This window comes from Megalops cyprinoides, chromosome 14 (genome assembly GCF_013368585.1).
Source record: "Megalops cyprinoides isolate fMegCyp1 chromosome 14, fMegCyp1.pri, whole genome shotgun sequence".
Classification (NCBI taxonomy): domain Eukaryota; kingdom Metazoa; phylum Chordata; class Actinopteri; order Elopiformes; family Megalopidae; genus Megalops; species Megalops cyprinoides.
The window spans coordinates 12377367-12521545 of NC_050596.1; the positions used below are offsets into that span (position 1 = coordinate 12377367).

General features: G+C 43.4%; 7 protein-coding genes across 9 annotated transcripts; 1 reads left to right on the forward strand and 6 right to left on the reverse strand.

Annotated features, from left to right (window-relative positions):
- Positions 1-7535: 7535 nt before the first annotated feature.
- On the reverse strand, positions 7536-17331 carry LOC118789414 (interferon alpha/beta receptor 1a-like). Its single transcript, XM_036545826.1, has 7 exons — positions 17184-17331; positions 16062-16188; positions 15285-15454; positions 13611-13768; positions 9910-10060; positions 9209-9339; positions 7536-8098 (listed from the first exon to the last, which is right to left on the reverse strand). Exons 1-7 carry the CDS (start codon positions 17230-17232, stop codon positions 7901-7903), a joined length of 984 nt encoding a protein of 327 aa, XP_036401719.1. The 5' UTR covers positions 17233-17331; the 3' UTR covers positions 7536-7900.
- A 5634-nt stretch (positions 17332-22965) lies between these two features.
- LOC118789526 (interferon alpha/beta receptor 1b-like) lies at positions 22966-32661 on the reverse strand. 2 transcript variants are annotated; one of them, XM_036545993.1, is made up of 7 exons: positions 32490-32661; positions 28689-28818; positions 28110-28294; positions 27633-27784; positions 26616-26775; positions 24530-24687; positions 22966-23669 (listed from the first exon to the last, which is right to left on the reverse strand). In XM_036545993.1, the coding sequence occupies exons 1-7, from the start codon at positions 32548-32550 to the stop codon at positions 23271-23273; spliced, it is 1245 nt and encodes a 414-aa protein (XP_036401886.1). In that variant the 5' UTR covers positions 32551-32661; the 3' UTR covers positions 22966-23270. The 2 variants fall into 2 exon arrangements, with proteins under 2 accessions (XP_036401886.1, XP_036401887.1); XM_036545994.1 differs by having other exon boundaries at positions 28689-28880; positions 32490-32558.
- Positions 32662-35467: 2806 nt separating this feature from the next.
- LOC118788716 (interleukin-10 receptor subunit beta-like) lies at positions 35468-42341 on the reverse strand. Of its 2 annotated transcripts, none has more exons than XM_036544740.1 (7): positions 42225-42341; positions 40922-41042; positions 39393-39562; positions 38693-38847; positions 38179-38332; positions 37631-37785; positions 35468-37187 (listed from the first exon to the last, which is right to left on the reverse strand). In XM_036544740.1, the coding sequence occupies exons 1-7, from the start codon at positions 42280-42282 to the stop codon at positions 37050-37052; spliced, it is 951 nt and encodes a 316-aa protein (XP_036400633.1). In that variant the 5' UTR covers positions 42283-42341; the 3' UTR covers positions 35468-37049. The 2 variants fall into 2 exon arrangements, with proteins under 2 accessions (XP_036400633.1, XP_036400632.1); XM_036544739.1 differs by having other exon boundaries at positions 40922-41045.
- A 439-nt stretch (positions 42342-42780) lies between these two features.
- On the reverse strand, positions 42781-61399 carry crfb2 (cytokine receptor family member b2). The gene is made up of 14 exons (XM_036545597.1): positions 61324-61399; positions 59896-60020; positions 57805-57934; positions 57128-57303; positions 55990-56129; positions 54762-54909; positions 54214-54326; positions 51596-52400; positions 47924-48125; positions 46930-47108; positions 46463-46620; positions 44808-44967; positions 43798-43913; positions 42781-43300 (listed from the first exon to the last, which is right to left on the reverse strand). The coding sequence occupies exons 2-14, from the start codon at positions 59942-59944 to the stop codon at positions 43052-43054; spliced, it is 2625 nt and encodes an 874-aa protein (XP_036401490.1). The 5' UTR covers positions 59945-60020; positions 61324-61399; the 3' UTR covers positions 42781-43051.
- A 714-nt stretch (positions 61400-62113) lies between these two features.
- LOC118789344 (interleukin-10 receptor subunit beta-like) lies at positions 62114-70058 on the reverse strand. The gene is made up of 8 exons (XM_036545722.1): positions 69751-70058; positions 68463-68565; positions 68035-68155; positions 66289-66467; positions 65676-65830; positions 64675-64846; positions 64224-64339; positions 62114-63215 (listed from the first exon to the last, which is right to left on the reverse strand). The coding sequence occupies exons 2-8, from the start codon at positions 68509-68511 to the stop codon at positions 62436-62438; spliced, it is 1572 nt and encodes a 523-aa protein (XP_036401615.1). The 5' UTR covers positions 68512-68565; positions 69751-70058; the 3' UTR covers positions 62114-62435.
- A 985-nt stretch (positions 70059-71043) lies between these two features.
- On the reverse strand, positions 71044-75083 carry LOC118789463 (uncharacterized protein C21orf62 homolog). The gene is made up of 3 exons (XM_036545896.1): positions 74986-75083; positions 74455-74489; positions 71044-72455 (listed from the first exon to the last, which is right to left on the reverse strand). Exon 3 carries the CDS (start codon positions 72388-72390, stop codon positions 71656-71658), a length of 735 nt encoding a protein of 244 aa, XP_036401789.1. The 5' UTR covers positions 72391-72455; positions 74455-74489; positions 74986-75083; the 3' UTR covers positions 71044-71655.
- A 9720-nt stretch (positions 75084-84803) lies between these two features.
- On the forward strand, positions 84804-92040 carry LOC118788705 (butyrophilin-like protein 2). The gene is made up of 5 exons (XM_036544727.1): positions 84804-84871; positions 88468-88866; positions 89173-89454; positions 90115-90228; positions 90855-92040. Exons 1-5 carry the CDS (start codon positions 84856-84858, stop codon positions 90962-90964), a joined length of 921 nt encoding a protein of 306 aa, XP_036400620.1. The 5' UTR covers positions 84804-84855; the 3' UTR covers positions 90965-92040.
- Positions 92041-144179: the final 52139 nt, after the last annotated feature.

Below are 144179 nucleotides of genomic sequence, written 5' to 3' on the forward strand. Positions count from 1 at the left end.
ACACGTGCTGTTAGTGTACTGAAAACGTCTACGGATACACATTTTACTTTATTTGAACAGAGACCCAATTAAATCAACAGATCTATTTACTGTTGCATGCTTGTTAAAATGGAGAGGATTAAGTTGGCAAATTAAAACCTAGAGTGAATCACACCAGAGGAATTGTTTGTCATGTATGACAAACACTATGACTCACAAATCAGTAATCAAAATGTCGGCTAATGTGTGATGTGGACGACTTCGAGAATGCACTCCCTGGCAAACAGTGAAACTACAGTAAGCCACTGTGATCATAGCAACAGTACCAGATTCAGTCATTTTGAATCACTGTAGGTGTGTACGTATGTTATTTTGTGTTATTAAAGGAAGGGTGAGAAGGTGATGTGCTGGGTTGGTTTTCACCATCAGATGGCAAAGTAACGTCAAATACTGCAAGGAAAATAAGGATTCGAAGTTATTACATGGACAAAGCTGTGGCCTTTTCTGTAAGCAGTTACTCACTTGTGTTTGATATAAACACTGCTATGCAAACTCTCACATAGATGGATATAGCTCCCGTCGGATAGAATGATTGCTGTAGAATTGTGGTACTACATAAACAAGAAAAGACAGCAAACACAATAGCTTAGATCACCCAAGGTGTTGTATTTGGAGCATAATCAACACATGCAGAGGAACATCATCTGTGACTGTTAAGCCAAGGGCTGGAGGAACCAAAAAGCAGTCTAAATGGATGAGTAGTGTTACAAGATAATTACATTACATTGCATTACATTCATTTAGCAGATGCTCTTATCCAGAACAGCACAAAAGAACAGAGGTGAATCCATTCAAGTTGAATGAGCAACAGTGTCAGACAAGGCTAACAACACTCACAGACCAGTGAGGGTGAGCATGACACCATTCACGCCCTACCACAAGTTACCTTGTGCAACCTAACTAGACAAAGGGAGCCAAGTATACTACCATACATCACATGATGGTAGTAAATAATGTCCTCAAAGGATGGAAAGATGTGATAAATTCACAACAGAACTTGCAGAAGCCTCAGGTGTTGTGGCTCCTAGAGGTATAATAGGCAATGTCTATTCCTGAGCTATTATCAAATTGAATCTAGGGGAATACCACTTCCCTAAGGGGTTGAACTCTTAGACTAGGCATACATGAGATGCTTTAGATGTTTACCCAGAGCTTTGTATTCTTACAACTATCATGTACAACTACTGCTCCAGGGAAAAGGGTTAATCCCTAAGTAGCTTGTGAAGGAGATCCTTTGCCTTTCCCCCAGAACTGTTTGTTACATTGTCACTTATCAAATGTCTAAGGATTTGTCTTCCATTTCCAACCATGCAAATAACTGAGCTCATTGATCAATTTCATTCCATGCAGGTTCATTTTTTAAATGTCCTGATAATTGTATTTGTGTGTGAACCAGCCTATTAGTTAATGAGCCACATCTAGCTAATTAAAGATCTATTAAATACAGGTGTGTGGGAGGAGGCTCAATTTTTTAAGCTGATGGTTTGCTCAGGCTGGTTTTGTTTGTTGGTTTTTAAAATATTGCTTTTTTAACCTTTGCTCGTTCTGCTCATTTTTGTGAGAAGTGTTGGCCAGTTTCTCCACAGACCTCTTACTGATTTTACATGGGCTGTGAATGGGCCCCTCTTCCATGGCTCCTCTAATTATACCTCATAGTATTCAAAGCATAACATTGTTCTATGGTTTGGTGCATTACAGTATATCGTAAATTAATCACATGATTGTTTGTGTTATGATTTCTTGCCTTGGTTGGTTTCATGAGTGCGCTTTGATGCACTTTGTGATTGACTTTGGGAGTCCCTCTTGAGAAGAGTGTCTGCTGGATGCCAAAATGTAAATGTACCGTTAAATTTACTCATTTTGTATCTTACTCAGTACTCATATTACTCATTTGTATTATTTACTCATTTAGCATCTACTAAGAGCCACAATGTTAATGCAGATGTACATTGGTGTGAATATTTTCTTGGTAGTGCTGGTGATAAGATTAACATCACAATTTTTTCATTGTTGAACAAAGAAAAACATTCCACTCGTAATTAGCAATGTTAGCAAAGAAAAACTGTAGCCCTTGTTTGCTTCATCAGAGTTAAAGCAGCAACAGGAGACATGTGAAGACAGGACATCATCCCCATAATGACAGATTAGGAAACACATGAGTGTTTGCAAATGCAGGTGTCTTGTTTGTTGGTCATTGTTCATCCCTTATGGCCTCATGGCCTCACCTCTTTCAGTTTCAGTTTCAGTTTTTGTCCAGAAGTTGTAACTTATCCTTGATCAGGGGGTTAAGGGAAGGGCTATAAACATCCAGCTCATTGCCATCTTCCATTGTGCTATCTGGACTGTGTACCACTGTGATGCAGGAGTTAGCGTCCCAAAGGTCATGCATGGGTTCCTGAAGCATTGCCTCTTGGACCATCAATATCACAGGTCACTCTTGCTTCCGCACTTAAAAAATTGTTGCAGTAAGCAAACCTTGCTAAAGGAAGAGGATCAAGACTAACAGGCTATGGTCTAGATGAAAATATTTTAAATGTCCTTTTACATCAGAGTATAAAATACAAAATATATAAAAGTTTTGCACAACAGTAAAGCAGCCTCAATAGGCAGTCATTTTCAGTCAGTTGCTTTGCCTAGAGTGGCTGCCATGCAAAATAGATGAAGCAGCAATTCTATGCATTATGTGAAATTATTTCATTGATTAAGTTTGATTAAAACAATCTTAATCTGTACAAGAAACAAAGGCTTTCCGTACACCGTTTGAACAATTAATTTGAGGACATAACACTTGAGAATTTGTGAAGAGCATTCTTTTTTTGTGACAAGCCAATAAAAAAAGGCTAGTGCAAAGGCACTGCCAAGATAGAAATTGATTCACTTAAATAATCAGTTTTCCAAACATTTCCTTTGTAAAGTATATTTAAATGTTGCAGTACAAGCCGAGGTCCTTCTGTTGCATGGACTGTGGCCCCTAGTGGTCATGATGAACAAGTACTGCTGTCTGCTGTATGCGGACCTGCCATCTCTAAAACAGGTCAATCATCTCCCTCTAGTGACAGATTTTAGTTACTGGCCCCTACATGACATTGACTTCAAATATATGTGCGTGTGTGTGTGTGTGTATGTGTGTGTGTGTGTTGGTATGTGTAATTCTGCGCTATGAGAAGATATAAAGTATTACTTTCACAGTTAAGGCATGAGTTCACGTGCTGCTGACAGAACAGAACTTATCAGTCAGTTACTGGCTAACCATGAGCTATACTGTACTGCACAGAAAACCAAACGGCACATAAGACTTATATGTCTCACATGTTATAGGGGGTCTGTCTGTATGGAAGAGATGCTTCTAAATGTACCCCTAAGCACAGACTAACATAATAGATCTTTATTTATATACATACATACAGACAAATAATATATATTATATAATGTATTTTCACCAATGCCACTGTCAAAAGCCTTGGTGCAATACTTGATAGCAAACTGTCCTTCTCTTCTCATGTTGCAGCAGTGAGTCAGGTGTGCAGATTCTTTTTGTACAACATTTGAAAGATCTGCCACTACCTCACTATGTATTCAACCCAGCTCCTAGTTCAGGCCCTGGTCTTCTCATACCTGGACTACTGTAACTCCCTCCTTGCTTGTCTTCATGTCTGTGCAATCAAATCCCTACAACTAATCCAGAATGCAGCTACACAACTTGTCTACAATCTCCCTAAACATAGCCAAGTTACTTCCCTCCTCACCTCACTTCATTGGCTTCCTGTTATCGCTCTCATCAAATTCAAATAAGTACTGGCATAGAGGACAGTGAATGGGAGAGCCCCCACATACCTACGATCAGTCTTCAAACCCTATGTTCCCTCAAGATCCCTATGCTCTACAACTATGGGCCAACCGACTGTCCTATCGAGACGGGGTCGCTCTTATCATACCCTGTCTGTACTGGTCCCTCAGTGGTAGAATGAACTCCCCATGGAGGTTAGGGCAGTGGAATCACTGGCAATCTTCTGACGCAGACTGAAGACCTACCTTTTCTTACTGCATCACGGATCCACCTTAATTCCTGCCCCCAAACACCTGCTACCTCTAATATTTGATGCTTATTTTACATGTAGTATTGTGATGATGGTATTATATGGTAGTGTCGGCTTCCATTGCTTGATCAGATTGTACAAGTTAACTTGTGGTAGGGCTTCAGTGGTGTTATGCTCACACTCACTGATGTGGGAGTGTTGTTAGCCTGGTCTGAGACTGTTGCTTGTTCAACCTGAATGGATACACTCTATTCTTTTGTGATGGAAATCGCCCTGGACAACAGCATCTGCTAGACACATGTAATGCAATGTAATGCAATTTTCCTAACAGACACAAGGAGACACAAAAATCTGCAATGAGATATTCTAAAATATTTTTCTTGGGAATTCACATCAAATATATGTGTATGTGTGTGTATGTGTGTGTGTGTGTGTGTGTGTGTGTGTGTGCGCGTGCGTGTGTGTGTATGTGTGTGTGTGTGCGTGTGTGTGTATGTGTGTGTGTGTGTGTGTGTGTGTGTGTGTCATGGTGACTTCAGCAACAGCAGCAGGTGTAGGCGTCAGTGCTGACGGTGTGCACTCCGGCACACTATAATACGTTTACAGATGACACAAATCTGCCCAAACTGCTGTCATGTAATTAATGTCATAGATGTTTAAGAATGTCTGTGACATGTATAAGGATGTCTGGAGATATTTAGGGATATCTGGGGTATGTTTAAGGATGGCTGGGAGATGTTTAAGGATTGTTCGGGATTTCTTTGTGTAAAACACAAAGTTATTTAAAAGTTCTGACCTCAACAACTAAAAATTCGGGCCCATTTGTATGTTGTATTGTTTCTTAATGTGGACCTAAATAAAGAAAATAAATTGTGGGAACATGCTCTCTCTCTCTGTTCAGGTGGATGAAAGAGAACTGCGGTCAGACGGATGTCTTGTGGGTAAAAGTGAGATACACAGATGAGGAAGTAGTCAGAGAAAGGGGCTGCAGTGGACACACAATAAACCCTATAAATGGTTCTGCTGCTTATCCGGGGACTGAAGGTCAGCTTGTTCTTCAATAAGGAACAGTGCAGTGACGGGACAAGTGGAATTTTCCAGAAGTCTCTGCAGCTCTTTGCAAATGAACTTCAGCCACCTGAATCACATGCTCAAAACAAAAAAATGTGACCGTAGAGTAAAGGTTAGAGGTCAATGTTGCCACCCCCAAAAAAAAAAAAAAAAAACCACAACAGCAGTCTTCATATGGCTATACCTTTACAGCCACAGCTTTTGCTTCCTTTATACAGCCCTCATAAGATCAGTGACAGAACAGAAATTTCTGCCATTCATCTGAATGGTGTGTTTCAGATGAACTGCGCATGTTTGTTTAGAAGCACCCTTTTCCATACAATGCTCGCATTCTATGAAGCATTTCACAGCAGCTATGTTAGTGAAGTATAGTAAAGACACAACACAGCAATTGTGAAAAAGTTGACTTTACCATGCAGAACAATATTCTTACTGCAAATGAATAAAACAGTGGCTCACTGATTAAATGTGGTTGTCCACACATTGAGAGCTGTACAATGTAAACTGCATTTTAAAACACTGCATCAAAATCCATCGAACTACTATCTCCATAGCAGCAAAGGACTTCAAAAGAGTCAGTCCTTCCCTCATTAACTACTGACTTTTGGAGTGGTAAGCACACTTTTGAAATTAAGCCACAAATGACACTGTACCGTTCAGCAAAGCTGAACTTTCAAGTGTTGTTGAATTTTCCTACTTTGCTCAGTCTGACATTATCCAATCTCACTGCATACATATGTATAAAAATGTATATATTACATATTTTTCACTTATTAAGAATGTTAGACTTTATCTTAATATCATCACACAGAGCGAAGTCGTATAGTTTCCAAATAATACATTTCATTCTAGAATACATGATAGTCACATGCATTCACACCTTTGTAGTCAGCATTTTGCAAATCCTTTGCTCCATGAGCCATAGATGAAATACAGATCAAAAGTGTAATAGCCACCCTCCTTTTCACAGATGGCATGGATTCTTTCTCAACATGGCTAGATTCCAGAATGCAATGAAGCTGCAGCCCATGTTGAGAAAGAACCTGTGTCCATTGTGAAACATGGTGGGTGGTTTATTATATTTTGGGACTATATGAGAGAATTTTGGTGGAAACCTAATTCCTTCTGCTAAGACGCTGAATGAAGTTTCCAGTATGACAATGAACCAAAGTATTCATCTGCATCTACAAACAAATGGTTAACAGCACAAACTAAATGTCTTCAATGGATCATTTCAATCACTAGACCTGAATCCAGTTGAACATTCATGGTTTGAACTCACGAAAGCAATTTGCAAATGACAACCTAAAAATCTGAGGAAAACAGAGCAATCTTACCATGGAAAACAGGCAAAAATCCCAACCTCAGGAGTGCCAGAACCTCCGTGCTGGAGGAGGACTTACAAAATACTCAGGTAACTACAAAGGTGTGAATAAATGTGACCCTCGTGTTTTCTGGAATGAAATATTTGTTTGTAACAATATGCTCTGTGAGAGCTGAGTGCCTTCTGTGTAATAATTTTGTACTTTTTGTTTCCACCTGCATGCATAAAACTTATACACAAAGATGTTATTCTTCACAAAGCCCTTTGTGTACTCTCCTGAAATGTTAAGGATGTTGCATCTTTCCTGAGCGGAGCAGATTATCTGCTTCATGGTCTTGACTGGTTTCTGTCCTGTGTTGGTTTAAGGACGCACACAGGCCATGCCCGGTCAGCAATAGATATGGTTTCACCTGGCTCAGGTCTAAAAAAAGAGTTTTTCATGTTTAATTAATTGCTAACCACAGAATATTTCAAAACACAATTATAACTTTTGTGCCTGGATACTTCCTAGAAATAACGTATGCGCCTATTTGAGAGTTGCACGCCTTATCACTGCATAAGAATTGTGATGTATATAACTGAAAGCTGGAATTGCTCTGACTTCTCTATGTAAGTTGTTGGATGACTTTGCCCCTGAGAGCTTTCAGAATAAACACAGAATTGTCTCACTGCACTCTGACTCTATTTCATCACTGAGGTGTCTTTCTAGAAGGTGAGATTCCACGACAGCTCTGTGCAGTGACAATAAGATCTGTGTAACTTTAAGCAGAAAAATAAATTTTTGTCCTATAGCATTTTTTTTGTTTGTTTCAATTCAATTCAATTTGTGATCAATTCTGGAAAGTTCTGACAGTGATCTGACATCATTAATTCATTCATTCATCTTTAAAATTGTTGGCAATTCAGAATTATTCCATAGGAATTACAATAAGTGGCAAGAAAACTGCCACACACACAAACAAGAATCTAAGGATTCTCTCTCCCTCCCCCCACAGACAGACAGATAGACAGACACACACACACACACACACACACACACGCACACGCACACGCACACGCACACGCACACACACACACACACACACACACGCACGCGCACATTCATGCACATATTACGAAAAAACCTGACCTCTTCAAACATGTAACAAATATCGAGCATTCCACATCTGTGACATTTCCTTCTGCAACCTTTCAAGCCCAATCACTGCAAACTAGTCGCCAGATAACTACTCACAACTTTGTTCATTCAAGGGCGGAGATGAGGTCTTTGGGTTTGTCTGTATCCTGAGAATCAGAAGAGCCTCCAGCTTTACAGCAGTAAACCGAAGGATCTGCGAGACAGTCACCTGTCTGTGCATTTAGTCACTGGGACGACGCGGTCTCCCACTGTGCCGATGCAGTAGGCGGCTCTCACAGCTCGGCCGGGCCACTACGGGCTGCTGTCCTCGCCCTCCCCGCCGGAGCAGATCCCGGAGTCCTGCCCGGAGCTGTCCTGCCTCTGGGTCTGGAGTAGTTCTCGCTGCTCGAATTCAGGCTGGCACTGCGGCGTCTGCACGGCGACCACGGCCAGGACCGGGCAGCTCTCCTCCTGGAGCTGCAGCAGGGGGGAGGCGGCTGGCAGGGGGTCCTGGGGACGATTGCATTACATCGCATTATTGGCATTTAGCAGATGCTCTTATCCAGAGAGACTTACATAGGTTACATTTTTTTACATGTTATCCATTTATACAGCTGGATATTTACTGAGGCAATTTTGGGATAAGTACCTTGCCCAAAGGTACAGCAGCAGTGCCCCAGCAGGGAATCCAAGCAGCAACCTTTTGGTTACTAGTCCTGCTCCTTAACAACTATGCTACACTGCTGGCAATGGAGGGCAGTGTTAGAGTGTGAAACACAGCACGGGACAGTATGGCTTTACATAAATTTCCAGTGCATTGTGTGACAGAGAAAAAGGAAAACACGGGCTCTGTGGTTCACCAGTTGTCTGTATGTGTGTATGTGTATATTTGTGTACGTATGTACTGTATGTATGTATGTGTTTATGTGTGTGTATTTGTATATGTGTATATGTGTGTGTGACTGCTTGTTGGTGTGAGGAGCATGCATAAGGAAGCCAGCAGCCAGATAACAAACCACATCTGGCTGATTAGCAGTGTTTGTGTGCGGCTGCAGTTATGCTGAGTTAGGCAGTTAGCAGTTTCTGCTGTGGTTTTGTTAATGTGTTGCTTGCTTGATTTTTTTTTTTTTGGTTATGTGCTTCTGTGACTGCCATCATTGATAAGATCTTGCAGAAATGCTGTGTACAATGCTGTGTTTTGGTGCCCCACACAGGCAGCTGCTAATGATGTGTAGCAACCCATCAGAAGACTGCTTTCTACAGCAAAATGTTATTATTAATCCTATCCTGAGAATAACTGATGTAGAGTGGGGTGGGGGGGCACTCCACTCATTTTGATGTTTGCTTTCATGAAGCTTCATTCTCCCATCACCTAAGATCTCTCTGGCAATTAGTAGAGGGGATTGGACTTTACTCTTTCACCCTATGCAGCAGCTATTTTTCAATGGTCAGTATGTTCTATGAGATCTCACAGGGCCAGTTTGTCTGGATGCCATTCCTTGTGAATGTTTAATTACCTACTTGATCCTGGGTTTACCCTGTGTCATTGATGGAAAATTACTTAATGATGTTCTGAATAATTAAACCCATCAAACAGTTTGTGGCAAGGCTGTGGCCTACCTGGATACTGCTGGGCAGGTTGGGGAGGAGACATGGGCTCTGGATGGTGTTACGGTAATAATAGACAGGTGACATCACCAGCAGCAAGAAGATCAATAACCCCGGCAGTAATTTCCAGAAAAGGCGATTTTCTGGAAGGGGCAAAAAGTGCAGGTGACAAAACAGAAGATGACACAGAGGCACATGCAGAAGCCATCCTTAATAATAAGAGGTGAAAGGTATGAATGCACTTGTCTTGGTGGGGTGGAGAGTGGTAACCTGAGCACCTCTCTCAACCACACCCACACAGGCAAAGTCCATTCTTTTATGTTTTACAACGGGCCCAATTTAGACACCGCGGTTTTAAAAAAGTACAGGCAGAGTAAGGGTGATGATGGGAAATGATGTAAATGAATGACGAGAATGATGGGAAAAACAGCTAGACAACAGCCACAGTGTTTTCAGGAAGTGAGCCCTGATCTCATCTCATGTGTATGCATGTGAACTCCCTCACAAGCTCACACTGTTAAAACTCAACAACGTTCATGGCACTGTCAATCAAATGTAAATCAATGTACGGTGGAAAACACAAGACACAAAGAAAAAGATGGGGAAGAGGAAGAGGGACATGATTACACAATCTTAGAGAGGAAGAACAAACTACACCATGAGGAAGGAAGTGTACGATAATTTTAAAAATTGCAAATTTAAACAGTTCTTACCTCTGCCCCGAGTCTGTACACACAGTTTGTTGGTGAAAGGGCTAGTCTTTTTGTAGTCTGTGTTGAATGCAGAGACCTTCAGACAGTATTCTGTCCAGGGCTTTAGGAGAGTCAGAGTTCCCCATGATGTATTCAGCTTCTTATTAGACTTCTGAAGATGAGTACCAGAGAGAATCAGTGAGAACAATTTAAAATTTTTATGTAACATTTATTTTACCAGGTACATTCAATTCAGAACCATTGCATCTTATGCAATGATGACCTGGGGGAGGGAATTATTTTGCCATTTAACACAGGGCTATATTAGATGGACTGGGTTGGACTGAGGCTGGTTGGAGATGTAGCCAGGACACCAGGGATGCCCCCCACTCTTTGCAATAAGTGCCATGGAATCTTTAATAACCACAGAGAGCCAGGACCTCTGTTTAACATCTCATATTTACATTACTTTACATTACATTATTAGCAATTAGTAGATGCTCTTATCCAGAGTGACTTACATAGGTTGCAATTTTTTTTTACATGTAACTCATTAATACAGCTGGATATTTACAAACGGCAATTCTGGGTTAAGTACCTTTCCCAAGGGCACAACAGCAGTGCCCCAGAGAAGAACTCAACCAGCAGCCTTTCAGTTACAAGTCGTGCTCTTTACCAGTATGCTACACTGCCGCTATCTGCAAGCTGGCACCTCCAACAGGACAGCGTCACTGTACTGGGACATTGCTCCTTCCTGTGAAGCCTAGAGAGAAGTACTAACCAAGCCCATAACTGCTCAGCCTCAGCCATCAGGAGGGAAAGAATTGCAGAGCTGTATGGCCATACAGGATTCAGCAACTGCTTTTTACTACGGCGAACATGAGCGCTGCTCTCCCTGCTCCGCACAGCTGAAGGGATCACTGTGTACATCATCTCCAGCGCACATCTTGTCTTAAGCAATAATCGGCAGGCAAATGACTAATAGTGATCGCAGACAGGAGAAATGTGAAAACCTCTGCAGTTATGTACAGGAAATACATGACTGTTTCCTGTTTCCTGTCATATCAGTTTTGCTTCTTCATATTTTAAAACAAAACACACAACGTGTCTCAATGGTACTGATAACGCCATTGAAGTGAATCTAAGACCAGCCTAAACTCCTCCAGTTTAGACTAATGAGAGAAAAATCTACAAAGAACACCCTCTTCTCTCTTGCTCTCTTTTTAAAAAAAGAATCCATGTGCTTTATTTGTGTGACATTAAGGTATAGGTTTTATAGTAGCACATATATAGAAGGCACATTTTGTAAATAACACACCTTAGAGGTAATTACAGTTTTTTACGATTGCTTACACACTAAAATAACACACAGTTAGTGAAACCTGACACTCAAGGTGCAAAACCTCAGCCCAGATCGGCACAACTATAAGCAGATTCTCAGCCACACACTGTTTGTAGTGTTTTGCAAAATTTGTAGTGTTTTGCAAACCTGGAGGAGGATGTGGACAAAGAAGACGAGGACCAAATTTATCAGATGAGATTCGAGCAACATTGGTTGACCATATTGTAAACCATGGGTTGACACTGAGAGAGGCTGGACAGAGTTCAGCCCGACCTCAGCAGATATACTGTTGCAACAGTAATTCGGACATTATGACAAGAGCACAGGTGAAAAACAACTTTTCTCTACTGTCTACAGTAAAATCAATACAATGTAGCCTACTATATGCACCACATCAGTACTTTTTGGTACCCATTCACTGCATTCCACGTCTGAAACAATGCCTTTGTACACTGTCCTGTGACATTTTACATGTATTTTGATTGGTCTACATAGGATTGAGGGACCTCAAGGAGGAAGGGGCCCCATATTTTCAGAGGAACAAGAGAGAGGTAATGTAAACATGGTTTTTGCCAATAATGCGATAGGCCTCAGAGAAATTCAAACAAACGTTCTCAATGACCGCACAGTTTTCAATAATGTCCGTCAGGGCTCTCTATCAACACTGGGGCGAATCCTTAAAAAACATTACATACAGATGAAACAACTCTACCGAGTGCTATTTGAAAGAAATTCTGAGAGAGTAAAAGACCTGCAGCATGAATATGTGGAGGTAAGTAATGTACACTTCAGTATTGTGCACTGCACACAGAACCTTTTTACATGTAAATTTATATTGAACTACACAGTGCTTTCATTTTTGTCTCCACAAATGTTTTTGCTGTGTTTATGTACTATATTCTATTTGGAATATGTTCTGTTCTGATTTTCAGTGCAAAATGCTACCTTTGGAAATGCACTGTATTGACTGATTTTACGATGTGGAGAGAAATAAATATTTTCATCAGTGTGCAGTACTGGTCTTGTGTGCTGTGTTTGGTCAATATATTCATGTACTTTACTCTAACAATATCTCTGAAAAAATCAAACCCAGACTATATCATTAGAAAAGCAGAAATGTTAAAAAGTGTTTGAGATTGAGCATAGCAGTGTGTAACTGGTTCAAACAGAATCAGATCGTATGAACCATGTGTGTGCCATACGGTGACAAAATTGGGTTTTTATAAATTATTGTATAGTTTTGAATGAAGTGTTTCATTTTGCAAAAGATCTGTGTTTTGCTACTTGTGTGTGTGGTTGTGTGACTTGTGTGTAGAGTTTTCAAAATAATGCCTAAGCAATCATAAAAATCTGTAACACCCTTGACAGGTGTGAAATTAGCAGGTGAGGTCACATAATAACAAATCCTGTTGTTTGTCTTTCTCTATATAACTCTTCACCTGTCCCTCTCTCTCTTTATCTTTCTGCCCCTCTTCCTTTCTCTTACTGGCCCTGCCCTTTAACTGCAGAACAGAATGTTCCAGAATGCACTAAAGGGCACAAAGCCGTGTGGCTGTCGCTTGCCATAGAACACCACTTCCTGCAGAAAGTAGAGCAGAGCTGCTAAGGCCTTTGACTGCCTGCATTCCTGGGTAGGGTGGTGTGCTCTTTATGGTAGCATGAAGAGGCGTGTTCTATTTCTTTCTTTCTTTCTTTATTTATTTTGCATTATTTCACCCAACTTTTTCATAGTCGTCAATTAGGTATTCAGCTCATCACCAGCACAGCAACCACCACTGAACCCACGAAGGGGCGGGAAGCCCTTAAGGTCGAATCCCTCAGGAGGTGCGCAGAATGCAGTGGGATTTGGCTGAGAAGTTATCTTGGGGTATTTCACAGACCCGCAATGTTAGCCTGATTAACCAACATTAACTCATTGGGGGTTAATTCACAAATTTGCACAAGATAAAAAAAGGTTAAAATTGCCTAATGAAAGGTAGAATTGCCCATCGAAAATATCTGTATCTATTGTCACCTGGCTAGTGAAAATACATTAGTGTCATTGCTTAATCATTGTATTTTTCACATTTATGAAATAATTACTGTCTGTTAGCATTACCTTATTATCCTGGCCTTTGAGGCTGGGATAAACCTGAAGATGTGTATAGCTCATGTATGGTAGTGGGTATATGCGTGCTTGTGTGCGTGTGTGTCTGTGTTTGTGTGTTTGTTTGCGTGTGTGTGTGTGTGTGTGAGTGTGCGCGTTTGTGTGTGTGCGCATGTGTTTGTGTGTTTGTTTGTGTGTGTGTGTGAGTGTGCGTGTGTGTGTGTGCGTGTATGTGTGTGTGTGCCAATGTGTGTGTGCGTGTATGAGAGTGTGCATACACTTATCTTTCCTTACCTGCTGTGAAGCATCCTTCTCCCAGTACTGCACCCAGAAGGAGAGCGGCATGATGGAGCTCATGGAGACATTGTGGATGGTGAGCGGCTCTGTGATGTTGATCGTCAGCATGGCTTCCCTGCTGATGACCTCCACGTGGGGTGGGGGGCCAAGCGATGCTGCAACACAGGGCAACCCCACGTCACAGTTCAGTCTTCTCCTCTGCCTCCACGGCTGAGCCACAATGCCACAGATATCTGACCTCAACAGGAAATTCTGACTGTTATGATAGTGGTTATGGAAGCCACAAGGGGAGTCAAGTGATAGAAATGGTGAGGCCTCACAGAGGCCATGACAGGTTTTAGCATGTGCTGTCAGTGGACTGGTTTGAACCAGCTGAAAGAACCATGGAGCTCTTGAGCGGTTTAGCCTGTAATGGTGCCTGCTCTGTGTGTGGGCTGGGCCCCATAGACAACAAATTGTCAGTTTGAGACTGGGCTGTGTCATTAGCGGTCTATGACCAGGCGACCTCAGCAGAGGAACTTGATTGGCTCTAGCCTGCCAGGGTGGGGTGGGCATATTGTATTAGGTTGCTATTGGTGAGAAATGCACTGCTCTTCCAAGTTGCACTCTTTCTTGCAGCGGTTGCAGTTGTCGTGGGCGAGCGTGTCAGCTGACCGCATGTGCCTTACGTCATAACTTCCTATTCAACCGTGGGAGGTGCGCCAGTGAGTCAACCTCATGCTTAATGTACAATTGCTGATTCCCAAGTCTGAGTGGCAGACGGGTGAAAAGGGCCTTGGCCTCCAACCAAAAGCGAAAAGGGCCTTGGCCTCCAATCAGAAGATGATCGGTTCAAACCAGTGAGCCATTGGAAGCACACAATGGCTCCATCTGTCCTGACATTCACGAAGCATGTCTGCTATCGCTAGCATCCAGAGTCAAGAAAAATATAAAAGGCGTTAAAAAAGACAGAGGAATAAGTGATGAGGGCAAAAGCATCGGACTCCGGTGGCAAACACCAAAGACAGATCTCTCCAAAAAGCAATCCTGCCCACGCATGAGAGACATCCATTTGGCTGAATTGTTTACTGCTCTCCTTTGTACTTTTCGCTGGAGCACTTTTGCACTTCCTCACATGTAAATAAACAAATTTAATTCAGTAGATATGCATTTCCATGCAATCAAAAAGTGAAGGTTGCGTGTGATGTGGTTATAGCAGTATTTTTTTGGCTTGGAGTCCAATGAAAGGATCACACCTGGACGGGGGCTGAGGTGGCTGACCTCCTGGATGTCATAAACAGGGAATAGAAAGTGGGGGGGGGGGCATGGTGTGGAAGAGGGATGCCGTGAACCGCTGATGCGGGAAGGAAGTTTTAAGTATAGTTGTGGATGGGACCAATTTATCTTGTTTTAATTTTGTAAGGATTGTCTTGAAATTCTCCCAAATCTTTGTCAGAGCTTCAGCAGTGTGTGTGTGTGACCTCTGAGTCTTAACTTTTATTTCATTGCATGGACAGAGCAAGAACTCTTCATCTTTGCAGTTAGAAATGTCAATCTGTGAATAAGATTGCCTTTTTGTAACAGATCCGCCTATATGCACAGTAGCAGCGAAGCAGAAGTGAAAAGATGAGAAACTAGGAAGACACGGGAAAAAAGGATGAGAAAGATGGAGAAAGATGGGAGGAGACTAACCGTGCTCATCGGGACAGAATTTCAGCGGGTACCATTGGGAGCTTTCCCTCTGCCCCTCTGCTTGCACCTGTACCGTGTAGCAGGCCCAGTAGTATAGGTTTTGGAAGGAGAAGTCGCATTGGTTCTCTGCTGTCCTGTTGCACACCCAGTTGTAGGACTTCTCATTGGAACTGTGACAGGAAGGATGCCCTGGGTTAGTAGCACTGGGTTATCAATTGGATCATCAGGCTCATTTTTATGAGTCACACTGATGAGTTATCTGTGCGGAGGCTGTTACAGCAGTGTGTGGTCTTTACAGAGATTATTACAGCATTTTGTTCTGCATTGTCATTTTTACAGAGACTATTACAGCAGTTTGTTCTGTACAGAGATTATTACATCAATGTGATCTGTACAGAGACTCTTACAGTGGTGTGCAACCTATAAATACTTTTAGAACAGTGTTGTGATCTGTGCAGAGACTATTACAACAGCATGTGATCTGTAGAGGGACTATCACACATGTGAAAAGTAGAGAGATGGAGAATTCAGAAATTCTGATCTTAAAATATCTGATCATTCTCAGTGGTCATTAGACGTACACTCTCCGTATTCCCTCTCTGTTCTGGATTTTTAACACTTAGGCCATTCTGAAGCTGGTACCGCTCTGTGTCAGAAAACCTGGCGTAGTGCTGCCTTTTCATACTCCACCAACATCCATCACTAAAGTTTCAGTTCCATTACTACCACTTAGCATGGCTTAAACTATGCCCCATTCCAAACCCCGCGCACACTCACTAGGTGTAGCCAGCGGTGAACCTGACGGTGTAGTTTGCCTGCGTCTGGTCCCAGTTCCACCTCAGGATGTACCGCGTGTTCACCGCCTCCATCGTCACATTTTCAGGCCTGAGCAAGGCCTCTGCAACTGGGGAAAAATGTCGAAACAACGTCCGTGAGAGACGACATCACCCAGCACCAAGTTTTCTTTTGAAGGCTTCACCTCAGTGGTCTTCTCAGTGCTGGTTTGCCAACTGCTAATCCTCGCTCCAGGGAGCATTTACCATGATGTCACCATTCATTATTTTTATTCTACTGTTCAGGGCCTTTGGATGCCAGTGTATTAATGTAGTGATGATTAGCTTGGAGTCCAGTGAAGGGACCACACCTGCCCACGAGGCTAAGGTCATTGACCCCTCATGTAGACATCATAAACAGGGAACAAAGTGGAGATGGGGTCAGGGAGGGATGGCATAAGCAGCTGATGTGGAAAGAAAGTTTGAGCTTGTAGATGAAACAGTTATCTTGGTTTGGCCTGATAATTTGCGCTGTGTGGAGCAGTAATTGCCTACTACAGGGGTTCAAATTTCTCCAGAGTCTTTGCTGGGAACTTCAATTAAAAGTAGCACTAGTAATAATACAATCAGATCAACTAACACAGGTTTAATGGAAAACCTTCAGAGGATCTAACATAACACAAAATTAATTAAAAGGATACAAAGATAGTCTGAGTTATGGATTTTAGGTGACCTGTTCCAGATTCCTTTTGTAGTATTCCAAGATATTCTCAGCTTTTGAATAAGGGGTGGTGTTAAGTTGCAGAAACCTGTCAGACTGACTCTTAAGAGGCAGGGCAGATCACCATAGGAGTGAGTCATGTTACAGACAAACAAAAAAACTGAGATCCATTTTGAATCAACTATATAACATAATGAATGAAGAGCTGGGGTTTGATGATCAGAATATAGCAGGCTCAAATCACTCCATGGAAAGGCACTGCTGTGGGAGCCCTTGAGTAAAGCGCAATACTTATTAAAATGTTGTAATATGACAGGGTAATCTTTCTCATTCTCTTCCTGCATCTCCGCCTCAGATATTTGACAAATACTTTCACTATCACTTGCACAACCAAAGGATTCTTACCAGTGAGTGTGAGGAGGAAAGCCAGGCTGGTGCACCTGTTCATGAGCATAGCTGCATTCCTGATTGCTGAACCATATTTTCCCTCCTCAGTCTTTGCTCTGCTGAAGGATGGACCCAGATGTTTCCTCCAGTATACTGCCACACGAGAACTGAGGCACCAAGCGGCATGCTGCAATTACCGAGAAACTGACAAAAGCACGGAAGTCCACGCCAGCTGGGTTTAGGGCCGTCTCAAAAAGATCATACTTTTTCTCCGCCTTTCATAGTCGCACAGTGATTAGTGAAACAGGGATTCTGCCTTTTCCCTAATGGAGAAATGATCAGCCCAGAGGACTCTGATTTTCAGGAAAGTTTGCAATGATTCTTGCAATTGTTCTTTGCTTAAGACCTACAAACATATAGTGTGTCAGATCCTACAAGCCACATTAAGTGTTCTTGTAATGCCTTACCAGCTGAGGGATGAGCGTTCAAAGGCTTGAAATGTTTGCTTAAACCTGTTCACTAATGGGATGTCATTAGTGGTGAAGGACTGCCAGCAACCAATGAAAAACAACAATCAATACCATAACGTGCAAACTACGAAAAGTTGTTTTCTGTGAGCTGCTAGTTGTCATATAGAACTGCAACAGCAAAAAAAAAACAAAAAACAAGAGAGCTGTTAATAATGAAATAATAAAAACACAGTGGAAAAGATATGAGCATCAAGCCAATGCACAGTGGAAAACAGCATACTATTTGGAATTTACTGAGATGTCCTGAGAACATTACAGGGTGTCCATGCTCAAACAACATTATGGCCAACATTACTTCTGTTTTGACACACAGTTCAACGCTATTTGAAAACTGCAGATTCAAACTCATTTTTGATTATGTTTGTTTAAGCATTCGCTCACCAGATTCTTACTGTATGCCAGGTTCACCCACTCTGAATTTGCTTATGATTTTCAAGAATCATATTTTGAAGAATGTCTTAGATAAAAAGAAGGATGACAAAGATGAAATACTGCTCAGAGCTTCTCATAGAACATTCATATAGGAGTTTCACATATAAACCATTATATAGCTACAGCAGACAGAGAGATGGATAACCAAAAAGAGAAAAAAATGGTAATTTTTTGATGGTCCCTAAACACAAATCAGTGACAAAACTACTGCTGTTACTTGTGGTTTCCTTAATTCATAGAATTGACTAGAAGAGACAGATGGGTGCACTGTACTCACAATCAAAATCTGACAGTGTACAGAAACAAAACAAAGACAACAAAGTTTGTGTTTTTCTCTTTGTATTGTTCATTCCTGCAATATTGATCTTCTGGAGCAGACCCCTACTGCCCCATTTGAAGTTATATCTTTCTTTCTTCTTATTTATTGGCAAACACTTATCCAGGGTGCTTTATCAGGCAACTTTGGCACAATAACTAACAAAATACAGCAACAAAATGTATCTACTACATTTGATTTTTTTCTTGCTTATTTGTTTTAGTATGCATTTAGGAGGTCAAAGCCAAAGCCAATACAGTTCTGCCAATTTGTGCCATTTAGTTTGTTTTAAGGTGGAGAGCAAGGCACTGAACAATTGAATAGGTTTTCCTGCACCTGCTGAAATTATTTAAGGGCCAGGTAACAGGATTACCTCATAAATCCTTGTTAACACTATTTTAGTGTGGTAGAGTTATGCATTATCATCTTCATCAAACCTTCAATTTTGATTACTTTGATTAATTTTGACCTTTAATTCATTTGAACATGTTGTATCACTGTGCCTTTGAATCATTATGATTCAGCACTATGCCTCTGTATGTAGGGTGCTGAATCTCTGAGACACTACCCCTTAGTAGCTGCAGAGATAACACAAGGCTTTGGTGACCTCTGCCACAGAATGCGCTTAACCCAACATGTGCCAGCATAGCCCTGTGAGCACAAGGAGAGGAGCCTTCTATATTTCACTTCATGTATAGATCCAGCCTAACCGTACTTTTAGCCGTAGTGTAATACGGTGGTAACGGTGATAGTCCAAATTTTTCCAATGATACTGTCAGCTAGTTGATTATAATAGCTAAATTGAAATAAAACCTTGTTCCCTCTGAGACCTGTGTGCTGAGGCAAAGAATGTTGGATCAAGCCTCAGACAGACTCTGGCACTGAGGCTTTCCGGCCCTCAGTTCTTTTGCCTTTAAAAAATTGGTTTCATCAGAAATCCTGAACCTGAATTTTGTAATGAAGTATACCTGTCCTCTGTGTTTGTTTGTTTTCTGGTCTGGATTGGTAGGAACCTGAATCACCTGTTTGGAGTTGGTAGCGGGAATGGTTCTCCACCGGTGCCACAAGTGCCTGGGGTGGCACTATGTAAATACTAAACAGATTGAGCATAAACACAGGAGACCTCAACAATCAGGTTTCGAAAGACTGTACTTTTATGATGATGCATAAACCCAACAGGATGCGGGTAGCACAAACACACCCACACATTTTTTTCCTGACTGTTAATTCCTTTTACTGTTATATGTAGCATGAAGCAACATGACATGCAGGCCCTCAAAAGTATTTCCATAAGATCTATTTTACTAAATTGCTGAACTGAATGAGCTATTATGACACAGTATGTTAAAAGAATGCAGGGGATTTTACCTGAATGGTGAAATTCCTGTGCAAATCAAACCCATGTTCACCTATGAATGATTAACCAAATTAATATTATGAAATACTGGAAGAGAAACAGGAACCAATGGAACAAGACAAAAAAAAAACATAGACCTTTGTCATTCCAGGACCAGGGTTGCCTACCTCAATAATATCCATCTGCTGCCATAGAGATACACCATATGGACAAAAGTATTTGGCCACACCTGTTTTTCAGGGTTTGGGCTAGGCCCCTTATCTCCACTGAAGGGCAATCTTAATGCTTCCAACTTTGTGGCAACAGTTTGGGGAAGGCCCTTTTCTATTCCAGCAAGACTGTGCCCCAGAGCACAAAGCAAGGACTATAAAGACATGGTTTGATGAGCTCGGTGTGGAAGAACTTGACTGGCCCGCACAGAGCCCTAACCTCAACCCCATCAATCACTTTTGGGATGAACTGGATCGGAGATTGCGAGCCAGGCCTTCTCGTCCAACATCAGTGCCTGACCTCATAAATGCTCTACAGAATGAATGGGCACAAATTCCCACAGAAACACTCCAAAATCTTGTGGAAAGCCTTCCAAGAAGAGTGGAAGCTGTTATAGCTGCAAAAGGGGGACCAACTCCATATTAAAGTATATGTATTTGAATGCAATGTCATTACAGTCCCTGTTGGTATAATGGTCAGGCGTCCGAATACTTTTGTCCATATAGTGTATGTGAGATAGCATGGTTCAACATGCAAATGCACTGCTCAGAGGCACCTGTGGCTCGATTATCTTATTTTATAGCCACCAAAACCACAAAGAATAGAGGAACTGATCCCTTATGAATGCTGCGTTGTGTGATGGGCTTGTATGATACTGCTATGTTACACTATACTGCACAGCTCAATGGAAATAATCCACTGTATTCTAGCAGAAATTCTCACAATTAATTTGTCTGATACATAACTATGCATTTTAACAACAGTGTATTGTTCTTAATAACACTACCAAAATTAATCACTGGATTCCTGGGTGCTAAGCAGAGCAAGGGAAAGAAATAATAATTCATCCTGATGAGCTTGGCTTTAAGTCACTCGCTATATAAAAGATACCTCTGAAACCAGCCGGAGCCAACAGCCTCCAGGAATAGGGGTTTATTACTGTCTTTTAGATTCAAACTGAAAAAGGCCCTTACATTTCACACAGAACGATCACCTGTGAGTATCAAGGCCAAAAGTAGCAGAACCCTTGATTGCATAGTAAAATTCTTCTGACTTGATGTAAGCATTAAATACAAACATTAACCTCTGTGCAGTTGCTTAATACCTGTTAAACACCCTCCGTCCATATTGATGCTCCTGACAGAGAGCATGAGATGTGTCACTAAAAGATTAAAATAGAACAGCTGAGCTGCATTACCATGTAAAAATCAAGTAGCTCATGACCAAAACAAAGTAATCAACTGGACAACATAATCTTGCACGTTATGTATTTAATTGCAGACAATATCACATTTTAGGGTATGTAATGATATTTATGTATACACTGTACATACACTGTACACTGTACTGTAGGCCCTTCATTGACACATTATATAACACTACATTACAATGTACATCACAATTATTCATTTGACAGATGCTTTTATCCAAAGTGACTTACAAGTGAGGTACAATACTCACTTGTATTGTACATACATTACACATTGAGTTTGATCTGAATGGCTTTTCCAACATAATTTAAATAGTTGTGTACTGATTCACTGAAGACCTCTGCTGTATAATGGGATGAAAGCAAGATCTCACCATAAAACATCACTAACATTCAACGTTAATTGCCTCCAATGAAAACCTTCAGCAATACACACTTGCACCGATGGTGCCCAGCAAGGAAAAGCTGTTTTTTCAAGAAATATAAGTTACATACACCTTGTACATATTTATCTAACATTCAGTGCAAATAAAATTAGCTGAACATTACCTGTTGTTTCTTAGTAATCATGACAACGGACAATATATCCCAAACTTCACCTATGCACGCCTTAAGGAATTAACCAGCGATGCTGGTCTGTGGCCTTTTTTAACAAACAGTACATAACTTCTAAAAGTGCATATTATATAGCTTCTTATTTATTTGCTCATTAGACGTCCTCATTAAGGTTAACTTACAGAGCTTATATTTTCAGTTTATGTAGCCAGATATTTACTGCAAAATTTCATATGAAGTACCTCGCTCAAGGGTGAGAGAAGTGAAGTGCCCCCCCTGGGGCTTAAACCTACAGCCGTGTGGTTTTATGCTTTGCTCCTTAATCAATCGGCCACACTGCTTTTACACATGGAAAATGTGGGAAGCTTAGTACAAGATAACACACATACGTACTGTAAGCCACAGCAGTTACACGCTCTGACGGGGGTTACAATGCGAGTTCACAATGCAGTTTAACTAACTGATCCACACACAGTGTTATCATAGTTTTTTTTTTTTACTTGAAATTGAGTTCAGGTGAAAATATTACGAAGGAGGGTGTGATGTTGGGCACCATAAAAAAAGCACACATTTTCACTTCTAAGGACAACACAATTAAAAAGAGGAAGAGAGAGATCTGTAAAGGACGAGGGTAAAAAAAAGACACACACCAACCAGAATTCACTTCTTTTTTAAGCCATTCAAGTTTTCCTTCCAGTATTCTAACGTGCACCTGCAACTCAGGTGACACACAATGAAAAAAAAAAGAGAAAAACACGATAGCTAAGCACGCAGTGCACTGGGACTCATGAGTTTACTTCAGGATTCTATAAGAATCATAAGCAGAGACGCAGACTCTGAGCCCTAAATCACACCATTCCACATGTGTTACAACTCCATACGCTCATACGAGTAGGCACGGACCTAGCAGTTTGATCAAACTTCATCTTAGATTTGCACAACGTGATCCTAACTGACAGAGCAGTCTGGATGGATGTGCATCCTCCTAAGTGCTTCCAAACAGAAATGCACAGATGTACTGACACATAGACACAATGGGCCACACACTACTGGCTCTTTCTCTTTCCCCTGATACATAGAACGACAAAGCGGACCCTTGGTTCTCATCTGTTTCTCACTCTTTCCAGCCTCTCCTGTTTCCTAAAGAGACACAGGGAAACAAAATGACACACACACACACACACACACACACACACACACACACATATATTGCACACAATACCCTGTTATCTCCTGTCCAAGAACTACACACAGCACTAGATTAGCATACCTGTCCCATGACTGGCATGGCACGATACCACACGAGACAAGCAAACAGTCAGCAGTATCATCCGATGGCAATTTAAGATTGCGATTATTACAGAGCAGACGGCCTTACTGACGGACCACCTGTCCATTTTTCCTCTGAGCAAGGCAAACAAGACACTGTGGTAGTCACAGAGGACAGGATGCTTGTTCTACCTGCTCCCTCCAGTCTCTGAGACAGGGGAACTCTTCAGACACACTCCTCTATAACACTCTCGCCAGCCCAAGAGCTTGGGTGAGGGGTGTGAGACTTCAAACTGGGGCCACAGGAGGTGCTGATGAGCCTCTCTGATCCAGGGTCTGTCCCCATCTCCACCATCTTCACCTGCACCGAGGCCCGCTTGGAGCCTGCCGTCGCCACGGTGCCCAGCTGCCCCGACCCCTCCTCCGAGTACACCCCCGAGTCTCCGCTGCCCTGCCGGCTGTGTCTGGCGGTGTCCTGCTCCGACTTTGGGGGGTCGGGCGGGGCGTGGATTTCAGGGAGGACCACCACGGGACACACGTCCAGCCTCTCACAGCAGACCTCCACCTCTGACTCCGGTGTCAGCAGCCGGGGCCGGTCTGAGCCAGGGGACGAGTCACAAAGGTACTGACCGGGGGAAGGGTGGAGCAAACCAATAAAGAAAAGAAGAGACAGAGACATATTAGTCATGAGGTAAAGCTAGCATGAGATTATGCCAGATGTGTTTTAAAGACTTGAGAGAATATGATTTATGTCATTATATAAACAATAAACACTGAAATCTGTGGAAAAGCAATGTGGCAAAAAGAGTATTTTTGGACTACCCACCCCTGTCACTGGCAGAACAAAGTCAATTTGATCTACCAGTCTGGGTTCCCAACCTTTACTGGTCAACATAACTAAATCATCAAAACATACTGATGAGGGTCAGAAGTGGTAACACACTGTCGAAGTGACTGGGGCTCATTTGTACATTTGGATAGGATGGCACTGAGAAACTCAGTATATTCCATTCTGAAATTTTCTGATTTGACGATGTTTAGATTGACTGCCTCTGCACCTGTGGGCAGTTGGCTTTACTTCAAATGCTCAAAACTGTCCAACAAAGCCAATTATTCTTCATTCCTGAGTTTCCAGCCTGAATGACCTGTTCAAACACTATTCAGTGCAGAACACCATGTTTATGTATGCAGAGAAAATGTTCGAGAAAATGTCTTTTGAGACCTCAAGGTAATTGTGCCCTCTGCTGCCAGATCAACCATTGCTAAGCCAGAAATGGCCTTGCTTGTATGCCGGGTTTGGTATGGACGCCTGCTCTATGTTCACCAATACGGACTTAATGTGGGGGAAGAGCCTATCTCCTACAGTGTACGCTAGCCAACAAACTGCATTGGTATTTCCCCACCCCTGTATAAAGTTAGCATACCCGCGCATCGTATCTGTCAGCATTCTGGCTGTGACACCTCCACCCCAAAGAGCATCCTTACCTCCTGTATGTTGGACGGGAGCTGGTATGAGGGGAAGAAGGTTGCCTTGATCACTCGGTACGATCTGAGGAACACATAGGAAGGGAGCAGCACCCCCAGAAAGCACAGCACTAGCGAAGCCAGGAACCACAGGAAGATCTGCCAGAAGGGGGTCTGACCTGAGACACACACACACACACACACACATAAATTAACAGAATTTTTGGTTGAGCATGCTACAGCTGAATCAAGTAAAAGCCAATACAAGGGGAAAAATAGACAGCACTGTGGTATATATTAAGCACATGTGCAATCTCTCTTTCTCTCTCTCTCACACACACACACACACACACACACAAATCACAAACGCACTATTCATACCACAACATTTAGTCCACATGTAGTTCACAAAAGAATGTGACACCATGCAGTACTCTAATCATTTCTTAATGAAAAGAAACAGTCTCTACATTCCTACTGCACATTAAAGTGTTCATTTTCAGATAAAAATGAAAATGAAAATGAAAAAAAAAATCATGAAAAGTGTGTCTGTTATGCGGCTGTGAAGGAGGAAGAGCACACAGTCCTCCTCCTGTGGGAAATGGGAAGCTAGCCGCACGGCTGTGGTTACCCTGCAAGTGTTTTTACACCATGGGGATCAGACTTCCCTTTAAACATTCATGGGTAACGTGTTAAGACCTTGCTAACCTCAGTGCTTCTGTAACTATGGGTTCTGAGGTTCAGACAGCCCACAGAGGTCCACTGGGAGTTGTTGCTTGGCAACAGAAGGGGGCAATCACATGACCAATGTTTGATGGGTAAGGGGGAAACAACATCTGAAATAAAATGGACAAGTGGAGATATCCTCATGTTTTGACTATGTGTATACAAAATGTATATATTTAATGTACAGGCTGCATATCAGGCTGCATGTTTGACATGAGGACATTAACATTTAGATAACCTTATGCAGAATGTTGGCTTAAGAGGAACAGCCAAGATCAAACACTTCTGCACTTCTGTCAGAATCTGTTCACTGGCCACGCTTTGAGATCAAGGTCTAAAACTGAATGCCCTCTCGCAATCTGCCCTTAAGATCTAAGAGATGAATTCCGGCTACAGACCTTAGAGCATAGCAAAAAATGCTCTGTTCATCTAATGGAACAATTTTGCTAATCTTAAATCAAACTGCTCCTGCATTGCAAGGGCCATGCAATTAGTGATGTGTAAATTCTCACAAACACATTTCATGGGTTTTGTTTCCTAATAATATATTCTTTTTTATATTTTCTAATACCATCTAAAGCTAAATATTTGTCCACAAGGGAGTTTAACATTAATTTCAAGCTCAAATTAGAAGCATTAAATGATAATTGTGCTGCAGAGAACCTCTGAGGTCTGATCCTAAATCTATGGGTGCTCCTCTCTGGGTGGCCATATTCTCCCTTGTTTCCACCACGGCTGGAATCACAAAATGAGCATGTTAAGACTGTGTCATTGCGACATCCTTTGTGCTTTCACAGCAGCGCTAACACAATACACTCACACGCAGCCAGACTATACCACAGGAGAGAGCAGAACAGAAAGGTGCATCCCCCACTGATGTCTTCAGAGCAACTCAAAGACGCTCAGGTTGCTAGAGGGCGCTATTAAGTGGTGTGCAGAGGGGACCCTGTCTGATCTAATCCACGCTGCGTTGGCGGTATAGTGCCGATTATGTTCTGCATGGCAAGGCTTATCTTGTGCTTGGAACGAGTGCTTTAACCAAATCAACCTGCCGAAACCTCACTTTCTGACCCGCAATCTCTACCTTCAATTGCTTCGACCAATTGAAAATTTTTGCTATGAAGATTAAAACCATGCTATTGGTTCAAATCATTGAGCAACTGACAGCACCACTAAGCAGTCTGTTAGGTGTCACCTGCCTGTTTGCATTGATTTGGTCCCTGGGGAAGTCGTAGGGATGAAACCCATTGTAAGGATGGTTTCTTTCTTCATTCATTTCATTTATTTCGCCCAAGAAAACCCTCTCATTGTCTTTCCAGGGAGTCCTGGGAGCGGAATGTATGAGGCGGCTATGTGGTGCAAACATAGGAGGGTTCTTTACCTGTGGTCTGCTGGCACTGTGTGGGACTGAAATGGCTGGCCTTTTTGTAGAAATCGTAGCGCGACTGCACTCTTATGCAGTACATCGTCCAGGGCTCCAGTTTCGTCAGAGTAACCAGTTTGTTGCTCGTCTCTATATGTTCATAAGACTTCACTGAACTCTGCAAGGGAACAACCGAAACGTTAATGAATTTCTCTGGGAGCCTGCGTTTCTCCACAGCTAAGCATGGCTGTGCACAGCTAGGCATTGCAGTGCTTGGATGGGAAAAACTACTAAAAGAGCCATGTTCCTTTTCGAAGTGGTGCTGTTTGGCCAGCAGAAGGCCCCTCTTTGTGCATTTGCAAACAATAAAAAAGACGAGGGCCGTGCAGCAACAATGAGCTCCCTATTGACCTTCCTTGCTAATCGGGGGGAAACGTGCAATAAAAACTCAGTAAAGTTAACCCCTAAATGATGAAGGGAGTTTCTGCTTCTTTTGCCACAGTATAATCTCTTGCTTTTACAGAGGAGCTGCTGATCAGTGGGTCATGGAAAATTACACTGGCACAACGCTGAATGAAGACCACTGCATGTCTTGTCCTGTCCCATGACTGCGAAAGCACTGTGGGTAGGTTTTTAGAGCTTGTGGTTAACTTTTTTGGCACCTGACTATGGTTGCAGAGCGGAAACACCCTCCAGGTGTCTAATGGTTGCTGCATTATTCATGTGGGAGGAGGAAAAGTTGACAGTAAAAATATTAATGTAAAGCCTGCATGTGGAAATCTCCCACACGTCAAAAGCAAAGCCCTCAGTGTCAGCACTATCAGCACCAGTCTCATTAATAAAGCATGTTGATGTTATCTGATGTACAGTCTACACAGAAAAACCAACATATTTATTTATTACTGCAGTTCTTAACGCCTTTTGGGCTCAACAGCACTGCCCCAGTAGTAATCAAGCCTGCATCCTTCTGGTTACAAGCCCTGTTTCATAACTGCTACTTTGTGATACTTATTTCAGTGATTACTGAGGACTAACCTTAGAGTATTTCCAGTACATGATACGGTAGTACATGTCTGGGTAAATCTCCTTCATGGATCCACTTGTACTGGTCAGAGGGTCGGAAATCTGCACTTCCAGAAGGCAAATCCCAGGGGTCGCCTCCACTTTGGAGGGGGGGCCCAGGTTAGCTGGGGAGACACACAAGTCATACTATTATGAATTCATAATGTTTTAAATACAATGACTTGTAAAACAGAAAATGACTTGCTCTCAGTTAGAGCCAGAAATTCAGCACATGTTCTGCAAAAATCAGTGTCAACAACCTAAATCACAGAAACACAAAAGGAACCTTTCTACAAATTAATAAAAAATACTGTATGCAATAATCTATAGTATTTTATTTTATATATATTCATGTGTGTGCGTGTGTGTGTGTGTGTGTGTGTGTGTGTGTGTGTCAGTGTGTGTGTGTGTGTGTGTGTGTGTATTGTGTGTATGTACACACAAACTTACCATGCCTGTCTGGGCAGAATTCTATTTGGACCCACTCTGAGTTCTTCCCAGCACACCTGGCTCGAACCCGAAGCATGTAGATCCCCAGGTAGTGCAGATTACTGCCGGTGAAGTCACACTGGTTGTCCAAGGTATTTGTACACACCGATTCCCAGTTCCTCTTTTTATAATGCAGTTTATATTTACTGTGGGTGAGAGATAGCAAGGGGTCATTGGCATAATGAATGATCACATGATCAACAGCATAAATGAAGATGTTTTCAAACAGCTTGATGTACCAGTACATTGCTGAATGGATTACCAGTCTAGTGCAGGGTCTTTACCCACAATCCATCTCTGCACCATTGAGGGCCACACACACAGGTGAGCAGTGGGTGAATTGTTTTTAAAGGCTTTACTATGACCAGAGCCAGGGGGAATATGCTTCTCCTCATTCTGTCTCTCTCTCTCTCTCTCTTTCACACACACAGAAACATACACACACACACGGGACCATGAAGGAATCTGTTGTGTATGCTTGCAGCTGTGTGTGTGCGCACAGGGTAGATTGTAGGTGGTCGCAGAGAGCTAATCGCTTACGCCAGGTACTGAGCGGTGAAGGTGGCCCCTTGATTCCCACAGAGCCCCTGGTCCCACTGCCATCTCAGGATGTACTGGGTGTTGAGGGTCTGCAGAGTCAGGTTCTGTGGGCTGGGCAGGACGGCAGACACTGGAACGGCAGGAGAGGACAGGACATGACAGGACCTGCACATTTCGATGTTGGTAGCAGCTCTGGATAAAGCCACATGAGCAAAATTGAAAAGAAAAAAAAAAAACATAAATAATATGAATGCAAACAGGTTCCAAAAGGTTACTCCTGACAGTTCCACTATGTGGCTCCAGAGACAAGAAAGGTGGTTTTAGTCAGAACACAGATAAAGGGAAATGTAGCCACAATAGTCTCACTAACATATCATAAGAACATGGGGCTTAGTTCTCCTAGGCTCAAGGCAATTTGATGAAAGGCAGTTTTTCTTTCATAAAGCCACTATATTATCAATTGAATGACTGAATATATACACTCTGTTAATATACTATTATGTACAGACTGTGCGTTGTACATAACCAGTCTCATCACACTTTGGGCTGTTATATTACTTTTGTGAAATGTTCTCAAAAGGCAGGGCCTGCTCTTACACGTCAGAGTTGCAAAGTACGCACAGGAACCGATGATGTGCTTAAAAATGACAACCACAAAAAAGGGAGCTGAGTAAAAAAAATGTTCTTCATCTGTCAAGCACGCGATCACTATTTATACAGCACAATAACAGGAAGCCTGGGATGGAAACATGCTCTTCTTAAAAGGGACAGTTCCCCTAAGAGGCCGAGTGAGCGAAACCCGAACACACCGCATCTTCACGTGGTTGCGGTTCGGGTTAACACAGTCACTCTCCCCGTGTCACTCAGTCTCATCTCTCTCTCTTTCCCTCTCCGCCTCTTTGTCTTTCTTTCTCTTCCTCTTTCTCTTGAGCTCTCTGTCGTCCCTCTCAGTGTCAGATCGGTAGATAGATCCTAACATTCACACAGGTGCAAGGCAAGGTTTTGATTTTGAGAAAATTTGAGAAATTTTTCATGACAGTTTATGCATTTTTGACAGCTTGCAAGCCATTAATTTACCTTATTCTTATTAAGCAATGCATTCATTGGAAGCAAAAGGAAAAACATCATATGTGGGAGCCTTCACTTGTACCCTGGCACTGTTTGTTTAATTGTTTAATTAACTTCATTTAATTAAACACATCAACTTAAATGTGTGTCTACGCATGCGTGTCATTCTCAATTGCTACCTTTCAATAAGCACCTGCTTAACTGGCTCATTACATTGAGCAGACACTCTTATCCAGAGTGACTTACATCAGTTACAGTTTTTTTTACAATGTTATCCATTTATATAAGTGGATATTTACTGAGGCAAACATGGGTTAAGCACCTTGCCCAAGAGAACAACAGCAGTACCCCAGCAGGGAATCGAACCGGCAACCTTTTGGTTACAAGTCCTGCTCCTTAACCAGTATGCTACACTGCTGCCTGACTACCACCGGCTCCACCTCACTAATTAAGGAGTGGTTAAATAAAAGTGTGTGCCATTAGAGAAGATGCTGACTTGGTTTGTGAGCTGGCAGTTTGCTTAAGCTGGCTCCTGTATTTGCTGGTTACCAAAATAAATTATTTATTTCCATAAATTTGCTCTTTCTGGTGGCTTTGTGTGAAACACCAGCTGGCTTCTCTACAACTCATTTTAATTGTAATATTCTTTCTTTTTTTGTAATTACTACAGGAACTACACCAGTTAGCTAAGGACACCATTGGCTAGCTGGGTACAGGCACTAGGCTAATTAATGAACCCGGTATTTTGGTTTGGTTGCAGTATTTCCCCTCTCTAAGTTTTGTTTAGAATCAATGTTTATAGCTACCTGCTTACATCAGATACCCACTTAAGGCTCACTTACTGAGGGTATCTTTACACACCTGACACATAATCCACTTCTATAGATAGATACATGTACTGAAATAAGAAACATAACTAACACAAGTAAACCAGTTACCCACTAAGCATTTCATCCAGTGACAGTGTCCAAGGGTGTCTAAGATGTCTGTGCACACTGATGCCCAATTCCTCTTCCTAAAGTGAAGTTTACATTTACTGTGGTTGAGGTACAGTAAGGGGTCACAGGAAAGTGTCGCTGTTGACCAACAGTATTAATGGAAATGTTTTCAAGCAGACTTATGTACAAGCACACTCCTGTTTTCAAGCAGACTTATGTACAAGCACATCTGTTGCGACAGCAATCTAGTTCTTTGACCCTTATGCCATCGAAATTTCGGATGTGTTCAGCTACCATTTCCTGAAAGCTTTCCCGCTGTATTAACCGTGAGGAAGCTCTTGCGTCAATCTGCGACCAGATGCACAAGAGCTGCAGCGATTATCACCCCATGAAAACAAATATCACATGCAAATTTAAACCATGACTTATGATCGGACAAGATAAGCTTCCCTCTGAAAGCCTACTTCAATGGCACTTCAGCCTGAAGATCTTGACAGCTCTGGTTTAAGATTAGGCCTATTTAAAAGTTTATTTTCATGTTTGTTGACATATCCCATGCCAAGTCAAATCCTGGAGACTAAAACCAAGACATAACAACAGTGGTAAAGAGAATACATGTGCTTACAAATAATTACCTTTCATATTTTCTGTGTACAATACGCTAAGTATGCAGACCATCAAACTTCTGGATATCATTGAAATAACTATACATACAGTAGCAAGGTTTATCACAAATATTATTTGTACATTTTCTACTTGTTCCTGTTAGAAACAGAAATATAATGATGTATGTTCACAGGAACAAAAAATGGTGACACAAATGTTTATAAATTCAGACAACAGGTAAACCACTATCTACATGCTTCAAAGTGGTGCTTTGACATCTATAAGCAGAGTCCAACAAGTTTTTTCTGCCTATTACCTATAGTTCAATATTTATAAATATAGATGCAAGAAAAACAATAAGTAAGTGCAGGAATACCAGCCTATCACCTGTACTGTGGACTCCAGCTAAGCCAGTATCAGCCTGCATGTAAATGCTCAATTGGAAAGATAAACTGGGGGCATTCATGGGCCTGCTATTTACAATTATGGATTCTCCAGTGTGCTAAGAATACTCGTTTTGCGTCTTGGAATCCTGTAAAAGCTAAATCAGGGTTAGTTATCTTATTTGCCGTGCAACTCACCACGCAACAGCTTTTTGGCATGGTCACGATTTTAGTTTAAATACAATAAAGAGAACGCTGCAATGCAAACCGATGGAAAATGCACTGTTGTTTTCCCCCACGGTGTGGGCGTGGCCCAAATGCGCTCTGTCTCGGTTGTCTCGGTTGTTTCGGTTGACAAACACACAATTCGACAGCAAATAATTCCAGGGTCTTTTTTAAAATGGCTCAATGGAAAGTCGACAAGATAGTGACAAAAGATTCTTCCTGGAAAACATTCCGTTTATGATATCAACATACACTAGATGACAATGAATAGGCCTGTTAAAGCTATGAGCTCCATATCGACTTTTTATGTACGCTGGCCAGCGTCCGTAAAATTATTAACCCCTAATGTAAGGTCAACGGTATTGTGATCCTTAAAGGAAAATAAATGTGAATGCCTTACGTTTGGATTTTCAGTTTTGACAGAAAATCGTCAAACCGGCACATCGTACAGTGTTTCACAATATAGCTATCTCGGGTGCATTGTCGGATGATACAAAGTTCAATTCTGCATTCTGCATTCAGAGCCACCGAGTGAGTTATAGAATTTTATTTTGATAACAACAAATAACACCATGGCTTACCTTTGTGTACGTGTGCCAGAAACGAAAGGATCATGAAAGAAAACGTGAAGATCACAATCATATTTTATGGAGCAGTTGAGACATTTTCTTCATATATTACAATAAAAATATAAGGTCTTCCGGCTCTGCAGTATACTACTCTCTACGCAACTGCTATCTACAGTGCGCAAGGTGTTCCTCATGCCAGAGATTAAAATGCGTTGGCGCTTTAGGGAGTGTCGACAAATATCACAGGAATGTTGGTTTACGTCAAATTATTCCAGTTTACTGGTTACAGTCATCGTGTGCATCTATTTATAGAAAAACAATGTGACAACGCACTTCTGAAATTGTGAAAGAGAACAATTTTAGACTTAAAGCCTCCAAATGATTAATAAACTATTGAATCTTTGAAGATGTAGAGGCAGGGCCAAACACAGTTTTTCCAGACAGCGTGGACGCACTTCCACAAATAATTCAAGGCTCATTGCTACCAGGAATTACCCTAGCAATAGATAAAAACCACCGTCTTATAAACCACGACTACTTTCCAGGAAATAAAAAATCAAAATATGCCACATTATATTCATTGGAAAACCTAAAGGAGCGCTATGCTGTGTATGCTGTTTTGTGTTCCTCTAGCCAATCATATTATAAACTGACACGTCCTGCATAAACAAAGAGCCTCTCTACACTTGCACTAGGTCACCTCATCTTAATTGAAAGTAACGCCTATCAACAGACAGCTTTGGCTAAAGGTCTTATTGATAGTAGTGACTGAGCTTGAACGTATGACCAGAGTGACTTTGATCTGAAACAGTCACAGAGTGTTATCATATGGACAGCAAACACTTTTGACTGGTTCACGTCATTCATGTTGGTCAATTGATAGAGGATTTGGCTTTGTTTCCTGAAGGTTGCAAGTTGTCCAAGTGGGCTGTTGTGCAATGCTGTGTGAATGGACAATATTTGTCTTGTGAGCAAAGTTAAATTGTCCTGTATGAGGTTAGCTTTTGCTTTTGTGTTACCCCTCTTCTGTGACTTTACCTCTGCATTCAGTGGTGTGATAAAAGGGAATACTGAAATTGGAATGTTCAAACATTATGTCTAATGACATTAAAATCCATGGTGGTCTAGTATGTTTCTATAGATTTCATGATACCTGGAATCAACAACAATGAAATTAGAAAAATGAAAAGCTTTTGTTCTAACTCTGTACATATTGCACAGGATGCATATTGCTTGAGGAATAACTAACCTTAACTCTTTATTACCATAATAGTCTTAATTGTACGTAGCCTAAAGAGGTTTGGGAATACTGATAAGAGCACTGACTATAAGGCCAAAAAGAACGGTACTAGGGCTATTTAAATATCAGGATATTGTACTAAGAAGGAAAATGAAACAAGCATGTTTTCTATTGCTTAGTTTCCTTATTACAGCTTTCACCATCAAACCCTTCCAGAAATACAATGCTGCAGTGCAGTTATTTAAGGAATTCAAAATATCCTACGCATGAGGATGGTGATGGATCTGTGTCTAAAAGAAAAAAGTCAGCAAATTTGGGGAGTGGTTCAGTCACAGACCCAGTGACCGATACCATTGGCCCTCTGTGCAGGAGGTGTGCCGATTCTCCTTCAGCAATATACTATAAAGTAGGACCCAAAAACTGTTGAAGGCCAAACTTCAGGTTATGTGATCATTTTAACTATCACCACTGTGGAAAAATATAAAGTTTATTTTAGCTTTTCATTTTTCATTTTTAGCTATTCATTCTACAATTTTTTGCAGTCTTACGTAATCGTGAATAAAAATAATAACAGAAATAACCTTAAATATCTATAGTTGCTATATGTCTTACATAATATCCCAATGGAATGACATTTTTCTCAATTCTTGAATTCTTGTAGGAAAAATAATGACCTGAAAAAGACTGAGAGTCCACAACTGAAGGGGTGGAGACAGTGCCAGTGGATGATTGGCAGAGACAGCTTAGGAGAAACCAAAGAAAAAATCAACAGAAGATATTTCCATGGTTTATTGGGCAATTCTGTGTGCAGACAAGGAAGGACTGCCCCTCAGAAACATCCTTCATCTTATCAATGCAAGGTTGTTTGTATTGACTACACTCTTAATAAAATGACTAGCCTCAACTTCTGTCTCAGCCTTTCCACTGACAAATTGCTAGAGATGCCTACTGTACACTGTAGTGCTTTTAGACATACTGATTTCTGTCTTTCTGTATATGTAAAACTGCCTTCCTATGGCCACTTACAAGGCAAGTCATATTAAATAAAAACATATAAAGTGAATACATAAACAATATTTCCACACCCCTGTAATAAATCATCAATTTGTCTAAATTGATTTACATTACATTTACATTTATTCATTTGGCAGATGCTTTTATCCAAAGTGACTGACAAGTGAGGCAGAGTACAACTCAAGTGAAAAACCATACAATAGTCAAAACCATACCATAATACCACAAAACCATAATAATAGAGTCAACAATATTAGAAACGCTGCATGACCAGGTTTCAGTGGTTGCCCAGACAAGGTACAAGCTAGCTGGTAGAGATAACACGTGTGTTAAACCATTAGATTACATTTTTTTAATAGTTTGAGACATGAGACATTAGGTGGTAGTGTTTCAGGTGCTCAGGTGAGAGCAGGAGCACTGCGCCTTCAGATGTTTCTTGAAGACATAGAGACGCAGAGCGGATGTAGTGTGGAAGTTCACTTCACCATCAGGGGATAACAGTGGAGAAAGTTCTAGATAGTGATTTTGTGCCACAATGCAACATGATAGAATTAATGTTGAAAGTTTCATCTTTACTTATATGTTCATATCTGGTGTGTCAGGAAAATGTAGGGATTTTTCCTTCTTGTGAAGTAAGACTCGTAGTTCCAAAGTTCAGGTTAATAGTAATTTAATAACAAAGCAAAAACTAGTGTTTAATTGCAGTATGCAACATATCATTTAAAAGCAAGGCAGATCAATTACAAAATGATGTTGTTTGGGTGCAAGCTTTTATACCCAAACCTGAAACAGAATGCTGAAATAACAAGCAGGTTCCTGTCCCTGATTGGGTGGCAGAGAAACAAATGCACATTTACATGTGTAAGGTTTTCGAGGCTCCACAGAGTCTCCTCCTTCATCCTGCTCATGATAACGGACAGGGGTATCGCACCTCATACAGGAACAAAGGGTGTGGTGTGGAAGGCAACCAAATGGTCATTGTTATGATTGGCATGCCTTAACAATTGTTAAGGCATGCCAATCAATTCCCTTTGTCTCTAACCCCCCTTGATAATTGAGTTAGTTTTGACTGTATTAGGTGACCATCCAAGAACACTGAAGCAGGTTTTGCATTTTCCTTACAAAAACATCCCTCAGCACTTCCTTGTATTATGGTGGACATATCTTAGTTAACTACAAGAACATGATGCACGTCCTGGAATGACAGCAGCACCGACACACCGGTTTCCTCATTCTGAATGGGTGTTCATTCTACTCTGTTCAACAGTATTAGGAAAACCACTTTGCATAAAGCACACCTGTGTGTACTACCTATACCCCTTTTGGTGTCCCATCAGGGCCATGGGTTCAGAGAAACACATGGCTGGGACACTCTGACAGGGCTTCTACATCAATGGATGTTTTTACCTGGGTTACTCTGACTGATCTTTAGCCCATCTGTGTTAGTGCAGACATGGTGTCCCAGTGCACCAGTGCAGTGTGTCGTCACATTACACTTACACTATGTTAAATGAATGTAATGTAATTAACACCCATTGTGACACCCATTGCAAGGGTCCAGTTTGTCTGCCTGTCGATTAAAGTGTTTTGGCCCAGGTGATAGGAAGAGGGCCAAGGAGGGGTGGGGCCAGCCCAAGACAGAGTAGACATGTCATTCAGGTTGGCAATGGAAGAGGAAACCACAGGGTGGAAAGAGGTACCGTGTGGGTTTTGTATTTGGACAAAATAATGAAGAACCCATAACCTAAAGACATCAGGACAGAATCAAGGCAGTGAGGTTTGGTTGAGTGTTGCAGTAACCAGCAACAAAAGTCAATCAATTCCACGTTTAATTCTAATAATAATAAGAACATCCAGCTGAACAGCTGGGAGAGGAATACATAAACACACACATAGACACACACACACACACACACACACACACACACGCACATACACACATACACACACACACACACACACTATCTTGTAAACAGCATCCAGGTGCTTTTCCAATGCAGTTATACAGACAGTGCATATATCTGTACAGTTCAAAACAGTGAAGTCCATTTGTGTATTTTGCAGGCTGGTAAAGGTAAGGCTGTCCTAATGCTTTACCACATACCCCTACCCCTCCTTCCTCTCCTCATTCCTCATTCCTGCTGCTCTCCCTTTGAGCCCTGCCTCTCTTCGTTTCAGCCCCGCCCCCATCCATTTCAGCCCTACCCAACACACTTTAAGGCCGCCCCTCTCTGGTCTGTTTCTCCTCATTCCACTCCAGTCCCTGTCTCCCTCCTTTTCAGCCTTGAGTCTCTCTCTCTACACAGTAGCTGTCAGGGCTATAGAGGGGTTCCTTCCTTTGTTGCTGAGCTCTCTGTCGCTTCTGACACGATGAAGACCTCATGACACTGCTCCTCTGGCTGGGGGCTGTTCTGCATGGCCAGGAAGATGTAGGAATGGGGAGGCTCAATCAGGTACTGTTGGGAAGAGAGGCGAATGGTGGATTAGTTGACGCACTCCATAATAATAAATCAATACTCATCAAGCAGACCTCTGCAGTATACTGTGTGTTACAAGCATCTGTACACACACCATGACAAAGAAGCAGATAAGATGGAGTGCGGCAATTTAAATGTGCCTCATGATGTAACACTACAGTACATTTGTGAAATTTATGTTAAATAATTTCAGCAACAACAGATGTAGAAGATTGAGTCACATTACAACATTTACACTGTGTAACAGTGGATCTGAGTCCACTGTTGAGTCCACACTGAGTCCAATGTTCAACAATTGTTTCAGTACACCTAGCAAAGCAGGTTAAGTTACTTGACAGGTTAAGTTCTCTGCCGCCCTCATCTTAAGTACACAAGCCACCAGCAATACACCCTGATGCAGGCATGCGCATTATAAGACTGACCTGTTTGAAGTGCTCAGGCAGTTTCACGGAGGGGTAGAGGAACTTGATTGCTTTGTAGCCGTACAAGGCAGCGAAGAAAATCACCATCACCGTCCCCATCACCACCACCATACTGCCCAGCATGACCAGTGCCGTCACCCACGGCTTCACCTTCCCTGGAGAAGAAACCAGTGGCGGACATCATTTAAAAGGGTTCGGGCTAGGGATGGGCAAGCTGATCGTTGACTTATTCTCAAGGGCAAGAAGTACTCAGAGCAACAAAAACCATAGAAGACAGAGAATATGGAAATCTACCATGGTATGACAGAGCAGACACATATACTGCAAAAGATGTGAACATACAGGTTCGTGTTATATGTGGGCCTTCTTGCTCTCTAGTACATCTAGTGACAAAAAGCCACATAGAGTGTCAATACTGTGGGGGCCACTCAGTCATTTGGGGAGTCAGGGAGTGATTGACAGGTAGGAACCCTAATATTTTGAGGACTGTTTGTGATAAGTTGCAGCCAAAAACAGAGGGGGAGGTAGAAGAGAATGAGGGAACTGACCGTCTGTGGTGCTGGTCTCACACACTGCTTTGCTGAATTCTCCTCTCTTCTCTGAGTACAGGATGTAGACCTGAGCCTGCACACAGTACCTCGTCCAGGGCTCTAGCTGGAGCAGCACTACCCTGTTCTGCAGCTGGTCATTCAGCATAGAGAACTGCAGGGGGAGTGAGAGAGCGCATGAGAAATGTCTTAAGGTCAGTTAAGCCAGCGCCGAGGCACAGAAGCTTGCAAAGGCTGAATTAAATCAAAATATTCACAGGCTTTATATAGGCCCACAAACACAGCTCAGCTTCACGTTCTGTAATACACTCAGCTGAATATTTCCTAGGGTAATAGAGGCAAAGCTCAATGGCAGCACACCTGTGTCCCACCTACCTAAGATAGCAGGCAGCATGTAAAAGAAGCCCAGCATTCTTGTTTGCTGTAATTATTTTTGGTGTAATTTTACCCAAACTCAGTGAGAACTGCAGTGAGCAAGGCTGCAGAAATGTGACAGACTGACTATCAGTCCTACCTTATCTGCTTCATCCTCTTTCCAGTATCTGATGTTGTAGGACACTCTGCTGTAGACGTTACGGAGTTCCTGATTCCTCATGTCAGGGTCTTGGATTTCTACCTCTATGTCTCCCTCCTTAGAGATCAGCTTTACAGTGGGAGCTCCAATCTGAGCTGCAGACGGAACCACAGGAAGTGAGAAACAGGAAGTGAGTAGGAGGAACTCATCTGGAGGATTTCACTAACCTAATGACTGCAGTAGATGACTAGACCAAGTGTGCCTTTATTTTTTTAATCAGACACATCTCAGTAGGCATCCTACCATTCAACAAGATGAACTTCTCAAAAAATGCTTTTTAATCTATGACAGTGTTCACTGATTCAATGTTAAAAACAACACACAACAGCTGTTTTTTCTTCAAGGCTGCGGCTGTTTCATAAAAACAGAAATTCAATATGTGTTCAAGGAAATTATGGGAATTAAAGAGTATGGTAGTTTGGAAGGGTCCTAACTTACTCCTGGGCTCATTCCCAGGCAAGATGGTATGATATCCAATTTTTGGTTTGTGGTTTAAAGTTGATACTTCAAAAAATTAAAATGCTCTACTCTTACAAGAGCAATGACAGCATTTTGAGAGTCCCCGATCTTCACTGGTCTTTTCTGATTAACAGAATCAAGGATTATCAATGAATTCCAGGCACGTGGAATGTTCACTTACTGTGTTTATCTATGGAGAATTCAGGAGTCTCCACCCATGGGGAAGTCTCTTCTTGTAGCTCTGCCCTCACTCGGAACTTGTGTACTCCAAAGACACTCAGGTTCTTACTGAAGTCACATCTGGTTTCGTGTATGTTCGAACACCAAGGTATGAAACCAGAGCTATAACTCCTACACACACAACAACTAAATGAATAAGTAAAAATAATATTCATTCATTCATAATAATAGTGGAAAACTACTACTGTTACTACTGCTGCTGCTTGTACATCTAATAATAACAACAATGATAATGATATTCCTTTACCTATTTTTGACTGTGCAGAAAAACTGTTTTTTTCTCTGATTCTGAATGATGATGGAAGGATCTTATTCATTACTGGAATGTCAGGCCATACATATTTATTTAATATCCAATGTGCAAGATGCTCAATGTGTTTTCTGCATAGCAGGCTTAAATTTAGGAAATGGACATCATGTGAGAGCCGGATTCTTGTTGCCTGTCTCATCTCCAGGTACTTTCTGCTCTAAGCAGATCTAAGATCATCTTGCACACCCCCAATCCCAGCCTCAGCTGTTTAGTGTGACACTTCGAGTCTTTTTCAGGATCAGTCGCTAAGGGCAAAAGCAGCACTGCCTCATTATTATTGCAGTACTGGGCTGTAAGTCCCTTTTTTGAGGGAGTACCAAAATCACAGTGTCTGAAAATTGAAATGCGTCTTGTAAGATTTCAAAGCAGGACAGAACAGTTTTGACCACAGGATGGGGCTAGAGCGGGGTTTCTTATAGAAACAACATCATCTCTGGTTCTGACTGATTAAATGAACATTGCAGTTTACCTTTCATTTTGTCACTCTCTGTATTGGAGGAGTGAGCTTTGTGTTGGAAAGTCTGAGAATGGAATGACTTCAATGATGTGTGTGTGTATGTGTGAAAGTGAAACAGAGCGGGAGAGAAGGAGCGAGAGAGAGAACACCTCCACGTATGAGTGTGATAGTATGTGTGTGAATGCTGTGAATCTGTGTGTCTGTCTTTCCGTGTTTATGGCTTTCTGTTTTTAGTGTGTGCATGTGTGCCTGTGCTCCTGTGTGAATTAATACTCTGTGGGTGTGTCTTTCCCAGAACAGGAGGAAGTTCCCCTTGCTTCTCATAGTCCCATTCACTATCTGATCTTACTCAGATGACCCGACAGGCAACATAACCCTGCTGCCCCTGCCAGGTGAAGAAAAGCAGAACAACACACACCATCAAGCCTCGCAGGCCTGTCAACAGCTTTGCAGTTTGAAATGGAATACCACCAAAACTGCTCCAGGACCTCCAAGAATCCACAGATTTCAAAACAGGTAGCACAAGTGGTTTAACAGCACGTTTTAAGAGGAAAGATGCTTACACAAAGCTTTAAAAGATGTACACGACCACCAAGTCATGTTGTGACATGATCACATTGCTCTGGCATTAAGCGGCAGTTTTTCTGGGAATGGTCGGAGCTAGGTGTGCTGTCTGTGAAGCTGCAGGTGAATCCTCACTCACCAGAATTCCACACTGTAGGTGAGATTGCCAGGTGCGTCCCGGGGGGCTTCCCACTCCAGGACCATACCGAAGTTGATGGAGGTCGCCCTTACATTTTTGGGTTCAGGGACAGTGGCCACCACTGCTGCAAGATGAGGACTCAAAGTCAAACATGTCCTGAGGTCTGGGCATGAGTGAGGCGGGGAGTGGGGGTGGGCAGGTAGTAGGTTTTGAGAGGGGGGTTGAGACCCTGTCCTTTTGATGTTGAAGTCAAAAGTGCCCTTTCCTGTCAGACTGCTAGACCCCCCCCCCCCCCTTTATTTTAATTGGAGCCCCTGTCCTCCAGAGAGACTGTGAACTATCCTATCCTAAGACCAAGAATACAGCATTACTGGTGACCAGGAGCAAGAAAATGGGAAAAAAAAATCATCGATTTTAAACTGGTAGCTCATGATCCCATAGCTGCTATACATGTCATCAGCAGAACACCGATGTTAACAATGTTGTACCCCTAAAACTGTAAATAAAAATGCAGGAGGTCACTGCTAACATGTGTCTGACACACCTACATGAAACAGGAAAGCCAAATCACATATCAATTTTCAGTCTTCAGTATTTGTCAACTTAAGTTTGTCAACTGCATTAGCTATAGTTGCATCTACAGCGAATGAAAAATATGCGCACATTGAGAAACAGAAATACGTCGTTATTTATTTCTGTTTGTCACTTGGTTATATCCGAAATTTAAACTGAGCTTTCAGAAGCACAGTTTGATTTTTAGAGAATAGAGATCGAACAAGCGTCCTTGCTTTAGGGTGTTCATTTGACATTTTTTCTCACATGCCAGCCTTAATTACACTACTACATGTCCACTACTGTAATGTTCAAAAAATCAATACCAAAAAAAAATTCAATGAAAGTATCTAAAAACCTTCAATGGTAAACACTAGTTAAACAAAACAAACTGTATATGTACTGTGAGGGGGGAAAACCGGTAAGCTTCTTCATTTCGAGAATTGACAGAGATGACGTCAAAGATATTCAATGAAACGTTTGGATTTCCCAGCAGCGACAGAGTAAGACTTTTAAGACAAGCAGGCATTAATATCTATAAATATCAATACCACTTTCTGATTTGATCGAATTATCCTCATGTAATCTATGAAATTAAATAAATTATACGGAAAATATTTTTAAAAATGCCGATTGAACTTCACAGGATCTCACCATTGATAACTGACCTGAATGTGTAATCGCATAAGAAACACTTTATGCAACTAGTTAACAAATAATTGTAAACACCAAATGAGAGGATAATACCAACCTGCGGTAGTACACAGGACTAGGAGAAAACAGTTTTTTGACAAAAATGTAAAAGTCATCCCGTGGAAAGAGTTCAAGGTACAGCAGCAACTGCGCGTCTCTTGTTCCTCTGCGCGTTATTTCCTTGTAGGATAAGCTACACGTTGAAAACTGAACGTACTTTAACAGTGGGCGGAGTTTACAGGGAAAGCGAAACCAGACACATCACACACGGAGAAACCGTACACTCAGGTTTGGCTTGCTTCAATTATAGAGTTCCGGAGCCTGCTATTATTTGACCCAAATATAGAGTTCCGGTACATGAGAACTCTGCCGCAAAACAGGATTTAATTGCAAACTAAAAGAGAGCTTGATATCTTGTTTTTATTGAAAATCTATCTTTGAGAAAACTTCCCTGCGTCGGCAAGCGGAGAAATTGAAAGTATTAGGTCGTGAGTTGTCGTTTTACTGTCTCCAGCCTCCACCTGCACCGAAGGTGGTGTCAATCATTGGTTTAAAACGATTCTACAGACAAATGAATGAACAATGTAGCTGTTTCTAAAATGTTTATTTCCGGGTACTGGATGACAGTGTTGCATTAAAGCGATGCATTAAAAATATATTTACAGTCTTTATAATGTTTACAAACACTGTGACAGATTTCAGGAAGGAACATTGTGACAGATTTCAGGAAGGAATACAATGTCCAGGGTCGATCACACAGTAATGAAACTAAAGGGAAACAACCAGCAACAGAAAAAAAAAGAAAAAAAGGACTAAAATGAAGACTCAAATTCCTCTACCATTCACAGTGAATGCCATTCAAAGCTGTGGCCCTGTTTCACTCCATCATCGCATGTGGGCACCTGGGGACAACAGTGGGCCACAGGAGTCTGTGCCTGACTCAGATCTGGCCATCCAGAGCCCCTCTTCATAACCTTTGCCCTCTTCCTCATCTTCATCTTCCTCATCCTCTCCACTGGAATGCAAGGTGATCCAGGGGCAAGGGCAGTCCACAGGCTCTTCTGGGAGCGCAGTGACCAGGGAGAAGGGTTCAGGGGCAGCTGCGTGGGTGGGAACTTCTGCAGGTACGGAAGTCTCCGGGGAGAGTGACACAAAGTTTGGTTAGTAGAGACGCAAGAGAGTCAGCGGCAGCAGAACGCAACCGCCCTGGAGGACTCTTGTGATACTGTCGCGGTGAGCTGTGCACACATGCTGTATCGGGTAAACACAATACACACATTGACCCGAAACAGCTGAAGGGATAAATTTTGGTGAACCAGAGCTGTTCAATCAGGGTTCAGTTAAAGCAGTTGTAGGGGGCACAGAATAAAGGTAAATGATCGCACATTATAGTAAAAATGAAGATGCAAATGTGATGGGGTACTTGAGTTGAAGCCTTGGGCTTGAAAGTGTCCAGATAATGTTGCAAAGGGTGTTTGGCAAATAAATAAACTTCACCATCAACAACAATACTACCACTACTACTAACAATAAGAATATTATTTGTCTAAGATTCGAAATTAACACCCTTTCTCATCTTATGATAATATTGGGTGAATATTATGTACAAAGGCATAACTGTAGGCCCTTACCAGCATCACAGGGAGGTGTTTTGGGAGAGAAAGTATACTTCCACTGTAGAGGAAGGAGCCACAGAAGAGTGCTCCCAGGAGGCAGGCCACGCACAACACACTCAGCATGACAGGTACTGCAAGGAACAGGCGGAAGAGGGTTTAAACTTTCAGTTGCTTAGCACTCATATCCAGAGCAACTTGCATGGGTTAAATTTTGATATCCACTTATACAGCTCACAACAGCAGTGCTCTAGTGGGGAATCAAACTGGCAATCTTTGGGTTATATGCCCCGTGCCCTACCACTACCTGACACTGCTGCTAGAGGGTGTGTGGAGATACTACCTCTGAACAATAGCCCTAAAGCAGTTTCAGCTTCTCTGCAAACACATTAGATGTACCATCCAGGGCTAAATGTGACGGTCCTGAATCTATACTTGGGGGCACCACCCAACAAGAGCCATTACAGATAGTAAGGTGGTCATGATTCTCATTTTATGCCATTCAATTACATGTGATGGCATGTACTGTGGTGGACTACTGTGCCACATCCCACTTTGTGTGCTGTGGCATGTAGCACTGGATCTGAGTGACAGATTGTCTTGTCCTGTAAACGGCACTGAGCTGCATTATGCTGAGCTATACAACACCATGCTATGTGTTGTGGCTATATGACGCCATGCTGTGTTGTCTACCTATATGACCACTTGCAATAAGGTGTAGCTATATGACTGCATGCTATATGGTGTAGCTATATTACTGTGGTGCTGCTATGTGATGCTATGCTGTGTGGTGTAGCTACCTGACCACATGCCGTATGGTTTAGCTATTTCATCACATGCTATATTGTGTTGCTATATGACCACATGGTGTATGGTGTACCTACATGACCATATGCAATATGATGTAGCTGTATGACTGCACTCTGTGTGGTGTAGCTATATGACCGCACGTTGTATGGTGTAGCTACATGACCGCATGCTGTAAGGTGTAGTTATATGACGCCATGCTGGACTATGCCGTGTGCTACCTGTGTTGACAGGTGTGGGACTGGTGTAGGCGCAGTGCGGCTCGGACGGCACGCTGCGGGTGTTGAAGGTCACGGACAGAGCAGCGGTGACACAGTACTCCACACCTGGCTCCAGGTACTTGATCAGTACTTCCTCGAACGAAGAGACTCTCAGGGTGAACTGGAGGTGATCAGAGCAGAGACACTACAGAGACTATCAGCCACATAGCCACCTGGTCACACAATCATCTCCCAAAACTCCCGGCCTTTGTGCACTCTCCCCGGATACAGATGTGAGCTTCACAGCCAAAGGAGAGGTGTCAAAAATATTTTTCATTATTTCTATTTTATTCCCTCTAGAAAATTCCTGTTGTGAAGGGCTCTGTGACGATCTGATTGCAAATAGTCTGATCGATCTGTAACAGATTCACTGATTGATTGGTTGAATGAATTGCACAGCTCATCCCTTAAGAAATCTCACCATATCCCAATGTGAAGGTTTATCACACTTAGCAAACACAAAAACAGTGCACATGATATAGGTGAGGTTTTATGATTAAATATTAATAAAGATAAACATTAGACCTAAAAAATGATGATGTTTATGAAAATGAGACTGCGAGAATATTCCCTGTCACCTAGGTGCACGGTAACCAGACTTTCATTAACGCTCTAAAATTAACGCTCTGGTTTCCCAGAATGTGTGAAACCCGCTACTGCGCACAGATCTCTAGCATTCGTTTTGTTTCATACTGAGCATTTGAGAACTGCAGTGATAACTGTGTAGAGAGAAAAGTGTTGGTAAAGATGTGCGCTGTTACTTCTCCTTTCCCCCCGAAGTACCTTCAAAGGCACTTCTCCTCAGCGCTGCAGAATTTCTTTTAACACGCACGATGTTTATCTCTGTCAGAGACGCGCTGACGCGAGGAGACGCTGACCGCGCACGCTAAGCGACAACTGTAGCAGAAGACGAATTCGTTTTAGAGGAAACGTGCGCCACACGGCTGTCTGCTCGGCGCTTTTCATTTATTTTCGAATTCGTCTGTTCTCAGCATTTTAACCACATGGAGGAAATGCCGACATCTATCTGTCAGGCACTTTTGTAAGAAGAGTGCTTTTTCTCAGAAGTAGTCTATGTGGGTGTGTGTGTAAGTGATGGAGGGGATGTTACAGCTGTGTATTCTCTCCATTTCTCTCCTCTTCCTGCCCTCTTTCTCGAATTTCCCTTACAGAGACACCTGTTCACGGAGCAGCACGCTGCTATTTGACAGTTTTTTTTAAAACACATTCACCTCATTTATTTGCTTAGCAGATGCACGTTTCAAGGACAACTTGGAGACCTCATATCTGACATACTGACGCATACTTTTATATAGTATTTCATAAAACAGGCTACGCAAAATAGGTGCACTAGCAGTGTTCCATCTGACCTGCAATCCTGCAGCCAACTTTTAACCAGTTCAACCAGTACAATTCACTGAAGTATGTGCACAAATACAAAAAAGCTACATACAAAACAGCTGCCGCATGTCCATGGTGCACTCATCATTATAGGTTCTACTAGGGATTTGTGATTTATCATATCATTAAATACTAAAGAATCTGTGTTCTCCCATTAAGGGTTTATGAACAGATATAAGGGAGCCAATGAGAGGGAATGTGTCTTTTCCTCTCACCTCAATGTGGTCTCTGCTCCTACGTACGCGGCAGGTGAACTCTGAGAGCAAGTGTTGAGATTCGAAATGCTGGATCGCCCTCCCGGTGGGGGGCGCGATCTGTAAGCGGAGGCAGTTTCCACAGCCAGAAACGGTCACCTGTGGCGGTCCCAGGATGGCTGCCACACATGGGAGCAAGTTTGGAGTCCAAATGAACAATATTAAGTTTTGAACTTTTAATTATCTTTTTTCTAGGTTCTTTCAACAAAACAAAAATAAATGACCATACACTTAATCTGCAAAGGAAATCTCAGGATAAAGAAAACCCAATGTGCAGATAAAAATGAAGGAGTAAATGAAGAATGGAAAGAATAGGAGAGGAAAGAATAACAGAGAGCAAAGGAAAATGTGGTGTTAATGTGATGAGTGCAAAAGAGTGCTAGAGTGGGGGGGGGGGTTGGGTGGACACACGATGAGGGGTGCCTCACTGTCCAGGATGGGGTTAAAGGTCGCAGAGTGGGTCCAGTTGGAACTCTTGGAAAACGTGAAGGCCTGAACACGGACCACGTAGAAGCTGGAGGAGTCGCTGAACAAGTCCGTTAGGTCACAAGATGATTCCTTCCCTTCCACCTCCAAACACCAGGGGACAGGTGTCCATGAGACATCACTGAGGGAGGGTGCATGGAGAGGTGGAGGGGTGGGGATCAGGGCGGTGGACATAATTTAATTAGACAAAACATGAATAAAGGGCTGAAGAATTTTGGCTCTTTGTAGGTTTTCTATTATGAAAATCATTGTGAAAACCATCACACATGTTATCTCAGTAATAAGAGCCAGTTTCCACTCCATGACAGTGGCCAGTGTAAGCTCTGTAGCAGAGAACAGTGTCAGCTATTGAACAAGAGCCAGTGTTAGATCTGTCAATACAAACAAAATAACAGCTTTGTAACAGTGACTGGTGTCAGCTCCGTATTAGAAATTATGAGGAGACTGTGAGTTTCACTGACACAGTACTACTGACTATGAGTGTCACAGATGTTAAACTCAACCCAGGAATCAACCTTTTCTTGTTGTGGTGTACACAGTGTTTCCAATAATTCACTTTAACTGATTGTCAGCTAAATCTGAGACAGGCTGGAAGTTTTGTTTTCACTTGACACACGTCAATAACATGTCAGCCAAGGAAATAGCCTTGTTCCCCATTCAGCTTTTTCTTCTTGTAAAACACCATAGTCATCTTCAATACTGGAACAACCTGTATGTCCTTGACCATGAGAATCTAAAATGCAAGTCTAGACCCACCAAAAAATAAAAGTGCTGGACACTGAAGCCAGTGTGTGAGTAAAGATCCGATTGAAATTGAAAGTTCTGGATTTTCACTGAAAATGAAACAATTGACTTGAGCTGAAATGAAAAGAAAGTATTGAAGTGAAGTGTTTTTAAGGGTTTACCTGAAATTGAAGAACTGGACGTTGGACCTACCTTAAATGTAAATACTGGACTCTAAAGCGGGCATCAGGGGGCGTTTTTGGTGCTGCGAGCCAGTGGAGGCTGTGCTCCAGGTTGAAGGAGACAATGGTGATATTGAGGGGTGCTGGGAGCATGCAAAGGGCTGCAGGACAGGCAGGGAGATGGGCAAAGACACACAGAGACACATGCAAGTAGACAAGCAGAGAAAGAGGAACTCATAGACCAACAGACACAGACATGCATACAGTGAGACTGACATCAACCAAATAGCTTACATTTCTATATTTACTGCACATATTTCTACTGCTGGATATTTACAGACACAGTTCAGGTTAGATACGCTGTTCAAAGATTCAACAACAGTCTCCCTGCTATAATTCAAAACCACATCCTTGTAATTATGGCCACATAATTACTGGGCCACTGCCCACTCACGACACAACATCAACCCATCCCTACCCACAACATACATTCCCTATCCCTGAAAGAAATTTATTATTATCAATTATTTTAATAGATCACAAAAAATACATACATATTAAAAAAACAGAAGTAAACAGTTCAACAAAATCAACACCAGCAAAAGGCATCTGTGCCACAAGTGTTTAAGGACCAGCATTCCTTTTTTATCTCCCCTTCACCAAAACACACACACACACACACACACACACACACACACAGACACACTGGAGTCCCATTCCAGATTCAAGAATCCAGTTTTGCACTCTCAGAGTCTTAACATAAAATCTCTATCAGTAACCCCCCCAACACTCCAACCCCATTCCCACCCCACCATGCAATATCAGCAAATCATTCTACATTTCACATCAGAGACAAAAAAACGGAACTGCACCTTCCAACCCCCCCAGGGCGGACAACAGAGGACAGCTTACCCCCAGGGGACAGAAGCAGGAGAATGAGGAGCACAAGGTGAGCCATCGTGGCTCCTGTTACCCTCTACAGGCAGAGCAGACTGCAGTGTCAGAGTCCAGAACTCCTGTCCCAGCTGCTGCAACGCTACCATAGGTTTCATTTCTCAGTAAGTCCCTCCCTATGCCTCTGTGGGGTGGGAAGAGACTGAGCAAATGCTGAGAGCCCATGTGCTGCTCTGTGAGGTACACGGCAGGGTCTTACCTTCATTCCTTTAGTCTGCGTTTCATGAAGGTTTGGGCTTTGTAGTGTTTTTTTTTTTTTTGCTATTGTTATAGCACAAAAACGGATAAGTACAGAGAAAGGATCATGCTGAGGTCTTGGAAGAGAAGTATGTGTGATTATTGGTGAGGCATTTGATCATCTTTTTTTACCGTCATGAGGAATGTGTAAGCATGTCGAGATCTGATTCTTTCACAACCTATTTTTTTTAACTTTAATTTGTATGTATCTTGGGTTCATGTGTAATATCTCTGCACACATACTACTACCTATGCAAGGTTATGTTATGGTTTATATTCCATTTAAACACAAATGAGCACAAAGTATTTGAGAAAAAAATTGCGTTCTCTTTTTGTATTAAATAATACCACATGCTTGTTTTAAAATGATGAAAAAAAGTTATGCACAAACAACCATAATTAAAAATGTGTTTTATTCATACAAAAATAAAATGTACTAATTGCAGATTGAGTTGTGTCTTATGGAAGGAGTTATCCTGAAAAAACAACGGCATATATAAAACATATTCAGCCTTGGCTTTGTTATGTCCCTCAATAAAGCTAAATGATTCCAGGTGTTACAGCTGAAAGAGCACGATGCATACAGAAATGATACCAATACCAAATACCTTTACGGTGCAAAAGCAGTTTACAAGACATTACAGATTAGACATGTTTACCGGTAAGTCAACAAAACAATCTGCTGCTGTAAAAAAGACCAGCTAGCAGACTGCTAATATCCGCACTGTCATAAAAATCACCTGTGCATTTTAAGGACAAATCAAATCCAGTCTTAATGTGCAGTCACAGTGGCGGCAGCAGACGGTCACAGATACTGACATTACTATGGCAAACCACAGCCAGCAATCAGCTGCGTAATTTGTGCACTGTACAATGAACCGCACCCTCATCTGTACAATGCGTACAGTATAGCATGTTACACCAAAACAAGGGTGAATGAATCAGAACTGCCAGAGATTCAACCTGGGAAAAGAGACGCAATGCAGGAAACAGTGATGCACGGGTCCAGCAGGGCGCCGCCACCATACACATCCCCCTGGCATACTTCCGTCACGCAAATTGGTGACGGTGCAAGTCACACTTTTGGTAATTAATAATACAACTCAAATCCTAGACTCCACAGGCATTCCTGAACCCCAGTGTGACTGAATCAGCACAGCTTGGAATTATCACACACTACAACTTTGCAATGAATCTTTTCCAACTAAAATGACAATGAGCTCATTAAAGGTTTCCCCATTACAATTGTTATTTGGTGGTCATTTTCAAATTACTCATTGGGGTCTGATTATCTGGCATCAACAATAATGTAGACCAAGAGAAAAAACAGATGCATAAAAATTTTGATTTATGAAAATATATGAGTTTTAACAAGGTCAGAGCCATCAAGTATATGCATAATACTGTAAAGTTAAACTGTAAGGAAGTCAGTTTTGCTATAAAGACAGTTTTTTTGCAAAATTACTGTGCAGAGAAACACATAATTCACGACAGCTGCCACTGTTTCCATTTTACACATGTAACTGGTGTCATATAGACACTGAAGTGGCTATATAACGAGGTTGCTGAATAAAGATCCTGTTCCAGTGTTAGTTGTTGTAGTATTCCCCTACAAGATGTTCAAGTGAGATCCTGACTCATTGTGGTCATTAAAATGCTATGCCATTTATTGCCAAGAGCAGGGGTGTTCCGTGGGCATCTTGGGCAAATTCCCAACAAGGCCATCAAAATGAAACCCTCCCTTTTCACCTCAGCTGGTGCTTGGCAAGTCTAATGCCACAAAACAGGATGTGGAATAAAAATTTAGCCTTGATGCTAAAATCCCTTCTCAGTAAGACCTGGAAAGGTTAATCAAGACAGAAATGCTTAGTTTTTTAGACCCCTGTAACAGTTGTACTCTTGAACCGAAGAAAGCACTATCAAGGCCTGAAACAGTAAATTCTATAAAAATCCCCCTCTTTCCCTCTCCAATTCTCCATCAGGTCCATTCTTATTCCCTGTATTTCAGTTTCTATTCCATGTCCTCCAACTCCAGCCAGCATGATACAGAATAATCCACTCTATTGCCATGTGAATTCTGACAAAATGACTCAGTTCACTTCATGGGTTATAAAAGCATCAGGGAGACACAAAATTAATGCATTTTCACATTAGTAACTTCATTCATTCATTTACCTCTTCACTTCACACATGATTTTCAACATTGATTTAAAGTGAATATGTCCCTATCTCAATAATTGAACAAGCCCCAAATATACTACCTATGTTATAGGCATTAATATCAAGAGGTGGACAACCCTGGCTTCAGAAAGTAAAAGTCCTGCCACGTAATTGTTCAACCAAAGCACCACACAAACTGAATGTAATTAACACAACTCTTCAGCCAGGTAGAGGAGCTAATTAGTGAAATCACCTTGTTTAGTGAATGGCTAGAACAAATACATGGTAGGACTTTTACTTTCTGAAGCCGGGGTGTCCACCTCTGATTAATGCTAGGGACATTAACATTAACGCCTCATATAACCAGAGCACTCCTCATCTTCATCCTCTTCGTCCTCCTCCTCCTCCTCCTCCTCCTCCTCTTTGTCCTCTGTTGAGTGAGAGGTGGTGTGTGTGCTGGGGGTATCCATTTCCAAAACCACAGCTGCTGTAGTTGGGGGGAGGACAGAAGGCTCTGCCAGGAGAAGGTGCCCCAGCCCCTTCCTCTCCTCTTTCTCATCCTCCTCTTCCTCCTCCTGCCCTGCCAGAGTCAGAGACTCGAGGTTCACGTTTAGGCAGCTCAAATCCTCCTCCAGAACTGTACCTGCATCCTCTGGACCCCCTGTGGCATGGTGGTCTATGGGTGTGGTCAGCTCTAGAGCACGTGGGATGTCGAGTGGACTGGACAGATGAGACACGGAGAGCGGACCGTCATCTGTGCCGAGCACAGACGGCGGTCTAGTGTCAGTCAATGGCAGCGGCCCAATGCCAGTCACAGACACACCCCTGGGCTGTCCGTCTATGAGCTCAGCTGGACGGAAGCGAGTGTCTGTCTGGGCAGGGCCAAGAGGGCATGACCGGCCTGTGGAAGAGTCATCTACATAGGGGCTCCGACAGGCCCGCCCACCTCTCCTCTCGTACCCTTTGCTGCTCCTCTGCGAGGGGGTCTCCACCTCTGTTTCCCCCTCACTGTCCTCTTCGCTGCCGCTGTTCCACCCGCTACTGTACTTCTGGCCCCTGCCTATAGGTGGAGCCAAGGGCAGCAGGTGAACCAGGGGATATGGCACTTCATTACAGGATAACTGAAGGACACGCACATGCTGACACTTCACAGCCATCTGTAGAGGAAAGGGAAGTGACATCACTCAGAAACACAAACAAACACAACAACAGCAGTGTAGTATAGTGGTAAGGAGTAAGACTGGTAAACAAAAGGTCGCTGGTTAGATTCCCCAATTGGGCACTGCTATTGTGTCCCCTCAGTAAGTCTTCACCTGTATATATGGAGAAAATTGTTCCCTATGTAAGTCGCTCTGGATAAGAGCATCTGCTAAATGACAATAATATAATGTAAATATGTTGGGAAGATGACATTACCCTTAACCATTTTAAATTCCCCTCTGAATGCAACTGAAAAGATCCTTTGTTGATTTAGAAAAGGTAGCGCTAGGCTGACAGAAATGTAGGGTTCAGAAGGTCTGTGACAGAATTCAGCAAAAGCTTCAACTGTTCTAAATACTTGCAGAAGCATGCACAAGAAATCTGCAGGGCATGTGTACGAAAGTAGCACCCAACCACAATGTGCACAACATTCCAGGTGTATCTATTCTTGTATATGTACAAGTCATTTTCATTCTAAACAGTTACTTTTTTACACTTTTCCTTTACAGAATAAAAATCCAGCAATGTATGAAATACCATTCAGCACAGTATTAGCCGTGTGATCTTAACAGGAAGACAGACAGACAACGTCTGACACGGTTTGAGACATAGTGGCAAAGACTGACAAGAAGACTAAGATAATTAGGCAAGAGGCAAACAGACCAACCGACAGAGACTGACTAACTCATAATTACTCTGACACACTCAGAGACAGACGGTGAGGTAATCAGGCTGTATCTGTAGACCCCTGTCACCACAGAGCAGCCAATCTGAAGCAGCAGGGAGAGGGGTACTACTACATGTGCAAACTTGTAAAACATGTACAAAACGGGTGACAGCACGTGATACACTTGTGTCGGGGCGGCAGTGTAGCATAGTGAGTAAGGAAGAGGACTCCTAATGGAACGGTTGCCGGTTCGATTCCTCACTGGGGCACTGCTGCTCTACCTTGGGCAAGGTACTTGACCCAGAATTACCTCAGTAAATATCCAGCTGTATAAATGGACAGCATGTGAAAATTAGAGCTTATGTAAGTCGCTCTGGATAAGAGCATCTGCTAACTAACAATAATGTAATGTATTGTAGAACATCTCACACAGAAGTAAATCACAAAAGTAGACAAATTCTTCTCTTGTTTTTTACTTCTGTGATTATAGCATTGTAACACTACATGGTACAAGTGTTTGTCCATTACTTTAAAGTCAAAACTGTTTCACCAACTAAAAAATCTGCTCAAAGATTGCAGGCCAACCCCTTGAGAAACTCTATGAATTGGCCTACCATAGCAACAACATTGTCTCTGACCCCAACCATGTCCTGAACAGTGAATACAAATTGTTACCATCAAACCAGAGACAAGGGTTCCAAGATTCAATAGGGTTAGACTAAAGCACTCTGTTGTACATCAGTCAATTGTAGAGTTAAACATGGAGCTTAACCCCAGATCAAATGTACATTTAATATTGTCCTTTGTGATGGTTATGTTAAATGTATGTATCTTTGTTTCATTGTCCTAATTCTTGTCTTCTCTGTGATGTTGCAAATGGAGCTGCTGTGATGCAAGAAAAATTTCAGACTTGTCTGACAATAAAGTGTCATCATCATCATCATCTGTTCATCCAGCTCCAACTGACACAGTAAAAACAGAATGCAGTAACGCAGGTTGCCAGGATACAGGTGTCTGCTGAGAGAAAATAAAATGACTGAACGTTACCCCATATTGTCTTGAGTTTACATAAGGCACTGTATTGCTCGCCTATTGTTCCTTACCAGAGACTCTGGAATGGTGGTTCTCAGGCAGACGAAACCACAGCGGTTCAGCGCGACGATCAGACTAAGAACCAGGATCACCAACACACAGAGGCCAGCAGAAATCTCTCTGTCTGTTGGGAGAGAACCAGAGAGAGTCATATACACACACAGCAACGGATGTAGAGCTCTAATGTCTCTCTCACTCTCACACTCACACACACTCACACACACATTTGGGTGTGCGCTTATACAAAAACAACCACAGAAATCTCCCAGTCTGTGAGGAGACAACAAGAAAGAGAGACAGTTACATCAACACATACACACACACACGCACATAAATCTCCCGGTCATGATCCGGAAGGGATTCAACCAGACAGAAAGAGCTGTGTGCACGTTCACCCTGACACACATGACCTGAGAACTCTGTGTGAGGACAGACAACTATTGACAGTCTGGATCAGCACCAACACATCAAGTATTGGCTGCTGCCATGACAGCTGTGTTCTGGAGTGAAACACAGACCAGACATGAAGCACGGCAGCAAGAGATGGGATGAAGAGTACCTGCAGTGTAAACAGCCTTGATCTGGGTGCACTGAGGTAGACTGCTGGCTGTATTCCTGCGTTTGATCCTGACTGTCACGCAGTACTCCACACCTGGCTCCAGGCTGCTGACCTTCTCTCCTCTCAGGCCATCGATGTGCAAATGGAACTAGAGTGAAAGACCAAATGCTGAACAGGATTCCGCCCCAAATCAGATTTAACTTTTACATGACATTTCAACACTGTTTACAGGACGAATGTAAAAATTCTGAGGGCTATTTTTGATTATTATTATTATTATTATTGCAAAGTAACCCAGGTTATAGGGGGAGACACTTTCTCACACACAAGTTTATGTAATGCTTGTTTATTTGCGGGTACACACTTGCTGATACACTCGACAGTGAAAACCAGTCACCAATAGCTTTCTGCTGTGGGCTTAATGTACAAGCAAGCACTTTGTTCAAGATTCAGGACACTGACATTGCTCGACATGTCAGTAAAACTATCACAAACCAAGTGAGTTTGCAAGAAATATGGATGCATCTAACGATGCAGGAGATAAAACAAGAATGAACTTTATTGTTATTTCTGAATTTGGCCAATTTTCCACATTACATTACATTATTGGCATTTAGCACATGCTCCTCTCCAGAGCGACTTACATCAGTTACAGGTTTTTACATTGTTATCCATTTATACAGCTGTATATTTACTGAGGCAACTGTGGGTCAAGTACCTTGCCCCCGTGGGGAATCGGACTGGCAACCTTTCGGTTACGAGTCCAGCTCCTTAACCAGTATGCTACACTGCTGCCCGACTACCACCGGCTCCACCTCACTAATTAAGGAGTGGTTAAATAAAAGTGTGTGTCATTACAGAAGATGCTGACTTGATTTGTGAGCTGGCAGTTTGCTTAAGCTGACTCCTGTATTTGCTGGTTACCAAAATAAATTATTTATTTCCATAAATTTGCTCTTTCTGGTGGCTTTGTGTGAAACACCAGCTGGCTTCTCTACAACTCATTTTAATTGTAATATTCTTTCTTATTTTGTAATTACTACAGGAACTACACCAGTTAGCTAAGGACACCATTAGCTAGTTTAATGTGATATTTGACCCCTTTCAAGGAGTAAAATACATCCAAGGATTTTCAAGGATCTTGGGAACCCTGAGGGAAGACTAATTCTGATGTTCTAGCCCATGCGGTACAGGGAACAGGGGAGAAGGCCCCCAGAGTGTTCCTCACCTGTTTTCCAAATTTGCTGATGTTCAGATTGTAAGTCAGTAAGTTATAGACACTGAACAGTTGGCTGGACGGCGGTCTTAGGTGCACACACAGGAAGTCTTTGCAGCTGTTGACAGATACCAAAGGGGGGTCCAGATATGCTATGGGAGAGGGGAAGGGACAAAAAAGTCTCAGGTACCCTATAAGTACAGACACAAAATATCAACGTGAGGTGTCTCTCTTTCTCATACGCTGTTTCCTTGCATCTACTCTTTGTCTCACAGTTCAGTGGGGTATGCATATAAGCCATCTATTGGTTTTCTAATTTACATTTATTCATTTAGCAGACGCTTTTATCCAAAGCGACTTACATAGGTTACAGTTCTTTACAATGTTACCCATTTATACAGCTGGATATTTACTGAGGCAATTGTGGCCAAGGGTACAGCAGCAGTGTCCCAGCGGGGATCGAACCGGCAACCTTTCGGTTACGAGTCCGGCTCCTTAACCACTATGCTACACTGCCGCCCACGGTGGAAATGCTTTTTCACAACTTCAAAGCCTTTTTTGTGAGGAAGTGAGGCTTTGAGAGTCCACTAAAGGATCAATCACTGACCCGCCTCACTTTGCTCTCCAAATCAAAACACAAGGATTGTTTCGAATCAGGGAATTCCTAGAAGAGCACAACAGCTCCACACATTTTGGAGTTCATATGGGTTCACTGCATGTGTTTTGCAATAATGGCATGACGTGTATCCATGCACGGAACACAGCATCCATAAAAGAGAAATGATTTAATTCACGCACTACAAGCGACTCACAACGACAACTCAAACATTGCAGACAGGTCTGTGAGCTGGACTCTACCGATCAGAGGTGGACAGCCCCATCTTCAGAAAGTAAAAGTCCTGCCGTGTTTTTGTTCCACCCATGCACTACACCAGTTGAATGTAATTAGCACAACTCTTCAGCCAGGTAGAGGAGCTAATTAGTGAAATCACCTTGTTTAGTGAATGGCTAGAACAAATACATGGCAGGACTTTTACTTTCTGAGGCCGGGGTGTCCACCTCTGCTACCGATACTCCCACCACGGGCAAAGAATGGGGAAGTCCCCCTCTAAGTCTCCGCTTCTCCTCCTTCCTCCCTACAGCCACTCACTGTCATCCATGGGAATGAAGGCGCCCAGTATTTCCGACGTGGAGGTCTGGTTCCCCTGAGTAGCGTGCACCTGGAAGTAGTACTGCCCATGCAGGTCTGGCAACACCCTGGTCACGTTACACACCCTCGGCAGGTCCACCACCTCACACTCAGGCACGCGCTGCCAGCAGGCATTTCTGCATGGAGGGAGGACAAAGCGCCAGAGCGGACGAGAACAGGCACTGTGGTTAAGGAAATGTGCTTGTGGCTGTAAATCATCAATATCCAAGCAGCGGGGCCCTGCTGTTGTACTGTCCAGCAATTTATGTCAATTTACACCTGCGCTCATTTCAAGCTGAATGGATGGATATACAAAATGAAATGTGAGCTATGTCTGACACAGGTCTTTAGCAGGGCTTGTAATTACAAGGCTTGTAAAGACACTGAATTGAAACACGTTATACCCTAATAAATTTTCATTGTGAGTGAGCACGTGTTTTATGTGTGTTCGCTGTGCAATAATTACAGGCAAATCAAAAGGTTTCAACTTTTACCTCTGCACGAGAGGGAAAACTGGCTTGTTTTTGGCCCTGTCTTGACAAGCCAGCCTCAGCTCCATCCCGTGTGAAGTTATGATAAACCATGGAGCCCTGAGGCGGGTCTGTGTTTGGACCTGTTTTGGCATCAGCAGTACACACCTGACCGAGTAAACCTCCACGCTGTAGTTCAGCCCACCGGATGACCCAGGGCCAGGTTCCCACCTCAGGAGGTGGATGAGGTTATGGGAGGAGATGGACAGGTTGACTGGAGTGGGAAGCTCACACAGGCCTGCAGAGAGGACAGAGAGAGAGAGAGCATGTTTCACTGCGTAACCTACACCTCAGAAGTTACATCCACTTGATCTAAACCGGAACTAATCCAAGTTAATTCCCAACCACATAGTGAGGCAGGAGCAGATTTTTATTTTCCAAAGATGAAAGTGCTATTTAAATTTTACTGTGCTGGATAATATGGAGACATGGAGATATATGGAGAATAACCGATGACGAAGACAGATGCACAGATACATATACACCACATGCTACCTGTTCCCCTTTACCCTCCTTGATTAACAATAAAACAAATAATTCACAGAATAATTGACACCAATGCGTAAATAGAGTAAATGATTATGATTGCGAAAGCGCAGATTGTCTGTCATTTGTGCGCTATTGCGAAAGCTACAGCATGATTAACAAGGATGGCAATTTGAACAATTAAGTGGCAAGTAATCCCTCTTTCTCTTAAATGTTGCACATTATAGCTTTCTTGTGTTATAAAATTCAAATTACAAAATGGAGGTAAATTTAGTTAGATTGATTTAAATTACTGAGAGTAAACTTTTAAGTTAGGCTGAGTGCAATGAACAATAACGTTTAGAACACAGACCTCACAAAAGTTGTGATGTGTCATGAGCATTTAATGTAGCCTAATTTAAATCGATAAATGCAATCCTTGTTAATTAAACAATCTTATGTTGTAGCTTTCGCAAGCACACAAACTACAGACAATCTGCGCTGTTTCACGAGCATAATCATTTACTCCATTTACGTGATTGGTGTCAATTATTCTGTGAATTATGTTTTATTGTTAATCAAGGAGGGTAAAGGGGAACAGGTTGTAAGTAATGATAGATTTAAAGGTAACGTTTCAACCCCCCCTGTTTCCAGCTCACCAGCCGCTACTGATTATATGTATATATATATATATATATATATATATATATATATACACACACACACACGCACGCACACACTATATGGACAAAAGTATTCGGACACCTGACCATTATGCCAACAGGGACTGTAATTCTGTAGACTATTTATGAGGTCAGGCACTGATGTTGGATGAGAAGGCCTGGCTCACAATCTCCGTTCCAGTTCATCCCAAAGGTGCTCGATGGGGTTGAGGTCAGGGCTCTGTGCGGGCCAGTCAAGTTCTTCCACACCGAACTCATCAAACCATGTCTTTATAGTCCTTGCTTTGTGCACTGGGGCACAGTTATGTTGGAATAGAAAAGGGCCTTCCCCAAACTGTTGCCACAAAGTTGGAAGTATAGCATTGACCAAAATGTCTTGGTATGCTGAAGCATTAAGATTGCCCTTCACTGGAGAAAAGGGGCATAGGCCAAACCCTGAAAAACAGGTGTGGCCAAATACTTTTGTCCATATTGTATATATATATATATATATATATATATATATATATATATATATATATATATATATACATATAGGGGTTATTACATTACTATAACTACAGTATTATGTTGCCATAGGGACAGGGACCACTGTTTTGAGTTTTTATATAGCAAAACATGTATGTATGTACAGCACCAAATTATATTATTAAATATTTGAGCAACTGATAGTTGATTTTAATTTGATCAATTAAAGTGGTTAATTTGGGCTGGCATTATGCTGTCAGCAGATGTATGACTTCAAACCATATGGAATGTCATTGTCAAAGAGACATTTGAATTGTCACACCAATCTCCTTTTCAATTAGCGCGTGGGTTACAGTAAAATTATTTCCTTTTCTGTTCACTAGCTAGCAAGTTATTATTTTCAGAGAAAACCTGATTTTACGACTGATTCACTAAGCTCAGGAACACACAAAATCCTCCCAAAACATTCCCATTCCGTTCTGTTACAGAGTAACCCCTGCTTTGGTGTTTCTTGTTAAGGATTGCAAAAGCTATTGGTTGATGGATTAAAGAGCTTTCCGTCGCACTGCCCTGAGGCACTCACCTACTGCGGCCAGGGTCAGAAAAGTGACTGTCCATATCAGAGCAGACATCACATCATACCGGTTCTGGACTCAGCGTCTCCAGTGGGCCTGCCCATCATGCACGCCCTTTTATCCTTCTCAGAACCTTAGGAACACATTTCAAATGATCAAAAGGCATCACGTACCAAAAGTTGTCGCTTTCCTACTGCTTGGGGCGGGGGTGGGTGGTTGGGGGGGGGGTGGTGGTGGTGGTGGTTGTAGTCAGAAAAGCGCTTGCTGGGCACATTTCCAGCAAGTAACTTTTGAGTTGAAAACAAAACGGAAATGAGCTCAGTGCGGGTAGGGCCCAGTCAGTAGGCCTTGCCTCGGCAACACTCAGAAATCTGTCACATTCTGAGTCACTGGTGGCAACCAGGAGCTCAGGCATACACACTGATCACAAGCAAAAGGGACAACTCTCCAGAGAATGACTTCTTAGGACTAGTGTAGTCTCAGAGCATCGAGCCAGCAAATGTTGCTGACTCTGAGTCAGTCTGTAATATCGCATTCATCCTGCAGTTAGTGTACTTCCAGTGCACCACAGCCAGCAAGACTGCTCTGCTCAGTAACAGACATAATTAGCTGTAATAAGTCCATCACTTTGGCTCATAAATAAACAAAATATTCTTAACAAAAGAAATCTTGCCCTCCCCTAAGTAATTGTTTTGGTGACTCAAATCTTGCTTTTTGGTACAGCACTTTAGGATTATTATTACTACTACTTCTTTTGACATGTAAGTTGTTGCCGTTCTGATTACTGTAACACTTGTAACATGGCGCTTTTTATTATAGGACTGCAGCACACTTAAGTTAAAATACACACACACACTAATATATATATATATATATATATACACTGTGTTATATATATATTACTCAGTAAACCTACACAGCAAATAATCGCTATGTTCCCTCTTCCTAATTGTAATTCCGTTGAACATTTTTGAAGTAAACACAAGCGGAAAGGTTTTCGAAAGATGTCGCTATTTTTTCTCTTACAAAAAATCGAAATAATGTCAGTATTATTTAGAAGAAAATACTGGAACTCAAATAAACAGTTACCTATGGGCTCCATTCTAGCAGTTTTTCTTTTAAATACAACCCTACTTCATCTGCGTAGTCCTCGCTCTCTGGATTGTGCTACACCGCGAAGCATCGAAAAATTAACAAAAACGGTCCCATCATCAGTTCGCTTTTCATAAATTTCTTATTTATTTCAGCCACAACCCTGTCTGCACCCACCATAAACAGACAAGGAAACCCTGCACACCTTCAGACCAAACGTGTATAGTTTCAGCTAGCAGGCGGCTATTGCAAATAACCGCCAACTCGCCAGGAAAGAAACTAGAGGCAGACCCATAAATGAAGGTACAGCGGATCCGTCGCGACGAAAACATTGATAATATTACCTGTTCACACTGCATACGAAACTGCTGGACGAGTAACGGGGCTCCGATCGCTGGGATTATCCGAACAACAGCGGCCTGCTATACTGAAAGGAAATCACGTGGTGAGATCAGCGCCCTCCCTTTAAGGCGTTTGCGAAATGAGCAAGGGGAGTTTCTACACTGATCAAATACAATCGTTTGAAAATAAGTAATTTGACACAGTCATTAATGCCATACACAAAGAGAGACGCAGCATACAGTGACCAAAATATTTTCCCCCGGAATAATGTATTATTTGGCCTCTTTAATCGAATGCTCATATAAATATCTGCTTTTGTAATGCACGCAAGTTATTGCTCAAGTACTTGAAGTAAATGCACAACGTCAAAATGAGCGCCTTTCAAAACGTGGCATTTAAAAGCTCATTGACTTCATTTCCTTGAGACCCAGGGAGTGAACAAACCTCATCTTCGCTCATGTACGTTTACTTGCACAGAGCTATGCTATCCACACTTGTGTCCTTCTGAACACGATGTGTCAACACAATTATCATGTGGGGTACATTGCTTTTCAACGCATGTCCTCATGTACAAAAAATCTGAGCGGTAAGAGTACACTTTCACAATGACGGTGATATATACAAAATCTTTATTATATAAAATATACAAAAATGATTAGAGAAACTACAGGAATGAGTGAATGAATTACAAAGAAAATAAATCATATCAAGTAAACTGAACAAATACAAAACAAAAAAGCACCTGATAACCTGTATTTTCTAATGTTCCTCGATATTTTCAGAGCATGTCTCTGCAGCTATCACCTGCATCTACAGAGGGGCAGTCATAAACCTGGCACAGCTGAAAATAATCCACTGACATTACACTAGTGTTTCAGTAGAATGTCTTCAAAGAGATCACATTATGCTTTGTTCAGTTCATCAGAGCTGAATTTATTGTGCTGCCCGCACCTGAATAAATTAATACACAATGTAACTCAGTGTGCAAGTGCAGGCATGATCCACCCACACACATCCTGCATCTCTCTCTCTCTTTCACACATACACACACACACACACACGCCCATGCACGCAAAGAGAGCTGGACGAGAAAGTCAAGAGTGTTGTGGTCGGGCTAGCGTCTCATGTAGCCTGAATAATCCTGATCTTCCTCCTCCTCGTCTTCCTCCTCAAGTGTGGAGTCTGTGTGCATCTGGGCAGAGCCAGGGCGTGTTTGTAAGTAGTGAGAGGGAGTCTGTCTGCAGTCTGAATGTGTAAGGAGTGGGCTGGCTGTATGGCCCAGCCCTGGGCTGTCACTCTGCCCCACCAAAGGCCCCTCTCCGCCTCCAGGGGACAGAAGCAGCAGGCACTCATCGGAGCCGTCCTTTCTCTGCAGCTCTCCTGTGCTCTCCGCCACGTCCCCTTCATCTTCCGCTCCCCCCTCTTCCTCATCCTCATCCTTATGCAGTGTTCCCAGAATCACAGACAGCAGGTTGACATCCTCAGAGTGCTCCAGGTCTCCTTCCCCTCCCTGCTCCTGAGCCCCGAGCTCCTCCCTCTCTCCCTGAACCTGATCTCCCAGAGAGGGGGGCTCCTGAGGTGCCATCCTGTTCGAAATTCCAGAACTGTCCACGGTGGAAGCCGTGCTGAAGGACACGGTGGAGTCCGATGCATCGTGGGACGTGCTGCTGGATCTCGTCCCTCTGGAGAGTCCTGCCGGGTGGCTGTCATAGCCATTATTTCCCCCCTCCTCCTCCTCTTCCTCATCCTCCTCCTCCTCCTCATCTGAACTGTCTCTCACTGGCTGTGGTCTCTCGCTTTTGCCTCTCCCTCTGCCCCCTACCTCTGAGATGACAGAGATGAGGAGGGGGCTGTTCCTGTCCGCAAGCAAGTAGTGAGTCCCCACCAGGGATGTCTGCACGCAGGAAAAGGGGAGAGACACCGTGTCACACACACTGTCCTATATTTCCCTCTCTGTTCTAGATTCTCTGCTGATCATGTACATCTGATTACCACCATGCTCAAGTGCTAGTGAAGGGAAAGTGAGGCTTCACAAAGCCCATAAAGGATACAGCTACCACACGCTATCAGACTTTGGTCTTCCTACCAAAATTCTGTGATTGGTCCAAAGAGGTGAATCATTGCCAGACCATGGCTGCTCCAAAAATATTTGAGGTATGTGAAGCCTCACTCTCCCGTCAGAACCCTGCATTAGGTAGAGTTAAACTGATAGGCTGATGGACGGTCAAATCCAGAGCTAGTTTAAATTCCTGCATGCTGCACTGTGCAACACTGTACACTATGCTGAAAGACCTTATTTAACTATATTGAAAATCAACTGGACCACTTAAACACATTATCTGTATCTGCAAAGTCTATATGGACATGACTGAACATGATGTAATAGCTAATACCTAGTGTTTATCCTTATTCACAATTACACAGAGATGTGTAATAGTGAATAATGATAAACAGTTGTGAATAACAGTGATTGATGACCAAAAATGTATAAGGGTGGATCAGGGTGTATGGGGATGAATAACAATGAATAACAGTGAACAGGAGCGTATAAAGTGGAATAAAAGGTTTGTGAGGCCAAATAAGGACAAATGCCGGTGGATGGTTAGAAGCTGGTATGGCTGAATTAGAGTGTATAAGGAAGAATGATGAGACAGTCAGGTAAAGATAAAATAAGAAAATGAGTGTGTTTAAGGGTGAGAATAAGGGAATGTAAGGGGGAATGAAGGAGTAAAGAGTGAAGCAGAGTGTATGAACATGAATAAACACAAATAAGCCTGTTTCAGGGTGACTAGCGGTGAAGTATTTGGATTAAAGATATACAAGGGTGTTTACTGACGGATAAATGTTACTGCCACCCATGCAAAAGAAGTAACATCGGTGCCCACATGAAACAGGCTCTTACCAGGACTGTGGGTAGATGGGTCTTCGGTTTACACAGGAAACCAGTGTAGAAAAGGCCCATCAGAACTATCCCTCCCATGATCAGAGGCGCTGACAAACACGCAAGGATGAGAAGAGCTGGACAGAGATAAAAGAAAACACCAGCACACTATTCAATGCCATATTCATCTGATCATTCATTCATTCTTCATTTAGCACAGGAGTTGAGAAGCAAAAAGGGAGACTGTGGGTAGGAAATGCATTCCATTCAACCAATCAACCGTCAGCCACATTAGGTTGCCAGATTGGGAATTTGGCTTGAAAATGAAGCTAAACCCCCTTCTCTGTCAATAAGTGATGTCTGGGCCAGTATAATAATGTGAGGTGAAAACTCTGAACTTCCACGTCCTTGCGCCTGCCACCCTGTTTAGGCACTTATTTTGGGTTGGTTATCCTATGGTTTAAATGCTCACCTGAAGTCTCACTTCGGCTCTTCTTCTCGGGGATGGTGAAAGCACAGGTCCAATCAGAGGACAGCGTGTGCTTATTGACATTCAGCTGGGGCAGCACACGTACACAGTACTCCACCCCCGCTGGAAGGTGCTGCAGCACGTAACTGCTTTTTGATGTGATGGTATGCCAGACCTGAAAATTGGTGAGGAGTGTGAACACAAAGGAACAGCAGATCCACACTTATGATTCCGTATGCTGTGTGGCTGCTCTTGATGGGAGAGTGAGGCTTCATGAACTCCACAGCAGGTGGCTCTAGTATACTGTGTCAATCAAGACTCTTACGAGCCAATGAAAAGGCACTTCTCTCCACATCAAAACACTATCATTGGTTCAAATGAGCGAGTCACTGAGTGAGTCACAACACACAATTCCTTCACTAATTTTTACATTCATGAAGCTTCACTCAACCCATTGCAACAGACTATTGGTTTACACAGTGGTAAAAGGACAGAAAACCCTTATTCTCCACCGGGGTGACATCTGCTGATGAGGCCTGGGAGCCCACAGTGGGAAAAATGTGCTTTGTTCCACTGTGGATAGGGGAGGGTAAGGTGGTTAGGGTTTCCTTGCCTCACTGCCCTCAGGTACCCATTGGTCAGACAAGTGGAGGTGCTTGGATGATGTCAGTGCAATAGCACCTATCCTCCAGTGAGCACTAACTTGACTGTAGTGTGCTGTGTGACTTGTAGTGGGAAAAATAGCAGTAAGCTGTGTGCAAGTGGATTACATTTGTCTCATTTCAGCACTTCTGCATGCGAGGGCAGAGAGTATTACAGTGAGACAAGCTGTTAATGGGTAATTGCCAAATCCAAACAGAGTTGCGTATAACAGAATAAACATAAATGAATAAAAATGTTATACTAAGAATAAGAATAAGAATAATAGACTACAATTCACCATCTGCCGTGCAAAAACGAAAAATGAACTCCAAGACAAAGCAAAACAAAACGATCCCTTTTACCTTTGTATTTCCAGCTCTCTTCCAAAAAATGCGGAAGTTGAAAACCTTGAATATTCTCTTTATGGACCTTCTTGCATTTCCTCTGGGAAGTGTGATGGTGAGATTAAGGCAACCTCCACAACCCGTCACAGACACTTCAGGGGGACCCAGGAAAGCTGGAAAAGACACGGATGTCTGATTAATTTGTAGTGGTACGCACACACACACACACACACACACACACACACACACAAATGCTGTACAGTATACTCAAGCATAGATGAAATACGACAAAAGTTTATAGTGCAACATTCTATGACACTAGAGAAACTGGTACACAACAGAACATTAACAATATTATATTCATAATCATTAAGTGATTACCATATATTTCTCTGTCTAATTAATTTTTAACCAATCCTTATGTCCTGAAGTGTTTGTTTTCTTCTTCATGTGCAGACTTGGTGTTAAGGCCTATAGGGAATGAGTGGGCGGATGTAATATATCTCTCCTGAATGACACTAAAACACTCATTTGGCCAGACAAACAGGCAGACAGTTGAGTTCCCATTAGCTGGCTTAATACGATAAAGACCGCTAACAAGAATAAAGTAAAACTCATTCATAAGTCTTACTGTCTGTAAAGGGGGTGAAGGTGTAGTTGCTCCAGGGGGATTCCACACCACCGTTCACAGCCTTCACGGAGATAGTGTACATGTGTTCGACATGCTTGGTACAATTCCAAAGTGTCTGTTTCACTTCGTCTACTGAGGGGTCTAGGACGTTTATCTCTGTTTCATTCTTCATACAAGGGCTGAAAAAAAGAAAGATTACAGGTGTAGAATAATCCTTTTAAAGCTGATAAACGATCCAAATACTTTGGCCTGCACATATTCCCCTATTCCTAATATATTCCACAGGAGCCCCTATAGCACAGCATATAATACTGGTAATTCCATAATTTTGAGACAGGCAATTCATTTCACCTCCATGGAATGACTAACAGCATCAAAATTTTCAAAGGCAACTCTGATAATTCCAACAACCAACAGTCAAAACCAGCTTCAGAAGTTTTCAATTTCTGAAAGTTTGGTTTTGCAAAGCATGCAACCTCCTTGGAAGTTCCCATAGTCAGTACCATAGAGAAAAGACAGCTGTATCTCTCCTCTCTGTGAAGAGATATCTGTCTGCTGAGTTTTCTGTAAGATGCTGCAACATTGATGCGCTGTTAGTGATGCCCATCTGTTGCCTGCTGGTGGTGGCTAATACAGGTAGCAGCTCTTTACTTCAAAGAACTTCTAAGGATGTGGTTTCGAAGTTCAGTCTCAGAAAGCAGCACAGTTTCACTTTGGGTACATGCTGTCCTGACCAAAACCTCATGATACTTCATATTCAAGGAGGTCAAACAAGGAAAAGAAAATCATCAATCTTGATAACAACAACAATTCAATCTCAGTGGCAAATAACTGACAATCTACTGACGAACCGACTCTGCCTAGGGTGTGATGGTTAAAATGTGTGCACATGCACTACAATACATGCAATTTTTTCCTCAGCATGCACCCTTATACAGGCTGACAGTGTTGAAAGGCTTGATGATATTTTATGCCGTGAGATTTGTACTGTCTTTGTTGAGGTAAAGCACCTTGCTCCAGGGTACAACAGCCGTTTCAGGTTTAGAGTGGGAGACATGCTTTTACAGCTACCTGACATGTCTACCTGCAATCCAGGACCAGAAGATCTTATAATGCTGCTCAGATCATCTGATAAATTAGTTTGAAGAAATGTTCATGGACTCTTGTCACCCACAGACAAAAGGAAATTCTTTCTTTCCTTATGCCTCTACCTTGCCAACTCACTGCTTGGCTGGCTCAGTTTAAGGTGAGCCAGATCCATTAATACAGGAATCAAAGTAACAAACAGGGTTTCACCGAGACCATTTTTCTCAACTGATCCGCGTACTGGAAATTTCCTCGACAGCATCGGCCAGTATTAAGTGCCTACATGAGTTACTTTTCATTATAATTGTTGGGAGCAGGTGAAAAGCTCAAACTCAGTGGGTGTAACTCAATCCTACAACCTTCCAAGAGGAGAAATTAAGGACTATTTTATGGAGCCCCTTAGACAACAGTCAAAAAATGCATCTCTTTTGCAATTTGTACTCTCAATTTATTAATCTGGACCCATAGTTTAGTAATTTGTGTTCTGACTTCACCAATCCACACCCACTGATTGGTAATCTACTAATCTTCTTTATGAAGGTTAAAGAAACTAAACAATGACCCTGTATTTGAAGGTGTCCTATTGTACCTGTCAGATAACCCTGTATCTTAAATTGCCTTTCTGTACCTGACCCTGTATCTTAAATTGCCCTACTTTACCTGTAGATGACCCTGTAGGTAGTCCCCTCAGGTGTTCCTGGCCCTGGGTCCCATCGCAGGTTGTGGTTGAAGTTCAGAGACTCAATGGTGACATTGACAGGTGCAGGAAGAGTTCCCAAAGCTGCAGTAAAAGACAGCAAACATTAAAACACACACGCTCTCATATATGCGATCAGACACACACAAATGCACACACCTACGCTAATCTTTTTTTCAGAACAATGAACTGTTTCTGTAATGTTATGCTGTTGTAACATGCCACCTGTTATCTCTGTTTGTGGTTACAACAATAATAGAAATATCAAGAGACAATCTCAGGACACTGCACTTGGCTGTGATAAGATTGTTAAATGCCTCTTCATTTGCATCAGAGAGAACCTTGATAAACGCATATCTACCCGTATGTTTTAAATGAACGAAACACTTACCATGACAACACAGTTGCGTGAAGTAAATTGCTCTGAGAATGTGTGTCATAATTTAACAGCACAATACCCCCATTCTGTGTTGCTCTCTCCCGTCGTCGACAGGCTGGAAAGTAAAGAAAAAATGCTCTAATACTGTTTAAGTGAGACACAACAGCTTAGCCTGAAGTCATCTTAGCCTGCCCACCTATTACAATAGAAAAATGGAAAAAGACAACGGAAAAAACACTGAAAAGGTCAATATGTTGTGTGGTTTCCCGGTCTTTTACAATTTTTCCATTTCATTAGCTCTAACAAGGCAGCTGTTAAAAATTTATCGGGCACACTTGATGGACTGATTTAATTTCTACATTTACACATGGATGTTTACATGAATTTACCAGAATAATCTTTAAGACGTAAACCAGCAATTTCAAAGCCAAATCAGTAATTGTCCTGTAACTGTTGCGCTACACGTGTCGTGACTTCCACCTGTGGGCTGTGGGGTAAAGGGTGACATCGCCTTTCAGTCCCAAATGCAGCCTGGGGAAAGAACCTGCACTGACACGCTTCTGCTTCTTATGATATCTCTCATCTCATGAAAACTAAGTATATAAAAAAACCCCGGGATGCAGCCAGAGACGTTTTCGGGACCGTGTTTTTACGTGATGATTTTTCCACGGTTGTAGTCTGGAAAGAAGCCCTGCCCCATGCTGATTGAGCTAACATTCTCGGTGCCCCTTTGGTTCGTCTTGAACACGCCATAGCGCTCTTGCCTGGACAAGACTCCGGATGTGCGGCTCAAGACTAACGTTTGGTAACCGAAACTACCGTTTGCGCGAAAAGGTAGCCTACTCCTCAACAGTCGTAATAATGTCATGCTGCTACGACAATCACAAGTGATAGCGTGAAAGTAGGCAAGGGAAATAGTTGAATTAACGTCAGCTACACAAATAGTAAACAACTATCGTGAAAAATATTTTACAATATTATTTTACAGTTCAGTTCAAAGCCAGCACGGTTCTCCAACTGTAAGATTCGTGCTACCATATCCTTTTTCGATAGTGCCCTTGGTACGGGCGTTCACTAAACTACTAAATAAATCAATGGACAAAAACTTATGTAAATTGTTATTTACATGTTCATTTCAAATAGACAGGCTGCCTGTAACAGACTAGTGTATTATGCATGGTCAGGTTCAAGTGTTAATTCCATTAAACAGTTATTAAACCGTATGCTCAGTATTTAGCTTCAGACAACAAAAACTAGATGCTTTTGTTAGCTTACTGTTGACGTTAGCTAAATTCGGTACCTTTCTTTTTCGTCTTCGCTATCGGCAGATCCAGTACCTTAGAAGAAGGGAAAGTCCGTGACAGGCAAACGTGGAAAATGGACTATGATTCATGTGGTCATGTAGCTGGCTAGCTAACTACAGTTCAAAAGCAGAAGCGAAAGCGGTTGAAATAAACGCCCCAGCAGCCACTTAGCTGGCTTTCCAAAAAGCTAGGCTTGCTATATATTAGACTATACGTTAAAGATCACATGCATTTCCAAAAAGCCTCATCTTATGGGAAAACAATTTTATTTCCGGAACCCCCACTGACATCTGTTTTCCTACATAGCTACAGTTTCTACCTGATATGATGGGGTCAAAGTCGACTGGTCACATTTAGCCACAAGAGGGAGCTACTACGCTGTCGCGTCGCCTTTTCTTCCTTCGCAACATTAGCAGTTTTGGTGACGTGAGATTCTGAGATGTTTCAAATCTGGAGATGTTGCTGATTCATATCGTGCATTTCTCTGAATGTATTGTACATGTATGTGCATAACAGGCGGCCATTCCGCTCATTTTAACATTTCAATATTTTTTTTATTTACTGAAAAAATGTGCATGTGAGTTGAATCAGAGTGCATGGGAGACTAATAGTCGTGCATTTAATAGAATCATAAACGTACTACTCATACTCAAAGCAAGTTATAATGTTGTAGATATCACTTCAGATATTCGCTGAGCTCCATGGCTTATCATATGCAAAATCCTGGAACACTTTATTTCCCCCCCAATAGATTACATGTATTAGGTGTGCAGCGGAATCAAGAGGTGAAAAGTCAACAGCAGATAACAGGAGGAGCCATTCCACAACTCAATCCCTGCTGGGAGAATGTCACATCCCACACACCTATTTAAGAGTATGAAAAATGTACTGGATGATTATGCCAAAACTTGGCCAGCCTACCGCTAATGTTTGGAAACTGTGGACAGGACTGTGGAAACTGTTCACAGAAAGAATTTTAGCTTCTCATTTTAAGTGAAGCGCCTTGTTTCAGGACACTGCAGGCTGTTACAGCTCCATATGTGCTACATATGTATAAATTACATACAGCTATACAGGTCTGGTCCTATGTAATCCAATGATAACAAAGTTATTTTTTCTCCTAAACTAGTTTACAGAAATAATTGTTCAGAGGCACTGACCCAGTTTTCCAGTACACTGTTGTTTATTTTTCCAAGCAAACATCCTTACCCAGAATGATGTACATAGCTTTTTCCATTTTAATATATTTCCATATGTATAGTACAGCTGGATACTGAAGCAATTCAGGTTATATGCCTTGATAAAGGGTACAGAGCTGATGTTCCACCCACAATCTGAACCTATAACCTTTAGGTTAGAACCTTGGTTTTTTTCCTTAACCACAAGGTTACATTGTGACACCCACCACCAGTTAGAAAGTGTGATTAGAAAGTGCAACAATGGTAAGTAAAGGTAAGTGGGGAGTTTTTTCCAAACCCAGCATGAATAGATAACATCAGAGACTCTTTAAACCAACCAGGGTGACAAGCAGAGTGGTCAAAAAACAAGTGAAAAAGCTGGTGAACACGTTTTCAGCTGTTTGTATTCATACCAGGAACTACTTTGAGCTGGAGAGATACCACAAAATAAGTTATCCTGTGCAACGGAATGGAGTGTGCTGTTATGCTGAGATTCATTTCTTGAAAGCTGCTGCTTGCGTTATGTGTTTATGTTTGGTTCAAATGCTCCTTGTCAAAGTCCTTTTCATGTTGCTCCACCATGAAGCTGCCCTGTGCTGCACTGCCAAGCCCAAACCAGTCTATCACCCGGTCAGTCTTGGTCATGATATCTCATTCTAGCCCAACAGCAATCCAGTCCAGCTGAGTGTGGTCATGTAGACCTTCTTGTTGGTCTGTGTCTGTCTAGTAAATGAAGGTGAGGAGGCAGCTGTGTTGGGGGCCCAGAGGTGTGTGGTGCAGGGGCAGGTGGGGGAAGTGCTGGCTGAGGGTGGGGGCAACGGGACTGCTGATGCTGTAAGCCTTCAGGGAGGAGAGGCCGTTTAGCAGGGACACGTCCAGGAAGGACATGAGGAGAGGAGAGGACGAAGAGGACACGGAAGTCTCCGTTGTGAGGAAGGGGCCAAACCCGTCCCTGCCCCTGCCTCTCTCCGGCCCCGAGGGGATGTTCAGGGCCTGCTCGGGGTGGGGGGCCCCGGGGGCGGAGGTGTGTACCCGTAGCCTGCGCAGCCCGAAGAGCGCCAGCGGCTGGGGGGGCATGGGGCCGGACCCGCAGGCGGAGAGGCGCAGGTCCTGCACCGTGCTCCCGTTCAGGAGCTCCTGCAGCACCCAGGGGTCCCGCACCCACACCGTCAGGCCTCCCTGCGTGTGCAGGCCGGCGGGGGTCAGCGCCGAGCGCGGCACGGTCCGGCAGCTGCACAGGAGGTTGGCCAGCGCCTCGTCGCAGTCCCGGATCTCGGAGGCGCAGCTGCAGTTGCGCAGGCCGCTCCCGTGCGCCGCGCTGTCGAAGAGCAGCGTGCTGTTCCGGGGGGCCCCGCCCCCTAGCAAAGACCCAGCCCAGGCAGAGGGGGAGGGGAGAAGCGCACTCAGAGCCCACAGCAGCAGAGGCAGCAGCAGGGCGGGGTCCCTGCGCTTAGGCATATCCACCCAAACCGCCCGGCTACATTGCCAGACCCGTTTCCTGCAGCGTCACGATCAGCACAAACCTGCAAAAACACAGAGGATGGCGCTGTCCCTCTTTCTGTTTAGATTTTAGAATGTTTTATATTATATATATATATATTATAATATATAAGTTTTAGGAAGTTTTCTCATCTCATTCATTAATCACAACTCAGCGCCTCTATAGAAATAGTGTAGAAATGGTGCACTGTGATGGAATAATGGGTAAGTAGTGGAAGTAAGTGTCGGAATAGTACAGAAACGATGCCAGCCTTACGCAATTATGTTCTCCGCTTATGTTTTTTCTGTGCTCCCAGAGAACCAAATAAATTCTCCTTTATTTCCATTTGCACTCCGGCGGCCGTGACTGAATGAGCCAGCGAGCCAATTACGTCGGTCTAACGTCTGGGGAAAATATCCTCCTGGGCCTGAAGCCATGCCGGGCGGCAATCGGATGTCTATAAAAGCTCTGGCACTGTGCTGTGGTGGCACCCGCCGGGCACGCTAAATGGCCGGGAACAGACGCTGCCTCCAGTCTTTCTGAGCTTCGCCTTTAGGAAAAAAAAAGCGCATTACGTCCAGTGAAATCCAAGACCTGCAAGACTTTTTTTGAAAAGAAAAGACTTTCCGTTGTTGTAACTGGCATTGCGCTTGGACGTGTCGTTCAGTGCTTGGTCTTCCCTAACCGTATTTGGAAAAAGCGGGTGAAAGTTATTACAAAGAATCCCTGTCTGCCTCGTCCTTTCCTCTCATAAAGTGTGCACAGCGGTGATATGTACTCAGGGAGCTGCTACTGGTCTGCTCTCCTAATTCGGGTGATGCTTTTTTATTTTAGTGAAGTAGAACTGAATGTAGGCAGCTGCTGCTGAGGCAAAGGTATTTCTCCCAGTGTAAGGGGCATTGACTACATATCTTACTGGTCGCTTTAGATGGTCTTTGAAGTCGATCAGATTTGTTTTCCTTGGAGGCTAATCTGATTTACAGACGAGTTCTCTGAAGCCCACTTGCAGTACCAGATTATAGCAGGCACAGTTAAGGTGACAGGAGAGTGATTTGCCACTCTCTTTGACCCTGTTTAAAGGAAGAACATAGGGTTTGGTCTAATCTTGACAACACTCTAACATTTCTTTAGATTTTCTCTGCCTTTCTGTACACAGCATGCTTTGCTGATCATCATTATTTGCTGATCATAATAATTGACCCTTGTCTGGGAAATATCCGAGATATTTAGCAGTTGGGGATTCTCACACCAGTGACCCAGAATTTCAGTTACTCCCACACTCCAACATCCTTCCCCTGCTCCCTGCACCCTGATCTCACACTCCAGTTCTCTCGGTTCCCACCTCTCTTTGCTCCCACTCTTCATCCCCCTTTTCCATCCCAGCTCCCAGCTCCCAGCTCCGCTTCAAATGTTCCCCACTATTTCCCATTCTGGAACAGCTTCTGTGGCTGATCCTAGTTCCTACTCACATTGCCTGCTTTCTCCCACCACTCTTGCCATCATTCTCAGCTTCGACTGCTACCGACTCGCACTCATATCTCCAAACCCATGCCATTACTCCCAGCTCATACTTTTCCTCCGAGTTCACGCCGACTCCCCCATTTCATAGCGCTTCTCTGTCAGCGCGTGCTCAACTTCAGGCTCACGCTGTCACTCCCATTTTTCTAGTCGTACCTCCCAGTGTTCAGTCCCCAGTTCCAGGCTCTTGGCTGCCGGGCTAATGCTACAGCATGAGACAGGGTTGAAGGAGCAGAGAGTGTTCTTCTGACATCATGTTTCACATACGGCCACAGCACCCAACAGAGGGCACACAGGAATGCGCTCTGTGCAGGGCTGGACACTCCTGTCTGTGTGGTCTAAATCTGCTCCGTCCTACCCTTCCTCTGATACTGAAATTCACATTTCCACACGTGTTGAGAATCCTGATAATACTCCTCATTCATGTCTGTGATTGGAAGTTCGAGAAATGACCAACCAGAGAGAGAGAGAGACAGAGAGACAGAGGGAATGAGGGAATGAGAGAGAGAGAGAGTGTCGCTTACCTCGTTCACCATCACAGTTCATCTGCTTCTGTGCTCTGAAAGGAGACAAAAACACACAACCTGTTTTTTTCCAACTGTCAGATGATCTCTATCCCTCCTTCTCTCCACGTCTGCCTCCCTCCCTGTCTGCTCCTTTCTTTCTGGCTCTCATCCCTTGATCCAGCTGTTTCTGTCAACTAGTCGCCTTTAGCTTGAACTATCTGCTGCCACCCTATGTCAGAGAGAGGTAGTGCAGTAAACCATAGAACCGTCCAATTCATGTTTTTGCATAACACAGAAATGGACAAAACTAAACATGCAGCAGTATCATGCCTACCACTTCAACAGACAAGACACTTGCACTCAGCTATGGCATTGATCTACTTTAAACGTAAGGATACTTCATGCATTACAGAATAAGTATAGGGAATAAATTAAATCAGACAATCAAATAAAGAAACTCGTGGAGGCCCTTCTTGTTCCTCATGTTTTTTCCGGATCGAGAGAGTTGCATAATTCCCGTCCGAGACTGCAGTCCCCGGGTTCTCTCACCTGTTCAGTGTTTGTTCTTTCCCTCTCCGTCTCGCAGCAGAGGGTGTGGTTCAGGACCCCTCCTAATCCCAGGGGATCTGGGCTGGAGCACAGAGGCAGCTGTGGTCTGGACACTTGTTCTGTTCCCGAGCTTCTGTCCCGCTTCCAAAAATCGCTCTCCCTCCCCCAGCCCACCTCCCAGTATCCATGGCAACCCAAGCAGGAGCCCGTGGCCAGCCAGTTGCATCATTAACACAGTGGGACAAGGGCTCTTTGTGCACACACTCCTCAAGTAGATAGTATTAAGGAGGCTTTTGTGAGTGTGTGTATGTTTGTGTGTGTGTGTGTGTGTGTGTGTGTATGTGTGTGTGTGTGTTTGCATATGATCCTGTGTGCATATGTGTATGTGGTGCACAGTTGTATGCATGTGTGTGCAGGTAGACCTGCAAGGGCTGATTGTAATGTGTGCAGCTGGTGTGTTTGCAGGTGGCCTGTCAAACACACAGGGTTGCAGCGGCATGCACCACTCGGTCTCACTCTGAATGAGGGTCGCTGGGTCTGCCAATCATTGACAGGGTGTGGCCCTGGTGGCTCACTTCAGTCAGTCAGGGTGGGAACTCACATAATTGCTTCCTCCTCACTCTCTGTAACAACACACTATTAGTCTACTGTATGATAACTGTGTATCTATTGTGTCCTTTGGTACACCACAAATAACATTATTCCTGTTCTAATTCTTAGAATGAACTTTTTAGGGATACTTATGCAAAGCTGAAATAGACATTCTTGAATCCAGCTCAGGTCTTCTTTACTACTCTACTAAACATGTGATGCGTTCGGATATATCAGCAATACGTTAGAGCCTGTTGTGACTTTAGTTGTGGAAGCAGTTACTGTCTATTTGAAATCATTTACAGTGTAAGTGTTCCATATACTGTTTGATAAAACTGCACAGACTCTGCTTTCGCAGGTCTCAGTTTTGGTCCCCATTGATAAAAAAAAAGCTGTGCTTAAAGTTAAGGTATCAAACCTTCCTCCTTGTGGGTTGTGTGCACGCACTTATACCTCAAACCTCTCAATGACATAACCCAATCTTTTGTCAGTCTTGGGAATTCACATTTTAAGATTACACTTGTGCCCTATGTGTCCCATACAAATGTTTCAATACTACCTTCTGGGAATTGCGTAGGTGTAATTTGACATGGCTCATTAAATACTTTATTACTTTATATACCCATTAACTCAAGGTGGGTTACTGTTTGTAATAACATAACAACACACCGTAATCCTACTAGATATTATCTGGGGGTAACTCGGATTTCCATGTGATCATGCATAGTGACTGTGGTAACAACCGGGTGGTTGTCTAAGGCAGTCCTTTCTCTTCAACTGTCAAGTCGACTACATGGGGTGGCAGTGTAGCGTAGTGGTTAAGGGCCAGGACTCGTAACCGAAAAGTTGATGGTTCGATTCCCCATTAGAGCACTGCTGCTGTACCCTTGGGCAAGGTACTTAGCTCGCAATTGCCTCAGTAAAATATGCAGGTGTATAAATGGATAACATTGTAAAATGAAACTGTTAGTGATGTAAGTTGCTCTGGATAAGTGCATCTCCTAAATGCCAACAATGAAATGTAACTGATCTAGCAAACTGTCAGTGTTTTTAGTGCCTCTTTCTCCTCAGACAGGTTTTGATTATCCTGAGTGATTTTGCACTTTGGAAGGTTGCAGTTAGCTCATTCCAGCACTGGGGGGCAGTGAGGAAAAGAAGAAAGTTCAGTATGCATTGCTATGATGGGTATTGTTAGGCAACTGGAGGTTGCCAAGTTCTGAACTTGTGCTGGTCTGTAGGGGCTGCTGATTGAATATAGGTAAGGAGGAGCTGTTATCCTTGAGTGTCCGATGCACAGGCACCAGAGACAGGAATTCAAACCGTTATTTCCCTGGTAAACTGTTGATATGTTAAAAGAGATTTTCATAACAATGCATTTGTTTATTCAGATTTGAAGGAGAGTTTACAAGTGGGATTTGTGTGCTTGTTACATGCAATAGTGTGTCTATGCTTTTGTATGCTCTAAAGGGTGGTACAGTAGAGAGCACTGCAGAAAGCTGTTTAGATATTGCAGTGTCTGATGATCTTGCATACTAACAAGAATAAAAAAATTCAATACGTTTAATCTCACTTTTGCATTTCACTAAATTCACATGGTGTAAAAGAGATTGTAACCCTTATTTAGATCAGTTAATCAAAACTAAAGTCAAAGAGGCCCCCTGTCCTGTTTGAGAATCTACGGACTATTGATTTTGTACAAAAACAAGGACGCCATTCTTCTCTCAGCTGTTTATCACTGCAGAATGCAGAATCATTACTCATTATTATTACATTACATGCAGGATTACTCCTTTGACACATTTATCAGATCACACAGCCCTGCTGACACAGGGAATAACAACAACAATAACAACTACAGCAGTACAAATACGTATGTGGTGTTTTGGTCCTTCCACAGCAGTAACAGTAAAAATTAACCTTGATTAGTAAAAACAGCAGCTGTTTTTATACAGCAATTCAGATGATAAGATCTGTCTTTCCTGTCAGTGCTGTGTTTTGAAAATGTGCAAGAGGTCTAGATAGAGGCCGTGACCTTCAAAGCTCAGAACCAACACGTTTTCTACTGTTGTGGTTTACGGTTGTCAGGGAAACTGGGGCTTTAGGCAACCGCGCCCTCCCTTTGTAGAGGAAACAAACTGATTTTCCCCTCTGACTTACTGTTCCAGGAGAATGGGTGGAGCTTACAGTGGAAGTTACACTGGGAGGGCAGAACTCTTAGGCAACCCAACTCAGGGACTTAGTGAAATGCCATGAGTTGTGACCTCAACCCAACTGATTCCTAATCTGAAGGAAACACTGATGTCATGCTCTTAGCCTAAAGTAAACTGCCCTCAGTGACTAACCAGCTGAGTCTGTCACATGGGTGAGTTGGTAAAATGAGGAGCATGCACGTTGCCTTAAATAAAGGTGCTGGATGGGAGAAGAGAATCTACTGAAGAAATAAATTATGTTTGGACAGTTTTGAGGGCTGGGTCTTGGATTTGTGGCCTCCATGCAATCCATCCAAAGCTAATACAATCTACAATCTATATAAAAGTATACCTTCCATTTTTTAGGTGAGTGGATGGTTATGCATCTTATGTTCTTACCTTATGGTGAGAACAAGTGCAGATGGATGCATTAGCAATCTGGTCATTTTTAGCGGCCACACCCTAAACGCCCTTCATCTAACTGACATACCCACAGACACAGGCTCACACTCAACAGCTCACAGATGTACCCCCGCCAACGCCCACACACCAGACTCATGTCAGTATGAATAACACTTTCAGTGCCTCTGACTCTATGAGGAGAACAAGGAAGAGTGTAAACACAATGAGCTGGGACTTTCTTGGTTTAGTCTCCTCCTGCTCCACTGTGTGAACCCTTGTAACCCCCAGCTACGAATTTCTAGCATGCCAGTCACCAGGCCTCTTAACTTACTGTAACTGCTTTGTGATTACTGTAAACAGTCCCTCTCAGTAAGCGTGTGACATGTGTGTCTCCCTTAAGGACGACTATAGGAGGAACCAGGACATAGAGAAAAGCCATTGAAAAGCCCAGCCACATAGCAAAGGACAAGCTCTAAGCACTCACTGTACATACAAAATGTAGCTTTACTGACATTAATTATTTGCTTAGCTGAACAAGGCATCTGTTTATATAGATATATATATAGATATTTATATAGATATACTGTAGGTCCTGACGCAATTTAGATATCTTAGGGAATTGGGCACAAGCAAGTAACCTTCTGGTTCAGAGCCTGATTCCTTCATCACAATGTGACCTGGCCTCCCATTGCTGAATTTAACAAGCACGACAGAACACCCAGTGAAAACACCAACTTGAAATTTAAAAATCACATATCTAGAATCTGGAGAAGACGAGAGGGAAGGGAATGTAAGACCGTGAGAGGACGGAACAGGTAAATGGTAGCGTTAAACATGCTTACTCAAAATTTGATCTCAGCAGTGATGTGACTCACATGATTCACACAATATGATTGCTCCCACAATAGCAAACAAATGTACATCTGCCTCATTATTCATACACACAGTTCCCTCTTACTATGTAAAGATATATACATGGGTGTGTGTGTGTGTGAGCATATTGCTCCCAAACTAAAAAATAAATGAAAACGGATGTCTTTCATCTCCCCCCATCGTTCATAAACACTTTCAAAAAACTATCAACCCCCTCTTACATTCCAACACCATTACTATACACAGAGAGGGTTGAAAATAATGGAAACAGAGAACTTCCCATTAATGTGACCTTGCTTCTCTCATGACGTATTCCGTCAGGGGAAATCCATGGGAGTCCCCGAGACCGGGTCTGATAAGGTGAAAGGAATGAATATTAATGGGGGGCGTGTCACAGCTGGATACGGAGGGAGGAATCTGTCAGAAGTCATTCCATTTGTGCTCTGTGATGATTTGACTGAGGAACTAGCAGAACACATACTTACGGCCCCACATGTGCAAAATACAAGATCTGGAAGCCTGATTTCTTCTTTTCCCAGGGCTTCCTTTCACGAGCAGACGGCTCCGGCGGCTTGGCTGCTTCACGGTAAGGCTGTGTCTGCTCTCCTCTGAATGCTAGCTGTGCTGCCTCTATTACGTCTCTCTGTGTTCTCTCGTGCCTCTAAGCAAAATACAGGCTTGCTTTTGTTGAGTTTTCCTGTATGTATTGTTTTATTGTGAGCGACAGTGTTAGATATCTATGTTCTATATGGCAATGCTCCAGATGTCAGTGTCTAATCATTTCCCTCGCAGTTCACACCATTATCTCACTCTGAACACACTACAAAAATGTGGGGGAGGCCATCTGTCTGGGCCCTCACATGATGTGTAACTCGCTCAGCACCCTGTGACCGTAGTTTCACCAGTGGAAGTTTTTTGTAATAGTTTATGCCTCTGCCTAATGTGGCTAGATCACAAAATAAACTCTGTACAGCCTCCACAGAGTTACACCTAGATTTGTGCTGCTAAGAGCACAATTTTAGCTACAGGCGCTGCCTTACTCATTTTACTAATTTTAATGAATAAAGAAGTGAATAAGTGTGCTGTATAAATAAAGGAATGGCTCTCTCTCTCTCTCTCTCTCTCTCTCTCTCTCTCTCTCTCTCTCTCTCTCACTCACTCAGCTGTGACTCATTCCTGGAGGGACTTCCTCTTTCTGCAGGGGAGTATATTACCGCCGAGTCTGCTAATTTGAGCGACCGATTGTGTTCCGTGTCGGTGTCCTCACAGAGAGACAGGGCAGCTCTAAGGCAGGGGGCTCTCCACGTTCTGCCAACAGCGTGCTCTCTCCGGGGCTCCTTCCACTCACCCTGGGTTATCATCCTTCCATCTACAGCCCAGAGCTCATACCTTCGAGATCGAAAGCTCCCCTCAGACATGTGAGTACGGAGGAGCTGCATTCACACCAGGCCTACGCAGTGACTGCGCCACAGTGCAGCCCTGTTTTAACGTGTGTTTCCTTTTGCATAACCTCAGGATAATTCCAATGTGCTCCCGAATGGCGGTTCTCACGACTTTCTCCCTCTGCTTGCTGCTGGGTAAGTCATCTCGTCTACATTCACCGGTAACGCTGCATTCGGCGTGAATGATTCTTCTTCCTTTTTTTCAGTGGCAACCAAATCTTTGCTCAAAGTGGTCATTTGGTCAGGATGTGCTCATAACTTCTCTCTCTCTCTTGTTCTGAGTATGGGAGACATTGATGTGGGGCTTCCCCATCTCTCTGGTCTCTACACAGGGGAAAAAAAAAAAATTCACAACAAACAATGTGTAGGGACATAACGTTTTACGCAAATTTAAAATTTTATCCGAGCCAGCTTTTCACTTAAGTTATTTGATTTGATACTATGTGCTGAATATTACACCCGTGGGTAAATATTGAAGGCATGCATGAAAGCACTCCTTGACAGAAGAGTGAATCACACCCTCTTCTTGTGCTTCCAGTGTTTAGCAAATCACACAGAATTATCAAAGAAGGTGAAAGAGAAGGGAATGATTTATTAACCATTAATAAATCAAAGACATATTTACACTTCTTAGTATATGCTGTTCATTTCACGCTCCTTAATTCTTAACAGCACAAAATGTTCAGATGTGTTACCTTTAATTTCAGTGCCTATACTGATATCCCAGTGTGTTTATTTCCTGCTTCTGGTCTGTGATTAGAATCTGTTTTGAACATCACTGATCCTTGCATCATTGACTGCCATATTACTCGTGTGAGTTAGCCCGCTGGTGTTGGGACATTGCATATATCCTCTGAGTTTTTAGTTGTTGTTTTACAGTTTTTTACAATAATTTTCACACGTGTCTCAATACCATGTCCACTTTTTCTAAACACTTAACACATTCCATATCAGTAGACTATGTGAACTAAACTGTGTATACTTTTGCATTGCTTTGATACAAAATGCATTCAATCACCACTTCTTCCGAAATTCACGAATACCTCTCTCAGTCAATGTTCACCGGCAGCAAAATAGTTAACTTTCAGTTCAAAACCTAACAAAATTTAGATCACTGCAGATGGAAATATGCTGCATTTTGACAGACAAATGAAGCTATACGCTTGACAGATTATTCTGATTTTAGCAGAGAGTTTATTCGTTTTTTTTGTTTGCAGCCTTGTTACCATCTATACAAAAGTGGTCATATTTACATTGAAATGTGCATGTAGGCAAATTATAGATATAGTTGTCGCTGAAGAGATTTTCCACTATTACTGCTGTATACCTAAGTCATGGGCTATCAGTTAGAGAAAGTGAACCAAGAATGCAACTACAGTAAATTTACCACACTCAATAGTGATATCTGTATCACAGTATTGTGACAGGCAAAACAACAGATCAAAAAGTTTGTTCTTGGTGTCATGATAGCTGCTTGGCTTCAAATATTTATGGGGCATGGGGGATTGTAGGGGTGGATAAGATATGCTAAAGATTTTTTTTCTAAAGGTTTAAGGCAAGGGAGAATGTTGCAGTAAATGTGAAATTCATTGACACAAAAAACAGAGGACACCATAGATCAGCATTAGGGCTACAGCAGACTTCTTGTGGTCATATCATGTGTTGTTGTTTCACTTACTGTACTAGAAATGAAAAGCATCTGCAGACTTTTTGTTGTACTGTAGTATACCTCAGAAATTGTAGCATAGAGCTGTCATGAGGCATATTGCAGTATTTCAAATTTATTTGTTTGGTATTACAATATGTACTGTAAATTTTAACGTTTTTTGCAATGCCACACTAATCTATGCAGAAACAGAGGATACGGCAACGCATAATATACTGTATGCATTTTGCAATGCTTCAAGTTGTTTCTGTTTTTTAGTCCATTGTATTTTGAGTGACAAAGTAGTATTGCTGGGAGAGAGCATTTTCAATAGTTATGGCAGAATGAGTCACTTTTGGGTGAATTATGAAGTGTTTTGATAGTTGTAGTGCATTTTGCATGAAAGATTACCTGATATGCTCATATGCATGGTTGTTAAGCACACTGTGTTAAGAGTTTTGAAAAAGTGGGCATGATATTGACTTAAGTGTGAAAACGGTTGGAAAAAACTGTATGAACATGAACTGCTGAGTGGTTGACATTTTTTATGGCCTTACCAACAATAAGTTATGCATTATACATTATACATAGACATTGGATCCAATTCCTGACTTTGCTCAAGGGTGTCTTGCCCGTGACCAGCAATGATTTGGTTAAAAGACAGTCCAGCAGCCATCAGCTTCCTTCAGCCCTGAACTCAAACTCAAACTGGTTTATGCTGGTTTTCTTCCCACCTGAGTTACCAGTTAATCAGGTTGATTGATCAAGATGTTGACTGGATACTGACCTGTATTTGACAAAATCTCCCAAATTTCATCAGAAGTGTGTTTAGCTTAGCTAAGCTAAGAGAAGAATACAACGAACGCCTCTATTCATTCTCCGTCTCTGTCTATATATGTTATGTGTGTGTGTGTGTGTGTGTGTGTGTGTGTGTGTGTGTGTGTGTGCGCGCGCGTGTATGCGTGTATGTATGATGTTCTTCTGGCCTGAACTGAACAACATAAAGTTGTTCTATAAATTGTTCAAGACCCTAAAGCATTGCATTACATTATGTAGACATAGGTGATGCAGGTTACAATTTTACATGTTAACATCTATACAGCTACATATTTACTTAGACAATTCTGGATTAATTCACTTGTAACAGCGTACAACAGCGGTGCCCCAGTAGGGAATCTAACTGGCAACATTTTGGCCCTAAGAAGCCCTGCTCATACGAGTGCTGCCTGAGCCATTCATTGTATGAGTCTCCAGAAAACAAGTTTGTTTACTTTTCTACTGCTTACGTGCTTATACTTATCTTTTCATCAACACACCAACCGCACACGTTGTTTCTTTCACACAGGGATGCACAAAACACAAACCACTTGTGTGATGTGAAACCAACTTATGTTCCATTGTGCTAGACGTCAATCTGGATAAGAGCATCTGCTAACTGAATGTAATGTAATGTAATGTTGTATTCAGTTAACAGTTCATTTGATTCCTGTTAAGGTTCACATTTATTCGACACATGCTGACAGGGACAGTGTTTAGTAGACAGCAATTCAAATCTGAAATTTCTCTTGCTATAATGGACAGTGGACTTCTGGAAGAAGGCTGTTGTTTATCTAATTGGGTGTAAAACTTGGTTATAATCACATGTGTTTTCCACATACACACACACTTTTCTCAGTGTTAAGGAGTGAGCTAAATCAGGTCCATTAGAATGCGCTACTGATGGCTGTGACTCCACTACATCCTTACCTAGAATCCACTGCTCCAAAAAGACAGCAATGCTATCTCACCTTTTTTCAGAAATAGCATACATTATAATGATGACCAGCCACTCCCTATGGATGTAGTTGTACATTAAACGATTGTTGTTGGAATGTGTTTAAATTTCTGGTAAATATAAACAATAATGTTCCCCACTTCTCAGCGAGGGTTTCGACTCTTACTGTCACCACTTGATGAAAGGGGAACTGAGAAATTCCAACGAATTCCCGAAAAGAGACAAAATCATAAGGATGAAGGGGTCATGCCATTAAAGAGAAATCCGAACTTGCTAATCAGACAGTGCCATCGTTCCTTTTGAACACAGGGAGCATGAAATGACTGTTTGTTTGATCAACACGTTCTCTTTTTAGTCTGAAGACCTTTGTCAGTGCCATAGTCATGTGATTCGGACAGGGAACAGGCAAGTGGCGGAGCGTCGGCTTTGCTGACAGGATTGTTTCATGTTGGGGTTACTGTAACGGCCTGCTGTTTATTTTTGGAACATGCTGACAAGAAGACAGAGGAAACCAGGAAAAATGTAAATGAATCTTAAAAAAAAAGCTTGTATATCTGTGAATATCCAGTATACATGCAAGACTGCATTACTATGCTATGAGCTCTGATTTACTCATGAATGCAGTTCGCGTTATCAGATCGTTCATCTACCACGTGTCACACATTGGCTGCTATCTTGGCTTTCTGTGATGTGTATCAGATGGCAAATGTTGGCCCTCTGGTTGCCTTGGTTGTCTTGCAGGATCCAGGAGCATGGTCACTCAGCAGCCTTTTGGTTAACAACGCATTTCTGAAATGCTCATGGGCAGTGAGTGCAGCCTGTGAATCGGAAATCAGATTTCATGGTTAGTAAAGTGCATATTAGCAAATACGTCATGGGTCTGTTTTTCACAGCCCGCGCAAGCAGAAGCTCTCCGGTGACGTCACCCTCATTGGCCACAGCTCATGTGCTGTCATGCCAGATTTCCTGAGTGAGTACACTTTTGGTTTTGACACGGTATCTGAGGCAGAGGTCAAGGCTTCAGCACCGCTGAATGTCAGACATATACTCGCTGTCTTTAGGATGACTGTTGGAGTCTGAGGCTTGTTTAACACAGCACACCACTTCAATGGCCTCATTGAGTGCCCGCTCCCGAAATTAGAGGGTCTGTCCAAGGCTCTTGCTTGGCTCACGGCATTTCAGGGTAGGATTTGTCATGTCCTCGTGAAAGACGGGTGTCCTCTCCCACTCACCTCGGTCTCCGATTAGCTTCCCCACACTTCTCAGTCTCTGTAAACCGCTTTATGGAAAGTCCCACAGCTGCTTCACCATCCTCACAACATTAGCATGATTATGTTGCTGCAATGTTACGGAAACACTGTGCGACTACACATTAGCTGCGGTGTTTTGTGGCCTGGTTATTAGGTCTGTGGTGTCTGGCTGCTGTCCTCAGATGCGACACAGATACAGTAGCTGCTTGTTTTATCTGGGGGTTAACAGTGCTGGCTGAGAGCACATAAAACATGCAGAAGGAGGAAGGTACCAAAAAATCAAAGAGCTTATTTTTTTGTTAAATTACTATAAAACTCCGCCTACTCCGCCCACTCATTCCCCCAGCTCTGGACACTCCTGCTCTTTGGTCTGATAAGTGGGAAAGCATGGGTGTTTTCCAGGTTCATCGGAACACGCCATCTCTGATCTGAGATCAGCTGGATACCGTACTGTGGCCAACGCTGACGGTATGGGTTTGGCCCGTTGTCATGAAAGCACATCTCACTTCCTAGTCAAAGGTCTGGCTTTACGGTAGAAAAGGGGACCTGAAACATAGTATGTGAAAGCCGGGGGCGGGGTACCGGCAGCGGGAAAGAAGGAGAAGGTCACCTCGATACCCAGCCATCCGCAGCAAAGCGCTTCAAAAGACGTCACAGGATATCCCTGTGTTGTTCTAAGTCCTCCCACATCCCACATTTCATCATTACTGTGACGATATTCCATCATTCTCCACTCTCTGTTCTCCTTCCTGTTTGCCGATTCTTTGCTGTGGTGGTTCTCTTTTAATGTAGGCTTTTGCTGACTCCACATTGGAGCTTTCAGGCACCTTTTCTTGCTGTGGTTGCAGCCCCTGATGCACTCAAACAGAGGCCCCATTCACATGGTGGCTTTGCCTTTTTGTCAAAGCTAGCTTGTGTTACATTTTCATTTTGTTGGCAGATGCTCTCATCCAGAGTGATGTACAAGATGAGTACATTTGCACTGTTGACATCCAGTGAAGATTTAACTCCACGCTCATATTATGTTGTCTGGCAGTTGTCAGTTTTGTATATTATTGTCAGGTGTAATGTTAACAATACAATGTCAGCAAATTTCAGCCCTTTTGTCAGCATCAGTCTCTGGTATGAAGAGTGAATAGAGGCTAGTCATCTTTTTAGCACCATGGCATCACCAGCATCTACATCATGATGGTGTGTATGGCTGCAAAGCTATCAGTTTTACCAGATCTGGTCATTTCAAATAGACAAGGCAAGGTTTTTTTCTTGACTATGCAATAACACTGTGTCATAAGCTAACTGGAGTTTTGGCTTTGTTTTGTCATCAGCTTTGGGAAAATTTTGGAAAATAGGCCAAAAACAAAATTTTGTCTAAAATCCTAAAATTATTTATTGTGCCTTTATTAGCTGGTGACAATGCAGCAAAGTGTAGTGTAAAAACCCAACAGACATTATAAGTTCCCTCTTTTTCTGCTCTTAATGGAAGTGTCGCATTTCTGTTTAAAAGAAGAGCAACACTTGACTTGATCTGATTAGGACGCAGCGTAGTGTAGGGCAGCTGTACAGCTTTGCCTATGATTTAACCCCACAAACGAATATTCACAGTGGCCGTTTCAATGTATGCATCTTGCTGAAGACTACAGCTGCTGTACTCCTCCTGGGATTATAACCTACAACTTTATCCCTTACCACTACGCATCATAAATTCAATGTATGATGATAGAAAAATACTGGAAACTCAGGCTCAGAGTAGACTAGGCTGTATTGCCCTCTGCCCCTGAACTGATCAATCACCGCCCCCCACACTGGGGCCTGGTCACCAGTTCCAGATATGTAACTCATAAATCAATGTCTCATAAAATAATTCAGATTATCTGCGGTCACCATTAACAGAATTGCTGTCACAGTGTTACGGCGTATCCTCGCACAAGAAAACACACAAACAAACAAACAAACATGAAAAACAAGAAACTCCTCATAAAACTGTCTGAGTCAATGCATGCCGGTCTGATGCATGCCGATCAGTTCTGTTTGGTGAAATCTTGTTCAGGGTGTGATTTTCTTGGAAACATAAGCTGATTTCTTTTTTTTAAGGGGACTTCCCTGACATTTACTGGCCCACCAGTAATAACTTCCCGTGGCTACACTGACACTCCTGACACCCATCCGTCCGCCCACACACGCTGCGGTGTCATACCCAAAAATGAGAAGGAATCCCAGGAATTTATAGTCATGTGTACTGTTCTGACCCATTTATTCATTGCTATGACTCTGATGTAAATCAAAACTCAGTTACTACACCTTTTCAGGGTAGTTTAGTATTTTAAACAAATGCTTTCTTATTAAACTGCATCCAAAGGTCCCTTTCAGAATGTACATCACTGCATCTACCCTTTAACATGTACATGCATGTACATGTACAGTATGTAGGCCTATGTATGTCTGTTTGACTTCCAATAAAATAGTCTTCACTTCCATTTTATGTCTGTTAAGTTTCCTCTCGCAATAATGTGATGATTTCTGAATAGTTCATTGTGTGTACGGTGCTTTTGTGTATGTGTTTGTGTCCGCATGTGTTTATCTGTGTAGGTTCACGGAAAAGAGTCTGCTCCTTCCATTGTTTCTGTGCAGTGAATGCCACCCCCCCCCCCCTTTCCTGTAAAAACTAAATTCCCCTGAACCTGGTCCCACACTGCTGGGGGGGGGGTTCTTTCTTTATGATATGAGACGGATGTCAGTTCCTCTCTGACACTGTCTGTCCATGACACACACCCAGTGGATCATGAGCCTCAGCTGCAAGCCGGCGTACATTTCACTATAATTTTCAATGGGCGGGACGATTCTCGCATTCTGTGAGGCTCCTGACCCATGTTGACTCAGTGTGGGCTGCTCACGAGAAATACCCAAAATCCCCTCTGTGTTCAACAGCGGTCACACCCTAGGCGGACCTCACTTAGCCCTTAACGGACTTGTGACGGATGCGGTTCATAGAGTTTCGATGTGCACTGAGGAAGAGTAAATTAAGCCACCTACAAAACCTACAACAGCACTACCACAGTGCATCTGCGACCACCTCACAATGGCAAGCTCTCAGACGCTCTATGAGAACTTGCAGACTGAGTCACTATTTCTGTGCCGGGTCTCCCCGGGTGCACAGTTGCCACGTCAGAGCAGGAATAGTGGTGCAGCGAGGAGCACAGCCTCAAAAACTGAGCAGATATGCTGGTGTGGGGAAAGTCCTCATAGCGCAGGCCAGGGGAGTCCAGTCCCTTAGTTAAGTTTGACTAATCTTGTGAATTTTCCTTGTCTCTTGTTGCAGTTGGACTTGCAGAGCCTCAGGCCAGCAATGATGGGGCGGCCAAGGTGAACGTGATCAACGCCACCATTGGACAGCCCGTGGACCTGCCCTGTATTATCAGCCACCCTCAACCCCTCAAGGGGACACGGTTCTACTGGCAGGGAACGAACAAAAGGCGCATCAAACACGAGTACCCAGAAGTTGTGCACATGTACAACATGGGACAGGTGGACCTCAAAAACCAAGACCTCCTTTACAGTGGCAGGACTAAGTTCTTTATGGACAGATTGCCCAGGGGAGATTTTTCCTTGAACATTAACCCAGTTAAAGCTGAGGACGACAAAACGGAGTTTGTCGGCCACTATCTTCCAGAGAACACGTCGTTTCGGAACATTTGCAAGATATCCCTGCACGTCACTGGTAGGTTTTTAAGTGAGGTATTAATTTGATGTCACTGTTCATGGGAAACAATGCATTTCAGCTGTTACGGAGGAGGATACAGGGATTACACTACATGTTAATAAAATTCATTTCAGAAGTAAAAACAAAGCAAAAAAAAAAAGTAAAAATAAAAAAGTCGACAGAAGAGATGCAACAAAATAAAAAATAACTATCAGGAGACACAATGCCATTATAATCTATCTATGCAGTATGAGGCATAGTAAAACATGCCTCTGCATTATTTATATGACAGAAACATGGCTAACTTCTTGTTCTTCACCCTAGCAAAGTTCCAGAAGCCGGAGGTGAATGTATACTGTACAGAGCAGGGGGAGGTCCGGGTGGTTTGCACCTCACAAGGTGGCTTCCCTAGACCCAATGTCAGCTGGACTGGCCTGGACCACGCAGACAACCTATCCACCACAATCACCATAGATCCAAACAGCAGTACCTTCTCAATAAGTAGCATCGTTCATGTCAACATCACAAGGGGCCAGAAACTGACCTGCAGTGTCACCAACCCCGCACTGCAAGAAACGACGAAGACCTCTGTCACTGTCAGGGACTGTGAGTATCAGAGTCATTATGCTGAGATATTGAAGTGTACACTCGCTTACTCCTTATCTACTGCATACTGTTGTTGAGTCATTACACTAGGACAGTGAAGTGTACGTTTGCTCCTTATCTACTGCATACTCTCATACAAACATTATGCTGAGACAGTGAAATATACACTCGCCCAACTCCTTATCCACTGCATACTGTTGTAGAATCATTACACTGAGACAGTGACGTGTACACTCACTCATGATTTATTGTATACTGTACTAGTCATTACATTGACATGGTAAAGTGTACACACTGGCTCACCATTGTAGACTGTACCAGTCCTTACATGGGGACAGTGTACCTCTTATCTACATTTTACTGCATGACATCACATAGAGACAAGAGCTTCAGATATCAATCTGGTTAGAGATAAAGTTTATTCCTGTTATCCACTGGGAAAGATATTCTTGATTGAGCAATTTTAGGGGAGTCTAAAGGGAGTGGTGCTGAATCTCAGCTTCACTACTGGTTGCGGACCTGGTGGTCAGACTTCCTCTGCGTCCTTCTCAGGTTTTTTTCCCTCTGTGCATACCAATGTGCTGTTCATTAACCGGATAACAATGCCTGGAGATGTTTGCCATACTTTTAATAGCTTTTCTACCAACAATCCTCTCTCAGGTTCATGGCGTGACACTGATGGAACCATAAAGACTGTGGCTATATGTATAGGCATGGCTTGCTTGACGACGGCAATTTTAATTGTCTTGGCAATCATCTGCTGCAAAAGAAGACGTAAGTGTGGCACTCTCCCTCTCTATATTGCACTGAGATTTTAAGATAATCTCACTCGTCTTGGGTGGCAGTGTAGCATAGTGGTTAAGGAGCAGGACTTGTAACCGAAAGGTTGCCGGTTTGATCTGCGCTGGGACGCAGCTGTACCCTTGGGCAAGGTATTTAACCCACAATTGCCTCAGTAAATATCCAGCTGTATAAATGGATAATATTATAAAGAACTGTAACCTATGTAAGTCGCTTTGGATAAAAGCGTCTGCCAAATGAAAAAATGTAAATAATTAATCCAGAACTGCTTAAGTAAATATCCAGCTGTGTAAATGGATAACAAGTAAATCTGTAACCTATGTAAGTTCCCCTGGATAAGAGCCTTAAAACAGAAGACACCTTTTTAGCTGCACTCAACATCTCATGCATCAAAGATGATTGGTATGTGATATCCTCCAAGGACACGCTGGACTAGAGCAACTGTTATAACTCCTCAAGCTTGTTTTTCCTCCCTTAAAGGGAAGTCTGATAAGAACAGCCGTGCAGAATGCGAAGGGAGTGGCACAGAAAAAAATCCTTGGTTGCCTTTTCAATTTTGTAAACTGTTCTCTCTCTTTTCTCTGTCTCTCCTGCTTTAGAATCCCGTAGTCACTCCTTTCAGAATGGATCCCAGGGCAGGTCTCTGGGCGACCCGCACGAGTCTGAGAGTCTGCACAAAATGGAGAGCGCCCCTCCCTCTAACACCTGATTCAGAAGCCAGATCGCCCTATCTTTGCATTCTATGCATTCTCAGCCGAAGAGCCATTGAGCAAACAATGCGTCTTCCAAACCCTCCACCAAAATTTAAAACAAAAACAGCTGCAGAGCTGCTGAGACCTTTAGACTCGCTGAGAGCCCCTCTCCTTCACTGTGCACTGAGGCAGGGTTTGGAATGCCGATGCCACGCCAGCTCACCGCTCTGAGAGGAAAGCGACCGTGGCTGACAAAGCTGTGTAAATATTGTCCTCTTTAATATTTCAGTGATAACCTCATATATCAGAATAAACCTTACATTTTCTCCCAGGATGTGGGGTTTGTAAGATGTTCAGAGGTGAACCCACAAGGCCAATTTGGGTTATTCGGTGCAAACTGCTCCTGCATTGGCCCGCCCGTTTTGAAGAGGGCATTAGGAGCTTGAGGGAGGAAAGGGAGACGATTGGAAAAGTACATGTAACGTTACTGCAGGGCTGCTTTTTACCCGTTGAGGATGTTCTCTCAGTCTCCTGAGGTGTTTGGTGATGTGTCTGGCATTACAGGACCTGAGCGAGAGGTTTTTAGGTCACAAGGGACACATTTCATTTGAACACTGATTAGGGACCCAGAAGAGGCACAGAGTGGATGTTTTACACTAAAAAAGGCAGCAAGAAAGAGACAGAGAGGCACAGCCTGGAACCTCTGAGGTACTGTGCCAGTGGAAGGCCCTTGATTGCACCAGAGGAAGGTCTTTAATGGTGCTAAAGAAAGTGTGAGCGGCCTTTCGGTTTGCTCGGTGCTCTCTGTCTCAGAATGGAAGTTTCCGCATGGGAATTTTGTGGCCTTCAGGACTGGGAGGGACAGCACACACAGGGGGCTTTGTGGATCCGCAGTTCATCCTCTTTTTACACAATCCACACATCTTGCTCGACGCTCACTGTGAACTGTGTCAGCCTATGGAGGGCATTGCTGGAGTATTCCCCCTCAAAGATGAGAACAAAGGATCGTGGTGCTTTGAGTGAACTCCCACCTGACTAAAACAGACTGCCTCAAGATACACACCTACCTCTGGGTTTCAATTATACACATGTACAGAGCTATCATAACTTATTTTCTTTGCAAAAAATGTATGTAGTATTTTTTCTAAAACTTGATGAATTCATTTTGTAATTTATTAAATATTTTTTATTCACAATTCCATGTTAGTTAAATAAAGATATTTCTTTCAAATCATTTGTGACTCCTTGTTGGCAGAAAATCTTTTTCAGCTTCCCCAAATGTCTGTACATATGTGCTTGAATAGATCTACAGTAAGTAAATACTATAAATCATGTGAAGACACTTTGGACATCTAAGAATACCTGTCTATTCCTTTAGACGTTTGGACAGATTTTAAGGGTGTGTGTATGACATAAAGTATTGTGAAAGTAGTTAGAAAATACCTAACACATACATTGACCAGGTAACAATGAGATATTAATATGACAATTTCATGGTGTTAAAGTATTTAGAAATGACCAATTATTTATCTACAATGTCATTAGCATTTTAAAATTGATAAAGGAACATATGATTTAGTTAGTAAATGATAAAATATATAAACCGATGACCAAAATGGAAATATTATTACAAAGGCATTACTTTACTACAATAAGCACTTGTGTCAATAAAACAAGTCATAATTAGATAATAATTAAATAATTTGTATGTTTATTACATTTTTTCTAATGGTGTATGCATAAAATTGTGATAGAATTATTATATCTTGATACTGGAACAATCCAATAATATTTAAATGTAATATTTAATAAATATTTTTAATATAATGTTGCAATATCCCACAGTGTTTGTGAGTTCCATTCACGTGGCTGAGTTCAGATGACAAGAATCTGTAGGAGCCTGGAATTTCCCAGTCCTCAAATTAAAGGCACAGTGTGACAAAGAATTTCTTGCTGACTACAGAGGGACAAGAAAGGTCATATCGAAATTGAGAGCAGCTCACTGTTGAATCAAAGATGTGTTTTGAAATCACCAACACAACGATCTCGAGTCTAAATAACTGGCCGGTGAGACACCATTGCTGCTTGCTACTGTGGGGAGTTCAGCTGTTATTAGACAGAGGGATTATTTTTTTCCCATCTGATCTGGTATCCTTGGTGTTTTCCACAAAAATGAAATGAAACTCCCAGAGAAGCAACAGTGTTTTCTGAAAACACATTAGTGGATTCGCATTTCCAATCTCTCTTCTCACCTTTTACCCCAGTACAGGTTTCAGGAGCTTCTTTCTCAATCAGTCAATTCATTTTTTTAAGGATTTTTGATTATGATTATGCGTCCATTCATGAGTGACTCAGAAGTAAACCAGGAAGTGAGGTGCGCTTGTGCGTATGAGGGTATATGGCTTGTGAAATTTAATACATGGAATTTCAGCCCCCCCCACCCACACAAAAAATTACTTGCCTGAACATGAGTTACATTGGGTAAATATTGGGTAGCAACATGGACTTGATCCTGAGTATACAGTCATATTTGTACATACTAATACACTAGTTTATTCTAGTTTATTCTATAGTTAATTGTTTAGTCTTTTTCACACTTACCAAAGTCAATGTTAACCAACTCAAATATTAAATCATTCTGATAATGGCTCTGGCATCCAAACCTATGAAATTAAATCAAGGAGTTCACTATTGTTGGTTAGCAGCGCCCTCTGCTGGTTGAGGTGCCATTACTCGTTAATCTGGATAAAAGCTCTGGAGTGGTTGGGATGTCCTCTCGAACCATGTCACCTTTCGACAATGATACTGGTGGATAGGAGTATGTGTACAGGAGTAATTCAGGTTAAGCACCTTGCTCAAGGGTATAGCGGCTGTGTCACACCTAAGATTCAAGCCTGCAACCATCTGGTCACATGTCTAAGCACAAAGCCAGACTGTGGCCCTATTAAACAGAACTGACAACAGAATCTTTCAATCAAAGGGTGGCTTCACTGTGCACTTTAGTGGAACGGGGGGGGGGGGGGTTTCTCAAAAATGGCTGTCCCAATTTTCACTCCTTCCGCCCCAGTGGTTAAAGAGAGATGGGGAGGAATGCCGTCCCTCAGAAACCCGCCGGGAATGTGGCCTGGCCGTGACGCGGTGTGGGTTTCACACATTCGCAGGTTTAAGCCTGTGTTTGTGAAGCTCGGTGGGGACAAAAGGCCCTCCGATGCCACTCTGTGTCTTTGATGGTATTTGATGTGTTGTGGCCTGTCAGTGCACGGGGCTAAGTCTGGGTGCTGATGGCATTTGATGTGTTGCAGTCTCTCGGTGCTGAAATTAAGCATGAGCGACAGGTCCTAAACCTCTTTGGTTTAGGTTGACAGGCGATGGCACACGAGAATGGGGGCTTTGTAGGATTTAGAAAGCGCAGGCACACTAAGCACGGAGTCAAATGGCCAGTCCTGACAGAGTAATAATAAAACAACCAAATATTCTTCAGAATCCATTCATATTGGATCCACCGCTGATCCGCTTATACCACGAATGTGACAGAAAAATTGCATTTATAATATCAAAAACGCCACCCTCTATAGACAGATAACAGATAAACAACAGATGTTTTTCAGATAGAAATTGATTATGGTGATTTTTACTGTTTTTTATTATAGTCCACATTCTAGTCCTGCTGCACCATTGCCAAGTTGACCTGCCTTGAATTCACTTTCTTGTTGGCACTCAGTTAAGGATATGCAATGCAAAAAATATCCAGCTGTATAAATGGGTACAAAATGGAAAAAAATGTAAGTTGCTGTGGATATGAGCGTCTGCTAAATGCCAGTAATGTAATGTAACTGTGGCAGACAAACTCTGACATTAACAATAATGAGGGGAACATAGCATGTTTCGTGGCCTGCCTGCTCCGTCAGGCTCCTTGGGGGCCGACCTACATTGTGTCTTGGGCTCGGCTCTGGTTCGAACGGGTCGGGCAGCGGAGACAGAGGGCAGAGACAGCCCCACCCCCGTCCCCAGCCCCTGAATCTCATGTGGCGGAGGTGATTGGCTGGCCTCCCTCCTCCCCATCTCTCAGGATTAAACTCTGAACCGCAGGTGAGATATAACCCCCCCCACCCCACCCCCCAACGAGCAGGACTGCAGAATGCAGAGGGCCGACAGCGGGAGGATTCTGTCCTCTTTGATCACACGCTTAGCAGCTGAGGCCTGTAATCCCCCCCGTTTCCAAAAAAACCCCAGAGTCATTAAAAGAGGGGAAAGAGCTTTGTGCGTAAATTTAATATTGTTCCCTTTTTTACAGAGTCCCTTTCAGGTTGCTGGTTCGATTCCCTGCTGAAGCCCTGCTGCTATACCCTTGGGCAAGGTCCTTAACCCAGAGTTGCTTCAGTTAATATCCAGCTGTATAAATGGACAACATGTAACAACTGTAACCTATGGAAGTCGCTCTGGGTAAGAGCGTCTGCTAAATGACATTGCAATGTAACATTGCAATGTAATCTAATGTATGTTTGTCAGTGTCACATCCATGCACAGTCACCTGTGGCACCACAATCCCTGTCACTTTAAGCATCTAAAAACCACTCAAAAACTGGTTGCGGACATGCTCATTTGCTGTAGAGACCTGGACTCAGTCCAGTCTCCAGTCTAGAGGTCAGTTGCAAGGTCGGCTGCAGTATTGGAGTATCAGTGACAGTGGCCCAGTGATAGTCCCTCTCCTCTCCTCACCTCCTACCTACAGCCTCTGCTCTTGCACTGGGTCGGCTGCACGCAAGGGGGCTTTGCTGTCCTTCTGTGATTTAATTCAACAAAATAACATTTGCCCCAAACTCACAACAAAACAGTGCACAAAAGCCACCGCATACACCTAAGTGAAGCTGCGAAGTCAAGCTTTTTATTGCTTCTTCTAAACGTATTCTTATTATTATTATCATAGGAAATGGGTGACATTAAAGTAAAGGGCAAAATCCCAGCAAAACACATTTAATAGTTATTAACATTGCTGTTAATTAGAGCGGCGTAGCAAATGATACTAAAATACCAGTAAAAACGAAAAACAAAAACAAAACCAATCTCTCTGACAAACAAGGCCATGACGGAACTAAAACTGAAAGCAGAAGGTAGCAGGTTAAATTTTGGATGGGGCTTTGTCTTTGAGCAACTTAGCTACTTCGCCTTTAATACAAGGCTACTCTCTCAGGGTTAGCTCTTTGATATTAGTGATAAAAAAGTATGAATCAAAAATTGCATCTACTTAGAATTCCAGCATATTTTTTGTGTAAGTCCAGGACACTAGCGCTGTGAAAAAATATTATATATTTATAATTATAATTATTATTACATATTATATCATTATATATTATATATTATATATTATACATAACTATATAATTTATATATTATAACTAACTAGAAATCTCTTGATAATGTTGTTAATGTATTCCTATTAGTTGGGGTTGCTCGTTTTCTGTATTTATTTATTTATTTATTTAATAAGCACTTGCCTGTTCCTGATTAATTATTTACCACACGTGAGAAACCAATTTAAGGTAATAACAATGCTCGGTTCGGGAGGTGAGAAATAATGGCTGCATTTTAAGGACGTGTCCACGTTGTTTCCACACACATGCGTAGCCTATTACTCATTCCTGCATTGTTTCACGTCGCGTATCGCCTTATTATGTAGGAACATCGGCTCCGAATAACTCGCCCAGCATAAGGACATCTGGTAAATAAATAAACAATGCGACGTGTCAGTTAACTCGGTCTACCCCCCCCCCCCCCCCTCCCCCCCCCCCCCTCTACACGCATGATAAGCAGACTGCCTCCGTTCGCGCTGTCTCCCAGAGCAGGGTTTGTGGAAGGAAGCGTCGGCTCCACCGAGCGGACGCGGTGGAATCGCAGGGAGCTATCGTGACTGCGCGCCCCGGGGGGGGGGAGGGGAGGAGCGGACTCGCAGGCTGATTCAATAGCAGGAAACGGACCCCACGGTGCCACCGTGACGCTTTCCGAACCCGGCGTGAGAAAACTCTGCGCAACTTACAGGCAGCCTTCTCTCCGGCAGCAACGACACCATTAATTGTCCGTGGACAGGAACGTACTGTGCTCGCTAATGTATGGTGCCACACCGTATTTCATGATCTTTCTTAAAATTAGCAGACACATGGTGGACAAAAAGTGCATTAAGAGATGCATAGGATAGAACGTGTGTGTGTGTGTGTGTGGTGTTCTCAAATGGAACAATGTTGATGTTCCATTGAACAGGGTTTAACTCTTAAATTTCCCCCGTAAAAATACACTTATGTAATAAATAATCCTCTATACTGTACATACACCTCCTTTTCATTAATATGTCTTATTATTATGAGTTAATTTCATTTTGTGTTTGTAATAATACATATGCATATATTGATCAAAAATGGCTGGCACCAGTGGAAAAAATCATTAAGAACACCCCCCCCCCCCAACACACACACACACACACTCACACTTAAATTGATGTGTTTATGATGTTGATATTGTCTCCAGTTATTTCTGTACTGTTGCTCCAGAACAATAAGGTTGTTATGCAAGATCATGTGCACACACACTTCTGCAGATGTGCGCATGCACACGCACACACACACACACACACACACACACACACACACACACACACACACACACACACACACACACGCACACACGGGCAATGAGCTTTAGCTTGCAGATGGAGGTACCCAAACACTTCATTCCCCACACCTCTGAGTGTCAGCCTCAGGGATGGAACTGTGGGGTTTAGGTCTTTTTAGCACATCACCTTTGCCATCTGTGCCCAGTCTGGTCTTATTCATGCTCAGACAGAGCTGTGAAATGGTCCTCAACTTGTGAAAATTTGAGGTGGGGGTAGGGGAGTTTTATTTTCACCGTGCTTAATGAAGTTACCAGGAGAGGGCAGCACACCACAGCGAGTTTCAGATCTTTCCTGGAGCCTCCGTTCAAAGGGTCCTCCCAGAGCCAGTGAGCGCTACTGTTCTCTCCACAGCAGCCCACAGTTAAAATGAATCACACATAAACCTTGTTCGTGTAGCCGAGACATTTATTTTAAGGGCAAATCTAACAGATCTATCAGAAAAGGCTCCGTGGAGCTAAAGACAACAGCAATCCAGTGGCAGGTTAACCACAAGAAGGGGATAGAATTTGTCTTTAAAATGACATGTCTTAATTTTACAATACATAATAATAGCAATCAAGTTGAAGGCCTTTTGTTGCTAATGGGAAATCCCTATTTGAATTATTATAATTGTATAAATGTGCAAAATGATCAAAAAATAGACATGGGGAATTATCAAATAAAGGTTTGATAAATGCCTTTCCTGTTTGTGCTTGGAGAACGAAGCATCATAAACCCCAAAATGAGTTCAGTTTTATTGTTCTGTTGTAAAGAGGAAAATCTTTTCATTGGTTTGCACGGGTCAGCTCACACAATGCTGCTTGGCTCTCTAATAGTGTTATTATTGGGTTTATTTCCTTGGCAGATGCCCTTGTGCAGAATAACTTCCAAAGCTAATGTTTTACACATTATCCCTGTTCTATACTGGAAATCGGTTGCCTGGCTTTCCTCTGCTTTGGCTGCTAACGCCTGATAATGCTGCAGATAGGGAGGATATGTTACAACCAAGTTCCCTCTTAAGGTAGCTTAATTACATTATCCACCCAAAGTGGCTGTGAAGGTTTTTGTCAGTGGTTGGGATGGAAAATCTTCCACATTTTTCATTACTAGTACTTGAAGTTTTTTCTGTTAGTTTTCATCCCCTTAAGAGCACATTGTTTTTGTTACTCATATCATTTGTATAATGTTTCATAATTCCTTAATGTTTGTTAATTATTATATTATATGCATAACATAAGGATGCTGTTCCTGGCAGATATCTTTGCATTAAATGAAGACTATAATAATTCCTTTGTTGACAGCACTGTATGAAATACAAAATATGGACTGATTGATCCATTCATACAGTGGAACATGGACTGGGGCAGGAGTAGCTGTGGACTTCCTGGCCCACGGTGTCTCAATCCTATTATAAAAACAGTGAATTGACCTGAGATGACTGCAGGGAGACCCTCACAGTCCTTTGGAAAACAACAACAGAGCGTGCGAGACCTGTACTGGTGCGTCAGTGTGACACGGTGGCAATGAAGTCACCCTCCGCCCTCAGGTGTCCGAGAGCCAAATTAATGTTTGTGACCTCCTGGGGTTGAACATTCACCCTTCCTCAAAAAAAAACTCCTCAGAGGGCCTTTTTCAGATCTGTGCAAACAAAGCCTCCCATGTGCCCTTCTGCCTGGCACTTTCTCACACTTGTTGGAGAAGGCAGGGGGGGGTGGGGGTGCTGTCTCAACAGCCTGGGACGTCCCCGTCAGTATGAGGTGTCCCTTCCTGGACCTTAGCTTGCTGCTATTGTGTGAAAAAGGGCTGAGGAGGTAGGAGGTAGGGAGAGATATTTGTAAGACGAGGAAGCAGAGTGGAGGCCAGACCGGATTTGCTCTCATTGGTCTAGACTGGATGGAGCGTGTTCTCACACGGAGCCCAGCCCACCTTTCTTTCACGATAGCCACTATACTCACATTGTTTTACGATATCACAGTCCTCTAATCAAACGGGGTGTGATTCGTTCTCCTGGGGTGGGGTGTTATAATTTGGGTTCAGTTCCTGACACATTCACAGAGAACATTTCGTGGTAATGATGGTTTCAATGAAGGGATAGGTGGGGTAAGAAGCACCATACAAACCTTGTGCTTGCTAACCAGCCTCACCTTGATACATAGAAGAATGGAGAGAATCTTTCTGATGTATGGCAGTATCTCCTGATGCACATGTCGGCTGAGACATAATCCAGGTTCGGTAGGTTGAGGTTTGGCTTAAAGTCCTTGAAGTGGGAGCTTTGACTGGTTTAGGGTGCTTATGGTTTGGTTGAGAATGTTGGTAGGTTGGGGTTTTGCGCTGATTAGAGGAGCTTGGCTATGATTGATGGTAAGCAGCGGTTTGGAATGCACACCTGTGTCCCTGCCGAGCAAGAGTGCTCTAACCAAATGTATTTTAACAGAAACACAACTGTCTGAATAAGGTCCCAGTCTCTGTGTGTGGCTTCAAATAAAACAGTGCATAACAAAGGCAGCAAGGAGAAGCCACAGTTTACTGGTAATCTGCATTTGACCACGGAGGGGAGTGTGAGGTGGAGGGGGTGAGTTGGGGGTGAGCATTATAATGTGTCAGCATTTGATTGAGTAAACAGTTTGCAGGAGCTGCTGGTGAAGGTCAAGTGACATACCAACCACCGGCTGCCTTCCAAAGCCTCACAGACTGAGAGCTGAGAGCAGCACATGGATGTATAGCTCAAATTTCACTTTATTTTCCTTCCTAATAGAAATATAAGTGCATCACAAGGCTCAACAGCAGTTAGTTACGTAGAGGTACAATACAAACCAAAAACAGAGAACATTAACAATCACAGCTAACATGAAAGCATCGTAATATGCATGCATACAGTATATACTTGCTTGTCTTGTATTATGACTGTTCATTTGGCAGTTTGAGGGTTATTGGCCACGCATCAGAAATAGTAATACTCTAGGCTTGATGATAGTTTTTCGAACCAGAAGCTTAAATAATGCTTGATATTGCTGATATTGATTCTAGTCTCGTGCATCAAGGCACAGTCACTGTGCTCTATGTTGTGTGGCTAGGCCTGTTAAGCTCAATCTCTGACGGTGTGAAGGAACTCTTGCAAAATGAAAAAGAAGCAAGGAATTATAACGTTGATGGTGGTGAATACTGGTGTGCTGAAATCTCCACTTTGTCTCTGTAAAGAGTAGAAGGAGAGAGTGGAGTAACCCCTCTGTCCCTGATTCGATCTGCATTGCCTGTTGTGATCCGTTACAGGAGGGTGGAGGAAAGGACTGGTGTTCCATGGGTGAAGAGGAGATAGTGACCAGGTGTCTACCTGGAGGGAGGGTGTGCATCTGTGATGTGCTCCACAAACCCCATCGAGCCCTGGGGGGCTTTCCACTGCCTTCCCCCTCCTCTCTGAGCGCGTGGACTGCCGCTGTAGACCTCTCATTTCAAGGCGTGGTCTGCATCTTCTGAGTTGTTTAGCTTTTTTAATGACGTGGTGTGGGTGACCACAGGGCCTGTTTTACGAGTCTGGAGTGGTTTACGACCGGGACAGGGTGTTGGCCTGTAAAACTGTAATAGCGGGGTTAAGAATAATGACGCATCTGACGCGGCCGGATTAACGGTGTGGTAAATGCAGAGTGGCACCAACACTGAGCGCTGAGTGTCCATTTCTGTGCGGAACCAATCACCAACGGCCCTTCTCAGTTGCGCAAGCAGCATTTCAGGTTTTGTTGCATTGCATTGCAACACATTCCATTCCACTATGACGTCACGTTTTGAATTAAGTAACATGGCTGGATATTCACTGGGGTAACTGGGGGCGGCAGTGTAGCGTAGTGGTGAGGTGCAGGGCTTGTAACCAAAATGTTGCCCGTTCAGTTCCCCTCTGTGGCACTACTGCTGTACTCTTGGGCAAGGTACTTAACCCACAATTGCTTCAGTAAATATCCAGCTATATACATGGACAACATGTAAAAATTGTAACATATGTAAGTTGCTGTGGATAAGAGCATCTGCTAAATGACAATGTAATGTAATGTAACTAAGGTGCCAGTTTGCCATTATAGATTGTAGCCCCCTTCACTGCACGTTCAAATGCACAGATGTTGTACAGCCTGATAGCTACTACACTGGATCATCTGAGGTCTGAAAGATCTAAGCGTAAACTGCCTTCTCTCTGTTGTAAACACCAGCAGGTAAGAGCCCAGCCTTTGCTTCACCATTTACACGGTTGTATAACCTGCCCTTAGGGTTCGAGAACCTCACTTTCTCTCCCTTGAAATCAAAGTCTGGACCATTCAAGCGCTGCATGTCTTACATCAATACCAACTTTGACAAGCCTTGCAGGTGCAGGTTCAGATCTCAAGTGAGGTGCTGTTGTACCCTTCAGCAAGGCATTTGGCCTGAATGCCTACAGCAAATATATGTGGGTGGTATATACAATCTAAACTACTCTATTGAAGTTGCTTTGGGAATTTTAATGGTAAAACTGCAGCAGGAGGGCATCATAGCCTGAAATGAGTGTATATTAAGAACAGAATTATTAATTAGGAGGTACTAAAAGTTATTAACCGTAGGTTAATAATAAGTGTGTTTCATTAAGTGTAAATTTATTGTAAGCAAACAAGTTCCACACCTGAGATGGAGCACACTGTTTGGCAGGTGCATTGGAGAAAAAAAAAAGCGCATTCAAGGTGGATTATAATTTTATTATTTGTCAAAATTCTGCCCGCGTTGAGTTTGGATCTGTTTCAGACGACGTCCGTCAGAGCTGTGGGAGTGTTTACTTATACAACGCACCTGAGACGTCTGAACAAACAAACAGATTACGGCGCAACAGACCGCCGGCTAAATGGAGGCATGTGAACGCCCTCCCTCTGAGCCTCTCACATGCTGTGCCTTATTCACAGCTCGGGCGAAACGAGGGGACTTCACATTAGGGGCAGCTGGGAAACAGGATATTGTGTAAAGAAATCTTTGTGTATTTAAATTGGAAGAAAACAGGAATGGCTTTCTCACATGCTGTCGGGTTATTAAAAAGCGCTGCGCAGCCAGATAAGGAACTCCCTTATCTTAAAACGCAAAGCTGTGGCACTGCACGCCATTTGATGTGGTGGGCTCTTTGCTCTGTCTGCGGGTCTCGATTGTGTGATTATGGAGAGTGTGTGTTGTGTTGTGTGTGTGTGTGTGTGTGTGTGTGTGTGTGTGTGTGTGTGTGTGTGTGTGTGTGTGTGTGTGTGTTGATTGGGGGCGGGGGTGTGACCACACTGTGATACAATGAGTGTGTCTGCAGACCGCAAGACATCTGAGCCAAAACAGGAGCTTGAGGCGAGAGTTTGATTAGATGTAAATGTGACATTGAAGCAGAATATGATTTTAAATTAGAGGAACTACAGTGGATTAGCAGTAATTTTCCCTTAGAAATACAAATACAAGCTGGAGTTTGAGTCAGAAAAACAGTGTATGCAGCATAACACAGTATGACCGCACAGAGATGAATGGATAGCTTGTACATGACCTGTCTATACATGCAAAACAAAAATAAATGCACAAATCTATATTTATCACTGAGACAGATTATTACAGATTATGACAAATGTAAAAAGGCATATTAAACAATAGTTACACAGTACATGGAGCTACCTTTTTTGAAATGAGTGACTCAAGTGACATCAGAGAAAATAAGGAATTCTAGTATTTTTCCAAATACACCCATCTCCAGGAGAGGGTAGTAATTGGCTGATTTTTTTAGCTATATAAAACATTTCAGGACATTGAATTGTGGTCATTTTTTCATGTAGTATATAAATTCTGAGTTCTTCTGAAATGGAATATTCTGCAAGGCTTGGACTTTAGACAGAGTGGAGGGTAGGCCAGTCTAGTCCACTTGTCAGAGTTTAGTCCACTTACCATTTTCCCACAGTGCCTTTGCACTCTATATGTGCTTTTCAAACATGACTCCTGTGTAGTTCCTTCCCTCTAAGCATTCAAGCACTACCCAGTTTCTGAGTAACGAGGAAGTCGCCATAAACCACCCTTGTGGTTTAGAGGCAGCCAATATCCTGACCCACAACAAAGACCAAAGAATGTTAGTGTGTTCCCTGGGAATGCCGTAACTACAGGAATGTGTGTGTCTGTGTGTGTGGTGATGGTGGTAATGGTGGGGTGGGGGGGATCTCTGGTCTGGTTGCCCACCCATAGTGCAAAAAAAAAAAAATCTCACAGTTATCTCAGCATGAGAAACACTAACAATGAGCCAAGCTCAAGCTTCTGCTGCTGTTGCTAAATATGGGAATCTGAGAATGACAGCAAGTCACAAGGTGTTTCAGCAACACTCGGGTCTTACAAGCAAAGTAAATATATTTCTGAAAGCGTGGTGTATTTTTAATTGTTACTGATGTTGGAATGCTACCTTTACCCCAAGCACACAGGTCACCGAGCTGTACAGATGCACTGGGAATGAGGCCTGCTGGGCTGAAGTGAGGAACTTTGGCACGCTTTCAAAGAAAAAAATGCACCAACAGTCTTATTATTGTGTGTTACATGTTAGGCGAACTGGGTCCTCCCCCCAAAGAGAAACTGCAGAAGCTGCTAATAACATTACAATGGAATTATGTATGATTAGCGCGTAGGTCTTTTTGACTGGCCTGTCCTCACATTAAAGTGTTTTGCTGAGGGGTCTAGCAGGAATACTCTCTCATAGTACTTGATTATGAGACTATCTGACCTCGAGTGAAAAACGTCTGACCATTAGCGACAGCACTATGAGGCCTCATGAAGCCCAAAAGGGTGTATCTGTCATGTGTTACAATTGACCCAATGGCTGATCACACTGTTTTACAGGTAGCTCCATGTATTGTGTGATTGACAACAGGCTAGTCAGGTTCAGGTGATGAGGGTTCATGTAGTCTCACTCTGCCATCACTTCTCTCAGACATCAGCATGGGCGTCAGTTTGTTTTGAAAAGTGCTGGGGACAACGACGGGTTCGACATGTTCACACTTTCAAAAAGTGGTGGGGACGAAATGAGCCTCGACAAAAAGTGGTGGGGACATGTCCCCAGCGTCCCCAGCGTCCCCAGCGTCCCCAGCGTAAAAGACGCCTATGGACACCAGCAATCTTTTCCAAAGGATAGTAGTTTGCTCTCTGCGTTTTAGAGGTCGTAACCTTGTTTACTATCCTCCATGTAATGAATACAGTTACTAGAAACATCTTCAATTCTTTATATATATATATATATATAAAAAACCACAGCGAGTCTATAAATTGCATCTTCATTTTGTACAATGCCCCCCTGTGGGTCTCGTCGGCTGCATCTTCAGATATTGGATGCAGATTGTCTCCTCCGCGTGTTGTGATTCTTCTCACTTCCTCTGTCATTTATTGTGTGATACGGGAACGGCGCCTTCCCCGCAACACATTCCGGATGCTTTCATTAACAGCCTTTTGATCAAAGACGCCTCTCTCTTTCTTTCTCCCCGGCTCCTCTTTCGGCATGCTCGAGCGAAGCGGCGGCAGGTGAGAGCGGCCGTCGCAGTGAGGGGTGCGCCCTGTCTGCGGAGCTCGCCGGTCCGCCTCCTCCACCACGCGCGCGAGAGAGAGAGAGAGAGAGAGAGAGAAAGACACCCTAGCTGAAACGAGAAGCTGTTGTTTTTATCGCACTTTATTAAAAATACTTTCAGGCATCCGCCAAAGCAGAAGCATAAACAAAAGTTGACGTGCGAAAACATTTTGCTGACAGAGCCGGCTGATACATCTTTCTTTTTAAAATTGTGTCGTTTGAAGTGGCAGGAGATTGGTTTTTGATCTCGTTGCAAAAGGGGTGCCATTACTCTATTGCGGTGCACAGCGTGTTCTGAATGTGACCTCTGGGAAACTGACTGTACTTGTTCTGACATGGAAATCACTCCTGAAAAAAGGTATCTAATCGTCTAGTTTGTCTTGCTGTTGTTTGTTCATTTATTTATTTTCCTCTGGCACTATACAGAGAAGCAATGTCACCCTGACCTGATGGGTTTGGGTAGATGTGCTCCATAATGAATGCGTAGCTGGCATTGTACCTGGAATGGTGTAGCTTCGAGTCCTGTATGAGGCATTACCATAGACCCTAAACTGGATGACTTATCACATATCCTTATATACATGCCTAACATCTATCTATCTATACAGATATATCAATACATATACTGTGTTGTGTCCCTGGTATTTCAGGCCACCTTCTGCACCACAGATGAGCCTGCGCTGTGGAGCCAAAGATGTGGAAATCTGGAAGTCCTCAGAACACAGCGTGGAGATTCCTTTGTAACAGAACAAGGTGACAGAGGGCTAACACAGGCAATAGTTAAAAGAAAAATAGGCTACGCTTTAGTTAAAAGAGAAAAAAGAAAGAAAATCTCTTCAGTTGCTTTTGTATCCCCTCTGCCGGTCCCCCTGCTGTCCGCCTGCTGTGTCTGTCATTGAGGTTCCTCTCGCCTGTCTCTCCGTCCCACAACAGTAACGACCCCGCTGGCTACCTGGTTCCCCGCCCCCCCCCCCACCCCCACACACCGCCTCCCTCACCGCACACTGAGCGGACCGAAGAGGCGGGATTCCGTCTGCCTTACACGCCGCACAGCCCCATTGTTCCCCCGACAGCCTCTGGAGACAGGCAGAGAAAGAGAAGCATGTGACCTGCGCAGGGATTAGCCCTGTCAGGAAGTCTTTAGGCCCGGTGAGCTTTTCCTATCCTGCTACCAAGCGTACACCGCCCCCCACCTCCCCCTCCCCCTCCCCCCACCCCCCACACTCCCCCGATCCCTCCCCAGGGGCAGATTAGCCAATTACAACATACACAAGCACACGCACGCAGACGCACGCATCCACACACATCGCACTTATCAGAGCTGGGGACTGCGCTGTTGCAGGGTACAGAGATGGGCATTCTCCCCTTCCCTTCCCTCACCTCTGCCTCCTCATTACTGAAGCTAGAGACCAGGTGAGCATGATGGAGCCAGGAGAGAGACGTTTCAGAGTATGGTTCATTAGTACAGGTGTGTGTACATGTATGTGCGCGTGTGTGTGTGTGCGCGTGTGTGTGTGTCTTGCTGCCCTAGAGGGGGAGTGAAAGGAGGTGGCTAAGGCGACTCGCTGATAGCATAGTCATGAGATGGAAACTGGCTGATAGGGATCGACCTGTTACCCATAGTTCTGCCTGATTGGGTACACATTAGCATATGCCCAGCACTCTCAGCATGCTTCCATATTGCAGTCCCTTTTGTGCTGAGCCACCCCAGATTGATTCCAGGCATGGCAAACTACTACAGTTTGCTCTGAGGGCAGAATATCCAGGCATCTCCCATGAACAACTGATTGCTTTCGGCCCACCTGTGTCAAGTGGAGAGCCATTACCTGTGTGTGCTTCACATTAAATCACATTAATAGTAACTACAGGTGGTGATCATTTGAAAAGAGGTTCTCTGGTGTGGATGTCCCCTTAGGGTCTTCCCAGTTCTGGATGCTCATCATTCCCTTTGAGGCCCACCGTGGAAGTGCCCAGGTGTGACCCTGACCTGACCTCTCACACGTACATCAGAGGTGATCAGATTACTGCATGACATCATGCTTCTAGTGACATCATCATTTACGGAAGTCCCTGAGACTGTATCTCAGTTTATTGTTACTCCTGTCCATGTTGGGCTGGGCCTAGTTTCATACACAATCATTTTTAGATTCTGTATGCATGCATGGTTGGGTAAAGCAGTGAGGTTGTGCTCAATAAGGAATTGTTTCCTACTCTGAAAAGTTTACGTTAATGCACAAAACTGTGCATAAACACTGTTGCTTTCATTTTTGAGACCTATTCACCAGAAACAAATATGCATCACAATTGAAGGAAGCATTCCCAAATAGACTTTGAAAAGCTGAAGCAATCCTGCTAGCGTGTCAAACCAACAGCTACTGATACTAACAATGGGACCCCGGATAGCTGGGGGGAAACCCGTTCCTCCACGCCCGTCTATAATGTCTCCATGACAGAAGGCGCGAAAGCTCTTCCACAGTTACCACGGCAGCAACATCACTTAAAAAGCGGGTACGTGTTATTAACTCTCATGTTCTAGCTCGCAGTACAGAATATTTCTCAAGTCCCATAACCCTCTTAATCAAACAGTTCTCATTTTCACATGACACAGTAATGTTTTTTTTTTTGCCTAACAACAAATTAAAGCACAATAACAAGTTCACTTACAATAACAACGCCCAGTATTTTTCCTGGCCTCCCTTTCCTTGGCAATTAAAGCAAGAAAAAACACAGAGTCGCGACAAGATTTGGCCTGCCAGCATTCTCCTCTTCAGTGCTAACTGAAAGCTTGAACTTCACCTCTGGGAGGCGAGCTGTGCTCAGGATCTACAGACTGTGTTCAGGGCCCTGGGTGCTGAACACGAGAACGGAGGGGAGAGGAGGGTGATGAGGTCAGAAGAAGGGAGAGGAAGAAAGAAATGGAAAAGAGGAAAGAGCAAAGACTAGGATAAGAAGGAAAAGGAGCGAGAAAAGAGGTTCTGGAGAGTGGGGGATCTCATCTCAAATGAAGCCGTGTCATCTTAATTAAGAAGCAAATGTGATTGTAGACGAATTGGGGGAGGACAGGAGGAGAGCAGGGACGAGGGTGAGCTGGTGGCCCGGGGTTAATCCCGGAGTGAAAGTCACAGATGCCCCGGGAGCTGAGGGATATTGGGGTGTGGGGGCGGGGGGCCGGGTTTGAAAGCATGTTAGCCTAAAGTTTCAGATGGAGAGAGTGCGCTGTTTTCCTGACCTTTGCTGGGGTTAATGACCACCTCTGATTAGAGATATAGTCAGCCCATTCAGAAGCAACAGGGCAGAAGTTATCCACAGGGATTATGTACAACTGACCTGGAGGAGGAGGGGAGGGTGTTTTCTTTTAGGGACAGGGAGAGCTGCCATCCACATTGTCACTGCGTTACTCGCTGAGGGAACAGGGCAAGAGGCATACCGACACAGAGACAGGCAGTGTCGAGGTTAATGAAATAAAACCGTTATTAAAAAAATAAAAGTTTTTACTATGTGCTTAGTCATCTTTTTTCACTTGAGACATTTTACAGGAGGTACATGAGTCATAGAAATGGCAGCACAAAGCTGTTTTTCCTCTGATTTTATTTTCTCATTGTCACTGCGGTTGTGTGTGACAGCCCATGGAAATACCGGTCATTGTGTGCCCAAAGTTGAAAACATCAGACAGACATTTACATTTAGTTCTCTGGCAAACACTCTTATCCAAACTGACTTATGAATAACAATACTAAGTGCATCTAGATGTGTTGCGTGTATGATGGGACATATTGAACATAACTGACCACTTCTACATACGTGTCATCAATATATAGTAGAGTTAAAACAGTACCATTAGAGTACCTCAAATGGTATTGTTTTAACTACTGCATACATGCCTTAATAAGCACATAAATGCCATAAGTGTAATACAACATATGTCACATTAAAACTACATAAATAAGGGGAACATTAACTATGCTTGCACAGGGGAGACGGGATGTGTTCTGAAATTGGAGAACCGAGTGACCTGGCTAATGTGAAGATAAAGGAGAGCCATTCCAGACTGACCGACAACAGGCAGACAGAGTCTGCACGTTTGACAGACTAACATACAGACAGAGAGGCAGACCAACAAACAGAAACCAGTAAAGACCCACTGACAGAAAGGAAGGAAAAACAGACACTCTGACAGAACAGCTGAAATTCATAGCAATTAATGGCTCTTCACGCTTACTAATAAGAGTTGTTTATGCAGGCCTCTACTGTAGGCCCATGTATGTGTGTGCACATATCCTTCACTCCTTTTTCTGACTCTTTAAAATGAGCTCTCAGCTGTGCAGAGAAGCTGAGGGAAAGAATATGGCAGCTTCACCAGAGAGCATTCCAGCTGAGAGACTTCTCTTCTTTTTCATCTTCTCTGTCTGTCTGTCTGTCTGTCTCTCTGCTAGAGCTAGAGGAAGGAAGTGACAAAACTTTCATCCTGAAGATTCATTCCTTCCTCTCCCTGAAAAACACAAACTATGGGGGAGGTGGGGGGTTCCAGAAATACACACAGAGAGTGTCACAAGGTTCAGCAATCCTGTCCTCTTCTTCCCTGGTCCCTACACTAGAGAGAAAGGTTTTTTTTATTCATTTTACTGAGATGAGAGAGTAAAAACAACAGGAAACACCGCAGTACTGCTCTCCTGGCAGAAACAGGCTGTCTCAGAGATAGGGATACACACAGCTGTGTGCATCTCTTATAGACACACACTATCCGGTGACTCTCCACAGAGAGGAGGACGAGGACCTGTATAGTGGGAGAGTGGACCTGGTCAAAGAGCCACTAGACCTTTCAGGACAGTCAAAGTATATAAAATGATACGCTTTTGTCTGCCACCTGTTTCCATCCTTCGTAGAATCGAAGCAGAAAGTATAAATACTGAAAAAATAATAGTTTTTTGGCAGGTCAATTTTGCTGAATTGACTTTGCAATTTTTGAGGATATAAATCCTTTGTGCCTGGAGTTATGAGTATGACGACGCCCGGCAAAAATGATATACTCGGTTGCACATTCATTATGCGACTTTTCATTAATCACAAACTTTACAAAAATTACTTGGACACAAACATTCATTGTGTTCAAAGTGGCGAGCTGCACCTGTTTACCTCCTTGTAATTATTTGTGTTACAGAAGCGCCAAGCTAAAAACAGAAAAGTAGAGAGAGAAGAAAAGCCCGGCAACAATGTCCATTGAGATCCCGAGAGAGAAACTCCCCTGGGAAGGAACGGCGGCCTTTTCCTGCGATAGAAGAGACCGAGCGGCGGGCGTGGCATCCCCCAGATGTGTTTGTGGCCACAAACACAGAACCCGGAGGAGAAGGGGGTTACATCACCACAGAACAGCGATTACGTTGCATCTAATGGCCCTCCTTGACAAAGGGCGTATCTGCCCCCGAGCGTCCCTCTCTCCTCTCTGTTTTGGAAACAGGAGCGGGGCGCGAGGGGAACCCAACACCCAGGAGGTTAACTTCCATTTTAACTGGAGTGAGCGCTGCAAGGTGTGCTTACGGGCGGGTAACCACCAACGCGAATGAAGCTTTTAACCAAAAGCATGGATTAGCACCTCTCTGAGTTTCTGGACATAATGAGCGTCAGGGAATGTTTTGACGGTCTTAGACAAAGAAGTCCGGAGCCTTTTAGGCAGAGGAAGCGCAAAAGCTTATCGACTGTTCAACATCAGCAGTGTGGTGGTGTGGTGGTTAGGGAATGGGGCCTGTAAACAGAAAGTTGGCAGATTCACTTCCAGGTACTGCACCCAGACCGCTTCAGTCAATATCCACTTCTGTGAAAGGCTAAATGTGGTGTATATGTAATGATGTCATGATACATAATGTTGCAATGTGTGCTTCAGGACAGAAATCTGACACCAACCCTCTAGGGAGACCCTGTGAGAAATTTTGACAGCACTAGCCAGATGGGCACAGAGAAACCAGCACTTGTCTCATGTAGTTATTTTTTTTCCCCCAGAGCTGAAATCCTGTTTAACCATAGTCTAGCCATTAATCTGTTTTTCTCTTTCTTCCAAAGACATCCCTTTATAAACATTTCTGTAATCTGTCTTATTGTATCTCTCTCTCACTCTTTCTCTTAAAAAAAAGAAATGCACCATGTTGCTGATGAGAAACTGTGAGAGAAGTTCATCTGAACCAATGTGACTGCATATTGTAGAGCATAAGGGGAAAATGAAAATTTGGAGAACTTCACTGTGATGAATATTCAGTGACTCAATGTTCAACACAGAGACAGAGTTGGTTGCTCCAGGTTGTTAAAAGGCATTTAAAGATCTCCCTTCCTTTCCCTCTGGCTCTCTCCCTCCATCTGATTTCTATAAAGCAGTGCTACCAGGCACACGCTGACATATGTCTGAACAATACCAAAACTGAACAAAAGTGTTAAAATATTAACTAGTTCAGTGCATTAAGGAGCGAGCCACTCTCTTTGCTGCCATAAAACTCGATCCTCTCTGTGAATGCAGGTCAAGTGCCATAAAGCCCCCTGCCTCTCCGTCTATTGCACAGGTAATTGTAGCATCTGTTTCCCTGTGGAGAGACAAAGAACAGTGTTTTATTGTGTGTGCTGGGCAAGAGGCAGAAACGGAGCTGGAAGTTAAGTGAAATAAAGAATGGGGTTTAGAGAAGACCCTGAGGAGGTTTGGGGTGGGGGGTGGGGGGGGGGAGAGCAGCTGCCTTTTCAAAGGAGCGCACGGCTTCTCGAACCATCTCCTTGAGTCACTGCTCGGGCCTCTTGTAAGTCTCCTTTGCTTTCAGGAGCACCCCCCCCCCCCCCCCTCCAGTCCCTCTCACCACAACCACCAAAAACCAAAACTCTGCGGGAGTTGTAGAAGAGAGATTAAGTCCTGAGTGTCAATCAATACTGTGTTCTTTTACTCTCTCTCTCCCCCTAAAAAGGCCTTTAATGGACGGCTGAGCTGTGGAGTTGAGACGGCGGTGCTTTTCTCTTTGTGAAGGCTGTTTGCTTGCCTCTGGGTCACTGGACTTTGAAAGGGAGAAGAAAAAAAGAAGAAAATACCGAGAAATAATTGTTTAGAGGGAGAGGAGTGCTGCAGCAATGAAGAGCAGTGTGTGTGTGTGTGTGTGTGTGTGTGTGTGTGTGTGTGTGTGTGTGTGTGGGTTTGTGTGAGTGTGTGTGTATGTGTGTGTGCACATGTGTGTGTGCTTGTGTGTACAAACTTTAATAACAGGTCTATATTGCACTCCTCAGCTTCTCATCTCTCAGGGAGTATCATGTTCTGGTGGAAAGAGACTGCTGCACTGGCGCAATGTTCTCACAATGTTGCTGCTGTAATGTTGAGCTGTCATTGAAACACTGATGTAGCACTGCAGCAATACCCTGAAGCTGTTATGCCTGGTAGTGCACAATACTAAACAACAAGCACACTGGATACAGCTGTGTATTTGTAGTCACACAAGGTAAATGCAGCACGACACTTTTATACTGTTTCAGTCCTGGGGACATATACTATGTTTTCATAATATCTTTTTTCATTTTTCCACACAATCTTGCGTTTTTGTTCTTAGAAGCACTTGTGAATTAGAGCTTCAGATGAACGGAACACCTGGCAGGGCGCTTGAGCCAAAGTCCTCCCATGAAAGCTCATTTATGATAGCTAGCAACTGCCCCATGGTGATTCCAAACCAGAATCATGCAGTGCGCAAGATTTTGATGCGAGTTCGGTTGTCAGTCTGTGTGTCTACAATACCGATGGAATCCTGTGGTAAGGCAGAAATCACGAAGAAACCTGACAGAAATGGTAGCAAACTGGGTGATCGTGCAAACAGGAAAAAATTTGCCAGCGTCAGAGTGAGCTATACTGCTGTGCAAGGCAAACTACAGATCAGATAAACTGTCAACTATCTGAACCCTGTGCATTGATGGCATCTACTCTGCAGCAAGGTTACATCAGGATTCCAAACCTGCTGAGTTGACAGGAATTTTGAGTATGACAAATGGTCTGATTACTGTATCCTCAGGCAGATAAAAACTGAATGTGCGCACAACAAGTTTAACACAAGCCTGGGAAAAACACATGACCTTTTAACAGCTGGATGGAGATCAGCATACTATATACATGCCAGGTCTGGCCCTCCCAGCATGAGGGCAGTTATCACCCATTACTGCCATCCCATTAACCCTTGAAAGGACTCACGCGACAGCCTCATCAGGAAACAGATGTGAGGACTTGCCTTTGCCATGGTGACACAGGATGTAAGGGGTGGTGGTGGTGGTGGGGGGGGGGGGGGTGTCCAGACGCAAACATTGCTGAGTAATATGCATCATTGTTAGCCGTTGGAGGTAGGGCTGTGAAATGTTCATGGAGCTGGGCTCCTAACTAATCCAACATGCGATGCCTTGAGCAAGATATGGTACCAAGCAAAATGGCTTCTGTCAATAGCTAGCTGTACAAATGTATAACATGTAATCTAAATAGGTTTCCCTGAGATCTCTGAAATGTTTCTAAGGATAAATAATTATGATGGAGCAACTTAACAGTATGAGTCAGTGACTCAAGCAAAATAATGAAAGAAAAACTTCAAGCTTCACCTTTATGTAGGGCTACTTGGCCTGTACTATGCTCATTTTTCACCTACACAGTTAAGTATTCACTGAAGCTTTCAGACGAGATAGCCAACTCAACAGAACAGTACATTACATTACATTCATTTAGCAGACACTCCACACACACCAGCAAAAAAAAAAAAGAACAAGAAGAGCTCTACTGTTTGGATTCATACCTGCAACAGTCACACCTCCTTAACTCTGACTACTAAAAATGGGACAAAGCAGAAGTTTGCACTGTGATCAAGCAGTGGAATAGAAGACTTTGCAGAGGTACAATGTGGGCATCATGGCCTTGTTACCTCCAAGTGCGTGCATTAACACCGGGGCAGCGGCAAAGAGCAAAGGTGTGAGAGAGATTACAGCCAGTGTTTATCACCTGCAGAGGCTCTGTTCATCAAATAGAGAACGAGAGAGATAGTCTCACTTGCCCGCCATGTGTAACAGGTCTCCAAAAGCAAACTTTGTCTGTGACAGTTAACTAAAATAGTACTATCATTTTATGTGACCAGAGCCCCGTAGCACAAGCAATGCAACAGCTGGAGATATGGGTTTCTGAATGGATCCCTGCCCTTGCAGAGTGGAAATCACTAAGCGATGCCACAGAAATCAGGCCAAGTTGGGCCAGTGCACAGAAGGACGCGGTAGGCCTGTAGAGCCGAAAGCAGGCTAGCGTGAACCGAAGCCAAACCTCGCTAACCTGGTACAGCACAGTTGCTTTCCCCTCACATTAACCAGCATCAGGGCTGCAGCACATCGAGAAAACACCGCCTAAGATGGCTCAGTTCTGGTCTTTGTCTGCTATTTAAGGCTGAGGTTCTCCCCCTGCAAAAAAAACCCCAAAATGGAACTAAACAAAAAGATGAAAAGTAGGCTCCATGTTTCTGCTGTCTATATCGGGCTGTGTGCTGTGATCAGCGAGGGTAGTGCACCCTTCTCTCCCTCCCCATTCTCATCTCCCCAGAGGTTTTGCTACGCTGCTGAAGGAAGCAGTGACGTTAGCTGGCCAGCTCTGCCCACAGCTGCTTGCTTGTAAGTAGGACAGCGCGAGTTCTCATGGGCTGGGCTGGTGCGTGAGCACAGCTAAAAAGACAATGGCTAACCACTTGGAACCTGAAGTAAATGAACCAGTCTGATTCCAGCTCTCCAGTGGACAGAGGGTAAGAGTGAGACACACACATTCATAGTAGTGAAATAATTCTTGATGATCAGTGGGTGTATGCAAGCGTATGTGTTTAAGCATTTGTTTGTATGTACATGCCTATGGATGTGTGTGTGTGTTTGTGTCTATGTGTGTGTGAGCATGTGCATGTGTGTGTCTGTGTGAGTGGGTTTGTATGGCTGCCTGTGTGTGAGGGTGCCTGTGTGTGTGAGAGAGGGAGAGAGAGTGTGTTTGTGTGTGTGTGTGTGCATCTGTCCTCAGGAGAGGCGTTGTGGTCAGAGGTCTTCCCACCATCTGTCCGTGTCTCCTGGCTTCCAACAACAGAGGGAGAGCGGGGCGATTTAGAGACTCGGCTGGACTGGGAGGAGAAATGACCTTGTTTGGACTGGTTTGGACTGTGTGTTGGGCAGGAAGAGAAGCTTAAAGCTTGAGCTAACAGGATTTTTTGGACCATATTCCCATCATGTTGGATGAAACCGGAGCAGCAGAAGAGCGATCTCCACCAGAGAAGACCAAAAACCCTGCCTGATCATGAACAGAGAGAGTGAGAGAGACCAGTCCAGTGGAGCAGGACAGGAAGGTTTGATGTAAGTCCCTTACAGGAGTAGGGACAATGCCCATCCAACTGTGTTCCACAAACACCACAGATGAGGAATTAGAGGAAGTACGACTCGGAGAGGGAGAGAGAGCATGGAGTTAAGCGGGATTACATTTGGACTTACACGCAGATATATCAGCAGGAGCAAACAGCCTTACTGGTGCAGGATATGAGGTTTTGTAGAATCTGAGTCCCAGCTGGAGGTAAACCCTTTAGTCTCACTTGTTAAGAGTGAAACACCATCTAATTCCCAGCATGCACCACTATCACAACCCTCCCCCCCTGAACACAACAGGGAAGATGAGTATTCAATGTGCTTGAATGCAAGTCACAGGGTTTGTAAAATAGTGGGAAAGACTGTGAAATAGCCTTAGACTGAACACATAAACAACCTAGACTGAGGTAAAACAATTAAAAAGATTGGACTGATTAAGGTGTTGACACCTTAAACGCATTAAAACATTTAGCACTTTCAAATGACACTTCTCTGGCAAAGACTGAGCACTTTTCCTGGAAAGGACACAGGTTATAACTAAAATAAGAAGGGAGAGACTGTAATGGAGAGTGGGGTTTGGTGCATTTAAAGGCCAAAGCTATGGCTTTTTTCATTGATGTAATTATTGGAGGACCTCAGACGTAACTCAACACCTACCTTGAGAAATATGAACTACAATCCTTTCTGGCCAGAATGTGTTTTCTACAGAATTCCTTTTCCTCTCCTAGATAGGGCTACGATCCAAACGCCTCACGTTTGCTTGGGTTTCACATTAGCCCCCAGTAACCACATTCTGAGTGCAAATTCAGATGGTTTACATGGGAGGCTTCTAAAATTGAGATCTGATGTATCATGTCACGTCTGCAAGCCTCAGGAAGTGGGAGGTCAATGAAAGCCAGTGTGTTTCAGGTCGAGTGCCTGCAGGTATTGGCTTGGGGTTGGAAAAAAAAAGCACATGTGGGGGTGAGGCGTCACCTCACACACCTTGATTGGCCCTGACATATTTGGTCTATAAACGAGTGCTTTAATTCCTCCCGCCACCAGAAGGTGGAGCAGAGTTAATGTGAGGGCCCCATAGATGTCTGTCTGTGAACAGAAGGCCTGGAGAAGTGCTGGACAGATTTGGAAGAAAACTGATGGGGATTATTGCCTTTGGGACGACAAAGAAATGTTGGTGTTTTGCTGCTGCTACACGGTCTTACAAACAGATGAGCTCATTTGATGCCAGAAGGAGGAGTCCCTCTTTTCCAAGCAGGCGTTTAACACAGAACGTCGCTGTAGCTGTACACTGTGATCCACACAAAGCTGGCAGTGGCATTTACATATCTTGTTCATCGCATGTTCTTTTGCAAATTCACAAGGTAACAGACTTTAAAAATGAGGTCAGTTTCTTCATTGTTCTTCCTCAATATGCATCACTGATCTCATACTGACTTTGGTCAAATTTTATTTTAACAACCTATTTATATAGGACTATTTGTACTGAAAATAGATGTAAAATATGCTGCTACCTATTAATAAATAATTAGTTATTTTTTAGAGTTAGCTGTTTTTATTTGTTAGAATGTTCAGTACTTTTAAAATCATGTTTGTTCTTGTATGTTTAGATTTATTGTTGATGTCAAGTTCTGAATCACTTCCTGGCTAACGTGGTATACCAAAGAACTAAAGCTGAAATTTTATGTTTAATAACATTATATTAACTTCATCAAGCAACAAAAATAAGAAATGCACAGTTACTGAGTTGTAACATATTTACTACAGATTTTCCAGCTAATACAAAAGGGGCAGTTAATATACAAAGTGATCTGGACTCTAAAACTATAATGGAACAAGCACATTTTCACCCAAATTATAAAAACTTGTTGTCCTCTATAAACGCTCACTACAAGTTCTGATGTAATTTGGACTGAAATACAATACTTTGCAGACACAAATTATACCTACACTTACTTCAGAGGGCTTTCATCCTCATATAGTGCTGTTTATTTTCCAAAGGAATGGCAAAGTATATTTGAATAACACTGGCATAGAGAGTCCCATTGTTTAGAACTTCTTTTGATTCTCACAGAACCAATTCTGCCACTTCCTAAAGAAAAAAAGTTGTTGTTTGGAAAGGCTGAGACTGAAAAAAAGTTCTTAAAACTTTGAGAGAGAGGTTTTATTACAACACGAAGCAGTCCAACACAACAGCAGGAAGTGAACCCAGAGAACAACAGGGCAATACTTCAGTGACCAGAGGCCGTACCATAATATCTTATGGAATTTACCATGCCATATTTACCTTAATAAAAGGAATAGTTAGGTCTTCCTCTGCCATTAATCCTGCAACTGCAATACGTCTGTGTCACTACTGCGGCTGACCTGTGTTCAGTTCATATTTTCGTGGCAGAACCCGGGGAAAGGTTAGGAGAGCCATCAACTTGAGATTCTCAACTGCCCCTCATGGACAGAGACACCAGATCAACTGATTTCATCTACAGAGCAGTTTTTCTTGCATCCAGTTCATGCAATATGCTGATACAGCTGTCTAAATCAAATACAACACTGAGAATGAGAGAAAGGGAGGGAGGGAGGGAAGTAGGGAGGGAGACAGAGAGAGAGAAAGAGAGAGAGAAAGCTGGGGTCAGAGGTCATACACACTGCAGTTTCAAAGCACAGGTCAGTGCGTCCTTTATTGAGTGCGTGAGGTGCATCGTCTCTGCATCATTCAAGCTAATGGCAGGCCCAGAAGCCTCACAGACGTGACTTGTGTGTGCGTGATAAGACTGCAATATGGCCATCATTCAGGGATGTGACTCACTCCGTTGCCATGGAGAAAAAGCAAACAAATCCCAGTGTCTGTCACAGCTTGACACTCACAGGATGGACTACTACTTCAAATGGTGTAACAGCATTTCAGTGTGGAGGCTGAAATGAACACCTCATCACTTTATAATCATATATATGGATTTTGGAATTGACAAAAACCTTGCCATGACATCTAGTGAAATAAGACAATGCAGTGTGCTGCAAAAAAGTGTAACCCAACGTAAGCAATTGATACAGTTCCTTAAAAATATCATCTGAAGGAAGTCATTATGGAGATAATCCACATGGCTGAAATGTTTCCTTTTTCCCTTTTCTATTCAATTACACCGAATCTCCTCCTAATACAATCAGCTCCAGTCTCTGAACAAGGTGAGGGGGCTGGCAGGGGAATCACAGGGACGGAGAATCCTAAACAGATGCAGGAATGACTGATCTTTTCCCTGGGATCTCTGCGGAGACGCTGGGGGAAAAGGCACCGTGGAGAGCGAAAAACAGCAAGATTAAAAAACTCCACTGACTCACTCAGATGTGAGAAGCGATAAGGTTTTTATGGAATAGACTTCCACACCACCATGAAATAGGATTTTATGCTCTGCGTCAAAGTAAAGAAAAAAAAAGTTTAGCTCATGCCTTTTTTTCCCCCTTTAATCTACTTTGAAAGTTTTAATGACAATAAGGAACCGATTTTGGTTGCTGGATGTGCTTTCTGTAATTGTTTCTTTTCGAAGGTTATGTTTCCTGTCATGACGCGTAGGTAATTGTGTGGCTACAGTTGTGCACATGCTTTTTATGAGCTCATTTAGATATTGCTTACCTTACCATAAAACAACGTACCCAACAAAACACGCAAACACTTTTCCAAGTGTTGCAGCTCCATAGCATAAAAAGTGCTGCCACATGCACAAAAAAATCTTCTGACACATTACCCTTTCAGTTCTGTTATTGCTTCTCCGCAAGATGGTTTTGGAAGCGTCGCGGCAGGCATGGTGTCGTGACGTGACGTCTTGACCTGCCGTGACCTGCGTATCCCTCACTGAGTCAGGCCAGCGCGGGAACAGCAAAATGATGGAGGGATGGGAGAAGGCCCCTCGGTCGTTTTTTTCCCCATCAGGCCGAGGGCATCTGAGGCGAGCCGTACTGTCAACGAGAGGCTTGTGTGCTGTTACCATGGAGACCGAGACAACACACGAAATTGGGCGAAACTGGGCCCTGAGCGTTTAGGACCACTTCCGCGCTTCCCTCCAGGGTCGGTCAGCCGCAGTCAGTGGCTGTGTTTCCGTTAGGCACACCGGAGTTGACTCTGGATCGGTCAACATAGGAAAGCAGTGCCATTAGCTCAGTGGAAACAGACTCGCATTCAGCCCAGCTTTCACGTGTCAGCTTCCCATGATCTACTCCACTCTGTGTAGGAGAAGGAAGGCACAGGTGTGTGCCTGTGCAGTTACTCCAGCAGTAAGTTGTGAACACAACTCATTGTCACATACATCCTGTCACAACCCAGGTCCTTGTGAGAGAAATGCAGTGAGGAAGATGTGCGAGTTTGTTAGACTTTAAAGATGCAGTACAGATATCTAATCAAAATATTTTGTTCACAACTGATCTGAAGAATGTTGGAGTAGATCTCTCAAGTCTAATTCAGTGTTCAGTTCATTGTTCTGAACAACAGTGAACAACTGTTAATGGCAAAAATAGATATTTGTGTCTTAGAAATTCATACGAAGGATTTGAATGTAAGGAAATGAACACTTTTACCTGGACTTTTATCTTCTTTCACAGCAGACACACTTCCAACAGCCTAAGCCAACAAGAACAAAAAGATCCTTTTTGATGTCACATCTAGTTTGTCTTTCAATCAACATTTCATTCTCTCAGATGAAGACTGTTTGCTCTTTTCACTAGAGGATATCTGATACAGAACTTCACAGTTATACGTATGTCCTCTACACCAATAGGCATTTTTTTTATTCAAAGAATAAAGCTGAATTTTTTTAAATTAAAAGTGTCCTCCTTGCCTGCTCCTGTTCTTGCTATGGAACTATGTTTCCCTCCTCCAGCTAGGTTTGGCTTCTGCTACGTCATTAGTCGATTTGTATCCTACCCAAGAGGGAATCCACCTGTAGCCTTGCAGACGGCCCGACACAATGTAAAAATCGGCAACAATTTCTTGCAGGGACCCTTTGGATTGGTAGCCATGTCAGCGATACAGACATGCTTTCCCTCATCGATCAACGCAATGTCACTGAGAGTGTCTACTCATTAAAGCTTACTGTTCAATACTCTGGAAATTAACATGTGAGGCTGATTGCCCGTGCTCGTTGTAGCACTGCTGGAAAATGCCTCCAGGCTAAGGCCCCCCAGATGTATGACTATATAAATTTAATTTGAACAATCAGGATTCGTTGAGGTGAACAATCATGGACATTTCTGGTGCGAGGCTAAAACACAGAGTCAGACCTGGTGCTTGCAGAGATGTGTGGTGCGGTTCTGAGTCAGGAATAAAAGGGCCTGTGAAATACCACCGTTGGGGTTTATCTGCCCGGCCTGCCTACCTGGCGCCTGATAAACAGCACACTCGGCTCTGGATCATCTGATAAGGGGGCTTTGAGAGCCGTGGCCACACTCACACAAGGGACTGCACCTCGCTATCGAGCATGAACTTGACACCAGCTTCAAATACCAAAGACTTGTGGGGGTGGGAGAGTTTCGCGGTTTCGTCGAATGTGACCTTTTAAGATTGAGTGGTGCTCAGATTCCCGAAGCCACCACGGCTCTCAAATTAACGCTGCTCCCCCTCCATTTCCTGTTTCCCTGAACCCGAAGCGGCTCCAGCACCACGGTTCTGGAATCGGGCCTCTGGACTTGAGTCTGCAAATCCAGCTCTTTTTTTTCCTCCCCTCTCCTCCCTCACTTTCCATCCCAAAATCATTGGTGGCTGCCTTCCAGCTGCCAGAAACCAGAGGGTAAGCCCAGAAGGGGTTTGGGGAATTTGATAGAGGAGGGCGCAGGAGAGAGAACAGACAGCGCGGCGGTTTGGCACCCCCGCCGCCTGGAGCAGGAATGCCCTCCTTCTGCCTGCTAATTACCCACACCCTTTTCTCTGAATGGCACGGTAAACAGGTTACAGCAGAGACAGAGAAACAGACAGATAACATATTAGGAATCAAAAGCTCTCCCTCTTCATGGTTTTATTCATATCATCCCCCCCCCCCCCCGAGACTCTGCCAAACTCGGCATTCTTGTGGCTTTTAAACTCTGTGCCATTTTTCATTCTTGGTAGTTGTGCCATAATTAACCGATCTGTTCCAGGGACATGCGTGCATGCACGGACACCCACACACACATGTGCGTGCATGCACAGACACCCACACACATGTACATGCATGCACAGACACTCACACACAAACATGCGCAAACACACAGAGTACTCTTTTGAGGCAGAATGCATAATCATAATTTTTTTCAGAAGGGTGGCATCTTGGATGCAGAGCTATGATGCACACACAGACTTATTACACAAGCTTTCATGTTGTTCATAATGATGAGTATGACTGGTCAGCAAACACATTTCTGTTTCTGCTTTGCCTCATGCACTGTTTGAGAAGCGCAACTCGTGTGGAATGAAATACCCATCAATGAAACGTCAAGGTGTTTTGTACTTGAGTTCATTCAAGATGTCAAAACCGAGACCGAAACGTGACTGTTAACAACACCCGGGACTATTGTGCTTGCTTAGCAAACAAGCACTTGTTTTCAGCCAGCGTGTGCACAGAATCACTCTCTGTAGACTCACCAAGATTGATGGTTGCTGCGCCTGTCGGAGTGTGTGAATGTGGAAACGCTCAATTAAGGGTGGGGAATAATTGAATTAAGCCTCATGCCAACAACATAAATTAAACCCTCAAGTACTCTGGTGAGAGAGGGAGAGCACTGAGAGAGAAACAGACAGAGAGAGAGAGAGAGAATGTGTGTGTAGGGCAGATGTGTGTCTGTACGTGTGTGAGCACATGTTGCTCGTGTGTTTGTGCGTGCTGGAATTTGTAAGTGTGTGTGTCTAATACAAAGACAGAACGAGTTTGTGTGAAAGGCGGGTGTCTGCAAGTGTGCATGAGTGTGTTCTGGTGTGAGTTTGGGTTTGTGTGCAAGAGAGAGATAGTGTGTATGCGCATATGTGTTTGTCTGTGTGGGTTTTGCCCAGCTGCCCTACCCACATCTCCCCCAGACCCTGACAGAGTTACAGCTGGATGTGATGGGTTAGTCCCCTGTTGATGAGGTAAAGGGATTGATGCCACAGCCTGGCCACACAGAGGCTGGAGTACCCCGGTCACTCATGATGTCACCGGCACCGTGCGTCACTCTCTGAAACCACAGAGACCAGGAGAACCTGGCTCTGCCTCCGATTTTGGAGTGAGCACTGAAGGAATGAGTTAAAGCTCCATTATTCTCCCTCCTGTATGTGTGTGTGTGTGTGTGTGTGCCTGTGTGTTCCTGTCCTTATTTGTCTGTGTGAGTGTGTGTGTGGGTGTACGTATGGGTACAAGTACGCGTACAATGAAAGGAACTTTGTGGCAGAGAGCATTGTCATTCCCACATGCTTGTGTACCACCCAGTTGGAGGGCAGGACTCCACCCATGGGGCCGTAAAACAGGTCCATAACTTTTGCAGCACGACGGGGACCCATTTGCACATGAAAGGGGGACGGAGGTGGGCCAGAGGGCCTTACTGGACGCTGCCTGGCTGAAGAGGAGGCTCGCCCCACACACTACCAGATTTCCCCGGCAACACAACTCTCCCCAGCTGTCGTCAGGGACGTGTGAGAGAACCCTGGGCCATCTCCATTTAGACTCAGGCCTAATCAATTTTACCTCGCTGCAAGTATTCTCAAACCAGTGCACAGCACAGCAGCTTTTTACAAAGTCTCACCCAAACAGACTCAGAATCAGAATCAGACTTTATTGGCCAAGCACAGTTCTACACACACAACAGATTTGATTCTGGTTCAAATGTCTCTCGTAGTGCTTGCGTACAATGTCAGAGTGACAACAACAAATACCAAACAACAGTAGTGTTACAACAAATGACAATGGTAGTGTAGGACACATGGAATAATGATGGAATGAATAAGGTATACATGAATTGCTATTGCACACTGCACACAAGTTAAAGTATACATGATTGCAGGCTGTGGGTCTGTAAAACTATTAATTATATACAACTGTTGCTCTGTGTTATATGCAGCTATTGCACAATGAGCATGAGATAAAGTGTACCTGAGTGCAATTCAGGGGCCATGTTTCTCAGCTTAAGCTGCACATCACATCATCACTTCTACTTACCTGCTAATCAGGGAGCACCAACTCACAGTCCCTGTGCGATTTAAGCGGATTCATGTTTCAATTAGCACGGAATCTGACTTGCAGCTCACTGTATTAATTTCCCCGTGCGAGTTTTTTATTCAGTCTCACCGCTGAGTTTCTTATTACGGGTGATCTCCTCCGTGGCTCCCCCATGCCAGGAGCGGTAATCTGGACCTCGTGTTTTTAACACCAGAGTTTTTTTTCCCCCTCCACAGATGGAGTCTGGAATGTTTGCGGGACATTTATTCTATTTGTTCACTCAGCGGTGCAGAACCAGCAACACGCCTTTTCATCACAGAGACAGATGTGTAATGACTCGGGATTTATGTGAAAACATTGGAGGAGTCGCGGCCAATACGTCCGTCTGCCATGACCTCATTGCGCGGAGGGTCGAGTTGAGACGGACTCAGCAGACGCAGGGAGAAGTAGATGACGGGGTGGACAGATAGTCAGACAGACTTACACACATACATACATATGTATATACATACATATACACAAAATGTGGAGATGCCTCTTCAGATACTAGCTGTTCTTGCTTGCGACAGCTATGATGAATACATTTCAATCCAACTGAGACAGGACTATGGTCTTATTTCCAAAATCTATTTTAGCACATGATGCAGGAGCATCTGTCTTCTTCACTCTTGTGTAAAAATCCAATAACTTTGTGAACAAAACCCTCGAGAGTAAACAGAAGAATAAGCCAAGTTGTTATCATGGTTAGCAATAGTGTGGATATCCACCCCGACTCAAAGTGCTATCTACAGCACCTACAGACGTGACCGAGCTTCCCTGGAGAAAACTTTCATGGCCATATGAAGAACATGCTACTGCAACACAGACAGCAAGTTTTGAATCCAGGTCCCAGCTTGTTATCCTGTCTCTGCTTAACTTAATACAATGCCTGAGGACACAGACATCATGTGAGCTCAGTAACCTTTATGGAATATCTTCTTTTAACAAACCACCCAGAGCAAATGTTCAGATTTGGGGTCCCAACGGCATTTGTACTGGGTCATAATGAGAACAACCAAAGTGGCAATCAATAATGAAAAAGTAGCTATGTCCTTTACAACTGTACTCCAGTGAACAAAAATTGCTCTCAAAATAGGGTATCCTCTTAGAAAAACAACTACATACACTGATGAGCCAAAACATTATGACCACTCACAGGTGAACCGAATAATGTTGATCATCTCCAAACAAGGGCACATGTCAAGGTCTGGGTAGATTAGATGGTAAGCGAACAATCAGTTCTCATAGTCAATGTGTTGGATGCAGGAGAAATGGACAGGAGTAAAGACCTGAGCGACTTTGACAAGGGCCAAATTGTTATGGCCAGATGACTGGGTCAGAGCATCTCTGAAATGGCAAGGCTTGTGGGGTGCTCCCAGTCAGCAGTGGTGAGTACCTACCGACAGTGGTCTAAGAGGGGACAAACCACAAACCGGCGACAGGGTGTTGGGCGCCCAAAGCTCATTGATGCACGAGGGCAACGAAGGCTATCCCGTCTGGGTCCGAACTGACAGAAGGTCTACTGTGCCACAAGTCACAGAAAATTTTAATGATGGTTATGGGAGGAATGTGTCACAACACACAGGGCATCGCACCCTGCTGCGTATGGGGCTGCGTAGCCGCAGACCAGTCAGAGTGCCCATGATGACCCCTGTCTGCCATTGAAAGCACCTACAATGGGCATGCGAGTGTCGGAATTGGCCCTTCAGCAGTGGAAGAAGGTTGCCTGGTCCGATGAGTCCCATTTTCTTTTAGATCACGTGGATGGCCATGTATGTGTGTATTGTTTACCTGGGGAACTGATGGCACCAGGATGCACTGTGGGAAGATGACAAGCCGGTGGAGGGAGTGTGATGCTCTAGGCAATGTTCTGCTGGGAAACCCTAGGTCCGGCCATTCATGTGGACGTCAATTTGACACATGCCACCTACCTAAACATTGTTTCAGACCATGTACACCCCTTCATGGCAATGGTATTCCCTGATGGCAGTGGCCTCTTTCAGCAGGATAATGCACCCTGCTACATTGCACGCATTATTCGGGAATGGTTTGAGGAACTTGATGAAGTGTTCAAGGTGTTGCCCTGGCCTCCAAATTCTTCAGATCTCAATCCGATTGAGCATCTGTGGGATGTGCTGGACCGATGGCAGCTCCACCGTGGAACTTACAGGACTGTTTTGGCGGCACACGGATGACCAACAGCATATTAGGCTGGTGGTCATAATGTTTTGGCTCATCAGTGTATATTTATCTTTTACTATGTAAGTAAGAAGTATGTGTATATCAGCTTGACAAAGCAATAGACAAAGCCATCACAGTATCCTTAGTTCATCAATTGGTAACTGACTGTTTGCTTTTTATGTATTTTTGCTAGGATATTAATTTGAATAAAAATGTTCATCTTTATTTACAGCATATTTTGTTTCAGTCTGTTTCAGCAGTCTGAGATGGGTTGTGAGAGGGTATTGAACTTTTTAATGCAAATAAAATGTTTTAAAAGCCACTGACACAAAGACAAAAATAAAGGCATCTTTCCAAATAAACACATGACATAAGCACACCCATCTTCAAAGTAAGTAAGCTGGCAATAATATTCATTCCAATGTTACTACAGGCATTCACAATAGAACTGAGACTGTACTCTCAACTATTTTATGACTGGAGCAGACGACTTCATTCAAAATTCCATTTTGAGCAACAAATACGACTACTATAATTTCTCTTTTCATTTTCAGTGATGGGGGTGGGGGTTAGTGAAGAGGTTAAGATTATTTAATAGAAAACAACATTTGTCCATTTCTTTAATAACAGCAAAACTATTTTTTCCCTTAAAAGGAGGGGACAAAGCAATTCACAGCAAAATGGAAGCTTGTATTTAAGGACAGCCGAAAGCCCAGTGGCTTTCCTAAATCTGAGATTCTTTCTGAAGTCCAAAGCCAGTGATCCAGACTTTATTACATAGTGATGAAGATGAGGAAGCCTCATCTTTAACCCAGAGTCGGTAAAAATGTTTATGAGAGGGGTCACAGCAAACAGCAAACTTTCTCCCGATGTGACAGCATCGTACAAATGGCGTAAAAACCTTTAAATAATGTTACATAGAGCGGGAAGGATAACTTCTATACTATAAATTCTCTTCTATAAGGTTAGCCTGCGGCGGTTTATTTTAGTGTTAAATTCTTTTAACAGAGTTTCCACTTTCTACCTCGCAAAATTAATCTTCTGAGTCCTCAAAACAACCGTTATTACCTCGTGCAGTCTTCCGAAGAATAACTGGACTCGGGCATTCTTGCTTAATTAATTGTTTCGGAAAGAAGAAATGCAATCTTTCAAAGGTGATTAAACTTGATTTCGTATTAAGCCGTGAGAAAGACAACTCTAACATTTGTGCTTTCCTTATCACCGGTGTTGTAGGCTGCTCTCATTTGCTTTTCAGCAGCAGCACACCTATATTTCCTACTGTGTGGTTTTAAAAGACGTATTTCTGGGAGGACGCGATACAAGGGACTGTATATTAATTATGTTTCAGTCGTTGTCTGGCTAAAGAAAAAGCTACATTAGAAACGTTCCGCTCGTTTTGGGAGCGGAATCCCACGTGTATACCTTGCTGCGGCAGCAATATCCCTTGTAATTTAAAACAACACAGCCCCCAGTCTGGGGGTCAGACCGGCTCACCAAGTCAAACAAAAGCTTTTACCCTTTCCATCACAATCCAAACACCCATTAGCATTTCCGCGCTGGTAATGACTCGCGTTGTGAAAACACTGTGGAAACGCTTGCGGCTCGCTTCCCACACACTGTCACTGAAAAAAATAACGGTTTTAATCCCCCCTCGAGTGAGTGGACATGGAATTTAGCTCGTTTGCTCCCAGTGACCGCTGTTGCTAGGCAGTTTGGATGTCAGAAAGTACCTGCAATAAAACCAGCAGCTATGAAACAGGAAAGGGAAATCATACATCAGAACGGAAAATGTAATTCAAGTGCATGTATTAAAACAATAACAGTGTATTCTAAGCAGTTTACGGTTGTTTCTCACGTTAACCGAACCATATCACATAAGTTTTGCGGTCCATTTTCAGAGATCGTGCAGCGACGCAAACCACGCACCAGACGTCGCTACTGTGCTGACACTGAGAAACTCGCAGGGCTACGGAAGCCACATGCTGATGTCAGAGGCGATTGTTCAACAGCTCGGTTTACTTTGATATATTTGTTTATTCATTTCACAGACTTGGTTGAAAAGAAAACGTCACGTGAATATACAAAATTTAAAGCAAGAGAAAAAAAATGAAAGCCACATATTTTTAGCATAAAAAAGTTCCTGGGATATCTGCACTACCATGACCTGTGAAGCAACCTAAGTATACTTCAAACCCTCAACCCTGCTTCACCTGGAAAAAAACATTATTGAGTGTCATGTATTTTCATAGGAAACTTGGTGATGATGATTGATTTGAACGTGTTCGATTCATTAACCAGGAGAGAGACTGCAGAACATCTGGTCCATCGAGGAGTGCATGGAGAAGCCTTGCAGTAGATATACTCCGCTTGTCCAGCTCATCAATCAGGCCCACACCCCGTTAGCTTACACATCACATGTGGATACCTCACTGAATTTAACAGCACGCTGCTCCACCTGGACTTCTCCTTGTTCATGAGCCAGTTTCAGCACATTTTATTCATTCTTATGCTATCCCTACTTACTTCTAAAACCACAAATTCTTAGCCACCCTCTTAAAGTTATAGTGTCCTCAGCTCATACTGCATCTATGCAGTATGCTATGTGAAGCTCCTGGGGACAATTCCTGTTGGGATCGCTACGTGACATGTGATTAGCTGATTGATTAATTTAACATTCTCTCAGTGTTAGAGAGAGAAGCTGCTCTAACAGTCTTATGTTATGCGACAGGCCTTGTAGTGGAAAGAAAGATGTGCCTGGGGTAGTGTGGAGGGAGGAGTTTTTAAGCAACAAGCTGGGTGGTGGTGGGGGTGTCTGTGCGGGTGAGGGGGGGCCAGTGTGGGGGGAGGGGTGTGGGGGGAGTGGGGGGTGGCCGATGACAGATTGCAGCTTGACAGTAATGGAAAGAAAACACACAGAAATAGCCATGTGGTGGAGGTACGTGGGGGTAAACATTTAGAGCACAGAGCTCCTGTAATTAATCAAAGGAAGGGTGAAGGAAGCGATGGGCATCGAAGGTCAAATGGTCACAGTAAAAGTTTAACTTTTAAAATGCAAAGCCGAGCACCGTAGTCAGGGATCATTATTACTGTTCATCTGTGGAGCAGACATACTTAATAAAGCTCGGCTTATACAGCTTACATTGTCAAATATTACATCTGGTTATTTAGTGAAGTAATCCAGGTTGGAAGCCTTTGTTGTGTGTATGATGGCACCACCCAGCCGAGGAAGTGGCACTCTAGACTTCCGAGTTATGAGTTTGTTATGAGTTCTGCACCCAACATGTCACTGAGCCACCTTGTTCGAGTGCTGTTTTGCACAGACACTAAGGTCCATGAGATTCAGTAATGACACAGTAAGCGTCTGCTGTGGCTCTGTCTGATTTCTGTTGGAAATGGGAGACGAACGAGGAGGCAATGGCACTTCAATACACAAGGGTGTCTATGATGTGTTCTAGGCCATCCTAATGACAGGGGTGTTAGAAGCCGGATAGCGTTAGAGCACGACAAAGGTGATGATGAGTGGTAGGGAAGAGTGAGGTGTGAGTGCGTATTTGTGCGTGTAGCCTTGTGTTTGAGTGAGATATTGTGGGTGTTTGAGAGAAGGGAAGTTGACATGGGGGTTGATGCAGGACTGTAAGTGCATGCGGGGGTATGTACGGTGTGTATACGTTTGTGTGTGTATATGTGTATGCGTCCTTGCGATGTGTGACTTTGTGCATGTGTGTGTATGTATGTGAGGGCGGGGGGTCTAACCGGTACTGTAAGAGCCATCTGTCGTCACGGTGGTGTCTCAGATAGATGAAGCCGTCAGAACAGCTCCCTCTGACACCCCCTTCATCAGCATCACTGTGTTGTTCATTAGAGCGGGGGTGTGGGGGGCCTAGCTGACGGAGCACGCAGGCAGGTATCAGGTTGACAGATGGTGACATCACCGTGTGGGTGTGGAGAGCAAATTAGGGAGCTCCACAGGGGATCTGATGGCAGGGCAGGGATGACACCCCACCACCCCCAAACACACACACACAGCCTGACAAATTCAGAGACAGACACTGCTGCTCCCCATAATGAGCACATTAGAGACCAGGCTTCTCAGTGTGAAAAATCAAATATCGTCCACGTTTTTGCTTGTTTAGAGTTGTAGAGTTCTTTCTTTTTACACGTTTGAACAGGAAGCCCTTATGGGATTGAAATGTACTCCTGTTCCTATATGTACAAGTACAAAAGTCCGCTGGGAGCACAGCCAAAGTGCGCCAGTTTTATTTAATTATTTGCTTGCTGATTTTGTTGGGCCCTGCCTAACTGGATGTGTGTTCATTGCTACTTTAAGAGGCTACTGAGAGAGTGTGTGTGTGTGTGTGAGAGAGAAAGTGTGTATGTGCGTGTGCCTTGATGTCTTACGAGTCTGAGAATGTTACTGTGCAGTGGGCTTCAAGGTTAGCTCCCCTTGATGACCTCACCTTGTTCTCAGCCTTCTCCTACAATATGACTTCCTGTATGGCAGCAAGGCGCAACCTATTTTGGTGAACAATGTTCTTCCTTTGTGATATAGAGGATGACGTGGAGCTTACTGGCCCAGCTTCACACTGAGACCCCTTCACACACACGCACGGACGGATGAGCATATACACACACACACACACACACAAACACACACGCAACCAGGCATGCATATACCTCATCCCATGAGAATCCTTCACCACAATGAAGTCATGACATTTCAGCTGCAGGACAATTCAGTTTCAGTGGGCCATTTTCAGTCTTAGCGGGACACGATAAGTTTCAGCAGGACCTTTCCAGTATCAGAATGACATTTTGTCAGCTGCCAGACATTTGAGTTTTAAAGGTGCACTGGCCCTCTAAGCGGTCTCTATCTAGACGATACGCTACTGACATCCCTCAGCAGAGCTCTCTCCCCGTATCAAAACAGGCAGAGAAGCATTCGCAGTCATGGGCAGAACTCTGGGAGTGTTTGTGCCATGTTTGTCTTTTCGCAGGATTCAGCATGGTTGAAGTTCTAAGCCCATGTCTGTCTCTCTCATTGTTCCCCCCCCCGGGATTTAAACATGACCCTGGTTGTGAGGAGCCCAGGGGGGCTTAAATGCACCTTTAAACCGCTGGCTTAAATACACAAACACAATACCATTTCTCTGAGCAGGAAAGGTCTCTTTCCCCTTTAGCGAACAGAAACATTTTAATCAATGACACATTCTCATTTGTGTGACTTCCTGAGTGTGGAGACACAAAGTGTAGAGGATGGCGAGTGTAGAGGAGAGGCCCAGTACGTAACAAAGGCTTAGCGTGTGGAAGGCTGTGCACTGTTTAGTAAAGGCATCTAACCTCTCTCATCATGCTACTGATTCCCTCTTAACACCACAAGTGCGCTGCTTTGAAAGTTCTACTGAGCGCTGGCTGTCATTAAGGAGGGAGCATTTGTGAGTTTTTATGTCTGACAAAGTTTCAGTGTGGAGTGAGACCATTTCAAATTCCACATCACTGTGTCCAAAAGAAAGACTCCCTCCCAAAACTGTCTCTGGAGTATATACAACTTTCACTATTCGAAAACACCACATTGGTACTGCAGAGCTATTCTAATTTAAATCTGGATTTCCAGTGTTCAAAAAGGACACATTTGTGAGCACGAATATGTAGAAAAAAACGCTTTTCTTTATACATAAAAAGAAGGTTCTGGAATACGTCCCCTGTTATAAAAACACAGAAAAGTCTTCTGGAACCATTTCTACAATTTTAATCACAGAACAGTGTTTTTGACCCCTTCCTTAAGTCTAAATATAAAGAAAAGAATTACAGAACCCAAGACAAATTCTTTTACCGTAAAATACAATTATGATTAAGTCATAAAATTTGATTTTGGTGTCATTTCCAACCACAAAAACAGTTCAGTAAATCTATACTGACACCTCATTTTTGAAATTTGGATCAGGAAGGGGGGTATACAGGGAATTTGATCTACATGATATGACTGCATTTTAATATTTATACAAACTGAATTATATAAAGTTGCACTGTTCCATGGAGAAACAACTAATTTATCCAGAAAATCTCTAAACCAATCTCAGAAACTGTGTTATTTTGGATATATGCTTATTGTGGTCTTGTCTAAAAGGACCAGTTCAGAGATGAATACTATCATGGGTTGAATGTCCGTTGCTCTTTTGCAGTAGCTGATTTGTGTGTTAATATGGCACATGTAGCATGTACGAAGTAATGGGGTGGGGTGGTGGTGGGGAGTTGGGGACAGGGTGTTCAATACAAGTGGGGGATGGGGGTGTGTCATTGATTGGTGAAGCTGAGAACTTTAAAGGAGTTGTCAATGAGGCCACTGCTGGTGTGTGTAGGCATGTGTAGGTATGTGTAGGCATGTATAGGTATTGGCGGTGTTCAGAAATGGTGGTGGGAGTGGGGTGGGGGGTTAGCAGAACTGCTTGCAGTAGCAGGATGGAGACTGGATTGGTAGTATTCTCTGTCATTGTTTTGCATTTAGGGGTCTGTTCTGAAGGAAGTGCCGCACATGTGAGAATCAATAGGTAAAAGAAAGAAAAAGCCAATGTTAAAAAAAGGGTTATGAGAATGTTGAGCAGTTGACAGCAAGAAATGGAAATCAAATAATACTGTATTGAGGAGTCAGCTATGAAATGAGGACCACACAGTACAGAATGCCACACTGGACTAAGTGCCAAATTCTATTTTACATAAAGTAAACAAACAAAAAAAACATGGTGCATGCAATACTAACTTTAAATTCCCAAATGAATCCATGATCAGTCACAATGAGTGCTCTCTGGAAAGATTCTGGAAGTCATGGATTTAGACCATTGAAGAAGGCCGCTAATAGACGGACCCTTAAACCTGTCCAGACGCGTGATGGCGAGCCACAGAGAAGGCGTGTCCTGGGAAAGGGTTAATGTCCCACAGTGCTGTTCTCTGCATGGGGCACACAGGAAGCGGCGGACTGCTCTGCTGCTCTGGGACGGACAGTGAGCCCGAGACGGACAGTGAGTCTGTATTGTTTTTCCCAGAGGTTTCTAAATTTGTGGCTATTGTTTAGCCCTGGAAACACTGCCCCTCCCCTCTCGCTGTGTGTGTGTGTGTGTGTGTGTGTGTGTCTCCCACACTCTCTCCAATAATGACAATGGCATTGTGACCTCAGCCTGACAGCAGGGATGACAGCATTTGCTCTTTCCTTCTCCTGTGGACAGACTTTTCCACCCACAGGTCATCAGCAAGGAGGCAAATAAACAAACAAACAGAGCCATGGCAAAACAATGCCTGGGAACGTGTGTGCATCTGGCTGTGAGCGTGTCTGTGTGTGTGGGTGTGCCTGAGTGCACGTGTGTATGGATGTTGCAAATTGTACTCATAACTGTGTGTCTGACTGTGTGTACGTGTGTGTGATTGTGTCCCTAAATCTCAGTCTTATTCCAGATTGGTTAGGTTGAGGGTGGGCTACACTCATCTTCTGACTGTGTGTGTGTGTGTGTGCATGTCATTGTGTCCCTAAATCTCAGGTTGAGGATGCACCCTGCACTATGCCCATCTTCTGACTGTGTGCCAGTGATCGTGTCCCTAAATCCCAGCCCCATTTCCCCTTAGGTTACACACATTCTGCACTACGCTCATCTTCTGTCAGAGATGAAGCACCCTTGCCTTAGCTGATACCTCTCATAGTGCCCCAGCGCAGGCCTCAGACTCTGTGCGACTCAGCATTCTTCCCTATGCTTCTGGGACCTGTTGTCTGACCTTGTGCCCTGGGTTGCATCTCTGTTCTGCTCAGCAGGCTGGCAGAGGAGGCCCCAGACTGGCCCCAGACAGCTGGCAGGGACTTCTTTCCAGGATGAATGAGGCACAGAAACAGACAGACCACAGCAACAACTGAATGAATGAAACATTAGCAGTCCATTAACCAGCCCCTTCTGGAAGAGGAAATGATGACGAGTATGATTGTGACAGTTCGGGGGACACCTTTGGGACTCCCCTGTACCCAAACCTGAGTTCAGCTTGTGTTCAGTGACACAACCTTCCTCTTTTCAGGAGACATGTGGCAGTAGATTATTTATGGAGAGGCCCCTGCATTTCAGGGTAGATGGGAACTGTTGATGGGAGGATAGATGGAGGATTAGATCCTGGGCTGGTAGAATGGCAGCTTTCCTGTCAATCCGTTGTGTGTCCCCTTATGTTTAGGTGCCGAGATGAGTACAACAATGATACACTATGATACATTATCTATAGATACACTATCATCTCACTGCGTATGTGTGTGTGTGTGTTTGTGTGTGTGTATGTGTTCAGATATGGTGTGTGTTTGTGAGGGTACGCAATCACTCTGCTTGCTTGTTTCTTCTGGCGTGTATGTGAAAATCCCACAGTGGATGCAATTATGGGGTAGACAATGAAACCACCAATAACTTTGTGTCATGTCTGTAAGATACTCTCTGAGCATCTGGGACAGGCCTAATGCAGCATTGTCTCAGATTCACAGATGTGTTATGGGGGATAAGTTCAGAGTCCAAAGTCTGACTTTTACATCTTCTCTAATAACCCCCCTTCATTGAGGGAGCCTTACAAGATCATGCACATGACTATGATATGGACATTCCTCTTCTATTGTGTTCACCAAAGTAAACACACTAAAATAGGCTATATGTATGCACATGGCTGCACAGGTATTTAAGTGTATTATTTTGAAAAATCAATATTTTTGCAATATGGCCAGACAAGATGCTGTAGAGTGCTTGTTGCATCTTATCTGAGGATCTGGCCAAGTCATGTCTTACAAGCTGCAAAGACCATTTCCCAAAAAAAAAACAGCCTCCTCAAACCTTTACTCCTATTTTCCTGACAAATGCCAGCTTTTCACTGAGCGCAACACAAGGGCTGACAGCCAGTAGGGGCTTTGTGAAAGGTCAGGTGATTGATGTGCATCTCACCTAATCGGTTATAATCTCTGGACAGAGATCCATCAGATCCACACAGAGCGAAAAGCCCTAATGCTCAAAAACTGCCCTGATTCTGCATTCAGCTCCCCATCGTTAAATTTTGTTTTGTTGGCTTATTGTGCTCAAACTGAGGGATATGATGAGCTTGCAAAAACAAGCAAACACCAAAAAACTATCAGTGATTGTCTGTCAGTTATTTATGCTACATGGAGGACATATTTTAGCAAGATGAAGTGATATAATCAATCCAGTGCACTTTTTCAGGCAAAAGCCCATCATTTCAGTCCACTGTGGGCCTGTGGGGGGAACATGATCGCATCTCATTTCTGAACCCAAAGAGAAGCATTCATTTTCACAGCGGAAACTCCAGGGCAGGACGTACAGATTGTAAATGAGGGATAAATTAAAGACAGCATCTGCCTGACAGTCATCTTGGTAAGCTAGATACTGATTTGCTAGTCTCCATATGTGCCTTAAATCCTTTATTTCTATGGATGTTTCAGAACATGTCTGCAGAGTTAATGAGAGCATCTGGGGGTGAAGGGAGTCAGGCGAGGCTACAGTGCTGAGGTCACATGGGTATGGAGAGTGGTGCAGAGATCCCTCTGCCTTCTGTTCTTGTCAATCACACACAAATGCAAATACACTCAAAGATGCACACATGCACACATGTACACACATACACACAGACACACACACACACACACACAGTATATGCACACAGACAGACATACCCACTCACAGACACACAAAAACGCAAACATATGATATACAGTATGAACCCAGGTGTAGAGAAGCCTTGGTCTGAGAAAAGGATGAGTGTGCTTCAGAGACCTGGAGTCATGGTACTGGATTCAGAGAGCCGAAGTCAGAGTGGGGTATTGCTCACAAGGTGGAAGTCAGAGCTGGGCTACCGGGTCCAGACAGCTGGGGCTGAAAGATTCTGAAGGTTTTGGCATGTAGCTTTGGGTGGATGTTCTGGTGATCTGTGCTCCTCTCTTTAATACCTGGGAGACAAAAGGGAAGAAGATTCTATTCTATTGCTTCTGCTCCCGGTAGTTACAATGCAGGTAGAATGAGTACCCCTGTCTGCCAGTCTATGTGCCTGCCTGCCTTTTTTTGGAATAGGACAAGCTCTGGGCACACCTGGGTGAAACTAAAAGGTTTCAGTTTCAGGGCTACTGTGATGGCAGGTCTTGGTGGCAGAGGTAGGTAATCTACCACTCTAGCTCATATGCTCAGCAGGCCGCAGGGGCAGAGGGCCTAATTTGGGTAGTTCAGGGGTTGGGAGGCAGGGTGGGGCAGGGCATGAGGGCAGTAGGCCAGAGTGGCGGTGCTAAGCAAGTCCTGCTCCTTAGCACTGTGCCACACTGCTGCCCCCCAGTAACCGTTGCGGCGTTTCTGTTACAGAGAAGGAATATCACAGTGTTGCTGTGACGTCACAGCTGTGCTCCAGAAACATGCTTTAGCTGTGAGCACCCCTTTTTGAGCTTGATATGAATTAAATTGGTTTCTCTCAGCACCTTCTGATTGTCTGCCTTGTACAGGTTGCTCTCCATGGTTATAATCTATAAATAAGAAGGCTGGTTCAGCACTCCATGCATAAAAAGCTGTTCATAATCATGCTAATTACCATCGCCAGTGAACCCTTCATACAGAGATGATGCATCATTAGCGGAGCAACAAATCTGAAAAGGCCGAGTGAAAACACAAGTCCGGCTCGGCTGAGAGCATTTCATTACGCGTGCAGCTTGTGGTCGTTCCGTGCGCTCCTATCCCTCTGTTTATTTTTGCTGTGGGAGGTGTAGACAGATATTTAGGCAATTTATACATGTTGTGAATTACAGCCTTACAGTCAGGGGGAGCTGTAAATTTGTATTTATGGGAGTGTATGATTCAACAGTTCCTGCTATGTCTATGCTATTGGGTCTCTGTGTGAGCTCGTGGAATGGTGGCTGTGACTTTGGTCGACTTCTGGGCTCTGGTACCAGGTTCCTCCTCTGGTGTGCCATTAAGCAACTTTCTGACCAGACTGCTCTGGTGAAAAAGATGGGTCAGCACCGGTTCAGACTCAATCAGTGCCAGACAAATACCAACCAGACCAGGCAGGGACTCGCTCTGTCTTTGATCTGTTCTGCGTCTGGCTGGAATCTGGGTTTCGTGCGTTTTATCTCCGTGCCCATCTTGTCAGAACAGGAAGGTTCAGGGAGGTATCGTGGATATCGACGGAACCAACGAAAAACTATTAATTTATTTAATTCACCTAATTTTCTCACTGAATCTATTTAGGGCTTTACATAATACTTGAACTGTAAGACAAGCTGTGTTCCAGTGCTGGAGGGGTAATGAGATGGTGAGGAGGTGAGGAAGGGGGCACGGGGACTTTAGGGAGGGTGAGATCGGCAGTGTTGTTCTTATGGGACACTGCTGTGAACCCTGCCATTGGGTATGAAAATGATGAGGCGGACACGCTCATAAACTCATCTGATGGTCATGCTGTGATGATGTGGAAGAAGAGGAGGGGTCAGAGATCAAGGAGCAAGCCACAGTGGCAGTGAGCGTACCCCTGGAGTGAACCACTGTCCCTTGTATACGGTCTTTGTAAAAAGCTGTCTTTGTTAGGTTGTAGACCTTGTGCATTGTGTGTACTCTGGGACAGTGAGAGCCACTGTGAAAGGCGACTCCTGCACTTGAGCATTGGTCCTTCACAGGTGCCATTTTTGAGGGAATTTTATTTCATTGTATTAATGTGCAGCTCACTCATGACTGATGAACATTTTGTATCTCAGACTAGAAAGTGACACTTTAGTGACACTTAAAAACTAAAAGTATGAAACTAATACAATTTATTCAAAATGTCTCACTCTGGACATTAAAGATTCTGTGGGAAGTCTCAAAAGAATGAGAATGTCTCTTTTATGGAACCCCATATTTCTCTGACAAAGAGAAATATTTTCTCCATTCAAATAATAAAATAAGAATAAAAGGATAAATAAGCAATGGCTAGATCCATTCAAACACCCAATCTGTCAAATGAAGAACAAGATGGCACTAGAGATTGAGGTGTGCGCGTGGTCCTAAATACTATTGCGCAGCAATTGTTAATTCCCCTTCACTGCAGACAAACTGATGTCTGCTCAGACTGCTGATCAGTGGGCGAGCTTCTCCGTGCTCTTACTGATTGGAACCAGAATGAGGTTCCATTAAGACTGATACGCTGATCACCATCTCTAATGCATCCTTATCTGCCTGGCGAGATTAGCCAAAAACCTTTGATAGCACCTTATCAGTTCCTCTCCTGTTTTTTGGGGAGGGAGCGATATTACAAGCCTCAGTGCCTGCTGATAAGATTTCCTCGTTGTTTTTTTGTCCTCTCCACCTCAGCTCTGGGGAAAGGTTATTTCCAGATGAAGCTGATACACCTGACCTTCTGCGTGGGGCTATCTCTGTGGTATCTCTGGATGACAAATGAGTCTGAAGCACGATGGCGTATCCTAATGTCACTGCAGCTACTGTGAAACGTCTTCATTCTGCCCAGATGGGCTCCGAGAAGGCGCAAGGGCCCTTCACTCTCTCTCCTACTGTCAGGAACCTCACAGCAGGTCCCCCACTTGCCTTTGTGACTGATGGTCAGATGCATGAGGGGGGAGAGGGAATGCCTGTTCAGTCACTGACAGCTGAATTGTGTTTATCTTTCTCTCACACACACACGCGCACATAGGCATGCACACACATGAACACTGACAAATTAACATATTCACTTGCATGCATGCACAGACTCTCTCAGTCTCTCTAACACACACAGGCCTGTGGTAGGGTGCTTACAAGCACAAAGAGAGGAGGAACATTAGTGGTCCTGGCCAAATTTCCAGTGTGGCAAATCCAGCCATCAATTCATCACTCGGTTTGTAAACACATTTCTCCCTCTCCCTCTCACCTGATGTATGGCAAGCTTTCTGATGCAAAATGGCTTCAGCCAAACGGGTGTTACATATTGGTGCTGGATGAGGTGAATTGCTTTGAAACCCTATGAAATGCATTTACACACATGTAGAAACAGACTGGAGTGCTTGACAGATGAGGTGATGGATATCAGGTATCAATCAAATGCTTTGGTTAATCAGGTGATCAATAAACATGAGGGGTCAGACTCATCTCTGGGGGGCCTTTGTGGCAATGCTTACCCTCTCAGCGGGTAGTGTGAGAGTGAGGGTCGAGTTGGGGTCAGGCAACCCAACACACACGCAGAGCATTGCATTCATTGAAATACCAATTATATTTCAACTAATGAGAAAACCAAAAGAACAGAGGGATTATTTAAAATATACATTCCAGTAAAATAGAGAGAATTATGAGATTATAAAGGCATGTTTTTACAGGAAATTAAAAACAGTTTCAGAGGAAAAAAAACATCATCATGAACTTGCTGCTCATGAGTTATACCCTCGCATTGACTTTGTTGGAGTTGGTGTCCTCACGAAAGGTAGTTCGTGAAGTAAAAATCTAGGACAGCTGTGATGTATTGTATCTCATACATCTGACGGTGTACTGTTGATACTGTACATGCAAATGCAGAGGATGTATTCACAATGGTTATATATTTCAGAGCACTGGTGCGTTGTTGACAGGAAGGGGCAAAACTGAATGTTTACTTTTGGATTTCCCAGTCTTTCAGTTTTTATTGCCGTCAAAAGTTTACACGATTTACCCGCCTGGAGCCCTCAGTGAGACACTGAATCTAATTTTGAAACCAGCTCCATATTGTTGGACAAAACATTAGCGTTCTAACAACAGTAATGTTTACATTTCAGTCAAAAGTAATAAAAAAAAGTCTGGACTGTGTAAGTGAACTCACTACAAGCATTATTTTTGTACCGAATATCATTCTGAAGGCAAAGAGTCTCAGTCTAGTAAAAAAAAAAAAGTATCAATCTGCACACACTAGAAAATTCTATTCCTTCCACAGAACATTCCATCACTGAGACTCTTTTACTCTGGAACACCCCAGAAATCTCAATAGCTACAGGAACTCGGTAGTAAAAGTTAGAAGTAATGGTGCGTAGTCTCTGTTGTGATTGGGTATCTGGTTGTGCGGTGTGAATGATAATGAGAGGTGCCTGTGGAATGTATTAGATAGGGATGGGCAGACTGGGGCGGCAATCAGAGAGGGCGAGCAGGTGAGAGAAGGAGAGATGGCTGTCAGGACCATGCGTGTAATTTCCTCGTCAGGAAGGGGGTGGAGGGGTGGTCCTGGCTGGCCCCTCAGCTGCTTTGACTTTGTCCTTTCGAACCCTGGGCTTTCAGCACCCTAACCCTGACAAACACGATGTGAAATGAGGCCAGCTTCTTCTCCGTGATGAAAACGAACATGATTCTTTCAGCCACGCCCCCCTAACCCCACCCCCAGTGAGCTCCACACCCCCTGCATTGTCGCCCTGGGAACCCCACAGCTGCCAAACACAAGAACACAGTGAGGTTCTCCTTCTGCAGCTGTGTCCCCAGACACCCCAGGATCCTCTATAACCCCCACAGGAGACAGGGGTGACCAGCCAAACCCTAACACCCCTCTGGCTAAATGCTGACAATTCCCCTCTCAGATAGGCCCACCTCTAAAATAACTTTGATGTTTTTACTTATGATTATGATTTCTTTACTTAGCAGACACCCTTTACATTTTACTACACCTTACATTGTACATTAGGAGGGCTTGTTGTCTAGGGGTATGATTCTCGCTTCGGACACAAGATGTCCCGGGTTCAAATACCAGTCAAGCCCTTGCTTCATGACATTCAGCTGGCAAATCTTAAATGAAATTGCGCGAGTGTTGCTAGGTCTCTTTTCCAAACTGCCTGACACTTGGGGGTGGCAGTATAGTACAGTGTTAAGGTGCAGGGCATGTAACCAAAAGGTTACCGGGCACAAGTTCATTTCCTTTACTGCAATGTCACCCACAGCCATGATAGCGATGCAACTGACTCATTCTTTCAACCACATCATGACTTTGCTTCCCAAGCAAATTATTTTTCACTTACCCTTATCTTTTACTCCCTAATCTTAGGTGTAGACTTGAGTGATCTGGCAGGGGCGTGGATCAATTACTTTGCCGAAGGTGTGCAAGAGGCCACAACCAGTGAGTAAGTCCCCTTGCCTTTCCTGCTCACGCCCTGGCGTTTTTGCACACCCGCTGTGACCCCGGGTCTCAGGATGCGCCCATTGTTTGAGGGGGAGTCCGGGCGGGCGCGGGGGGGGGGGGCTAACATTGGGCGCTCTGATAGATGCGACGCGCTTCCTGTTTGAAGGTTCTCAGGAGCACTCCTCTTCCCTCTGCCCCTGATCTCACAAGAACTGGAAGTGAGGCTCCGGCGGCGGGCTGCAACGCTTTCCCAGGGCACTCTGGGAAGAGGAAGAGAGCAAAGGAAAGAAAGAGAAGCAGAAGAATACACCCCCCCCCCCCCCCCCAACTGAATGAGAATTATGTCAGAAACTAGTGGGAAAGTTGGGAAAAAAATTGTCGCAACACTTTCTTTTACCTGACATAAATCATACTGATGACACATAATGCGCATAAGTACTGCGCGCCCACATATTGATTCCATTTGCTTTTGTTGTGCCTCAGTTAAGCAAACACATGAATGAATCTCCCGAATGCTCAAGGGACTTTAATTACCCATATCATGGCTTTCGTTTCCTTTCTTTATTCGAAAGCAAAGGGATATTCACTGTTTGAATGAAAGCGCAAATCGAAACCCAGCCAGGGTCAGCTTTCACGTTCCACATTTCTAGACAGCAAAATCTGACTTATGACCTCTCTCTTCTGTCTAAGGAGCTCACCTACCCCTCTGTCCGCACTCTGAAAGCCTATCCTCTTCTTCTGGCCAAGGCGTGCCGTCCGTCCCGGCGACTCTGACCATCCTCAAAGGCCGTTGTTCTCAGGGAAAGGAACGCAGTCATTCAGCCGAAATAGATCAGATCTCCTGTACCTGGAGTCAGGTGTCACACACAGAGAGGATTATGAGATAAGACCGTGTCTGCCTGTTCAGGCTGCAGCTCTCCACCATGATTGCGCTTCTGCTGTGATTGAAAGTACAATTTGACACAGTGTTAAACTAAGTTAGACATTCAGTTTAACATATAATAATGTATTCCCTGCCAATGATGAAGAAACAGGAGCCACAAACATATAATAGAATATATAATAGAAAATAGAGTCTGATGGCCAGGTGTAACTCTGTGCCTGGGGACTCCAAGCTAATGATATCACCAAGCATGTCCATGGCTTGCTCTACATGTTTGTTCCATTCCATTTCAAACAAATCAAATGAGACTCAAACAGTTTTTATTATAAATTCATTATAAATTCATTTTTAACATTTCGCTGTGTTCAATGAGTTCTGAGGGAGGGTGTCCCATGACCACCAGTTACGGGTCACCTGCTGTGGTTCACTCGCAGTCACTCACTATGTGGCCAGTTCATAGCCAACAAAGGAAACTGTCCTTTGGGCTCTCTTTGCTCTTCTAATTAATTACATTCCTGCAAAGGTTTGTGTACTGTGATACAAAAACCTATTCAATTCACCAGGACAAGAGTTTTCATCTATTTACACTACCCCACAGCACATCTGTGCTAGACGTTACATCCAGTAGGTGCATGCAGTGGGGCTGTAAAATGTATATGCAGATGGTACCCCATTTTTACCACACAACTTTTACACTGCCTGAAACCTGAGAGACACAATGTAGTAAGTGAAGCTTATGTCTTTGAACACAGACTAGAAAGATATTTTTTAACAAAAATCAAAAATCTTTTCGCGGCCCATCTTTGATTTTTGTGATAGAAAGTGCTGGTGTAAAGAGTATTGTGTCTTTAGCATGTAACACAAGATCCAAGACCCTGCACTGCACATGACCATAAAACTCACTTATGCTGGATTTGTCCTTAACCAAATCTCTTGTGGCATGAATGTCTCATATGCTATATCTCTGCAGGAAGTAATCAGTGAAATCTGATGTACAGCTGTTTCCATCTCTATATGCTGACAGGGGAAAACCCTGGTTTTCATTGCAATTTGTGAACTGTTTACAAATTGTAATGGAAAGTGGCATGAAATGAACTGGCTTAAAGGAGGGCCTTATAAAAAGCTCCAGGGAATGCCGCAGGAGTCATTCCCTGAAGTGAACCTTGACCCCTAAATCCCCTACCATCTCCCACAGTAAAGAACTTTCTTTCAGGCGCCTCTCTTCAAAACCTCTTCCACCATGACCCCTGAGACATCAACATGACAATGTGACAATGCATGGCCCTTTGAAAAAGAGATCCTGTGTTTGTTAGCCAACAAGAATAGGGGGGGAAGTGTCAAAGGCTTCAGATTCTACCATGAAAAGATGTCTTTCGTCAGATACTTTGAGAGAAAAAAAAACCTCGAACTCATTTGATTAACTCAATGGTGTCTGCCCTTCTCAAGAGTGCTAGGCTCCATCCCTTTATACCTGCAGGTTTTGGGTTCTGCAAATTCTGTGACTCAATTTCCATCATTCTTTTTTATACTCTGTAGAAATTCCCCTCCCCCTGAATGTTTTCACATTCTATTGTCACATTTTAAAAAGTAACAGCTTGCCAATGCTCGTCTGAGATATATTTTTAGGCTGAAACTTCTCAGGATCTATACGTGTCATAGTCACCCTGCAACGCAGCATTCCTTTTAGAGCAAACTTAATTGGATCGACAGAGAGCTTGAAAAAGGAATCAGACAGCTAAAGGGGGGTTTGGAAATATGAGAGTTAGACAGATAACTCCATCCCCACTAGAATTATCATTATAGAAAATAACTGTAAACCGGGACACAGGTAGAACTCTGACAGGCAATGCTAATGGAATCTCTACCCTTGTTAATAAAGGTTATGACGATAGAAACAGAATTTTTACAGAATTCTTACTACCATTACTAGTTGATGGTATAATGTATGTTGAATAGTACAACTTAAATTTTTTGTCAGATTCTATGTAAGTTGCCTATGTAAAAACTTGGGACAGGTAATGTCAATCTTTGTATACTTGTATTTCTAAATCTCAATTGTGTTCATGGAGAAACAGGGTTTTTGCAAGATCTGCACTTCGTCTGTAGAACATCCTTCCAAAGCACCTTAAAAAGAAATTACAGTGGCCATTTTTCGAGGTGTCTGCGAAACCTTCAACACATCACTGTCCCCTTTCATAAAAATGATTTGAATGATTTTTAAGTATACTGATACATTATTTACTTGTTTTCTTATATTGTTTTATTGGTTGTGTTTCTATTCTATTTCCTATTGTATGTGTTGTGTTCTCTGTTTTGCCATATGTGTTTTGTA

Coding starts and splice junctions, on each gene's coding strand:
- LOC118789414 (XM_036545826.1), bottom strand. CDS start 17,232: ATGCTCATGAACAGGTGCACCAGCCTGGCTTTCCTCCTCACACTCACT. Junction 16,189..17,183: donor TTTCCTCCTCACACTCACTG/GTAAGAATCCTT, acceptor ATTTTTCCCCAG/TTGCAGAGGCCTTGCTCAGG. Junction 9,340..9,909: donor TGTACAGACTCGGGGCAGAG/GTAAGAACTGTT, acceptor TGCCCCTTCCAG/AAAATCGCCTTTTCTGGAAA.
- LOC118789526 (XM_036545993.1), bottom strand. CDS start 32,550: ATGATTGTGATCTTCACGTTTTCTTTCATGATCCTTTCGTTTCTGGCA. Junction 28,295..28,688: donor TTCACCGCTCAGTACCTGGC/GTAAGCGATTAG, acceptor TCTCACCCACAG/TAAATATAAACTGCATTATA. Junction 23,670..24,529: donor TCCCGTCCAACATACAGGAG/GTAAGGATGCTC, acceptor TCCCCCGGTCAG/TACCTTTGTGACTCGTCCCC.
- LOC118788716 (XM_036544739.1), bottom strand. CDS start 42,282: ATGACTTTTACATTTTTGTCAAAAAACTGTTTTCTCCTAGTCCTGTGT. Junction 39,563..40,921: donor ACCTACAGTGTGGAATTCTG/GTGAGTGAGGAT, acceptor TTGTGTGTGTAG/GAGTTATAGCTCTGGTTTCA. Junction 38,333..38,692: donor AAGAGGATGAAGCAGATAAG/GTAGGACTGATA, acceptor CTCCCCCTGCAG/TTCTCTATGCTGAATGACCA.
- crfb2 (XM_036545597.1), bottom strand. CDS start 59,944: ATGTCTGCTCTGATATGGACAGTCACTTTTCTGACCCTGGCCGCAGTA. Junction 56,130..57,127: donor CTTCATTCCCATGGATGACA/GTGAGTGGCTGT, acceptor CCTCTCCCATAG/CATATCTGGACCCCCCTTTG. Junction 43,301..43,797: donor AACACCTCCCTGTGATGCTG/GTAAGGGCCTAC, acceptor CTCTCCCCGGAG/ACTTCCGTACCTGCAGAAGT.
- LOC118789344 (XM_036545722.1), bottom strand. CDS start 68,511: ATGACACACATTCTCAGAGCAATTTACTTCACGCAACTGTGTTGTCAT. Junction 66,468..68,034: donor ACCTACAGGGTCATCTACAG/GTAAAGTAGGGC, acceptor TCTTTTTTTCAG/CCCTTGTATGAAGAATGAAA. Junction 63,216..64,223: donor CCCATCTACCCACAGTCCTG/GTAAGAGCCTGT, acceptor TCCTGCGTGCAG/ACATCCCTGGTGGGGACTCA.
- LOC118789463 (XM_036545896.1), bottom strand. CDS start 72,390: ATGCCTAAGCGCAGGGACCCCGCCCTGCTGCTGCCTCTGCTGCTGTGG.
- LOC118788705 (XM_036544727.1), top strand. Junction 88,867..89,172: donor GATATCCCTGCACGTCACTG/GTAGGTTTTTAA, acceptor TCTTCACCCTAG/CAAAGTTCCAGAAGCCGGAG. Junction 90,229..90,854: donor CATCTGCTGCAAAAGAAGAC/GTAAGTGTGGCA, acceptor CTCCTGCTTTAG/AATCCCGTAGTCACTCCTTT.